We start from the raw sequence: 144179 nt of genomic DNA on the forward strand, positions 1-144179 counted from the left end.
AAAAAAGGATGCACATAACGGTCCAACACCGGATAAACGCTCTGACTAAAGTCAGGGTGAAAAATGTAGCTGTTTGCTTTTCACACATGCAACTCATTCCAAAATGTCTAATGTGTGAACAAGGCTTCAGAATAAAGATAAGTGGTCTATTCTGTTAGTGACAGTATTGGTCTGTTACTCAAAGTAAAAGCAGGTTGGAGAGCGATTTAATCATTCTTACAGAATCGTGTAGACCTGAAGGGGATCCTGCATGAACGAGCGTTTTGGTTTAATGTATGAAACAGAGAAATCCGTTTCCAGGATCCATAAATATACATTAACATGTTCTCCTCCGGTAAAAACCTGCATATAGTTAAACTGATGCTGCATAAAGAAGAACAACAGAGGTTTCTTTAAGCCCTTTCAGAATAAAACACACACACACACACGCACACACACACACTCTCTCTCTCTCACACACACACACACACACACAGCAGAAGTTGTATGACAGTGATCAGTATTGAAAAGGGTACATTGTAAACCCATGTCTAATTTCACAGATGCTGAACAAATTGTCCTCTAACCTAAAGAAGAACGTGTTTGTGAGGGTGGTTTAATTTGTGGAACTGTGTGTGTGTGTGTGTGTGTGTGTGTGTGTGTGTGTGTGTGTGTGTGTGTGTGTGTGTGTGTGTGTGTGTGTGTGTTCATCTCGGATTCAGACAATGAGAGAAAGTCAGGGAGGCGTGACGAGAGCTGGAGATGCAGGGGGAATATCTATGTGATTGTGTTCGTCGTACATCTTGACACTTGGTGTGTGTGTGTTCGTCTTTGTGAGTGTGTGTGCGCGCTTAAGGGTGGGGGATGCAACCAATACAAGAGTGCATCTGCATCGGGCTGCAGTGCAGGTCAGCCGACAAAGCTACACACACACACACACACACACACACACACACACACACACACACACACTGGTATCTGCTCAGGATGCAGAGGCCATCTCATGTCTTCCTGATGCGAGGTGACAGTTTGACTTCTAAAGCGATTTACAGTGAAATGACGCTCACACGGCCTCACTGATGACTGCAGAAGCAATGAATATCCAAACACACTTTAACATGGACACCAGATAAAGTTGACTGTGTGTGTTTGTGTAGAGGATCAGTATCTGAAGACACTGAAGCATTTATCGGATGTCACTCTCTGAAAGCCCATTTCCTCTCCTCAGAATCATCCTGACACGTCGAGCTCCCCGAGTCAGAGACGTCCATACATTTCCATTATAATATTCATGGATATTCAAATCACTCTGCTCTCCGGGACGAGAGTCTCACAGCCCGACAGACCAATCAGGTGTGAGATTATTGCTTTTGTCAAACTGTTTCTCAACAATCTTTTTATCCACAATAAGAAAGCTACAGTTTACCTCTGAGTCCACATGGAGGGCAGAGTTTAACCTTATTACACTCAACCGCTCCCTGATGGATGTGACATGATACTCTGTTTGTACTTCCTCTTTATAGTGTGTATCTCTGGAATCACACAGACACACATCAATCCGACCCCCATAAATGGACTGTCAAGAAAGTAGTTTGTGTTCAAAGAGAGGCTGATAGGAAGCAGGAAGGAAGCAGAGAGAGAGAGAGAGAGGGGAAGAGAAGCTGTGAGTTTACAGAGAAGAGGAGAGGCTCTGATGTGGACACAGATTGTTTCCTGCTGGGTTTGAAGCCTCGTTTAAAGATTCAGTGGCCTTTTTTCCACTGACTTTTCAAGGCGGGAATGTCGCTCCATTATTCCACCTGGAAGTTCTGTTTCAGATCGTACAAAGACGTGAAAACATAGAATGGCGAGCAGTGTATGTGGATGCAGGAAAGGACAAGATGCGATATTTCAAGGCCACGTCTACAAGAGAACAATCTTCTAAAAATGCGGTCATTTTCCTTTTTGTTTTATAGCAAGCGCACATGCACACGGATCCTCAACAACGACTCAAAAAAAATGCTTTGTTATACATGCCAGAGTAGTAGATGGTGTGACTTTGTATTGAAACAACACGCGCATGTGCAATCACTCTTCCTTCCAAAGAGCGCTGAGGTGAAAGCATAGAAACCAGATAACACCCGATGATTTCTGTGGACATACGATGAGGTGGGGTTGTTACTCCAAGTGACCCTACAATACAAATTGAGTAAATTAAATCAACTGGGCGTGAGCAGCACAAACAGAACTCAGGAGTCCACCGTTGTTGTAGTCGTCAATCTACTCGCGCATGGCTATTGACTGAAAGCATTATGCGCATGTGTGTAGGATAGGGCTGCATCTATCGATTATTTTAGTAATCGAGTATTCTATCGATTTTTCTATCGATTAATCGAGTATTCGGATAGCAAATACTTTTGATTTTTTAAAGAGCAATAGTCAATTTACAAAAGAGACAATTTTTTTAAAGAAAAAACAGCATTTTTATTGCTTAAATTGCATAGTATTATCTTACCAATTTAGTGCATATAAGTGCAATATTGGGCTACATTCTGGGTGATTTTTAAAACAAGACATTTTCTGAAATGTAAAAACAAATAAAAAAAACTCTTCTGCTTTATATCCCAAAAAAAGGAGCGCGAGAGAGAGAGAATGAACTCCGGCTAATATCTATATGATTACAGGAGGACTGCTCCGGAGATTCTCCCGACCTAGTCGTTCACATGTGCTCCTCACAGCGGGGGACTTTCCCTGTCAGAGGGCATTTCCTGAAGTAAGACGTGACGTAAAAAAAACAACACGGAAGTAGCGGCCGAAGCAACAGAGTCCGTTACACGACGCTATAATGAGAATATTTGCCTTTATATCAATGCTATTTGTAGTTCAATGGAATGACAACATCCACAAAAGAGAGGAGAACAACATACTGACAAACAGAAAACATAATGCAGCCGTTTAATTACATGCACAGAGACACTTATGGCACCGTACGGTAACGCTAAGCCGGGCCAGAAGTGACGTCCGATGCATCAAGTCAAAGAATTTTCCTTGATGATTTTTTGTCCTTGAATTATTCGAGTTAGTCGAGGAATCGTTTCAGCCTTAGTGTAGGACCAACGTTTCAAGAAGGAACGGTATCAGTCAACACAGCGACTGACAAGGTACAGTTTTCAAAAGTTTGCACTCTGGGATAATTTTTCAGAACCTACCGTTTTCAAGCACCCAAAAACACCTTCGTAGTGTAGAAGAACAGCCAAAGCACAACAAAAGATTGCTGTTTTTGGATGAGATCGTTGTCATTTTTACAGGGTATAAGATGTAACGTGATGACCTCCCAACAGTTACAGGTGAAGAAGAAACTGAAGACAATGAAAAAGAAGGCAAAAAAGATGACCAAGAAGTATTCAAGGGGAGAAGGGAAGAAGAAGAATAAAACGAGAAGGCAACGGCGATGGAAAGAAGGTCGAGATGGCAAAAAGAGCAGAGAAGAAGAAGAAAGCCAAGAAAAAAGAAGAGACGGTCAAAAGAAGTAAGACCTAGAAGAAGTGACTAAAGTGGACAGAAAGGAAAAGGAGAAATAGTAGATAAAGAGGAAGAAAATAACAAGGGGACTGATTGACAGAAAGAAGAAGAAGGAGGTGAGGGGAAAGGGCAGAGGTAGAGATTCACCAGAAGATGACGTTAAAGCAAGAGCTGACAAAAATGAAGTTGAAAGTAAGAAAGATACAGTGGGCTGTGGGTCACCAGCTAACATGGTCGCTCATTAAACCGTAACACCGGCTGGAGTTGCTCCACGCTCTGTTGCAGCATTGTCTTGCTCCTCTGCATGCTGTAATTCCTCCTACCTGTATTCACGCTCGTAAAAGTAGTCCTGAATGTCGGACTCCAACATAACAGAATTTAAATAGTTTTCCACCATACCCTACTGTAGCCCAAGACGTAAACTTCAAATGTATTTCACTGTTTATATGCACGCAAAAACATTTGCGAAATATTTTTGCGCTTGACCTTCAGGGCCACCGTAATATCCTCAGTAACAGCTTTCTGCCTTGTTTGTGTTCTTACAGGCTGATCTCGGATGTGATGTTTTGATTCTGGCTCCGCCCCTCTCTAAAGGCGACTCTCCGTGGTGCCGGCACAGTAAAAATGCAGGGGTATAAGTTGTAGTTCTAAAAGGCATCTGAAAAACTCCACCCAGCAGTGTTTTGCTGGCACATGAGCGGGGAGCTTTCGTGCAGTCATCACTGAGGGGCGTGATTAATCATTTACATGATATCTTTATATAGTGATACACAGCTGATTATAAAATTCCCCCTTGAAGGATGTCTGTATAAAAAGTAAAAATGTCCTCTGTTTGTACTCATGAAATGATTGTGATGTTTTTCTAATCACATTTTAAGAGCTTCAAATCATTTTAGACGTATCAAACAATCAACAGATCAGACTGATGTGTCAGCTCAATGTTCATGTCAAGCCAAGATGACAACACACACTGACAGGATGATCTTTACCAGCCTGTTCCCATCCCACAGACACACACACACACACACACACACACACACGCACAGACACACACACACGCACAGACACACACACACACACACACACACACACACACACACACACGCACAGACACACACACACACACACACGCACACACATACACACACACACACACACACACACACACGCACACACATACACACACACACACACACACACACACACACACACACACACACACTAAGCATTACAGTCAGATGACATTTATAGCCTAACATGACACTTTATTCACTGTACGTCTGTGTGTGTGTGTGTGTGTGTGTGTGTGTGTTGCTGTCAGGTTAAACGTGACATTTCGTCGGTCAGGGCTTGTGAGGCCAACGCCTCATTAAAGGTTATCTGTTAATTACAGCAACAACGTGGGGTCGTATAGAGTTTACGGTGCCCCTGTCTGTCCCTGTTCTCACACACACAGAGACACACACACACACACTAAGTGGTTGCTGATCAGAAATCAGTTCTTATGTACCACTTCCCCAACTAATGATGTTGTAAAATAATAATCTGTAAAATCTGCCCCCCTGCTGTGGCTTTTAAAACATTTCTGGAGGAGCTGCATGTCGTCCCGCTGTGCACATTTTAATCTTTAATAACAAACCACATAGATCTGCTCTGTTCTCCCTAAAACTTTGCTCTGAGCTCTGTAACAGTAGTTAACATTACGGCTACATCTTATGGTATTAAGAGCTAAAGAATAGCTGTCATATTGTCACACCAAGCACAGATGCAGTCTTTTAAAATGTACTGCACTTTAAACAGAGAGATTCTCAATCGTCCACCTATTAAATTGATTTTGAATCATTAATAAGTTAAACTTAGAGTTAAAGTCAAAGTCTATTCATATGTAACCCTCTTGGGGTCAACAGGAGCTACTGCACTTTAACGGCCAAAGGGATCAGACAGAAGAAACACACTTTCAGTTTAGAGATGATGCAAATAATTAGATCAAATAAAAAGAGGGAACACTTTTTAGGGCTTAGTCTCGGTTCTCCTGCATGTTTGCTGTTAATGTATTGATGTTTTTTCTGCAGCACATTTCTATCGTATCATATCATATTTCAGCACACACGTGCTCTAAAATGACTGTAGCTTCATTAAATCACTGCTCTCACTGATGCTTCTCTATAATATTTTCCTCAGTTAGATTCCTAGAAAGTTCTCTTCGAGTTCACTATGAGTGTGGATATATTTTGCAGTTATATTTAGATTTAAACAGCTTCTTTTGATACTTAGAAGTATGAGATAAAGTTCAACTCAGTTTTGATCAACAACAGAAGCACCTCACAGGTGTGATGCACCTGAAAACGTTACTGAAACAGATGTGAGAGTGTCCACTTTGACCATGATGTCAGCCGGTGAGAGAGCCACCTGTGCTGATTTTCTTACCTTTCGTATCATGCCTGCAGTTTGCTTCAGCTGCATCACGACCTCCTCGGCACCTGAAGAGCCTGCACAGACAAAAGCAGAGGAGCAGAGAGCAGTTAGTCATGAACAGGTACCCAGAGTAAAATGTAAGAAAACACAGAGGTGCAGCCGTGGAACATGTCCGTTTGTGTTAGTCTTTGTTGTTAAATGCAGTAAAGCAGCCGTTCAGAGAGCAGCCTGTTTGATATGAGCTTTCTGGGAGCAACTGGCTCCATTCCTCCATGTTAATGTAATCATATTACCACACAGGGTGGCTATTGTCATATGCTTCTGTCAGCAGAGTAATGGAACTGCCAGCAGGCTCTATATAAGAGGGAGAACGGGCCTTGCATAAGAGCAGAGTGCGGTAAAAAAGCCCATATGCAGGACCTAATTTCACGCAATCAACAAAGCCACTTTGTGTCAAACCTTTGCTCTTTTAAAATCCTCCTTCAAGGAGCTGCAGACTTGGAGAGGCCTCACAGAAGCTCACAATTTCATTTCACACTGAATGGAATTAGCCAGTGGACCAACCTTACAAAGTGGCTTTCAAAGATTTTAGTTCCGCACGGAGACACTCGGCATGCTGCTGCTGAGAAATGTGAATATGACAATGTGAATGTGACAATGTGTGTGTCAGTGTGTGACTGTGTGTGTGCATCAGAGAGAAATGTCTAAAGAAATAGATTCATAAAGGTCAACACTAAAATGTCCTTTTACTTTAGAAAATTACACAGTTACTCTCCGCTGCAGGAGCAGCCTTTAATATCAATCTGTCCATTTCATCTGAAGCTGAGCGTCTGCAGAGAGAGAGAGGGAGAGAGAGAGAGAGAGAGAGAACAAGGAAACAAATGACTGCGTCGTCTACCTCCTCCTTCCTGTTTGTTTCTGTTTTTGTCTTTACCTTTCAGCAAGTCTATCTGTTCCCGCTCAGATGTTATATCTGTAGGGTTTGGCTGTTTGATGACATGTCATTCATCGTCGATGGATGGCAGCTGAGATGAGACATAACCCTATCAATCTTCTTTCATCACATCACTTCATTCTCGACCGACTATTTAGTAAACGACTCAGAAGGATTTTATATTCTAGCAAAAGCTATATTTAACATTTGAGATGTGGTAGGAGATCTTGTGTTTCTTAATTAAGTCTTGGAGGAGGGCGACTACAGATCTGGATGATTGAGAGGTGGTGTCTACATGAAACATAGTTTTCAAAATCAACAGTTTCTTTAGTTCTTGGCTAATGTAGTTAATTTTGACCCTTAGGTCGAGTGGGTATTGTTCTTAGTGATGATATGACGCCAGATTTAGGCCACATTTACACAAAACGATGCACCTCTGTGCACATGGTGCCACCAAAATGACTAAAAAAGCTGTAGTAGACATGCTGGGCCAGTAGTTGGCAGTGTGACTTTGTAATGCAAAAAACACACACAAACGCACATACCGCACATACTCTTCCTTCTACAGAGCTTTGAGGTGTAAGTGTAAACATACACATTTTTCCGGCATCAAAACCCTTTTGTTGTGTTAAAAAAACATCAAAAAACACAACAAAAGGTTTCCGTTTTCTGTTAATGAAATGAAATTAATGTTGTGTAAGCGCGGCCTAAATTTGGGATGACGCATGAACACCAGTCATAGATATACTTGGTGCCGGTTTGACTTCTGGATGACTGTAGCTGAATCAGACTGCTGATGTTGGTGCAAAGATCTTGTGGTGGCTGCCATAACTGCGGTGGAATCTAAGCGTCTGCGGTCAAGTGTGACAACAGCATGGATAAATGGATTCAAAATATAAGACAGCTAATGAATGAAGGTAGCTTAATCCGAAGATCTTAACATGTATAGATGTTACATATTAGACATGGTTTAATGAACAGCCTGATTTGGAGAAATAGAGAAAAAAAATGATATTCAGCTCTTGTAGGCTGATACTGGAGCTTGTTTTGAAACTGAAAAAATAAACTGTCACCAAAAGATACATATTGAAAGACCAAATTTGATTCAGCGGACAAAGTCTCTGAGTGGGGTTTAGCCCTGGTATTAAATGAACATATAGGTGTGTGTGTGTGTGTGTGTGTGTGTGTGTGTGTGTGTGTGTGTGTGTGTGTGTGTGTGTGTCAATGTTTGTGTGTGTGGCTGGGCCCTGAGTGTGTGTTGCAGCAGTGATTGACGAGGAGCTGTGAGCGTGCAGCAGCAGCCGAGCTCAAACCCATCTGACTGATCTGTAAATATTCTCTCCTTCTGCCGACTCAGCAAGTCTCTGCCGGAGCAAAACTCATGGATCACATTGGCAGGGTGCAAGGAGGGAGGGAGGGAGGGGAGGGTGGGGTGGGGATGAGGAGAGAGCTAACAAATCGAGGGGAGGCGGGGAAAGACTGTGGGGAAAGGCAAAACTGTGAGAGTGTGAAAAAAAGAGGGGAAGCAGAGAGAGAACAGAGGAGCTGCAGAGTTTTCTTCATCAAAGCTGCAACATGTAGTCCTCAGGCCCAACTGGATTGGAGCCAGAGCCACACAGCAACACACACACACACACACACACACACACACACACACAATGTGACTGTAGGCCTCTCTGTCATCCATCCCTGTGTTGTCCTCTCTTAATCTATCAGCTTTGTTCTGAGTAACAGGCCTGAAGAGAGGGATGAAACAGAGGCGAGCAGATTGATGCAATCAGAGAAATAAGAGTTTGTTAGTTAAAAAAATAAAATCAGAGTGAAACATGAAACATTTAGAGCAGGTAAGTTAGCAGGAAGTTGACAAGCTGTCATTACTACAGTGGCATCTCGTTATAATAACATCATTATCAACGCATAAAGGACATCATGGAAGCTGGATCAATCATCTCTGATGCATTTATGGAAGATGGATGACAAAAAAACATACATTGGAACAGTAACCATCTCTTTTAGATATTGGCAATTATGTTTGTAAATGTTTTTCTTTTTCTTTTTTGGCGTGTTCATGCTAAATTTCTGCACTTCATATGTCATGTAGGATAGTTAGTTTGGGTGGTTTTGTATTGTCTTATATGTCTTCTGGTTGTGGTTTTAATATGAGCCCTTTGTAGGCTTCTACTGAACCCACACCGCGCTTTTATGTTTTCTTTATGTGCCTTGTATTTGTATTCCTGTGTGCGGAATAAACAAATAAATAAATAAATAGCTCAGTCGTATAAATCAGGCTTAAGAATCTGACCAATCAGCTGCTGGCTGTCAGCACTTGACAGTTTGATTTTGAATTCTGATTCAGTCTGCACTGAGCATGTTGTGAGCTTCACTGTGAACCAGAGACGCAGCAGACTGCAGGCTGAAGTTTGTGTCCGACAGCAGCAGAAAAACATCAGCCTCCTCTCTGTCTGCAGCCACAGGGCTGATGAAGACATCCAGCTGACTCTCTTTATCATCACTCAAACACAAACTCACAGCAGGGAGCTGATCACGACCACACACCAGCTCCGAATGAAGACACATGTACTGAAACTGTCAGCCTGTCAATTCTGCTGTCATCAGAACCAAATGATTCAACCTCGGCTCTTCTCTACAATATTTGATCCTCCATCAGCTGCTGTAAACACACTGAAACACCTCAGCCTCTCCTGTTTCTCTTCATTCACTCTGGAACATTTGGAAACCGTACCCATGAATCAGAGGCCGGTGGGAGTTTAAGCAAAGCTACACAAACAGAGATAAATACACATACACACAGATAAACACACACACACACACACACACACACACACACACACACACACACACACACACACACACACACACACACACACACACACACACACAGATAAACAAACGAGCACAGACACACAAACAGTAACCCAACACAGCTCTCTATGCAAACACATTATGCAGCCAAAGAGAGGTGTTGCTCCTATTAACTCTGTCAGCTCAACAAGGTCAACATGCAAAATAGTCTGTCTGTGTGTGTGTGTGTGTGTGTGTGTGTGTGTGTGTGTGTGTGTGTGTGTGTGTGTGTGTGTGTGTGTGTGTGTAGACCTTGACGTCCACCCAGCTGGGGCAGACCTCCTGCTGGTCCCTCTGACTCAGCCCTCCCTTCAGCCTTCACATCACAGCACTGTCCTCTCTCTCCCTGTCTAACCTGCAGGTAAGGTCACCAGGTGCTGTGATGTCATCAGCCTAGGTGAAATCATAGTTTGCATAACTAAGGACAAACAGTCATGACAAACAGGTCCTTACCTAAGACTCCTTCGTTGTTGCTTTAATGCTCGCTTTTAGTCCTGAAAAAGCATTTAGATGAGAAATGTTGATGAGAAACAAACTGTATTTATTTATTTTTTTACATAAGAAGAATATCACAAGTGGGGCTCGTAGATTTTCTTCATGGCCCTCCTGGAGTTACCTGGAGCTACCTGAATGCTGCTGTGACTCTGAATAACCTCCACCTCCTCACAGGTCTGTGAACCTGTTGCACATTTGATCAAGCCTTACTTCATATTTTTATTCTTTGCTTTATCTTTAAATATCCTATATTATCCTCATTATCACCTTTCATGTTGTCAGACTTTGAAACCCAGAGCACGTCTGATTTATGTTGGAGGCGGCAGTAGCTCAGTCTGTAGGGACTTGGATTGGGAATCGGAGGGTGGCCTGGTAGTCCGGAAATTGGCCTGTTAGATGGAGAGGTGCCAGTCCACTTCCTCAGCACTGCCGAGGTGCCCTTGAGCAAGGCACCTAACCCCCCCCCCCCCCCCCCCCCCCCACTCAGGAGCGCCCACTGTGGGCAGCCCCCTCACTCTGAGCCCTCTCCATTAGTGCATGTCCATAGGATCCTGTTTGTGCATGTGTGTGTATTTCAGCCTATGTTTCTGTAGCATGTTAACTAGACAGAGTGTAAAAACGAATTTCCCCTCGCGGGATCAATAAAGTATAAATTATTAAAATGGTGTCTGTAAAAACCTGCATGTCAGCATCAGCCTGAAGGGTTCATGTCAGCTGCTGTCTCTGTCTCTTTAAGGCCCTCCCTCCCCATGGGCCCACTTTCATCTAATTGGCCAGCTCTCTGAAAGCCTTCCGGGGGCAAAACACTGCAGGGCTGCCAGGGGTGGCCCTCTGCAGACTTATCCTGGGATTACTCCAACATATGTCTTCCCCATGATCTGAAACTTTACCCATGTTTAGTATGGACATCCAGCATTGTATCACTGTATGTATGTAGCATTTCTACTCATTTCCTAATGGAAAACTGTATATGTTGACCGAAATAAATTACAACTACAAGTATGTGAGTTTTAAAATGGGGGTCAGCATAATAGGTCAACTTTAAATCTAATAAGGTCATAAGGCTTTTACAGGTGTATCCAAACAGAATTTGTCACTCTAGTAAACAGGGAGAATGGCTCATCTCTCATGTGCACAGAGTGCCTTAGTCGCCTGTTTTCAGCACTAAGTAACTTTGGCAGTGAGCCGAGTTCATCTCATGAGAAGTACATACGGCTTTACAGCACTAGTTCACACAGCTGCCTTCAACTAAAAAGCAGCCAGTGAGCCCGTCTATGTTCTGTTCTGTTTGCTACAATGGCTGAGGCTAAGACAAAGAGGACGGTGACAGATGAAGCTAAGAAGAGAAAAAGAGATCGACAGAGCAAGAAGCAAAGTGTTCATCCCTGCAGATATTATTCAGAACAGCTTGAGATGTAACTTTAGGCTGTATTGTTATCTGTGTCATAATTGTCTCATGTTTAGCAGCTTTAACGGGTGCAGTAAGTCATCTAACCCACATTAATCTCAGGTTTGATATCAAATAAATAAACAAAGAAATCCATATTAAGCCAAAAAGTTTTCTCAATCTTCAAGTTAGCTTCATAAGTTTGGAACCTTACAAACCTATCTCAGCATGTAATGAAAGACCCACTCAAATGGAGCCATTTAGCCACAGCCTAAAGACATCATGGTAACAGATGAATACACATAAATGTACTCCACATGCTAACAGTAAGCAAACAAGGGGCTGAAGATGCTAGCAAAGTTGTATTTGGGAAAAATCCAGTAATAACACTTAAACTTGTTGATTCATGATTATTTGGCCTCTCACAACGTTTTTGCCGGCTTATCCACCCTCTGATTGTCAACAAATGCACGTTGTCTATGAGGGGGAGGAGTTAACAGCACTGTGTGTGTTTTACAACAGTGTAGTTGCACTAAGAGACCTTCCTTGGAGACCGAAGTTCACCAAACTGAATTCCTTTATATTGTTGATTTAACGTTATGACAGTAAGCGCTAATTTTCCATAAAGCCTTGGAGCGGAATGGAAACACAGCTGAAATGTGCGATATCGACACTGAAGAAAACGCTGAGCCTATACCAGCTCAAAGCAGGGAGAAAAAATGATCGACAAGAAAGGTGACTCAACTTCAGTAGTTTGGAGATATTTTGGTGGTTTAGTAATAAAATGTTAAACTTGTATTTTTCTTTACTGATGATTCAAACATGGACCTTTCTGATGCACCGATAGGGGCTGCGAGACTTAACATACAGCCTTCAAAATAAAAGAACCTTTGACTAAAAGAGCTGAGTCAACAAATTCAAATTACCTCACCAAAACCAATCAACATGTTTGATATTCTAGACACAAAATGATGAATAAAACAAATGTGTCCTACTTTAGCACAGATCTAAACTCTTTCTGAACCTGAGCATCATCTCACAACTCCACAGAGCTGGTTTTTAAAAAGGGCCACGAGCTGCAGATTCCTCCACACCCTTCACAAAGATTCAATATTAACACATCAGTGAGTGTGTGTAGTTACAGACATCTCTGCACTAAAATGTGCCTCAAACGACAATGAACCTGTGTGACTCTATCTTTAAAAGCACACTTTAACTGTGATCGTATTTCTTCTTTGGAGGAATTGATTTTATGCACGCAGACATGCATTAAATTGGCTGCCTGTACATTGAAATGTAATATAAAAGGTGATTAAAACGGCTGCTTAACAACTCCACTCTTGTACTTTTAGTATTGGTACAGACATTTCCTTTGTTTCTGATGGTTTGGGCTGGCATGTAAGGCAAAAAAATAAAGAGTTAACTTAATTTATCTTGAAGAAATAAACCTCGTCTGCTCCCTGCACATCCTCCTGTGTTTGTGTCGCTGTCTGGTGGGCTCAGTTTTCTCTTTGTGTTTGCGTCTCTTAGTCCGTCTGACTGGGATTCTTTTCCAGAGTAGTGGAGAGGAAAGCCTGGAGTAAAAAGTTGAGAACCAACTCTGAGCCAGACATTAATAATTGAGGAGGGCAGGAGGGGAGAGAATGGCTCCTGCAATATTCATATGTCATATTGACTTGACTGCCAGCCACTCGCCGATGCAGCCGCTGCTTATGAAGTCTCACAGATGACTGAGGGTATGATGTTGTGTCCTCCCTCCTCCTCCTCCTCCCACATCTCCCCTTCCTTCCCTCTGTACATTTTATTTCCCTCCATCCATAAGTCACCTCCTCTTCCTCCTCCTCCTCCTCTTCCTCCTCCTCTCTCTCCGTCTTTCTGCCAGCCCTCATCCTCTTCCCTTCTCTTTTCTTCTGCAACTTCTTTTCATCCCCTTCTCATCTGCTGCCATTCCTCAGAAGAGTATTGCATGCCCATGGGCCAAATTCAATTATAGAGCAAATTAAAAAGATGCTTCTCATCTCCCTCAACAGACAAAAGGAACACACGCACAGAAACACACACACACGCACACAGATCTGCAGGCTCTGCAGCGTGCAAAAGAAATCAACACCAATCACCGATGAGAAAACGGACAAACTGCAATGTCCAGGAGTGTGTCCTGGAGTCTGGCCCCGGTGTTACATCACAGACAGAGCTTTCCCTCTGCTGCCCAGTAAAAACCTGCCCTCTGCCTCTCCATCTCGCCGGGCCCCAGATGCTGTCTTTAATTAGCCGCCGTAATCGTAACAGAGCTGTGAGCAAGAAGCCAGCCGCCCGCCCGCCCGCTCCAAATCTGTGAGGACAATCTGATGAATTAGACAGTAAAGGGAGGAGAACCATCATTAGCACCAGCCGTCTGCATTTTAGCATCGGCCATAAAAAAAAGCAAATCTTCAGAAAGAGTTGCAGTGTTTCTGAGGTCAACCAATTATGGAGCGCTGCTGGCTACACGGCTGCTTTTCAACGTGATTAGATCTGAACCCACCAGAGGACATGGAGTCTACTTGTTCTCCTGTTCACAGAGCGCAGATTAAAAAGCTTAGAGTGGAATCAAAAATATATTTTTGTATGCTGCAGATTGAACGTCTGCTGCTCTCAGCACGACAGAAAGAGGGACGGCTGGACAAATGGGGGGGAAAGGGATTTGATGTGAGGAGAGTCCCCCGCATCTTTCAAAACAGCCTCAGGCTGAGAGTGAGAACCCAGAGAGCAGGGATGTAAGAGAGGAGCGCCGCTGTTGTTAACACCACAGTGCCACTTTTGGTGATTTGCATGTTTTTAATGAAGGTCTTTACTCAGCAGAACAATTGTCCTGACCTCTGGGCCAATTAAATCCGCTCAAAAGCCGTAATAACTTTTGTTAAAATGCAGCAATTGAAAAATGAGACCGCTTTGTGACACTCCTAAAAAACAGATTTTTTAAATAATGAAAGACTATTTTTATAAAGTGAAAAAAAAAAACAGTAAAAAATGTGCAGTTACTCATGACTCATGTTGCTCCTCCACCATCACTATCATCATCATCATCATCATCATCATCATCATCATCATCATCATCATCATATGCAACAAACAGACAACAAGTGAAAAGATCAGATGCTTTAACTCCTGAGCGCCCGCTCATGACCTTAGTGTCAATACAGGTGAAGGAGGAGATGCCTCATAGGTGCCTATAAGTAGACGACGTGCGTGTGTTTGAACATGGCAGGGGATGTTGTCCCTGAGGATAAAGTCATAATAAATAATTCTTCAGCAGGGTGATTAAATTCAGACGATACAGGAACAACAAACTGTTCACACACACTGTACACTAAAGATGAGCTCTCACACTAAAAAGCTGTAAACCTCCAGCCACCCAATCTGTCCTCCCTGAACCAGCAGGCCTGTAACATCACTCGGTTAATCACACACACATCAAATCCCTCTCCCACACACACACACACACAGAGCAGCAATAAATATGTAAATAACCCCTCAGTTTGTCTGCATGTTGTGTGACAGAAGAAATAACCAACACCAACAAAGAGTGCAGAACGAAGCATTTGTGTTTCGTTGTGAGTCCAGATGACACAACATAAACCTAAATTTAAAAAAAAAAAAAACATGCATAAAAACAAAGCTACTATATGGTTGTGGTAGAAATGTGTGAATGGCTTTTGTCAGTATATTTTTCCTAACAAATAAAAAGAAGACCTGTACAAAAAGTAATGCTGCTAAATCATGACTTCTGGGCCTCTATACATGTGTGGTGGTGACTGAGTCTGCAGAGACCCTGTCCTCTGCCTGGAGGTTGATGTTTTGGTTGAGTAGGGAGCTGGGGTGTTTCCCCCAGCCAATGACAGCGCACAGGTGAGTGTAGGGGTGGATACAATTCAACAATTTGACTTGACTTTGACTTGGTTCAAACCGGCAAAGATCATGAACGCGGACCTAACCAAAAATATATTAATAGTGAGGTGAAACGCCACGGGGATAAAGCTCGTTCCAAAATGATGATGAACCTTTGACTGGCTTTCACCCACAGACCCTTTCTGTAAGACAGTCAGGAGCCAAACACCGGCGGTAAGCTTCTTCTTTGACTTTTGCATGTAAATAAATGTAACATTTTCAGATAGCTTTCATTGTAGGTACAAACAGTTAACAAACAAGCTAACCCTGCCGTGGGTGTGAGCTGCTGGTGGCCATGAGCCCAGGAGGAGGGGCCAAGTTTGAATGTTGTGTTTTAGTTAATAAGGCATAGTATTTGAGTATTTGTAGAGTTTACAGTCACTGCTGTTTCATTTAGTTAATTTTCTTCAATTTCAAACCGAATAGATTTTTTCTTTAGGATTATTTTTGCCCGCTTTGCCTTTATTTGGTATTTGGTGGTTTCCTGCTGTGCTTGAATGTTGTCTTGTTTGTCATAATGTTTTTTTCTGTCTTGTTCTTGTGAAGCCAAAGACAATTTTCCACTTTGTGGACAAATAAAGTTTTATTCTAAATGTGTCGAGAAAAGTAACAGGTGGAGAAGAGAGGGGGGGGCTAGAGGGTTGTCATTAACACTTCGGACAGCAGCAGGAGGACTGACCTGCCCAAACAACGACAAACAACGGATGAACATGCCACCAATTCTGAGAGGAACGCTTTAAAAAGAAGAAAGGAGAGGAGAAATCCAACAGTGTCTCAGACTGACAGGCAACAGGTCGACACTTACAGCAATACAGCAGATCAATAATATAGATTATTATCCTGTCAAGTTGGATAATTTAGATTTGTCAATTATTGAAAACAATAAAGATGCTCTAATATTGAATTTCACTGATAAATGAACAGATTAGAAAAATGTTGATATAGAAAAAAATAATCAAATACTACAGCAACAAACAAGTTAGAGAACCCAGACTCACACACACACACACACACACACACACACAGTGTTTGTGTGTGTGTGTGTGTGTGTGTGTGTGTGAGAGAGTGTTTGTGTGTCTGTGTGTATGTGTGTGTGTGTGTGGAGAGAAAGAGTGAAAGAGCAGGCCTGCTGTTGTTGATAAGAGCTGAGGGCTTAGTCCTCCATAACAGCGACACACTCACAGCATTAATGAGCCCACAACCCATCCAGACTCCCCCACAAACACACACACACACTGCAAAAAAGGTCTTTATCAATGACGACGAGACTATGTTTATTGGTATTTGTAGTAAAAGTATTCATGATCAAAAACCCTGTCCTAAAACACACACACACACACACACACACACACACACACACACGGTTTGGTGTGTATAGGCTGAAGGTGAGGCCTCAGGTTGAGATGCAGCACGCAGCAGATCTGTCTGAGAGGGAACATTCATCACACCGACAGCTCCTGTGAGTGAGTGTGTGTGTGTATGTGTATGTGTGAGTGTATGTGAGGAAGTGTGTGTGATTTCAGAAGTTAGTTAGCTGTGTTACACGATGTTTCGTTAAACAGAAGTCGAGCAGCAGTGAGATTGAACGGCAGAGCATCAGGTTGGCTGTCAGAACGAGTCGGAGGATAAACGTCAGGAGCAGAATGGAGAAACGCAGACGTCTACCCGTCCTCCCCCCTCCTGTCAGTCTGCATGTGTGTTGTGTGCGTGTGTGTGCGTGTGTGTGTAGCACACTGTTGCACGCAGCACAGCGAGGAGGACCGCAGAGAGAACAAGAACGAGTGACATGCTTTCAATGTGTATACAGACACTTACCTTTGTATGACTGCACACAAAAACATAAACGTCAACTCCAACTTTGTGATGAATGGCTTCTCTTCCTCTGTGCCTCTGATTGTCGTGTTTCAGTAACCAGGAGGCAACGCCGTCTTCTGCAAGAGGCACAAAACAGGAGACTGTGGCATCAGGAATGGCATTTATTATTATTATTATACTTTTGAATTATTAAATAGAGTCTACAAAACAATCAGACAAGCAGCCATTTAGACAGAAATCATAGCGATGAAAGAGCATGCGTGGAGCGTAGGTTGGAGGTATTTCAGGTTTAGGTCTGTGCATTAACAATTGACGAGATCTAAGTGATGCTGGTTTGGAGTTCACAGCAGAGGAGAGGTTCACTCAGCTGTACTCTGATACTGTTGCTCTGCAGGGAGGGAGGGCGACTGAGTGATGTTTACCATCTGACAGTGGGGGGGGGGTTTCTCAGGTATCCACACACAGGTGTAGGTAGCATAGAGGGAGATGGGACAAAAAACCTCTTTAAGTACCTAAATGCCACCTGTAACACCAGCGGGACAAATGAAACGTTTTAATTTGGAGGGAAATTAACCCTCTGAGGTCGACGCTGTCATTTAGGACATAACGGTGGTTGTGTTAACAATATCAGCTTGAAAAATTGAACGGTATGACGTAGAAACTTATTGTGAAATCCACTCGCTTCGTCAGTTTGACCGCTTTCCGGTGATTAAGGCCGTGTTCACACTTGACTTCTTTTTTTCAGAAAAAAGCGCTGCCTTCAGCGCCTTTTGAGCGCTTATGTGCGAGTGTTCTGTAACCTTAACAACAGGATCTAGTCTGCGGTGCAGAAAAGAACAAGCGGGACGGGAAGTCAGACACCGATACAGCATTAAAACATCCGGTTTATTTTCAGAATAAAACTCTCCGTATTGACGGTTCAGAAAAACGACCGTTTGTGTGTTTGTTTATGTGTTTATAAGGTTTTTATTGAGTTTTATACCACGAACATCGTATTATCTCGTGCTGTCGCGAGTGAATCTGTTAAATTACCGCGGAAATTCCTGTGTCTCCGTACTCAACCTGTCCGGCTGTGTTCTCCGTGCTGCGGACTGAGAACGCAGCTGGTGGGTGTTGACGGATGAGGATGTACGGACCCGTAACAGACCGGAGCGGACACGCAATGCACACATATCTGGTGGAAGTTTGCCGTTTTTGGGTGCATGACATCTTTTTGGGCACAGGTAACTAGGGACGTAGGTTACTACTCGTCCTGATTGGTCAGCTGTTAGAAAGGCGCTTGCCGTCACCCAGCGCTTTTCTGAAAAGTTGAAATAATTCAACTGAAAAAGGCGTCTGCTTTTTGAAAAAGCGCTGCGCTTTTTAAAAAGGCGTCATCCTTTTTCATTTTCCCATAGGCTTGTATGTAAAAAAGGCGCTTGCGGTTGAAAAAAGAAGTCTAGTGTGAACACGGCCTAACTCTGTGTTTTGGCGACATCCGGAGGCTTTTCTATCCCACTGAGAAAGATCTGTGTATATTCAGTGACTATCCGGATCCAATTCTCCCAAAATGAATGTAATCCGTGACGGCTTCCCATTTTAGTGAAGTAGTGTAATTAGCTAACTCGGCTAATGCCGACGCTGCCATCTTGTTTTGGTCTGTTCTTCTTTAAGGTTTTATCGCGGTCGGCAAACAACGAATTTCCGCCACCTACTGATAAGAAGTGTGGATCAGAATCAGAATATCTAATGTGTAATACTTTTCTGTAAATTAAAATAATAATAAAAAAAACCTATATCTTCTCAATTAACTAAGTTTGTCCAAGGTACTGAAATAAAATCCTATTGCCCTCATTCCTTGAGTTCTTCTGAAGAATGTCTATCAAATCCAATCTTTAATTTCATGTTTTCCTATTTTGAGTAATGTGTTATTTAATTCCGTATGTCCAAATCTTAGTCTTGATATTACTGTTTCATTTCTCCTATTTGTTCTTGCACTCGTCATTTCACCAACCATCCTTTGAATTCTGTCAACCATCGTCCTTTCTTTTTTTCCTCTCACTGCTTTTATACCTTTCGCCGATTCGACATGTTGAATCTGTGGTTGGTGAGAGGAATCTCTCTGATTGGCTGTTCAGAGGTTTCAATTTACTCCAGCTTTCGACCACAGGTTCAGGATTCAGGAAAGCCCCTTGAGCCTGCCGCTGTAGTATCCATGCTTTCACCCATTAGTACGGTTTCTCCTTATTTGTCGCCTCCGCCTCTTCTTTTCTTTTTCCACTAAAAGACCAAGGGCTTACCAGGTCTTCTTGTATCATAACAACGGACTACCGCTGCCTTCTGGCATGGAGAGTTATTTCCTCTCACGCATGCGCAGAACGTACGTGGTGGATGGTCGCCGGCTGTAGTCTTTGCGGTGTGTTCTAGTGCAACTTGAGGTGACGCCACAGGCGGCCTTCGTCGCCACTAGTTCTTTGCTGTCTGCTTGGTGTGTCAGGGCCTTTAGATACATCAATTCTGTATAGTGTTTGTTTTATTTCTATTCAAATGTCTGGTCTGCTGTCTGAATGACTGTAGTGTAAAGTGATTCATGATTAACTTGAATCCAAAGAAATTGCTGATCTCAATGGTCTCGTATCCTCTTTTTGGTCAGTTGACCAATCAGAGGCTGTATTTGCGATCAGCTGCCATGTAAGAACCAATGAGAAACCAATGCAACCTGAAACAGAATAACAAAGATAGAACTGTTTCAAATTGATTCATCATATTCAGCATATTATAGTATTAGCAGATCTGTGCTCTTTTTACCAAACAGCTTTAAATATTGTGTGGATTGTCTTTGAATAAAGTCTACTTTTGTCACAATCCCTGACCGTCCAGAGAGGAACATTTCACGTTGAATGGATCACTACAGGCAGTCATTTCCTACAGTAATTGCAAAACTAACATTTTGAAGAAAATGCATCTTGGGATTTTATCAAATAAATGGCGAGGGTTCTTGGTAACCGGTTTTTAACAAGTTGTTGGGAAGAGCCTCAACCCTTGGCTTTAGCAGCTGGTCTACCAATATTAACAGTGTTATATTACCTATAAAGTCTTAATAAGACATCACAGATAGACTGGGGAAACTTAACATAGAAAAAATAAATGTGGAAAATGTGGCAGCTTTGAATGGGACAAGAGGAAGCATCTCTACCTGTGTGTTTCAATTCTTGTGAGTGTAATTGTTGTTTTCATGCACTAACATTGTCCACAGAATTAATTTAAGCACATATATACTTGGTGCTCTGCCTGTCATCATCTTCTTCTTCTTCTTCTTTTTCTTCCCCCCCCCCCCCCCCCCCCCCCCCCCCCCCATTCACTTCCAGTTGACTTTTCATATAAAATAAAACTTCACTACAATACAAAATGTCATTAATAATAAAAAAAATGTCGATCATTGTTCCCCAAAGTCCGAGATGACTGCCTCAAACGCCTGTTTTCCTTGTTGCTGTTTTTTAAAAACACCCAAACAAAGAAGAAAGAAAACAGAAAATTTTATTTTATGCGTTACTTGATGTGTTTTTATGTTTGTCCTGTCTTGTGTTATGCTTGTTTATTGTAAGTCAAACAGAGCCATGTGTTTCCGCTGCACTTTTGCCCATGGCTATTTTGCCCCTGGGACATTAAAGTATATCTAATCTAATCTTATACAAATTTTATCCTAATTGCCACAAAAAAAGTAAAGCAGTCACATAGATCGTCTTCTACAAGTAGACATGAATTCTATCACATTAAATGCTTGCACTCAGACAGACTGCAGGACAGTGATCATAAAAGTAGTTTCCGTATTAAAGTCATCCTTACCAAACAAAGCTCTTTATCACAACTTGTAATACGACCAGATGACAATGCTACAGTATACATACAAAAATACAATGTAAATGATTTAAATAAATAAAAAACATTTATGGATTATAAGAAGCTGTTTTGGAGGACACCTGCTCCTCAGGAGGCTCCTCTCTGCCTGATTTAAAGGATGATATCATACCCTGCACACAGATAACACACGATGCTCTATAACATGTCTGGCTCCTGGAACAGAAAGTGTCTGCTTCCCGAGCCCTGGAGTAATAGTAGTCATTACTGCGCACGAGCAGCACGAGCAGCACGAGCAGCACACACACATTGTCCGGCAGGTTATTACAGCAGCAGTGTAGCTTATTACCCAGCCTCAGCACCGCTCAATTATTCAGCCCGAGTCCACGGGGACGAGAGGAGCCGCTCAGTGTGCTACTTACAACACGTCTAAGTAGGCCAAAGAGACTGAAACTAAAGTATGACACACAAACGCACCATAACAACAGCGAGCAGGCCGGGCAGAGCGGGAACTCCGAGCACCCATAACACATTTCAGGAGCTGCTTTAGCAATTCACAGTGTTAGTGTAATGGTTATGGTGAATGGATAGTCACAGGTGGACTTACATATCACCGGCTGGAGGGGAAAAACAAACCAGAAATCTCTTTATGGCTGTTATATGGTCTTATTCTTACACAACGATATATTTGATTCTGTTTTTGAGGACTCAGGAATGCATTTCTAGTCAAAAGAACTGTATTTATGCAGATTGTTATGTTCGATACAATGTTAAACCTCAACTAACGTTTAAAGGAAGCCTTTTGTGTTGCTGATTTACGCCGAGCCTGAAGGAGAAGGCAGGGATTTTTTTTATGAAGATGGAACTTTAAAAAAACATCTGAGTTTGTAATGTAAGGAAATGTTTGGAAAAGTTTGATTAATGCAACAGCTTTTGTGCCGGACACACAAAAAAAAGCAGTCCTCTGTAACCAATTTCTGTTGATCCTATTACAAAAAACTAGTACATCTTTGGACATATGTTCATTTCTTAGACCTCCAACGAACCACAGAGGACGATACAACCTTGCCTGATCCCTCTGTAGTTTAATAAATACTCTGACAGTCTTTATGGAGGAATACAGAGAGAGGAGTCGCAGAGTGGAGGGAGCAGATCTATTTTAGAGAGAGATTAAGCAGAGCCATGTTGGAATAGAAGCCCTGACCGACCGAGCCATGATCTGGGGACTTATTAAAGACTCTTATTAAAAGTTAAGGAAGCCCCTAAGAACCTTACAATAAAAGAAAGAGAAGGAAGGGAGGGTGATGTGTGTGGTGGTAAAAGGATTTAGCTTTATTCCTCTATATATTTCTGTTTCACCAGCACACACACACTCCACAACCATCTCCCCCCCTGCTGTCTCCTCCTCTCTCTCCAACCAGGTCAGCTAAAAAAAGTCACAGCTTTTAGCCTGATTTCTGACAGACTCACGCTCAAACCGGCTGCACTCTCATCACACGCTGCTAAAAGATTTCGGAGCAAATCCTTTTTTCCTGTTTTACAACCAAAGTCAGCCTCCAGGCCTGAGAAAAGCCAACATGGAAATGTCAAAAACTGCAGTTTCTCTACTGTCCACTAGAGGCTATCTCCTGCAGTGAGCCAATCCCCATAGAGCCCTCATGTTAATATGTCCAACTTTACAGCAGAAACACAAATGTTTACAGCCTGTTACAAAAACAGTTTTGGTTCCTATAGCTCATTTATCTCTTCATGACAACTGTACTGGCTGAATTTTTATACAACTCTATTGTTTACATCATATTAAGGCTTAAAGTGATGTAGAATTAGGGGCGTGGCCTCTTTGAGTGACAGGTGGGAGCTGCGAGCTATCTGCTAGGTGTCACTTCAGCTTATTAGTCACTGAACTTATCCTCTTTGGCGTGTTTAAGCTGTTGGAGCTTTTTGGAGTTTTTTTAATCAAAATATCAGACAAATAATCTGTTTTACTGTGTTTACAGACCGTCCAACTAGTCTGAGCTCCACTTTTTACAACCAGTCACATTATAACATTATTTTATTTACATTTTAACAACAATGAGCAGCTGTCTGAGTCTGTGAGAGAATCATACATGGGTTGTTGGCTTGCTCACTGTTTGTCACACATCGATTTATTTGTGGCGGCCCATGTGTGGGACAGTGTTTCCCACTGTTTGAGAGGTGTGCAACAATCAGTTAAAAAAATCACAAGACCTGGACCACTGGAAAGCATCATAGCACCCTGCATTTACAACATTTCTGGTGTCACCACTATTTTACAAATTCTGCAGAAGGAAGAGCTCTACAAGCCAATATAACCAACTGCTGCAAAATATATATATCAACTCTTACTCCAACAGAATCGGTTTCAGTCACCATGATTTCCTGCACATAAACAAGCAGAGAATGTGGCGGAACTGGAAACCAGAAACACTGCCAACTAGCGTTTGTAGGCATGGAATTGCAGAGCAATGGAGACACAACCAACACACACGTAGTTCTCACAATGGCATGTAATTGATGCAGAGGCATAAATCTGGGTTCAAGCTTGAAAAAAGCAGTCTTGAAGCCAACAGGTGATACCCCGTTGGTTACATCCAATATTAAACAGTCTGTGTTTCTTATTCAGTGTACAACATGGTCACTGAGTGTAATAACAGGCCTTGTGCAGGCTGATGTGGTTGTGTGTAACTGCAGCTTGTCCCACAGAGAGCCGGAGTCGCTGAACCACCTGCTTATCGACCTGCTGGAGCTAAACGTCCGAGTCCAGGGGGAGTGTCGGCGTGGAGCTTCCTTTATACCTCCCTGACCCCTGGGGATGCAGATCGAAGATGTGTGTGTGTGTGTGTGTGTGTGTGTGTGTGTGTGTGTGTGTGTGTGTGTGTGTGTGTGTGTGTGTGTGTGTGTGTGTGTGTGTGCGCGTCTGTAAATGTGTGTGAGATGACATCAAACAACCAAATAAGAGAAAGGAAAATATTACACACATATAATTCCTCTCAATGTTTTCCCTCTCCCTCTCTCTCTCTCTCTCTCTCTCTCTCTCTCTCTGTCTCTGTCTCGCTCTCTCTCTAAATATTACCCATCATAAATGCTTTGTCCTTCAAACCACAGCAGTCAGGAAGCATAATGGAAACCATGGCAACGAGACAGCAAGCAGACAGTGCTTCTGAAGCCAAGTGAGGATGGATGGATGGATGGATGTTGGGGTAGATGGGGGTTTTCTGAGAGGACAAGTGAAGGGGAGGAGAACTGAGAAGATATGTGGAAGAAGAGAAATAAGATTCACTACACTCATTTAAAACACCCTCCCCCCTCTCTGTACACGCATGACTGAATGAGACACACACACACACACACACACACAGTGGGGCACAGGGAAGTTAATTTTCTTGGCAGATCTGCAGGACTTTGAGGCATAATGTGAGACGGTGCTTTGGTTTCGTAAGGGCTCTGTGGGTTTTCTTTACAATTTCCAAGTCTCAGCTATCAGAGTTCCTCATTAAACGTACAGTTCCCAGAATTCAGCTGGTTTCACACCAACATGAAGTATGCGCTTATTCCCAGTCAATGAGGTTTTGGCACTGAGTCTGTTGGCTAACAGCATGCAGCGTGTGGCATTAAAGTTTCCTCAGATGTTCAGCTGCTCTCCTCCGGCTCTAAGCCGGAATTAAAACGTCAGATTTCAAACAAACGTCTAAGAACAAACGTACAAGGATTCATGTGAATTATTCTAATCTATTCCTGGTTTAATCCATCATAATATCCCTGGTAAGTAGCTGTAAGCAGTCAGACACACACTCACATGTTCACACACATACCTTGATAACTGCACCAGGAGTATTCACCCCTTCTTCTTCAGACATGTTGAAGCTTAAAAAAAAACACCGAAGCTTGTTTGAGCAAAACTAATTTTCACTTGGACGTTTCATTTCCATAAATAATTATTTAGATTTTTATTTCCATTTCATATTATGTAGAGCATTTTTAGGAAACAGTGTTTCTTGAAGCATGTTAATAAGTATGTTGCACATTTTAGCCCAATAAACAGAATCACCCAGTATTTTTTAAATCCTAACAAATGAAAGCATTATTGAACCGTATCAATTAAAATAAGTAGAATTACTCAGTTCAGGAAAATAAATCTATGTTTTTGACTAATGAACAACATCTTCAAGCATGTTTTTAAAAAAACTAAATTCTATAGCCACAGTCAGTCTGTTCTGTTTTTTTTTTTTTAAATAATTATATCTAATATGTGTAAGGCTTTTAAAGTTTATTTTAGTATGGTTCAACCTAATGAAAAGAAAACCTTCACTATTTTAACATATTTAACACCTAACCTCTTTGGTTTGATTCAAAAGAACGAGTCCGTTTGCCAAGTTAGTGCGTTTTGTTTTGTGTTGGTGTGAAAGCTGTCAATCAAACCCTGGTGTGGACAAAACAACAATACAGAGACCACTTAAAAAGGGGGGTCCTCTTTTTTAGACTTTTTTTTCTTTTCGTAAGAACATGAACCGACCTCGATCTGACCCAACTGCAGGAAAGCAACCACTGTGGGCCCTATCTCTCTTCATAATGGCAGAACATGTGTTAAAGGCCTCAGACATACCTGACCGTTCTTCAGAAACATATCGTTGTGCTCTGGTCCAGATAAAAACCCAACCACCACGTCAAAGAAGAAGAAGAAGCAAGTTATTGTCTACAATAAGATTTGATTATTCTTGAGTAAGGTCTAGATCTGCTCTTTTTGTAAGGAGTGTTGAGATAAAGTTTTTTTTTTAAAGATACTTTGGGGGGCATTTTTGCCTTTATTGGATTGGACCACTTAAGAGAGACAGAAATGTTGGGAGGAGAGAGCGGGGATACACATGCAGCAAAGGGCCGGACATGAATCAACGGTGCAAAGAGGACAACAGCCTCCGTACACGGGGCACACAACACAACCGCTAGAACATCCGAAGGTTGGGAGGAGGACAACTCCTTACATATCATCATACATTTTTAAAAGCTCAGATTGTATCTGTCCTGTTATGGTACACATTTATGCATCAGGTCAAACTGCAAAGGCACAATACTGTCTCACAGCTCAATATTTCAGGAGGAAAATGCAATAGGAATGATTACTCTTTTACAAACATATGTCATTTGTTTGTGTATTTATATCGAATAATTCTTGTATAACAGAGGCAAACTTGCTGTAAGCTATCATGTCCTTATCAGAGAGTAATCAGAGCGAACATGAACATATTTTCATCACTGATTCTCACTGGATGTCCTCGTGTCCCTGACTAACTGAGATTTGTCTGCTGGTGTTCATTTAAAAAAAGGACTTGTTCACTATCTCCACACACTCTCACCCCGCGTTGTGACTTGAAGTATGAGCTCAGACGCTGAAAGCTGCAGAGGAAGACTGATTTAAACCATTTCATCTCATCTCATTTCCACATCCTCTGGTCCCCCTCCACCTCTGAAATCTTCCTCTGCTCGTTCCCTTCATTAGATTGCACCCTCTCCGTGTTGAAAGAAAGCTGGTTATTCAAATTTAAATCAACAGTGACAGAGAAGCAGATGTAAGAGAAGAGAGACGGGGAGAGAGAGCTACAAAGCTTGTACCTGACGTTGTTAGTATTAATGTGATTCCTCTGCGAGGGCTGCGATCGATGCAGGCAGATGAGGGACTGTGTTAACATCCTAATCTCTAATAGCATCAGAGCAGGCAGACTATAAGAACCTCTACCAGTTCAACCATGAACACACACACACACACTCAGGGGCACAGATAGAGATGATAAGACAGACTGAGGACAACCATTAGAGGAAGAGCTGCTTTGTGTGTTGAAAGAGAATCCAAAGGATAACCTCGATGACCCGACTATCCCCTCCTTCGACAGAAAACCCACAGACCAAACCTCATGTAAAAAACACCAGAATTTAAAAAAAATGAACTCTTATTTTCTTTTATGCATGTGTTCATTTGAGGTTTCATGACAGAAGCAGAGCTCTCTGAGCAAGCACTGTGTTTTCTGTATGACTAATGCAAACATTAGCTCCTTTTTAGCTCCACATTGAAGCTGCAGGGGACAAGAAGAGAAATAAAGCACTTATCAGCCTGCTCAGATCCAGCTCCAGAGAACAACTACAGCCTCCCTGAGCTCCACAGTTTCACCCTGTTTGCTAAAAATAACATTTTGATATCAGGTATGTTCACTGGGGGGGAAATCTTCTCAGTGCACAGAAGGTAACAAATGGAAATGTTGGAGCAAAATCTGAAAAGTCGCTGCTAGACAGCAGAGAGTAACTGTTCTGATGTTCCTTACAGTGACAGATAAATCTTCATCATTCTGGTCCCAGGAGTGAACTGAAGTTTCAACAGGTATTGCAGTTAAATGCACATCTTTGTATTTTTTTGTTTTATTACCTATCTGGGGTCTAAATGGTTAATAAAAGGTTTTGGAGATGCTTTTCTCAAACCCTTTGTAATGTGATAACGTACTTTAACTAAGGCTGGCTACACACTCGAGGACATTCAAATCTTAACCGATTTTAAAAACGGGGGAGACCACAGACATGAGGACAGTTTGAACTGATTTTTAACATAACAATCCTCTGAAACCTACACACTACATGATTCGGCCTGCTGTTTGTAGTAATTTCACATTGGAGATTCCACAGGAACGAGATCTCACAGAAACTCACTCAAAGGTGGCTTCAGAAAATATGGAGGCGGTGGAAGTGGTCAGCTGGCTGTGTAGTATGTCTTCATGAGACATTATAAAAGGCACTTGTGTTGTTGCCTCTATTCCACAAGCAAAGTACCGCAACATCGAGTTGGTGATGCTTTCCAGCCATGCCATTAGCAACCTGCCGTGACACAGCCCAAAAAGTGGATTTAAAAATAGGTCCTGTATCTGACGAGCCATATAGCCAATCATAGTTCAGGATTTACGGACGCAGCTGGGGTGGCCAATCAGATCAGGGTCAACAGGTAAACGCTTCCCCTGGGTTTGAAAAGCTTCTTGCTGATCAGTGTTGGAGAAAAGCAACAATTTCATATTTTCAAAGGCATTGCTTTAAAACATTCAAAATCTATTAGTGACTCATTAGTAATCCTCTGGAGTCTGTCCTTCTAATACTGCAGACAGTGTGTGTGTGTGTGTGTGTGTGTGTGTGTGTGTGTGTGTGTGTGTGTGTGTGTGTGTGTGTGTGTGTGTGTGTGTGTGTGTGTGTGTGTGTGTGTGTGTGTGTGTGTGTGTGAGAGAGAGAGAGAGAGGGAGCATCTGTAATTACCCAGGTAACAGCCAGATGCTCCATCACTCTGGCGATGGCAGTGATTAAAAGCAGTAAAATATTCATTTCAATCAGATGCCCACATGCCACATGTATAATTAATGCACAGCGGAAGGACACCACAACTTTTACCCCACACACACACACACACACACATTTCCATCACCATATCCCCTCAGCTAACTGGATGTGTCTGTGTTAGTGTGTATGAGATGAGGATGAGCCACTTGGAGCAGATCTCCACAGGGAGGTCAGAGATCAGGCAGACTGCATTCTGGGACGTCATGAAGCCACCTACACAACAGATGTGTGCTTTGCTCTCTCGCTGCCCTGACTCTCTGAGAGAGATCTTGTTGGAGAAACAGAAACTTAAGTCTGCGTTCATCTCTTTCTCTGGGTTGTGGGTGTTCTGTCTTCGGTGCTTCTTCGTCTGCTCCTCAGCGCAGCTCGTCGATACCTTGGAATACCTGCGAGCAGTTTGTCGGAGGTCTCAGAAGCAGCCTGACGTCTCTGGTGGGCGGAAGAAGAAAATACAAGTAGAAAATAATATGAGAGTAGAGGTGAATTTACAGACGTCTGATTTCTGACTCAGTGTGTGGAAGAGACTCTGTCTGCCTGAGGCTGCACATGTAAACACTCAGAATACAGCAGGACGCTCCTGTGCATATATAGAGCTGTATTCAAATGTAAATAAGAGAAAGTGTCTCTTTTTCACACCTGAATAACATCTTATTTTCTCTGCTGTCAATCCCCACAGCTCCACTTTGTCTGCTTTCTATTTCTGTCCTCTCTCCTTCTGACTGCTGTCTCTTTGTTTCCCTGATTGAGCTCTCTGTCGCAGTATTGTTTAGACTCCAGCAGCAGGCTACAATTACTCAGAGTGTGTTTGTGTGTGTGTGTGTGTGTGTGTGTGTGTGTGTGTGTGTGTGTGTGTGTGTGTGTGTGTGTGTCTGTACACTGTATCACACTCATTACATACCTTTTGGTTGTGAGTGTGTCATCTGCTGCCTGCTCATGTCCCATGTTGTGTGTGTGTGTGTGTGTGTGTGTGTGTGTGTGTGTGTGTGTGTGTGTGTGTGTGTGTGTGTGTGTGTGTGTGTGTGTGTGTGTGTGTGTGTGTGTGTGCTAAGAAAGCTGCAGATGCTTCAGTGTGAACATGACTATGAACAGGAAACATGAAGTCTGTGTTTGACTGGGCGAGAGCAAACAATCGTGATCGTAATAAGATCAATGATGACCTTTGATCTGCAGAGGTCAGGAACACCCCACAGGAGCTGGAGAGTTGGGGATGCTCTGTCCCATCATCCAGACATCGCAATTTTGCCCTTGTTGAATGTATGTATTGTTTTATTCTCTGTCTCTGCAAACAAAAGCACTTAGGCAATGTTTACAAGAAAACGATCCACCGAATATGAAATTGTTTTAAACTTTCGTTTTACAAAAATTTCCACCTTCAGATGACAACGTTTTGATAACAACCGCTGTGCACAGTTGGTGGTGTGACTTTAATGAAAGAACACACTCTTGTGCAGTGAGGTTTAAACAACAAAACTTACTAACACAAACATTTGTGTGGACGGACGATGAGGTAAGTGACCCTAAACTACAAAGAGAGTACATTTCAAGAAAATGTCGATGAGGAGTCATGATAGTCAACATTTTCACCAACAGAACTCGGGAGTCCGCCATTGTTGTTGTAGTCGAACCAACTCAGTTTGACATTGACTGGAAGTGCAATGCTCATGTTAAAATGTATTTTTCAGGGGAATTGTTCATTTCCAGTTTACACGATGATGGAGACGCTGCTGTTTTCAAAGGTTTGCACTCTTTTCAAAACTCTGTTGGGTAAACGAACAGCAAAAACGCAATAAAAGATGACTGTGTTCTGCTGAAATCACTGTCGTGTTTAGAGAGGGCCTAAATGTGTCCCCATGCTTGAACTGCTGTTCATATCTAAAGACGACATATTCAATCTTAAATAAGTAAATTGGAAGGATTTGAATGGTGCTGGTTTGGCTCAGTTGGAAGAGCAGGTGTGTAGAGGCTAGTCCTCATCACACTGATCGAAGGTTCGACTCTCGTCTGTTTGGGTCCTGTCATTGTCCAGACTGTCTCTATCTCTCTTCAGCTTTCCCCGTCGAATGGAGGCAAAAAAGCAAAAGACAATATTGTGAAGTGTAAAACGTTTGTATTCTAGTGTAAAAAAAACACATTCTAAGTAAATCTGATCCAATGTTGCTTTGAAAACATGAAGCTAAAGTCAGATTTCATCCCGCAGAGGAAAACTAATATATATCAAAGCCTCTTCTTTCTGATACGTTGACCTTTTTGTATAACTGATCAGTGCAGCAGAGAGCTGGAGGTCCAGACTCAAAGAGGAGCTTCAACATTTCTCTGATGCTCTTAGAGATACTAAACGTTTGATCTAAAGAAGCATGAAGTTGTGACAGTTGGCAGCGAAACAGAAGAAAGCGTTGAAGCAGACTGATGGGGATACCTTTAGCTTTCATTTTATCACGACGGGCTCGCTGTAATCTTTACTGTGAGATTACCAAACTACACATCTGTGAGGTCAACTGAGAGAGGTGACATCGACACGGCTGCCACTGTTTCTACCACCCACTGGTCCCAAACTGAAACAAACCAGAGGAAAATGACAACATCTCTTTTTAAGATTTCATTTGTGTCTTGTTTGTTTGGGTGACTAAAGGGAAGTCACAGACTAATCATTTTCCTAACAGGACGACTTCTTGGATCTACTTGAATTTTACAATCAGACAAGAAGTTTAAATATTCTTCTTCCAAACTTTCTGCTTTCCTGCTGAGTTATGGCTAACTTCCAGGAAACACATCAAGCTAATGTGGATCAGTCTCAACCTCAGGCCAGACTGGGTGGAAGATAATAATATAATAATGATAACCTTTATTTATAGAGCACTTTTCAAAATCAAGTTACAAAGTGCTTTAAGGACAGCAATAACAGAACAAACATAAAACAGACCGGTCATAAAATCGTTAGCAAAGGGAAAAACTAAACAATAGCATTATTTAAGACATAAAATTAATTTTAAAGAATTGTAAAATGTAGAATTCAGGTAAAAATGATCAAGTCAAATAAGGAAAGGATGGCCAATAAAAAGATTTCTAATTTGCAGATAAAAAAAAGACAATGACAACAAACCCAGTGTGTCCCCCTCCATTGTGTGTCTTCTCCTGCGGGCTGTTTTCTGTAAATAAAAATGTTTTCTCCGTCAGCTCGGCTTGTTAACGAAGATTTTACAAAATCCAAGGAAAGATTTCTCTGAGCTTGACGCTGGATATTTGGCATTCCTGAGCAGAAGTCTAGGTTTAAAAACCTGCAAACAACCGGGCATAAATTTACACCTTTAAGTCCCTGAGGCTGCAGGAGGCAAAAAGTGCTCTCTCTGTGTGTGTGTGTGTGTGTGTGTGTGTGTGTGTGTGTGTGTGTGTGTGTGGCATGAGAATGCAGCAGTCATAATGAGTGTAGACGTCCTCTGCCTCCAACATGCACACACAAAGTGCTTACTCTGCTCTGTTTTCTGAGTGTCCATGAATAATGCACATATTAATCTCAGCATGTATGGAAACTGTAAGGTTCATTCGGCTTCTCCTCGTTACACAATGTCTAATTAATGTTAGGGTTGTCAAGACAGCAGAATTTAAACTTTGATATGATTCTAGTAAAAAGTCCCAGGCACCCAATATTGAGTGACTTCTTGTTTCATTGCCAACGTATTTGTGTAATTTAGACAGAGGTCTCCCCCTCTCTCTGTTTAGGTTAAAAACATGACTGAAGTTCTGAAGGTTTTTTATAAGCTTTGGTCCATTTTGGTTCCATAGATCATTAAAGCAACATACATTGCACCATTTTAAAACATGTATTATCAAAAAGTATCAGTGTTCTAAAAGTTTTGACATCCTTAATTCATGTTCCGCTCTGTCATCAGTGAGTACGGGGATGCTCTCACAGGAGGAAGCTGTGGAGGGAAAGATGTGTAGGGTCTTTGATTCTTAGTAGATTTAATTTAGCTGACTTTTCATACAACTTTCACCACAAGTACGATGACCCCTGACAACCCGGTCTAAACCAGGCTCAAATACTACTAAGTAGGGGCCAAAAATACTAACTCTGTGTAGAGAAGAACAATTAGATTGAAAAAAATGTAGCTGTAAACTTATTTGATTATCAACTTGTCCATTTATTGCCAAGAAGAATTGAGCATCAATATTTAAAATAATCTGAAGTTTGCGCCCAAACCCAAAGCAGCAAAGAGGTGGGAAATTTAAAAGACCATAAAAATAAACTTATAGCTTCTATAAATAGTTCATTGAACTTGATAGCTAACCAGTTTGTGACTCTGTGCTGTCAACTGGTGCTCTGCCTCCCCTGCATGGATCCTCCCCCCTCAGCAGGAGCAGGAACATCTACCTCTGATACTTTACTTTCTTGGCTGTCTTCAGTTGAAGCAGGAGGTAGAGGTGCTGGAGATGCAGGAGGTACAGTTGGTGCGAGGAGAGCTACAGACAGTCCAGAGGGGAGCGATGAGGCCGTGATGCGGGGCAGGGGGCGTTTCTGGGCCCCCTCTGGCCCTCCACTCGGCTGGTTCTTGGCATTTTCTAGCAACACTTTGACGCTCTGGGAGAAGACGGCTCGAGGGTCAGTGGCAGGAAGAGCTGGACAGACGCAGCTCTCCCTCAGCTCCAGAGCCTGGAGAGAGAGAGGGATTCAGGTGGACATACATGGACTGAAGATAACTCCTTGCAGGTTGATTGAACAAAAAAATCAGGTCTAAATTTTGACTTTTTAGAGGAGAATAATCATTCTATTGAAAGCTGCTGCGAACTGAAATGAATGCAACAATAAGATGCAGAGAGAGTGGAAATATCGAAGAGAAGCAGACATATAGACGAACAGATGCACAGATTTAAAGAAACATACATTAAACAATACTTCACAGTCTTAAGTCGTGCTCATGGGCAACTCAGTGAGTTTGTACAAAGTTCAGACTTTGAGCTAAACGATAACGAATCCTACCCCGCTCTCTGTAGGTGATGAAGCTACTCTAAAAATGAGTTTCAAATTTGTATAAAAGCTCCCCCAGTTCAGAAAATTCTAGCTCCAGACTCAATGAGTTGGTGTCATTTTGGCAGAAACATGCAGGACAAAGTAAATGTTGGGTAACTTAATACAAAGAAACTTTTTTAACAACTTATTTCATATTACATGTAGGTATTTTGGCTTGAATGTAGCTCTTCACAGGTTACCATAAGTTTCTCCAAATATTTACTGGCATGAATCCTGATAACTAATTAGTTGAAGAAATATTTGAGTTACTTTTTGGGACTCTCTGAAGCAGATACTTCTGGTACACATTTGCATACCCTAGATAGAGATACCGACAGGTTGTTTAAAGCTCTGAGCATCAATCCCAAAATATGTGCTAGTAGTGTGGATAGTGTTCCCACTACAGGTAAGTACTGGACTGATTGTGACCTGATGATGGCGCTAGAGGAAAGGCCGGAGGATCGCCAAAGTTTGAAGGCTTTATCCTCAGGGGGTTATATTCGATATCTATGTGCAAAGTTTCATGTCAATCTGCGCAGCAGACAGAAATCTGAGTCAGTAGCACAGCTCTAAATATTTCAATCATTCCTGTCACACACACTGACACACTCACACACACACACCTCATTAATCTCTCACTTAGAATCGCATACAGGACTCTAAGCACACACACGCACTTGGCTTCCCACTCAGCAGGCTCCCCCTCCCATGCTAGCAGTGGACTTAATGTGCTTTGCTTCAGGATGATGAGCACTCTCTTGAAGGTGGCGTGCCCTCACAAGAGGTGGGTTAAGTAGCTCGATGCTGTCACCCCGCGCAAGGTTAAAAACATCACATTATGCATCATCTCAGCCCACTGAGCTGCGCCCGAGCTGCCTCATATGTGCAGCTGCAGCCAACAGTTTGCTGTGAGAGTCTTCACTTTACCCTCACACACAAACACGCACACACACTCGTACAGACACGCACACAAAGTGGGCAGGTGACTCCCACAAAAATTCAGTCCTCATCACTTCACTGCCTGCAACTCGGCCCGACCAAGACGGCTGCTAGAGGACGATATACCACACACGGATGAGATGTTACGCACACACACACACACACACACACACACACACACACACACACACACACACACACACACACACACACACACACACACACACACACACACACACACACACACACACACACACACACACACACACACACACACACACACACACACACACACACACACACACACACACACACACACACACACACACACACACACACACACACACACACACACACACACACACACACACACACACACACACACACACACACACACACACACACACACACACACACACACTATGACACCTGATGGACAATTAGTGGTTTACCCATCTGTTCGTTTTCCTGCTCGGAGCGTCTGACTGTGTACCAACCGTCTAACTCAAGGTTAAACTGACTGCTGTCTCATACACTGTGCATGTCTCTCTATCTTCCTCCCGCTCTGCCTCTGCAACATACACACACGTACACACACACACACACACACACACACACACGACATAATGACTGTGGATGCAGAGTTACAGTAATCGGAAACCTCAGGCCTATTTCTTCCTATTTTGCTGATGAATACAAAAAGTTTCTGAATGTCTTCAGGAGATTTCCTCCTCATGCAGTGTCTGACAACATTACAGAAAGACCATTATGTTACAGAGGAAGATGATTGTTATCCACAAAAAGCTGTTACATCACTCTCTACATACACACCAGACTATGATTATAAAAACAGGAATTTAAGATGACTCTGACAGTGTCACACTTTACACTGAAACAAACTCGCTGATCAAGGCAGTGTACACCTGCAACTCCAGAGACCTGTGAGGTGAAATAACTGTTTGTTTAATGGAGTCTGGTGTGATGTAACAGCTGTTACAACAAAATGTTCTAACTATCTAGACTGTACTTGCATCGTGTTCTTTTGGACATAATCTAATTGAGCACATTTGCCTGAAAATTATGTTGCAGCACAAGGCCTTTCTGCTGATGACAGCTTGAACAATATACTGGAACAAAAACAATTTGTACCTGTGGGTCATTTGAAGCCCAAAATATGTAAATTTAGATGCCAGGTTTAACATACTAAAATTCCTCTTTGACACCCCGTTGATGGTGTCAGCCTGTAAGATTGAGCTGCTGCTGCTTTTCTTTCAGGACATTTAGTTTCAGTTTAGTTTAGTGAACAGACGCCTGAGCCCCTGAGTGGTAAAAAATGTTTTTCCTGTGTTTCTGAAACCTTGCATCTTTCCTTCTCTTCTTCCTCCCTGCCCTCCTCTTCACATGTCTGCAGGTTGTTATCATCTCTCCAGACGCTTCATTAGTTCCATAAAGACTCCTGCAGCTACACTCAGTAACGTTCTGCGGAACAACAGGCAGGTGTAGGGCTGTTTCCTTAACACGCACCGATCAGAGAGGCTTTTACTTCACACAAGCACAAGATTCTGAGCAACAGGAAGACATTTACTTATAGACCAGAAACACAATCATAACTGTGAGTGTGTGTGTGTGAGAGTGTGTGTGTGTGTGTGTGTGTGTGTGTACCTGTGGAATAAGGCGGTCCATCTGAGTGTACCTGTTCCTGTGTGAGGGGTGTGTGGACAGCCACTCAGGGAGTTCAGGTTCTCCTGTCAGCTGGTCTCTGATTTCCATTTGCTGCCAGAACACAGGGCCTGCTCTCACATCTGCACACGCCTGCACACAAACACACACATGCACCATGTAGTCAGAACCACACATGCACACACCCACAGCCCTGTGGCATCCCTCTGTCCTGTGCTAAAACAAAATCCTTCCTAACTCATCTACTGTGTTAACTTTAGCTTGACAACGGTGCCCCCTGGTGGCCTGCAGACAGATAACATTATATTAAAGCATCTGCATTAGTAGAGTTAAGTTCAGTTGTTTTTTTTTATTCTTAATGTTAAAACACTGACCATCCAATAAAGTGGAAAAGGTTTAGGAACAAAAACCTTAATTATGAAAGATTATCGAAATAAAAAAACAAAAGAGATATTTCATAGTATTTTTTTATATGAAATGATAATTGCAGAACTCTCGTAGAGAAGTGGGACTCACAAAGAGAGAGGGACTGCAGCTACAACGTGAGCAGCAGCAGACTGAGATGTCCTTACCCACAGTTTTTAAAATGCTGGAGTCTCTTGTACGCCTGTCAGTCAGTCACATCTCTGCACTGCTTTATCTCAGTGTATGAGAAAGCTCTAACTGATCCCATCATAATCAAGGAAATATACATCTCTGGGCTGTTTGTATTTCTTTAAACCAATCACAATATTGCTGTTCGACTACGCTCATAAATTCGGAGACAGCTCCCTTGCAAGATAGTTCGGGAGAGGAAACTTGTTAACTTGTAAAATTTGCACTCTCAGAGACGAGCTCTGTCATAAAAAAAATCCAAGGCTTTCCTTTTTACACTATCAGCATCTTTTTTTTACAAAGCACGTGTAGTACGAAACTGTACTGACATCAACATGACATAAGGAAAAAGATAAAAAAGTACAAAACAACTACACTCATATAAAGAAGACGATTGAAGACAAGCCAAAAAAATCTACAAAATAAAATACTTAGAGTCCAGCCAAAAAAGACGGTGAAGGATGAGGACCATCCACAGGCTCACACACATCGTCTCCATCCTGTGAGATTAACATTTATCAAAATGCATCAAAACAGAATCTTTCTCTGTAATGTAGATTTATTTTCAGACCAAAGCTGAGATCAACTTTATATGTGCACTAGGCAATGCTTGGTAAGACGTCCAGCATTTCACAGCAGAAGTTTTTGCTGTTTTTGGTCCACCAGGCTGTTTCTTCACCTGGTTGCAGGAGTACACAACTAAAAATCTTAACAACCTCCTCCCATTTTACTCCCTGAATTGAAAATAATTTGCAGAGAATTCTAAATCTAAAATACATCTTGAACCCTTGGAAAATATTAAGGCCCTGCCAGAAGCCTAAATAACAAAAAAAAAAAGCTATTGTCTTACTGTGGATAGATCTAATCTTCTCCCTGTGTGCATGCTGTATGAGCTCTCTGTTGTATTTTATTGAAACTGTGTGTCTTGGCCAGATCTCCTTTGGCAAACCTTTCTAAAATCTAGATGTCAATAAAACAAAAATAACAACATTTGAGGTTTAAGCTCTTTGTGATGATGTCATTGAACTTCAAATGTTAAATCTGTGGAGCTTTCCTTAAAGTTATAACATATCTATGACGATACCTTTGCAGCTAATTGCAGTCCCACTTCATCCGCCTCAGCTTCAAGTTTCCTGCTGTACGGACGATCGAACATCAACTGAAGGAGAGACACACGGGGAACATTAGAAATTAGTCCAAACATGCAGAGATTCATTAAAAATTATTGAATCAAAGTCACCACACTCAAATGTCAAGACTGCAGACAGAGCTACATGACATCTTTAGCTGATTGTAACATTGGAGTTCCGCAGGGATCGATCCTCAAACCAATTCTATTTTGTTTGCATATTACCGACCTGCCCCTGATCTGCCCAGGTCCATATTCAGTTGTACTCATATCACACAGTTATCTACTCCCACGCGAAAACAAGGTAAGCAAGCGGTTTCCAAACGCTCTGCAGTACTGACTTAAGTATCAGATCGGTTTATTTACTGTTGTCTAAGAGCAAAACTGTGAGCATGTATTTTTAGATCAAGAGAAATAATACGAATCAACCTGACAAGCTTAAAATTAGCTTCAGTGTTTTTTAAGCTAAACTTAAATCATGGCTCCAGTGAAACCAATCATATGATCACTAGTTTACACCTTTGGGTGAATCCGTGTTGAAGAGTCTGTAAACTAGTTTGTGAAATATGTTGTTGTAACTGATTTAATGATTGTGAAGTTGTGTTGTTTTTATTGTAGTAAAGATAATGTTTGTTTTGCAGATCTCCTTGCCACAGATGTAAATAAGCTTGATTTTCTAGCTAACTCTAGCTCAATGGACGCCTGGCCCCTGTACAATAAACTAATACACTAAACTAAGTGAGATAATGTGAATGTTCTTGTAGTTGAGTTGTGTTTTTGGTGGTGACAGTCTGGTCTGGTTCTCACCTCAGTGACCTTTTTCTGGACCCACTGTCCCAGCAGGGCCAGGCTGTCCTGAGGACACACAGCCCAGATGGCCATCAGCAGAATCAGAGACAGGAGGTCGACCACGTGGGACAGACTGGCCTGTTCTGCCTGAGGAGGAGGGATGACAAGAGGAGAAAAGGTTAGAGTGAAGAAAGTAGTACAAAAAAGAAGAGAAAATGGGATGGGGAGAGAAGGTAAAAAGTTTGTGGGAGGTGAGCCAGTCAGCTGGAACGTATCGATCGTTCTCATCTATGCCAGAAAAACTTCACCGCTGAAACAGATTTAAAGGTTTTTAAAGAGAACACCTACAAAACCCATCCACGCTCACTCCCAACAACTCATTAAAATCTCCTTCAAGCATTTCCTCCGAGGACGTTTAAAGGCTGGAAATACTACCTGCTTCATCACACACAGAAGAAGAAAAAGGAGGAGGAGGAGGAGATGTTTCAGAGTGACATCAGACATTTGGAAGAAGAATAGATACATTGATCATAGACTGTAAATATTAATGGACAAAGCCTGAGTGACATCAGCCATCTGTTACAGCAGGGGGCTCCAGAGGCTCATCTGAAGCCGCCGCCATGCTGGAAATGCTGTCTCAGCCTAACTTTCAGTCAACCTAACGACGGGCTTAGAGCCAAAGCTGAGGCGTGTTTTAAGCCTTTTGACGAACCGTTACATCACGCCCACCTGTCAATCATGTCAGCTATGCGCCTAACTATGGATAACATGTATCATTTTCAAAATCAAAACGGAGCCCCCTTGACACTGATATAATATCTGTTATTTCAATGATCGACTTCTACTTTTGTTGCTGTGGTATCAAACATGTATTGATATCATTTGATTTAAAATAGAATCGTATCGAAGTCTCCAATTCATGTATCATGACTGGTCACAGCACACACAGGATCAGAAACCACCTGATGTAACAACACTGCTACGGACTGATGCCCCCTCATACATTAAAACAGAGTGAGCCTGAGACAGCTATGACGACCATGATGATCATGATGGTGATTATGAAGACACACACACACACACACAAAGGAGGAACATGTATTTCACATACTGCTGTAGAATAGACTTCCAGCTGTGCAGCGCTACTAAATGACTAAACTTTGCTCTTGAACAATATTTGCACTTTAGCTGTTTTCTGTTTGACTCCTCATGCTGCACAGTTACATCAGCAGATATCTGCAAACAGCAGCAGAGAGCACAAAATGCATCTGAAGCTAGCTATCAGCTACCCTCCGATTAGTTTGTACCCATGAAGTTGAAGAAAAAAGAAGGTTAAAATAAATAATAAAAAAACATCATAATAGTGAACACAGACAACTTAAAGCTCATTGAAGGAGCTGCTGAAGTCAAGGGCAGCTGTTTATCACATTATGTTAGCTTTTCACTTCTGGGGATGATGCTTCAATTATATTTCAAGTGTAAAGATTATATGACTGTAAGTATCGGCTCAGTGCCAGAAAGTTTTTTCACGTAATGTTTTTTCTACAGGATTTCAAAATAAGATCAAAAAGTTCTAAAATTTAAAAAAAAAAGGTCATGAAGGAGCCAGGGGGATTTTTATCGAGGGGGATGTTTCACTAAAAATAATGAATCACTGCTGTACTCCATACAGTGAAAATCCTCAATAGAAACATTTCTACAATCTGCAGGAGAAGTACTCACACTATGTCCCAGTAAAGCATGAGCCATCTCGTGTCCCAGGACGACGGAGAGCTGGTGAACATCCGCGACAGCCTCCAACATCCCTGTGAACATGAACACCTTCCCATTCTACAGCGGAAACAAAAAAAGGAGCCATGTGATGTTTTAGAGATGTAAGTACAGAATAATGTTTCAAAAGTATGTCGTTTAGATAATGACTCTGTTCAACAATACTCTGACTCTGTTTAGCTGTAATACTCCTTAAATATCACCGTCAGGACGCTGATGATGATGAAAGGAAAAAAATGACTGTCTCTGTTACTGACGGGGAGGACGAAGGCGTTGACGTCGGGACTCTGCACCACGTGGACGGTCCAGGGGACATCACACACCTCTGGGATGTCCTCGTTCCTCTTTACCATGTGCTGCACCACCATCTCCACCGCCTGGTGACGGGGGTCAGAAGCTGGGACCATCAGCTCTTTAAACTCCTCCACATACTAAAAACAATAGAATGGAACATCTTTAGTGTCGTTGTACAGGGTGCAACAAAATGTAGAGTGTAGAGTGCAACTCGTCATCAATGCATCAATTTAAAAGGTCACTAAATCAGTAAAGAACACACACACACACACATACACACACACACACACACACGCACACGCACAGATTTTAGAAAGAACACTGTTTGCTAGTTTCTGTCTACCCTCCTCATATGAAAATCCTTTACTTTTGTAAAAAGGGTACAAATAAGATGATCACACATTTTCTATGCCTCTCTCTCTCTCTCTCTTTCTCTCTCACCGCCTCTGACATCAGAGCAGCCAGCTCCATGTACTTCTCTCTGCCAACCACCAGGAGGCGTGTCCGTCCCGTCACTGGAGACTCATCCAGGTGGGTCAGGAGAAGAAGGACTACAATGACCATGGTAACGCCTGCCCCAGCTGCCAGATACCACCGCCGCTGCCATGCCCACACCCGCATCAGCTGCCGACGGTTTGCTGGGAGAGCCACCCACCATTTCCTGATACTCCTGCAATGTGTTCACAACAATAGACCATGTACAACATGCTGAAGTAAAGCTGCAGGTCTGCTCAGAGGAATCACTAAAATACAGGCTTGTGAAGGGCAAAGGTCAAAAAAGCCTATTACACATAAGTGCACATACGGTTTGTGTTTAAGTAAAAGAAAACCTGCATCAACCAGCTGTTCAGTAAATGTCAGTAAAATGTTGTCTACGGGAGTAAGTTGACTTTTCTCAGCTTCATCTCCCTGTGTCTGCAGGTATCAGTTGGTTGTTAGAGGAGACAAGATGCAAACTTAGATAAACAAACTCTGTAAGAGAGCTCTGTGTTCACTCCAAATACTGAACAAATAGCCCCTAAACGCCGAACCTACTTTGGTGTTGCGTCATACTCACAGAGCGCACACTGCAGCCAGTGGACACACACACACACATCCTCTAAATGAACAGCGTGTGTGTGTGTGTGTGTTACATGTCCAACATTGTCAAAGCTTGGAGAGACAAAGAAAATGTTTCTGTGAATCACGGCAAAGAAAGATTTGTTTTTCTTTTTTTTATAAAGTTGATGTCCCTGATGGAGGAGAACAACAACTCAACAACTGTTCATAAAATGATGTAGCTTTTTATTTTACAGTAAAAAGAGAGTTCAGGTGTATGTGGTATTATTTTGTGTACATGTTAGTAGTGTAAAGGTACATTCACATGTAAGATGCATGCTAGAGGTGTGTGTGTGTGTGTGTGTGTGTGTGTGTGTGTGTGTGTGTGTGTGTGTGTGTGTGTGTGTGTGTGTGTGTGTGTGTGTGTGTGTGTGTGTGTGTGTGTGTGTGAGTCTTACCTGCCCAAGATTATAGCTGTGAGCTTCTGCAGAGGTTTGAGCAGCAGCCACAGGAGGGGCAGTGGAAGGGCCCTCACATGGGCCGACGTGTGAAAGTGGAGTCTGCACCGGGTCAGCACGGGTGCCGGGTGCAGCAGTGAGGTGGTCCGTAAACACACCGTCCTCCCATTGGTGTAGAATGAGACAGGTGGAGCAGCTCTGAGGTATACAGACTGTGTGGCTCTCTTACAGATGATGGGAGGTTTCTGAAGGAGGCTCCGTGTCAGATTTACGGGACGGGAACAGAACCGAGCGCTCCTTATCAGACTGAAACTTAGTAAAACCATTTTCGGTGCCGGTACGTGAACGCACCTCGTCCTTACAGCGAGAACAGAGTCAACAGAGAGATCATGTTAATGTTAAACTGACTGTCGTGACTTTACTATTCATCTCTATAGATTGGCAGTCAGTGGAAGTTCCGGATTTTAGCTAAAAAAACACATAAGCATGCATAGTTTAAACATTTTAGCTCATTTACGACACGAAATGAAATAACTTTGAATACCGAAACTGTTTTGGTAGTTTGACGTTCCTGCTTCAATTATGATCCCCGTAGAAACAACTCCGCCAAGAAAGTTCCGGTGTTTCAGTTTGACGAGTGACCGTGTTGACTGGTGACTTTCAGTTGTTTGTGTCTGTGGCGTAGACTTAATATATAATATAAATAAATAAATATTATTTATATTATATCGTCCGTGGCGTAGACTTAATATATGATATAAATAAATAAATATTATTTATATTATATCGTCCGTGGCATAGACTGTAATATATAATATAAATAAATAAGTATTATTTATATTATATCGTCCGTGGCATAGACTGTAATATATAATATAAATAAATAAGTATTATTTATATTATATCGTCCGTGGCGTAGACTTAATATATAATATAAATAAATAAATATTATTTATATTATATCGTCCGTGGTTGTTGTAGTTACAGGGGTGTTTCTAGATTTTCTTGACTGGAGTGGCCCAACTGTGTCACCAAAACCAATACAACAAAGTAAATATAACTGACAATAAATTAACCATTACAAACATTTCAAGCATCTTAGCTTAATTAATAAAGACACACAAAACGATATATATGTGCCAAAGTCACAATTTTGAGTACTTAATATCAGGTTCAGGTTCAGGTTACTTTATTTGTACACTAGGTAGATTTGGTTGCAGGGCATGGCAAAAATATATTAGTTAGCAATAATTTGGTCAAAAAGTTGCCAGTTAGTTCATGCAGTGTGTATCCTTCCTATGCAGCACTTGTCTTATGAAATAGACAAGTATTTATTTACAATGTATAGTCAAACAAAAGAAAATATGCTACATTGATATGTAGCCTAACGAAAACTAAAAAGCCTGAATAGTAATTTCTTACCCAAGTCCCACCTCTGACAAGGCAGATAGCCAATCACAATTTGGTATTTTTGGGGTGGCACCTGGGGTGACCAATCAAATTCTGAGGGAGGCCCATCCCATCCCTGGCCACCCTTTTGGACATGCACCTGCATTGTTACAACAGATGTTGAACACATGAAAAGCCCTGAAGAATCCCTCTCAGTTTTTCAATGTCAAAATATATCCATATATGTATTCAATTTAAAACTAAACAAAGAGACATTTTGTTTTATATGAGAAGCACAGATGCACTCTGCCTAAGGTTAGCAGTTAACACGGTCACTGAAACACTGGGCGACAAAGCTGATGATAACAAATTATCAGATTGATAATTGTGATTGAAAAACTCGACAAAGAAAATTACTAAAACTGTAAAATTAAATCAGATATATTTAGTATAGAATCAATTATCAAGCAACAAAAAATAGGATTGTTTTGAAGAAAACATTTACTGTGATTACTTTCACACTTTCACAGAAAAAGCAGTTTTTCTAAACTTTTACACATTTTATTTTGTTCTTTTGGATCCATTTGTATTTTATAATTTTTTTTTCATGAAGCTCCCCAATTTCAATATTTGTAACTCTGGGAAATACAAAGATTAATATCTTTTAAATATACCTGAATGAAACTTTTACACTGAAGAAGCAGGCTAGAAAGGCTAGAAGAGGTCAAAAAGCTCCAGCAACACTTTTAGAATGAAGATCAACTTTATTAACAGAATAGACCGACACGTTTTGGCTTTTGGCCTTCATCAGGGTCACAAAGCCCTATTGGGGGGGGGGGTCTTCCTAATTTTTTTAATGAAGTTGATCTCCATACTTCAAGTGTTGCTGGAGCTTTTTTACCTCATGAGACTTTTACACAAAATTGACATTAAGCCAAACCAAAAATATGAAAATAGGTTTTTAATATTTGGTTTCAAAGAAATTAACATTGTTTCAGTCAATACATACACTCCAAATATTCACTCAACTGTCTTTATGGACCATCACAGAGATGATCAGACACTAAGTTCTTGAAACAAATCCTTAATACTGACTTGAAAAACAGCATTCTCAAAGTTTCTAACACATTTTCTGTCCTTATTTTGCAAACTATCTCAAACTTACAGATTTTTAGTCTGCACATTTTCCCTCAGTGTCTGCTAAGACAGACCACGCCCCACCCTTTCTTTTAAGGAAGAAGAATATAAAACGCTCTGGTAAAAAAAAACTCTTCATATTAAGATGAAATAATTGTTGAAATATCTACAGTCAGATGAAGTGAATGGGTCAACATTAGAGTAAATAATCATGTTCAGTGGACAGCACAGAGCCCAGATGTAACACCATGCTGCTCTGCGTCTCTGAGCTGCCGTCTGAAGCGCTGCCTACATCATCATCAGAGTCTGCTACTCCCAGCAGGGGGCGCTCCTCGCTCATAACCAGCTCAGTTGAGCCCACTGGTCTGTGTGAGGTATCCAAAGATTCTTCATCCTCCCTGTCCTGCTCAGACGCCTGCTGCTGTTTGGCGATAAAGTCAGACTGGAAAAGGGCCTGGATCTGTGTGAGGAAGGGGTCTCCCTCCTCATCTGGCAGGGGCTCCAGGTACCTGGCCAGAGACGACAGCATCTGAGGAGAGGATGTAAATATAGAGGTCAATAAGAGGAACGCAACACAACAGTTCAGGCTGAGAACAGGTAGAAAGTTTAAAGAGCTGGACAGACCTTCTCCAGAAAGGTGAGATGGGAGTCTTTCCGGAAATATCTGTCCATCTGCACACTCCTACAGAGAGCAGAGAACAGTTAGGATGCCCAAACGTTAACGCAGAATGAGAATGTGGAAGGAGAGTCGTGATTATTGATTCTCACCCGGGAGCCAGACAATATTTGTTGATGATCCACTGAGCTCTCCTCATCGTCTGCTCCCAGTCCGGACGCTCTGCTGACGACAGGAAGTCAAATCTGTACGGCAGCTCTGAGGAGGAAAGGCAAGGCAGCTTTATTTATTCAACACATACAAACTGACAAAATTCAAAGTGCTGAGGAGAGCTAATGGCAAAGTTCAGCAAAAGATATTTTTCAAAACACAATGAATTCCGTTTCATTTCAAGAATCTTTTTTTTTGTTGCAGTTTTGAAGTGTTGAATCAGGACTTTGTGTGTGTGTGTGTGTGTGTGTGTGTGTGTGTGTGTGTGTGTGTGTGTGTGTGTGTGTGTGTGTGTGTGTGTGTCTTGTAAATGAGACTCACTCTGTGGGCTTGAGGGCTCCTGGCTCTCTCTCACTAACAGGCAGGTGGTTTGGGAGTGTGGGGAGCGGTTCGCAGGGTCATACGGGCTCACAATCATCCCGATGAAGGGGGCTCCACCACGAGAGAAATAACTCTGAACGAATCAGAACACAGGGAATCAGGTCACAAGTTCATGTCGATTAAGCCTCCAATCAGGGCTGACAGCTTCTTTCACCTTCCATTTTAAAAAAAGTGTTTTCATTTTAGCCATGATAGGTAATGGGAGTTTCTTTAGAGAGCTATTTTCATGTTCACTCACAATACTTTTCTTCTTCTTCTCGCTCCTCTTCCTTTGAGCAATACATCTATTTCCACCCAGCCACTTCAAGTGAAACGCACCAGCACAGATCAAGTAAACCACAAGTTGCAAGGGAATACAAAAGCACTGTGAGGTAACGTTACAAAAATATTCCCCCCATGGCTCCTCAGTAGCTCTGTATTTTTTTAACGCAAGGAAACTTTTTCTGCCCTCAGCCTTACTATTGTTTTTTGCAATGACAACTTTTGATCCAGTTTAACAAAAGGGTAAAAATACAATTTGGTCATTAATCAGCTCTCATTATGAGTGTTAAAATAACTTGTGCAGAAACACAAGGGGCTCCAGACATCTAAAACAATAGGTATCAAAACTGGGAAGCATTTACAGAACCTGCCTTGTCGTCATTGAAAGCTTCATTCCTGAGTGCTGGTGTGTCTGTGTCACTTTTCAATAAAGCAAACGAAGCACTGGTTGGAGGTGGTGTTTCTACGCCACCTCTTTCTGTTCTTCATGACATATTCACAAGCGACACCACTGAGACTGACAATTAGAACCCAACCTTTAGCTCCATGTGGAAGCTACAGTAACAGCAGCTAGTTCCAAAGGCTGAGTATGATACATGTTTTTTCTGCAGTGTGAAGTGTCTCCCCCTTCTGGACTCACCTGGAATTGGTCCTGTGTGTTGATGTCTCGCACAGAGGGGTTCGGGTGGAATGAGGGGTGTGAGTGGTACCAGCCCACCACGCTGAAGCCCAGAGAGGAGAGCACTTCACAGGCCTGAGTCTGAGACACCGGGTCCATCTCACACTGCAGACCTGTGCTCACACTGTTGCACGGCTCTGCTGCACAGATCTGCACACACACACACACACACATATATAAAATGGTTTGCTGTGACCAGAAGTTCAAAACAGCATGATGACCTTTAACCCTCGTCATCCACGTTCTCTCACCTTTAACACCTTCTCTTCTTCGTTGAAAGTTCCCCCCAGCAGACCGATGACTTCCCCCCGCGACACATGTGCGTGCTGACAGGCACAACAAACATATTTGATCAGTTTCATGATGATAAATGAAAGACAGACTAAAATGAAACATGTATTTTAGACAGCAGGTGATCATTTAGAGCCTTGTCTTAGGGCTCATCACCTTCAACCACCCGCTCCTGTCACACTTCTACTTCTGTCAAGTATCAATCTCCTGAGCAGGGGTCTCTCTCTTCCTCGTCGTCAGAGATGTTTCACTTTCCTACATGCTCAGTCATATTTTTTTATTCTTCTTCCTCTGTGGAGAATGTTTGTATCTGCTCTCTCTAAGATATCTCAGAACCTTCTTGATATCTTCACTCAGCCCATAAGGAGCTGTTTTTATGGATATTGTTTGAAGAATAAAACATGTTAAAATTACATCTTGACCTCGGACAAATGTTTCCGTCCCCTTTATAACCCTTACATGGAAAAGCTATCAAAATAATGCAACTAAATTGTGTTTCTGACATGTAAAAGTGATAACTAACTTAATCGGTTGAAAAAATGTTGAGATTAGAGATGTACATTTCAAGGAAAACTACTATTGGAAAGTCTCTGGCAATTATTCAAGAAAATACGATTTTCTCCCAGATTGACCGGGACGTACGTCATTAGCTGCTTGTAACAACTCTTTCAAACTTTTCAAGGTAACACCTGTGTATCCTACCTCTCTGGTGAGCCTTCTCTCACCTCATGATGCATATATTGAATGTGGATCTGTTATTTGTAATGTACTTTGTACTTTGATGTGTATGGCTGGTTGATTAATGTGCACCGTGCTGATTAAATAAAACCAATAGATAGAGAAATAAAATGCACTTTATAAACTGAGATATCCTTTAAGACGTCGTATGACAACATTTCCAGGGTCAAAGGAAGGAGGGAGGAGACGAGCAGGAACAAAATAGAGAGAAAAGAGAGACAACGTGTGTGTGTGTGTGTTGCGTACCATGTCCATGATAAGGAGAGTCTCTGCACACACAATGACCTGGAATGGTTCCTGGGGGATCAGCAAACAGAAGCTTTTAACAACAATTTGATTGCTTCATTTTTTTTATTTGTTAGCTGGTTCTGGGTGATACGGGAGGGAATGTAATACGAGGCTGTGTGAATGCTAACAGAGGGATGTCATATAAAACAGCAGTGTTTTTAATCCTGTGCTAATCAACCATGTCTGTAATTTGTAAAGTTAAAATTCCACTCCGTCATGGGTGGCTGTACCACCTGATTCCTTCTTTTTTTTAACTCCATAGGTTACATTTTTAGTTTCTTTTATTGTTGTTGATCTAAGTAATAAATGTCAGTGCTTCCTGACTCCCTCAGTTGTGTTTTGCGTCCCTTATCTCCAGCCTCAAGTACAAATATAGCGGCATTACTGACACTGAATGATGAGGTAAACATACTCTCACCTGAACTTCTTCTCCAAAAGTCCGGCAGGGAATCAACTGGAATGGATCCAAAGACCTGAAAGAAGGAGTGTGACTGTTAATATTTACACAAACATAAAACAAAGCTTCATGTATCCATCACACTCACTCTCTTAGTTTGGAACTCTTGCTGGTTTTCTGACGCTTCTTCATCTCTTCTCTCCTGAGAGCGAGCTCCTCTGCACTGAGATGCTAAAAGACACACGGCATCATTAAATGAACTGATGTGAAGTTACACACTGATCAATAATAAACTGCAGTGTGTGTGTGTGTGTGTGTGTGTGTGTGTGTGTGTGTCAGTGTGTGTGTGTGTCAGTGTGTGTCAGTGTGTGTGTGTGTGTGTGTGTGTGTGTGTGTCAGTGTGTGTCAGCGTGTGTGTGTGTGTGTCCTTACCTCATATGTCTGTCCCTCCAGGTCTTTAGAGTCACACCAGTTCCCCCACGTGTCCCGCACACGCCGCTTCCTGGTCCGCTACAACGAGCAGCCAATCAGGAGTTAGCTCACAGTCAGGTTTACTTGTAAAAAGATGTTCGGATCTGATGATTACCCACCATGCTTTGCAGCCTCTGAGCCAGCTGGTACGCCTCCCTCACATCCCTGCCCTCCTTCTGCTTGGATCGGTCCACCACCCTCGGACGATTGTAGACGGCTTGTTCTGTGAGAGAGAGCGGAGACAGAACATGAAGAGATGAAGGAACGATCTGTTGTGATTAACTTTCAGTAAAATAGATTGTTTGTTTAAATAACCGAGATGCTCTGATAGTGACAATGTTTAATGATGTGTTAGCATCAAGCTAAAAAATGAAGACATACATCAGTGTTTCCCCTACCATTATATTGGGGGGGCGGCCCTTGAAACTTTGTTTCAAGGTTTGTTTCAAGGTTGAAGGTAAAAAATAAAAATAAAAATAATAAAAAAACCTTTCCGATAGAAAAGGACAGCTGTCATTAAAAGTAACGCATGAACACCAAGATTCCTTCAAGTCGGCATGTCGGCTTGTCCCTACCCCCCCAATGCTGTAAACCTAGGGGAAACACTGTACATCCTGGTCTATCTCTGAGAAAAGTAATCACTGGCAATAAATCCAATAAATACAGATACAATTCAAATGAATGCCATTGACTTTGGAACTATCACATTTTGTTGAAATGGACATCCCTAGTTTACACTAAAACCAAGAAAAGGAGGACACTGATACCACGGCAACAAAGACAGAAGTCCTAGGCAACTCATATTGTTTATGATAACTAAAGATTGGAGACAAACTCCTGCATTCTGTCTTAATTGAACAAACACAGCTGCTCTCTGTTTGTTTTTAAGAGACATAAACAGAACCTTTGCATCTTTATAAGACTTTAGAAACATCAGTATTTTCCAGATGAACCATCGCTGCTCTCTCTTCCTCTGCGGCAACTTTTGGTTAAAATATGACAGAGATTGCATCGCTTTAAAACATGTGGTATTGAAAAGTTTCGAGTATTGACATTTTGAGATGGAGCTGTTTTTAAAGAAATGTTAATTTAAGGGGTTCTCTGTGGCACAAATTGTATTTTAGAGGGTTGAAGAGGCACAGAAACATGTTGTCCCAGGTTCAGTGAACTCACCACAGTTGAAGTTAATGGCTCCGATCAGCTCCAGGTACGTGTGAATTCTCCCGATGCAGTTCACGTCTCCACAGTTCTTCAGACCGGGCCGGACTGAGGTCTTGTTCAGGTATCTGGGTCTACTCTTCATCCTGGTGAACAAAGCAAACAATGAGCTCTTCTTCTTCCTCTTCTTCAGAGAGATGAAGAAACAAGCGACCAATCGTGTGTGAGCTTTCACCATTGATCCACGATGTAGTTTCGGATCTTCAGGTATCTTTCAGGAGTCTTCGATGGTCGTCCCTCAAAGAATTCGGGGATAGCTTGTTTCTCATCCTCACTGATGCTCTCCATGTCCATGTGTACCTCCTGCTCCGGAGCCTTCAGCTCCTCTTCCTCCTCCTCCTCCTCCTCCTCCTCCTCCTCGTCCTCTTCTTGTTCTTCTTCTTCTGCTCCATCAGGCGGACTGCGCCCTGAAAAAAATAAATGAATCACAATGAACACGTGGGAAGTACCTGCAGCTGGAGGATAGAAGAATACCAAATCAATTTCACCCAGAAACAGACACAAGTAGGCAACGTGTCGGTTTCAAACTAGACAAAAAATTATATTTCAGTGTTTTTATTATATACTAAAATACTCAGAATATTCCTGTATGTTGATTAGTGTGTACTGTGACACTTTCTTTTCTTTGTTTAATCTTAAAACACTAGATTCTGTTTTGTAAGCACGGTCAGAGCTGTACTTATATTTACACTCCTCAGTAGAAGTAGAAGTTGATAAATACCACGCGTGGGAATGTTCTTACGCAGACCCATGAGGTCTTACCTAAGCTGTCCCTGCAGCCCTCATCCAGCTGACCCATCTGAACTGGACTCTCACACTGGGAACTCTGGTCCTCGTGCTCCGAGTCCGTCATAGCTTCTGCCCCTCTCTGCTCCAGCTCCGTCCCTCCAGCGTTTGGCTCGGGACTTTGCGTAGACTCGGTGCAGTGTGGGTCCTCAGTCTCAGTCTGACCCGGATCCGTGCGCTCCTGCGTGGGGGGGTCTGTGAGGATCCCCGTCCCTGTTAGCTGCTCGTGTTTACAGGATTGTCCTTCATCACTCAGATCATCAGTGATGTCCACCTCCTCATCCTCCTCATCGGACAGCTTCTCTATCCGCACTGTGTTTGTGAGAGCTGGGGTCTGACTGGAGGTGGACTGAAGAGGCTGCAGGGGCGGGGCAGGACCTTCAGGGGGAGCTGCCGGTCTGGGTTCAGATTTAGCCTGAATTTAAAAAAAAAAAAAAACAGATGAAGAAAGAGGTTCTACATAATTGTTGCTAAAACCCCTCCTGGGGAACATGTCAGGGATACTTAATTGGTAAAAGGTGAAGGAGAGACTCACCTTGTGTTTGAAGTACTGCCTGGCGTAACTCTTCACCTGAAGGACCGAGCGACTGCCCAGCAACCTGGAGATTTTAGTCCACCTTCGACCAAACTGAGCCTGAAGAGAAACGCACCTCAGACACCAACACACTCATGCTTCTTGTCTGAAATAATAATCCACTCACACATAAAAGTATACGACACTGCTGATTAGAAAAGTATTTTTCTTTGGAACATCTACACTTTTACTCGTTTGAGGAACAGGCTGTGAGCTTTACAAAAGGAGTCACAACATAAAAGTTGAGTATTTTCCTACTTTAGCTGAAACATTCTCAGAGCTGTTACTGACCCAGTGATGGAACCCAGACTGAGTAAAGCATCTTCACATTAAAAAAAAAATCTGTTTTAACCAAGGCTATTCAGACAACAGAGGCCATCGAGGGGAGCTGCAAATCAAGCTGCTGATATCTAGCTTGTTTTGAGGTGCTAATCTTGTTTTGAGGTTAGAATTCTCTGATGCACCTTGTTTACCTGAAGAGCTGAATAATCAGTTCCTTTTGTTTATCTAAAAGCCTTCTTCAAGTTAAACAATATTGTCTCATCCTATCCCCGCTTCCCTCCACTGGCTCCCTTTCACTTTAAGCATTGATTTTAAGATTTTACTGAAATGCTGACCCTGTATGAGATCATCGAGTGGCGCCCTTTTGGTTGTTTCAAAGTTGAGGCTCAAATGTAATTGGTCTCTAAAGAACAGTTATGAAGCTGAACGGTGGCGGTCGCTATGTTGGAAACTGCTGTTACACCTGAGCAGCAGGTAGACTCCAGCTTACCAGTCCTTCCTCAAACAGCTCCCTCTCCTGTCTGGACCAGCGTAACGACGATCCTGAGGTGGAGCTCTTTGCTGGAGACCTGAACGTCCAGCAGAGAAACAGTGAGACGTGAACACAAACAACAATGAAGAAAGACTGGTGATAATACGGGGAATAACTGACTTACTTCTTCACTTTTAGTTTGTTGTTTGTGTCACTCTCCCAGATATGATTCTGAACCTGCTCACCTGTCAGGTAGTATCTAAAGGTACAGCTAAGGACCAACAGATTCAATGATGAGTGGCATCCTAACAGTCGATCTGATCAAACACACTTCACACTGACGTTTAAAAACTGAATTCTATAGTTTTAAAAGCTCGCAAAATGTCAGTAATGGTATTTTGTCAACATTTGAAGGCTGTATTTACTGTTTTTAAAATGTAAAACCACAAATAGAAGATACATTAGATAAATGTTTGTTCAAAGTAAAACTTCAGAAACGGAAATTTTGTTTTTTTTAAATGGAGCTGTAAACACCTTAATAACCAAATGATAACCATATATGTCCACTGCATGTAGACTATTATTAAAGCGTAGTTAACTGTACAATATTTGAACAAAGTTTCAGTCAATGTAAAGGAAATTTAGACAGTGCTCTCCCTCTATTTCTCCTGTCAGCTTTTGGTTAAAGTTAATGCTGATCGCCATTTGAAACTCACATATAGTTTTACAAAGCTGGAAGTCCACGCTAAGTGTGGGCAAAGTTTCAGATCAAGAGGAAGATGTATGTTGGAGTAATCCTAGGATAAGTCAGAGGGCCCTAAACAGCTTGTTCTGCAAATCACGACATTGTTCCCCCGACATCAAACCAAGATTTTTACCAGACAGCTTCAAGCCTCTGTGTAAGCTGTTAATACCTCTTACATAGGCTTTCTTCCCCCTAGCACTGGAGAGCAGCCCTCTGCCGGCAGCCCTGCAGCGTTTTGCCCCCAGAAAGCTTCCAGAGAGCTGACCAATCAGAAGAAAGTGGGCATGTGGGGAGGGGGGCGAGACAGCAGCTTTCAGACAAACGGTTTCAGTCGGAGGCCTAACTTTGAGAAGCCAGTATGAACTATAAAGGAGTTGTTTTAGCTGGAAATAATGCAAAGTTACTCTACAGGTTTCACTTACTGACAACATGAAAGATGAAAATAAGGATATTATGGGATCTGTGGTAAGATCTGTAGTTTGACTTTATACAATTGTTCATTTTAAAAACAGAGATTTTATCATTTTAAAACATGTGCTATCAAAAACCTTGGACAAAAGAGCATTTTCTATTCTACTCTCTCTGCGTGGTGCGTTTAAGGACAGTGGAAGGATACTGTTCCTCCAGCAGCATCTTCTCTATCACCTCCCTGTTCTCCGGACTGATGGAGCTGTCGAGCTCCCACGGCTACAGACAGACAGACAGACAGTGAGGAAGAAACAGAGACAACACAAACAAACCCAGTCCATCAGCTAAACAGTAAACAAATAGCTGCAGGTGTTATCTTCTTATCATACCAGAACTCCCGCGCTGCTCCTCCACGCAGACTGTAAGAACGGCTCCTGGGCTAAACCTGCCCCCTGCAGCTCACTGACACACACATTACATAACCATTAAAGATACACATTTGGATTTATGTTTATCATCATAAAAACATCAGGAGAATGTCCAGCTGCCACACAGAGAGCGAGTCCCTCCTCCTCCGGGCAAGAAAACAGACCCAGGTCCCGGTGAACCGGTCTGCACACCGACAGAGAGAACCAGCAGACAGAAAATGTGTTAATAAATCCAAAATAGAATACATAATAACCTCATACTGCTGTCAAACTCTTCTCCCTCGATATCAACATCCAGCTCGTCCTCCATGATGTTTTTGGATTAAGGTAAACAGCGCCCCGCTCTGCCCACAGCGACGCCGCCTGGCCGGAGGTGGTGTTGCTCATGAAAATGAAAATGCTACTTTATCAACGCTATAAATATAGTCTAATTACTGTCATTTATCCTATAATGTTGAACATTTTCTTTAATTTCATGAGCCAACATGCAGTTTGCACTGTTTTTCACTGTCAGTCTTATAAAGTCATTATTAGATAATGCCAGAGTTTTCAGATCTTCGGCAGTAAGGCATAAAGTTTTGTGTAACTTGTTGCTTTTTACCCCTCTGCATAATTAAATTTTACATTTACAATGCGTTAACATTCAGTGGTCACTGATGGGTACAAGTACTTTATATTGAATGATTTGATTTAATAAATTAGCCAACATCCTATACATCCATGTGTTGAGGCAGCGATGTTGGCTAAAGTTAGTCTGACCCCCCTGATGGAATAAAATAGAATAGAATAGACTTGAATAGATCTTTAATTGTCCACCAGAGGTCCAGACACACAAAGCAACATAAAACGTTTAGGTAATCATTATCACAGACAAACACAGCAGCTAAATGTACAAATTAAAAACAGTAATTGCTCATCTTGGTTTTTGTGACAGTATTTAACTGTTTTTGTTTCCATTAACTTGCTTTGTCTATTTATAACTTTAGAAAGTGTCTTTGAGTGAAAAAGTGCTATATAAATACAATGTATTATTATTATTATAGTGAAAACAGTTCATGTCATGGTTCAGATTTCATCTGGCATATTATAAGGTTAATGGTGTTTGTTGCACTTAGGATCAATTACTTCTTAAATATATTGTTATTTGTTAGAGGGCTCTATAGCTCCTCCCTGTGCTCAGAGGCTCAAACTGGCAGAAGAGAGAATGGGAATTAGTTTGCTCAGTACTTTACCTACTGTTGACAGAGAGTGTATTCTTAAATCTACAGTTCAAGTGGCCGTGCAGGCAGCAGGGTGGAAAGTTAAGACGCACTCAACAATAGATTTGTACCCTAGTTCTAAGACTTGCTGACTCACACCAAGGCCACTTTGTTTTTGAAGAAGATAAAGTGGCTGTGAGCATATCTTGGAATTGGAAATATCCTCTGTATTTTCAGAGAAGCTAAACTGGCAGTCTTGTGCCGAGCTATTTAAAAACTTCAAAAGTTTAGATAAGTTGGCTGTCAAGTGTAACTGGCTGTGTTTTCAGATCTTATTTAGTGCAGATCATTCACTATTTTTTCCTGTCTACATTCATTTCTAGCCGGCTAGTGCGACACCATGTCTGCAGGGCCTTTGTGTGTGACAAATCCGCAGCTTTTACTGTATTTTACTGTAACAGCCCAACAAGGGCCATATCATCCACATACTTAAATATGATGAAATCTTTGTCATTGATCTTAAATTAATTCGTAAATAGAGGGTTTTTCTGACACAAACCCTCTGTGGACGACAGGAAAGATAATCTCTAATCCAGAGGACTAGTCCTGTGTTGATATTGAGACCATCGAGACTTTCAGGAGAATACGTGTCTTCTTGGATTTAAAGGCTAAACTAAAATCTTTAAGGTTCATGAGATGTTTTGTGACTGTATTAATAAACAAAGTCAGCTCTCATTTGAACAAATGCGGCCCCCGAATTTATGACCTTATGAGTTTGACACCTCTGCTCTGAACTAGTTACTAGTCATTAAAATATAAAGTTGTTCCCTTCCTATTTAAAGAAAGGTTGAATAAAAATGTCTTTTACAGATGATTTATTGAATCTGTTCTAAGCTTTTATATTGCTGCATGGTTTCAAAGCCTGAACCTGGCCAATAAGAGGAGACTTGGGAGTCTTGTAAAAACAAGCAGCAGAATCTCAGGAAGGTGTAAGGCTGGGCTTCTGACCCAGTAGTAGTCAGTATTATCGATCGTTAACAAAAACAGAAATAAAGAAATGAAAACTAAAATGTAAAACATTTTCATTAACTGAAAATGAAATAAATAAAAACGAAGCCTCACAGTTTTCATCTTTAACACAAACACACTGAGTGACACACAGACTAATCATACAGTTTGTCTCAGATACGTCAGGTTGTTTTGATGAGCTCGCTGACTGTTGAAGTTAAGATTTTTTCTCTTACTTACATTTTAGTTAAAAGAAAAAAGAAGTTACTTGATATCTGTATTTGAACCATTATGATAAAAGTAACACTAAAGGTAATACAAACCAAATTACACTAACAGACCAGCATTAAATAACTGATTAAAACTAAACTTCAACTGAAAACAGAAAGTCAAAATGAAAAACGCAACAAAAAAAAAAACTGATAAAAAAATTAATTATGACCTTGATGTGGAATCATCTTTGAAAAATGCCAAATTAGACGCACTGATATCTCTTTACAGATTTAAAAATACCATGAAAAAACATGGAGACAGAGCCGTGTGGTCTTTCTTTCTACTACGGGGCGAATGTTCTTTTGAATACCTGTTTGAACTTGTTGTGATTCATGTTGTGTTGTTTTGTTTGTGTTTGTGATTTCGTATGGCTGCTACCTTAGGCAGGTCTCTCTTGTAAAAGAGAGATATTTAGGATTTGTTCCTAAATATCTTACCATAAATTGCTCATAATAAATGCTTTCATATCAAATAGTTGATTTTCTGTTTGATGCCTTGCTTTTATATTTTCTTTCAAGGAAATTCCTCGTATTTGAAAACATTTTGACAATTATTTTTTACATTTCCTACAACACATGAAGGCATCATGAGGAGAGGTGCCTCACACATCCATCCAAACTGCTGCAGAGTGTTCGTTCTGTGTGTGAAGTGACGCAAAGATGACCCGAGTGTCTGCAGAAACAATACTAGGGTGCTTGCAGGAGAAACTCAGAGTGAAAAATGTGGCTGTTTGCGTTCACACATACAGCTCCTCCTGCAAATATGTGCAAGTGTGAAAACCAGCACTGTTACTCTGAGATAGGAAGATAAATGTGACAAGTTCTCAAGAAAACAACACACACTTTCTCGCTGTTGAGAAAACTGAGTGGATGCATGTCCTCTTCAGGGTCCATATGCATGTGCATTAATGTAATACTTTTGCTTGTCACTGCATGTATACAATCATCATCCTATCAGTCTCCTCAAAGACAAAAAAAACTCAGATTTTCTGTTTCTTCACTCTATCATGATTATTATTCATTTAGTGTTTGTAAAGCCTTTAACTGGTGTATTCAAAAGTGTTTTTTCCTATAGATAAAGACGTTATGACTTTTACAGCTGAACATGAAGAGACCTCCAAATTAAATAAAACAACACCAATGTGAAAGACAACAAAAAAAGGTTTTATTTAGAAATTCACAGTTTCTAATGGCACTACAGTTTTGTAGTAACTCACTCCTGCTCAAAGAGTCCTGTGCAGCTCTTCAGAGTAATCACACACAGAGAGAGAGAGAGGGAGAGAGAGAGAGAGAGAGGGAGAGAAAAGAAAGCACTTGAAATAAAAGGTAGAAAAACAAAAAGGCATGAGGAGTCATACAAAGTGCACTCTGAGAATTTCTCCTCCTAGTCGCTGTGTTACAGGATAAGTAGATTCAAAGTAGTCTTACACACACATACATGAGGTCAACAATAACACTCCTCACATGCATACATGTGTACACACACACACACACACACACACACACACACACACACACACACACACACACACACACACACACACACACACACACACACACACACACACACGATCATACACATTTAATAGGGTAAAAAAAAAACGACGATTCTCTCGGCGTGTGGAACAAACAGAATCATCCATCTTTGCTGCGTTCCCTTTATCCATCGACAGTTCATATCCTTCTCTTCAAAATCATGGGGGAGAGGGGGGGGGGGTACACATGAAGAGTAATAAGGTGTGGATTAAAGAGTGAGCGTGGGGGTGCACAGAGAGCTCAGGCTCTGGATGAAAACATGTAAGAGTGGTTAATAAAAGCAGGCATGTTTAAAGTTCACAGTCACAGAGAGGAGAGTGATGGAGGAGAGAGAGATGTGAGAGGAGGAGGAGGAGGAGGAGGAGCTCAGAGAGGAAATGATGAAGATTTTCTGTCTCTGTCAAAATGAACACAAGACCGACCACACAGCCGCTCAGAAACTGCTCACACAAAGAAAAATGTTTAAAAACAGAATCACGCCTGTGACTTCCTGCGAAGTTCACACAACCCTCTGAATTTAAACGGAGATGAGGCTTAATATAATTGACAGGGCGAGCTACAATCAGACGACAAACAAGAAGATAGAAAACGGGACGAGACTCGGTGAGGCCCTTTCCACTAGCAGCTCTGAACAGACACAAACGCAGCGCTGAGACGATCCTTTAAAAGTCCTCTGCTGCAGGACGAGCAACTCAACGCACACCTGAAGGATGTATGTGGCCCAAGCAAACTCTACTCAGAGCTATTTAAAATCAGAGAAGAAGAAAAGAGTCATTCAAATATACGTATGCTCTGAAATAATTCTGTGCAACACTTTTAGGATCTACTGTGACTCTGCAGGCTGACAGGCTGAGCCTCGCGTACAAAATCTGTCCTCTGTTAAATAAATAAATAGATAAATAAAACTACTCAGTCAGACACGGCTGCAGAGTCCCAGTAGTAGTCTGTGTGTGTGCGCAAAAGTGTGTGTGTAACGAAGTGTAAACATTAAGCTCTCCACCTAACGTGCTCCTACAGTATAGTTAACCCTGATCCCGAAACCTTAACTCCACACAGGCTGCAAAAATAAGAAGAGAAATAATAAAATACATCAGAAGAAAAAAGCCAGTAGTTTGCCTGTAGCCTGTTTCAGCAGCTCCTCTTCATGTACGTGTGTGCGTGTGTGTGTGTGTGTGTGTGTGCGCGCTCTCAGGGCCCAGCCCAAACAAACCTGAACTCTGAGGATCTTCAAACTGCTGCGTCTGAGTTTGTAATTTAAGAATAAACATAGAAACTAAAGTGAAAGGACTCAGTGAAAGGTTCACACACATGCAGAAGATTTCGTCATTCAGCTATGGTGGCCGGTTTTGGAACACACTGACAGAGACACACACACAATCTGAAGCACAAAGTTGAACACTCTGGTCCCACACACACACACCTGCAGTCTTGTCAGGATGCGACATGAAGATAGAGAAGTGGAAATGAAGACAGGAAATGAGGAAAAGAGAAGTCACGCTCCCATTTTTCATCCACAGAGCAGCAGAATACTTCATGACCTTCCTGCAGTAGAAGAAGAGCTGAGGGCGGGGCCTCCGCTCTCTGTGCTCACAGGGGGGAGGAGTTAATGTTCACCTGTCGGGGGTAATGTGCTTCTCCATTAGAAAAACATGGATGTAATGGATGTCTGTGTCCATCATCAGGTCTTTAGCTTTAACAGATAAAAAAGGCACATAACCGTAAACAGGTCTCTGACGGAGGGCGGGGTCAGAGGAGGCTGAGCTCCTTTCTGCTACAGCTCCTCTGTGTATCTGGGTGCTCATGGGAAATGTGGTTCTTTGGGATGCAGTACGATCTCATCTCCTTCCTACGTGAGTCTGCTACCATAAAGTGTGTATGTGTATAAAGTTTCTGTGTGTTTTTTTTTTTTAAACGTGTCCAGTGACGGCGGTCACCCCGATGGTCCCCACATTGATCTCCTTGTTTCCCTTCATCAGCTGCTGCAGGCTGGGCAGGGACTCCACACGCCCCCCTGTCACAGAAGGGAACTGCAGCTCCGTCTGCCGTGATTTCCTCCTCTTAATCGAGCGCTTCTCCTGGCGGGACTTGTTAAGGGGGGTCTGCTGCTGGAGGGGGAGGGGGTGGCCGTTGCAGAGACAGGCGGAGGGGAAGCTTGGGGAGGGAGGGGGGAGGCGGCTCGTGTAGGACTCCTCAGAGTGTGTGGACGAGCTGCAGCTGCTGGTCTCTGAAGGAGGCAGGGGTGGTACCTGCTCTGCAAAGGAAGGGGGAGGTAAGGGGATAGCAGGAGGCGGAGGAAGAGGAGGAGGAGTGGGAGGAGGAGGAGGGGGAGGTGGTGGTGGTGGAGGTTCAGGGAGGCACGGCTGGAAGCCGTTACACTTTGGTCCCCCGTTTGTGAGCGGGAGAGACGACTCACACTTCAGAACCTCGACTTTGTCCAAAGATTTTGTCTTATAGCGTTTTTTCTGCAGAAAGAGAGAGAGGGCAGGAGGGGGGGAGATCAAAACATGGAGAGAAACATGAAACACGTCTGAAAATGTAAAAACATATCGAACACTTTTGTAAGAGACACTGAGGTCACAGACAGGTCAGAGGAGGGAAAGTTTAGGGGGAATGATGAAGGAAACAAATAATCTCAAGAACATTTGACTAAATAAAGCAGAGCTGCACAATCTGCTCATGATCAATTTCATTGAAGATTAAGATTCTTACTATAAAATGGACATCATTGTGGAAACAACATGTCCTGGGATAACAGAAGCAACCCAGTTTTATATCAAATTTAGTATCCTAAAGTAATGCGAGTGCAAAAGACAGGTATGGACTTTACAGCTGCAGACTGTAACTTTCTGCAGTTCTGAGCAAAACACTTGGATTCTTTCTAAAAAGCTAAAAAAGGGTTCCTCTAAATGGGGTTCTCTGAACTAAAATAGTTTATAGTTCCTGTGTTGAGTAATGAATAAAAGGGGGGAAGGGTTCCAAAAGTTTCTAGAACTATAAAAAGGTTCCTGCCATCTGAAAACACCTAGACTGAGATTTATTTTAGCGCAAAGATTTGCACATAAGCAGAATGTAGTGCAGTGAAAAAGAATAAAAACTTTATTTAAAAAAACCACAACCCTTTATAACACAACACAGACTTTATAACTGATCCCAGAGCTGTGATGCAAGTCACCATGCCACCATGTACTCATGCATGTACCCACAGAGTCAGAGAGGGTATGAGGAGGAAACGTGAGCTCTCTTCAGCTGCTCCACACATCAGAATGTCTAACACAGTAATAAGACAGACAGAGCGGCCTCAGGTGGAACAGTCACTGTACCTTTTTCTCTGGAGAAAACCTTAGAGGTTCTACAATGTACAAGTCATCGGGACCTACTGGGGAGGGGAGAGAGGGGGGGTTAATGATGGAATGAGCAACAGGAAAACATACATGTCACAAGCATGAAGTGACCTTGCAAGTAGTTTTATTAAAGATGCACAAAATATATAAATAAATTCTAATTATGTGTGTGAAAGAGATAACAAAAAAATACACAACCTAAAATCAGACAGAAAACAGGCAATTTGATTTAAGATCACTACTTGCAAACGTCTACGAGCCAGCGAAGCACCACCATGCTCTATTATTACACTCCTTCAGCCTGCATGTGCACACAAGCTGGCAATGACAGCCTCACACACGCACCCACACACACACACACACGCAGCTGAGGGATAATGATCAGCAGGGGGAGTTTAAGGTTTCATGAGTCAAAGATTTTCATTCTTCAGTGTTTGCAGCAGTCCCTCCCTGAAGGCTCGAGCTGCTTGAAGCAACACACATTAGCCTCTGCGCAAGGCCACGTGAGTCTGTGTGTGTGTGTGTGTGTGTGTGTGTGTGTGTGTGTGACAGGATACAGCAGAGATACAGACAGAGAGAGTGAGAGTAAAGAAAGAGCTGCAAGAATCTACAGCGAGGTCAACAGCAGAGATAACATGATCCTGACATGAAGGCTAAATGTTTCAATGATCAGGGAAACACAGAGGAGAGGAAAACAAAGAATGCAGGTCTGAAGAGTGATGTGTGTGTGTGTGTGTGTGTGTGTGTGTGTGTGTGTGTGTGTGTGTGTGTGTATTTAGGAGGCGGGGCTCTTACCATCCGTAGAGGACAAGTGGAAAGACTTTGAGCGAACAAGCGGAGAAGCCACCCTTCGCTTCAGGCTCATATCATCGTATGAGGAGAAACATCTGAGGAGAAAAATAAACGCTAATGTTTACAAAGTGATGTGATCACGCTTATTTATTAGCATTAGATAACAAGTGATGTCTATAAATCCTTCAGTATCTCCTATTTAAACCCATTATCAGTAGGAGACGTATAGATCTTATGGACAGTACAGTTGTAACAAAATGTGTGTGTGTGTGTGTGTGTGTGTGTGTGTGTGTGTGTGTGTGTGTGTGTGTGTGTGTGTGTGTGTGTCTGACCTCTTAGGGCTGGGGTAGTGGTTGCTCTTGGGCAGGGCAGCAGTGATGGTGATGGGTTTTGGAGAGGAGTTGCGGCAGCACTGCAGACACAGCAGGACACCCAGAAACAGACACAGGACCAGAGAGACCACCAGGTAACTCTGACGGTCCGACACCTGCAGAGGAAAACAGCCAAACTCTGAAAATTCCAACACTCAATTATCAAAGTCCAGATTGGCCCAGATTCACAAAAACAAGGATTATTTGTCTTGTTCCTGTCCACTTTGACACTAAAGCTTATGTTGACTTTTAAGATTATGTCTTTATTAGACATGTAGTCCCAGTGGCGATAAGGTAGATTCCATATACATTCATATATCTTTGTATTTATAATGTAATTAAAGGCTGATATGTTCTATATGTCCCCTCGTCAGCAGCTGAATCTCTAACTCTGTTCTCAGTGAAGGTCAGGAGGTGAAAGTTTGACGTCAGACGCTGAACATAAAGAGAGGACAGATTTCAAAAACACAATTCTGAGAAAAAGTCCCAGACATATTTTGGACTATTGTACTGTTTGTTCTTCATGTTCTCTTCATGTTTCTGTATGTTTGTCCTCTCTCGTGGTTAAAGTTTCACCAACTGATCGACTATTTCTGAACAAAGCTTTCTTTCTTGTTTCTTGTTCAGTTTGCACGAGCAGCTTCAATTATTAGAGTATGAGTCACATTATTTCCATCAGCCTGTGTTCTTTCTTCTTTCTGCAGTGTTTCTTTTAAACGTCTCACATGTGCTGCACAGCCTCGATTCCCTCCGATTAAAACCTCCAACACCTTGTTACTGAGATCATTTTGAATTCCAAGAAGTCAAATTTACACATTTCTCGTTCTAGTTCGTGTTAGACATGAAAAAGAAAAGGAATCTGATGGAAGGTTTTGTTCCCCTAACCACCACTCTGCTGTAAATAAACCAACACTTTCAGCAGAGTCAACCTGTGTGCACATTTTTACTCTTTACAGTCTCTGAACACGATGCAGTCTTAGTCAGCTGTCAGTACTCTATGTGTGTGTGTTTGTGTGTGTCCCAGGTGTTCCAGGTGTGCTACCTCTCTCTGCAGCTGGCCGACTGTAGCCGTGAGGTTGAGCATCAGTTTGGTGACGTTCTCCAGCTGGCTCTGCAAAATGTGGATGGAGTCGGTCTGTTTCTGATCCTGATGAAACACGACAGTTAAACATCTGTCAGTCAGAACACGCCGAACACATGTTTCCTGTTTACACTTTGACTCGTCCTGCTCTGATTGGTTTAAACTGACCTGCTCCTCTGCGATGCGGGAGGTGTTCTGCAGCTTGATGATGGTCTTATTGAAGGCTCTCTGCATCTCCTCCATCTGTTTACGGTATCTGTAAAAAAAAAAAAAAAAACACAACATTAACTGGGAAGAGAGAGTTTAGGATGACATGCAGCAGATGGCCAAAGTCAGATTCGAACCCATGGCCGCTGTGACGACGAGCCTCTGAACATGGCCACTAGGCTCTCTTTTGCCCCTCATTAATTTAGTTTAAGGATAGTCATCTGTAAGACACTAGCTTAAAAAATTACATAAATAAGATCAAGAAACAATCAAAACAACCTTATCTTCCCTCCCATGTAATATTAACACAGAACTGTCTGTGTGCTGAGACTCAGCTGTTGCCAAGAAGTGCAGGGCTTTAATCACGCAACTAATACATGTTGAAATGTGCAGAAATGTTGTCTTTCCTTCTACATAAGCCTTTTATCTTCTGATTGGAGGTGAAGGTGTCACCGGCTGTTCTAAATGAGGCAACGCCTCCAAAAACAACCAATCAAAGTGAGAAGAGCTTCTGTCTCCTGTTCACTGCATGCATGTGTGTTATCTATTTGTCCATTCTGACCACCACATTTTTATGTGTTTGCAGCTTCTTCAACTCTAGAAATACAACAGTTGCAGGTTTTTCTGCATCACTTTTCTCGTCTTGTAAATATTTGGCCATGGGAGGTAGTAACAGAGGCGTTTAAGGGGTGAGAGGGTCACTTTAGATGGTGGAGCCTACGCTGTGTGTGTCTGTGAGTGAGTGTGTATGTTGAGCCCCGCTATATGTTTACATGTTGCACTTCTGCAGCGCTGTAACACAATGTGAAATATCACACTGCGACACAAATGCTACCTTGTTACAGAATCACTGTGAAAAGACAGAGACCTAATGTGGGCGGAGTTTCATTTTGGTGCTGTTGAGGAATGTGACTGTGAAGAAAGCCGGTGTTTTACCTCTGGCTAAGCTCCTCCAGGTATCTGCTCGACAGACTCATGTTCATCTCCAGAGCTTTGATGCGGTTGTTGAGTCTCATGAAGACGCTCTCCTTCTGACTGGAGCCGTGCACTGTCCCCCCGTTCAACATCATCCCGTTCCCAATTAGTCCACCCCCGTTATAATCTCCCCCGTTCTGCAGCTCTGCGTAGAAGTCTGTCGCCGTGCGGTGGGCGTTCCCATTAGAGCTCAGAAGCTCGTCCTCCACTGAGTCCTCCACCCGGTGGGGGTCACCTGTCTGGGAGAGGGAGTCCCCCTGCTCACCATGAGTCTGATGGGTCAGGTGTCTCTGAGGGTCACCAATATCTGCCTTTATTGAGTCTGAGGGGGGTTCAGTGTGAGGGGGAGATGGGGGCAGCTCAGTGGGAGGGGGCATGAGGTCCTCAGGCCTTGTCACAGTGGGGAGAGGCTGTACAGGATGCTCCTTCAGCGTGGGGAGCACCTCCAGGGTAGGAGAGGGTGTCTCCGTGGCTACAGGCTGAGGGGGGGCGCTGACAGAAAGGGAGGGGCTGGCATTGTTGGCCGGCTCAGTCTCTGGGATAGAGGCGGACTGGAGGGGAGGAGTGGGGACGGGGTCGAGGGCTGCGTCTTTGATCGGGGGGAGCAGCTTCTCCTCCTGGGTGGGTGTGGGCCAGGTGAGGGAGCTGTGGGAGTCAGAGAAGCTGTGGGCCGGGAGGGAGGAGGTCCTGCTGGGCTCGAGGAGGATGACGAGATCTGGAGTGTGTGTGTCGGGATTGTGTGTGTTTGGCTCCTCGCTCCGACCCTGGACAGGAACCTCAGCCTCTGGAGTCGATTCTGAGAGGGGAGGGGCTTCTTTCAGAGGGGTGGGGACAGGGGTGGGGAGGAGTGGAGGTGTGTGTGTGAGGGCAGGGGTGTGTGTCTGTGTGTGGACGCTCAGCTGCCGCCTCTTCAGGCTGCGGAGACGCTCCCTAGCGAGGCGGGCGGAGCACCAGCGGTGGAGCAGCTCGGGCAGCGTGGCCATGCAGGAGAGAGAGAGGGAGGAGAGGGAGGAGAAGGGACAGTATGTCTGACTCTCCCACATATTCCTGTCTGCCTCCCTCCTCGTCTCCTCCTCCCTCTTCTCCTCCTCCTCTTCCTCCACCTCCTCCTCCATCAGAGTGACAGTAGACTGTCTGGGCTCCTCCTCCTCCTCCTCCTCCTCCTCCACCAGGGTGACAATCTGTCTGTCCTCCTGAGAGTCCAATGATGAGGGATGAGGAGAGGGAGGCTCACTGGGGACGGAGGAGTCCTCCTGGGATTCAGGATGTTTCTCCTCTGCAGGATCCGGTCTGCAGGAAACACACAGATACTTATTTATAAGCTTTAAATCTCTAAATATATTATATTTAAATACAGAATCTGTACACAGAGGTCTGGATTTTCAGCATGGGAAGTGTCCTGGTATCTGTTTGTAGTACATTTGTAGTCCATGCTGTATTGACCAATCACGTATAAGCAGGCTTTGGTGTGTGCAGGAAAAACAGCAAAAACCAGGCAAAACTTCACCCAAGCTAATGACCTGATGATGAATTACTTAACTCGATAAACAGATAACATTCAAGTGCAGCTAACAATCTTTTATAGATCAAACCTTTTTACTTTGAGCCACAAATCTGCTTGGCAATGTGTCTCAAATCTGAATTTCTCAAATCAGATTTCCTGGCTAGCTGGAACGAATCAGGAATCAAATATCCAACCTCCATTGATGAGGCTTCAAACTAAAGGTGATAGGGCTCCTCTGAGGAGATAACGACCACAGAATCTGCCCCTTCTTTTAAATCACTTCTTAAAAAACTCACTTTTGTAGACCTTCTTTTATGTGATGTCATCTTCGACTGTTATTGCCCTTATTATTATTTCTTCACCTGTTTCTGTTGCTCTCACCTCTTTTTTATTGTTGTTATCTGTTCGTTTTTGCTTTGAGCTCTTTTTATTGTTTCCATCTCTTTCAGTTGATCACATTATCTGAAATCTTCGGTCCTCTTGGTCTCAGCTCGTGTTGCCTTGTGATGAGTCTTGTGATGTTTGAACTAAGTATATTTTGTTGTTGTGGTTATTTTGTAATTATTTATGTTCTACTGTGTTATTTTGCTTTGTTCATTTCTAACACTGTCCATTTAGTCTTTTTGGATCTTAACATCCTGTTTTAAATCTATAACACATACTAGTTCTGTGGTTTGTCTTACACTGCAGAGTCTGGAGGTGTTTCAGCTGGTTTAGAGGTTTCTTCTGGGCTCTCCTGTTTTTCAGCCATCTCTGTTGTTGTGTTTCCTGCAACCAAACAAACAACAACAATTAAAACAGAAAACAGGATTTACAGTATAACACCGTATAATTATCACAATTATTCAGATTGCACAGAAACAAACAAGTTGCCAGTCGCAGCAGATTTATGAGTCTGTGGGAGTGCAGAGCAGGACAGAGAGGCTTTGGCTGCTCAGAGTGGCTGCAGGCCCATGTTAGGGAAAGTCTGAAAAAATGGAGAACCAGTCTGTTCTGGTTAGAACTGGTCTCTCCCTCTCTCCTCTGCTTACTTTGTCGGTGTTAATCTAGACCAGGACTCCTGTGACAAAAAAAGATGGCAGACTTTTTGATCCCCTTAGTGTTCAAGTTTTCTTCATATTTTAAAACTTTCCCAAAACATCTTGTTTTAGTTAAAGGAGAGCAATCTGTGCATATGTTTTTTTTCCCCCCTTAAATTCGACTGCTTTGAACCGCCTCTCTGTGGGGTAAATGTTGAGTAACAGGCTTTGCGTCACAGACCCCCTCTCAACTGTAATGCATCACTTCTCCTGCCAAGAAGGAAAACATAGAAAGCAAAGATCTGCTGCTGCAGACCTCCAGCCACAAACTAAATGAAGCTGTGGCTCCCTCAGCACATATATACATGAACATACACACAGCCATACATCAGCCACTGACCCAGTTTTAGAAGAAGTTAATCTGAACAACATGTAGGAAAACTGACGGCCAACGAGGAAAGAAAGAGCGAAAGAAGAGGAGGAAAAATGCAGCAGAACATTTTGAGTTTGAGCTGAGAGGAGGGGAGGGGAGGGGAGACGGCTGGTGTCAAAATGTGGTGAGAAATGCAGATCAATTTTATATATTATTTTTAAAATGAAGGAAATGTGCTTTTTTGTGATTCCAGCGAATTCCAGTTTGCAATATGTGTCTTTACAGCGAGGCTACGAGTGGAGCTGCTGCTGTCAAAAGCTCAGTTTGAAAGAGATGATCCCTTCAATGTTGAATGTGAAATGGAGATGAATTATCTGCAGAAGTCTCCTCCTCTCCAAATGAAACAGTTACAAGTTATTTAAACCAATAGAAACACCAAATTAAGTAGTTTGATTTCAAAATATTTTCAGGGATGCAAACTCATCAGGGATGAAAAAGGTGATGGATCCAAACCTCCTAGGGTGGTCCGGGGGCATGCCCCCCCCCCCGGAAGACTTTTTTAAAATATCAGCTTTAAAATGTGAATTTACAGAAGATTTTAGCATTCAGACTAAAGAAGCGGTGCAAACAATAAGAAAAACACAATTGCTTGTCTATATCTATGTTCTGTTCTAACTTTTTGATAAAGCTTCAGTGAAACATGAGAAACCCCATGATGCTCCCAACCTTCAGTCCCTTTTTATAAATGGGATGAATTTGCAGAACAGGGCTTACCATGTTCTACTAAGGGCTGATGTGAAGGCCCGTCACTATGTAAGTAGCTCTCAGAGCAGAGTCTGAGAGAACATCACACAGTCATCAAGTATGACAATATTTTCTCTCTTATCATAAAATATGTAACATTATCAATATATGAACCTGATGTTTTATCTCCTGCTGATTCTCATTAAGTTTATATTCCCTCTGGCCTTATTACATGTGTTGACACTGTCACATGTGCTGTCACTTTAATGTTGCCCGAGATAATAATGAAGCAGAAAGCTGTATGAAGTTACCTTCACCTAGCACACATTTCTCTCAACATCTTTGGCTACCAAATGGTAAATATGATCAGACAGCATGTTTAACTTTGAGTCTTTCCACAGTGTTTTCACGGGAAAATAACGTTATGTAAATTAGCCATGTGCTGCACATTGCGACTCATTGAATCAGGTTTCATTTGGTGCGGCGATATTGTGCAATCGCGGCCGGCGAGAGGAGGGTCTGCGGAGGGTCTGAGGACCCCGGCCGCGCATCTCCAAGACTTTGTAACAACGCGGACGGGTTCGCGCCGACAGCATTGCAATGATTGGCTACAGGGCCCGGAAGTTCTTTATTCGTTCGTTTGCACCCCTGTATTTTATTTGTTTTGACACAAGCTCCTGAAAATTTCCTGATGAGGGTGAATTCCGTGTAGCAAGAAATATCTAGGAAAATTCACTGCGAGCAAGTAGGCGGGCTCGGAGATTAATTTAAATCACGTGAACGTAAAGAAACTACTTTATTCTCTTTTCTTCTCAGCAGTATTAATGAATGTCCTTTACACTCTCTCTTGCTACTGTGAATACGTCCAATCACATAGCAGTGATATGAGGGAGAAACTGTCGTTATAGTGTCGGACTCTGTCACATCGTCCACCATCTTGGATTTATGCAGCGTCTTTTTTTTACGTCATGACCTTGCATGTCCTTTGCTTTAGGTGTTAAAAAACACCATACTACAAAGAAAGCTACCTATTGAGAAAGAGTGACAGAGAGTAAACCCACAGTACGATGAAGGATGGTGACTCATGCTCTTTGCGAAAACAGTTTTCTTTTTTATGAGAGCAGGAAATGATGAAGTGTTTTCTGAGGTGAAACCAGTTTGACTGCATGTGACGAGGTGTGGCAGCTTCAAAGAGAATCAAAGGATGGGGCGCTGGTGGCGCAGTGGTTGGGGCAGGCGCCCCATGTGTGGAGGCTGTGGTCCTCCAGGCGGGCGGCCCAGGTACGAATCAGGCCTGTGGCTCCTTTCCCACATGTCATTCCCTACTCTCTCTCTCTCCCTGACTTCTGACTCTATCCACTGTCCTGTCTCTGATATAAAAGGCACAAAATGCCCAAAAATAAATCTTTAAAAATAAATAATAAAAAAAATTTGTAAAAAATAAAAAGAGAATCAAAGCAAATACATGTCAAGACCTTGACTTGTAAAGCAAACTGCACTTTTACAGGATAGGAAGGATCGAATGTAAAGGAAGAACTTTGTATACCGCTGAAAACAAAGTGAAGCTAAAAGGTCAACAGAGTTTTAAAAGCAGCATCCCACAGATTCAGAGACAGATCTCAGCGGTTAGATGTCACAAGGATAAAAAAGGGTTTAGGTTAGACATTAACAGGAGGTGTATGTGTGGACGTTAATAGAGAAGCAGGATGTAAAGAAGCAGCAGTGAGAGTTAGAGGGGTGAGTACCTCCTGTCTCTGCTCCTCCCTCCAGCTCCGGTTTGCCTCCCAGCACGTTAGCAGCGATGTTGTTTACCATGTTGAGGATTGCATCTAAAGGACGAAACACACATACAAACAGTGAAGTTATTTTTAAAAGGGCTTGAGGTTCCTGGAAATAAGCTGGTAGGCTGCAGCCTGGGGCAAAGAAATGCACCAATGAAACCACAGACTAGCATTTCATTTCTTGTTTTTTTACTCTCCTCTCTCACACTGCTTTAACTTCAGTTCTTCTACCTGACTCTTTAGTCTCAGACTTCTCTGTCTGTTTCAGGATTTCCTTCAGCCCCCTGCCTTCTATTGTTCAGTACCCCTCTGAGTCTGGCCTTTTTAGATCAAACACATGTGCTTCTGTACTTTTTTCATGGTTTTTTGGTTCAAGCAAAGGAGAACTGTGCAAACAGCTCTTGTTAGTGTGTGCGGCTGCAGCCGTCTCAGAGGACACCCGAGTGTTGTTGCATGAATGTTTGCATCCAAAACCCTTTGTGTGTGTTTTATACCAAGCAGGTTCAAACCTACGGACATCTTCAAATTACAATGTGAAAGTCTTAAAATCTACTGGGATCTTTTTGTTGAATTCTTATAGCTTTAAGGGCCCTCAACTATAAATTACTGCCATAAACGGCAAGGAGATTATAAAGTGTTCCAGGGTTGGCCCTTTCAAAGTAAAAGTGTGGAAACCATTCCTACTTCTCCCCCCTTAACACTCCTCCGTCATGTGTTGTTATTAATTCACCCACGCTTGTTCATGAATCCTTTTGTGTCGTATGTTTTTAAATCTAGAATTTTGCCAGTCCTAGAAAAATGTGTGTGTTTGTGTGTGTTTGTGTGTGTGCATGCGTGCGTGTGTGTGAGTGGGGGTGTGTGTACATACTGGTCGCTGAGCCGAGCAGGTTTTTAGAGGCCTTGTCTTCTGATGGTTGATATCCTGGAGGATAATCTGAAGGGAAGGACACATTAAAGGTTACATTCAGCAATAACATCATAACATACAGCGGATTAAACAAAGTTTTGTTGTTTAAAACTTGATACTTGTAAATTTACAACTTTAATCTTGTTAAATTACATCTTGAATCTCAAAATCTCAGATTTTAACTTCCCCTTGTGTCCCTCATGCTCCGCTGAAAAGACTTGATTTAAAATAAATGCCAAAAGGAACTGATTATCGGTAAAGTGGAGTAAAATGTCAGCGTGGAACAGTGGTCTCACCGTAGTCTTCATCCAGGTACTCCAGTCTCTCTGAGGGGTACTGTGAATCTGAAATCTCCTCGTACTCCTCCACCATGCTCGTACCAAACACCCTGCACACACACACACACACTTTGTTACACAGACATTACAGGAAACAATACTAATAAACCGAACTACACAGAGGAGGGGCAGACATGTTTGTGAGGTAAAGAAAAACATGTTCAAAAATGCTGCTCAGATCAGATGGGATCATTTCAGGGTTAATTTGATGAATAGATTCACTTTGAGCTTCTTTTGGACAAACACATGCAGCAGAGTTGAACAGCCTCTTTAAACACAGCAGCGGCAAACGTCCCTGATGACCCCACTTCTCTGACTCACACATGTTGGTACATGTTGGCCTGCGTCTGAAAGCTTTTACTGAGAATTACTCATCAGGTAAAGTGTGTTTTTCTACAAACACGAGGGCTTTAAATGAAGGACGAGGTGTAGCAACTGATCATTGTCTAAATTGCACATATATGTTTGCAATGTATTTGTGCAATTTAGACAGAGTGACTTTCACTGCAATTTTTGGTTGATTGAAAACAATTAATGACACACAATTGGGTGCCTAGGACTTCTACTTTTGTTGCCATGGTAACAAACAGAAACTATATTGTTTGATTTTTACTAGAATTGTATCAAAGTTAAAATCACATGTTTTTATCACAAGAAGTAAATGCAAGGATTTGTAAAGGATTCATTTTCAACAAAGAATGTCCGATCACTGTCGGGTGGGAGAGGGATCTCCTGAGGCAAGACATGACTTAAAAAGAACAATGCCTTTATATCAACTCTGCGTGTAGTTCAACAGAATCACAATATCAACAAAAGAGAGGAGAAGAACATCCTGGAGAACGGAAAACATAATGCAGCCATTTAATTATTGCACAGAGATCGCAACTGTCTCGTGCATACAGTTTAAGGCCGTGCACCGAACACAGGGAATAAACGTCACCACCCCCTCCTACTCTAGATGTAAATTCTTCTGATTATATCCTACTGCGTTCTAACATCAGCTCACTCAAACTTCATGAGGAAACAACACTAAGGGGTTTGCGTTCACACATGCTGCTCACCATGAAAACTTTGTTTTGTTCAAGTGTGAACAAGACAAAATCCATCACTGGAAACAGTGGCATTGTTAAAACTCATATGATATTAAAAGTGTTTGTAGTGTTGAAGACCTTTTTAAATATTTAATGATAGTTAAGCTTCAGGTTATCACACAAAGGACTCTAGAACCAGGAGAAGTTTCTCTCTTACCTGATGAGACTGAGCGGACAGAAATGTTCTGATCCAAAGTGGGACAGAAGTTCAACCTGCAGGGAAAAGAAGAAGAACTGTCAAACTAAACTTCACAATAACTGCAGTTAAGAGTTAATTAATGTATGTGTGCCCACTCCATGAACCCACACCCCACCAAACACCTGAAGAGAAATCTTTAAAATGCAAGGCTCTTATAATGCGCTTAGTGTGCATGTTATATTTATGAAACATATTAGACATGCATTATGGATTACACTGTGGCAAAGCTCACCCATTACAGACCATTATAAGAGTGCAAGTTAATCTCTGACAGAGAGAGAAGAGTGCTAACCTTTATGTACTTGATGAACATCTGATGCGAGAGGAAGACAGCAGAACGACAGGAAGAGAGAGAGAGAAATAAAACAGAGAAATCAGTGAAGACTGATTCAAGCTATGAGCAGCTCAGGCATCAGAAACACTGTGACAAACACACTGCTGATGAACACACTGCTATGTTACAGTCAGGCAGGAGACTACAGAGAGCTTTCTAAAAGACAGACAGACACACGGACAGACGGGTAAAAACACACAGCGGGACACACAGAAAACATCAGAAAATCAAACAGTAGCTGCTGCTCAGATCAGTGATCTGACTCTGCAGGAATAAAAATCAGTTTATGTAATAACAACACGATTATTTCATAAGAGAGCACATGAATCACAGCGAGCGCCCACATGTTAACGCCCACACTGACATCATCACAAATACAATCATTGGAGTATTAAATAACTTTGTAAGGAGTCTAAACTGTGAATATGTAGTAAGCAGAAGAATGAAGACAGACGAGTTCAGAGAAGCACATTTACAAATTAATTATTACATCAAAACGTGTTCATTGTAAAGTCACCTGGATCAGCACAATAGAAACACTCCACATCATTCACTTTCATTAAACACAAGTAGCACTCAGAATGGGGAACACTCGGTAATACTTAATAAAACTTTAGTTATCAAGTCGTCGCCACAGCGGTCTGAAAGATGTCCTGTTGAGTGTTTAGTTGTAGAAGAGACGGCCTGAGCTGTGGGCTTGTCAACATGTTTTTAAACTAAAATCAGCATCCATGAAATTAAAGTTCACTGAAGCATAAGCTCATAGTGTGTGCTAAGCCCTCGCCTTTTTTGTTGTTGCAGTTTTTGTAGTAATGCCTTTTTTAGACCGCAGAATGTGACAGTCAAACAGGCTGAGCTAATGGCTACGCTCACTTTTTTCTGTAGTTGTATTTAATCTGCACCCTAAGAGGAAGTGAGTGTGAAGAGAGAGGAGAGAGTGTGTATGTGACGTCACTGCAGTTACAGCCAGTAAGTGTGGGAAAGCGACGTGCTGGTGTCAGGAATCAGCAGGACGTCAGAGGTAAACGGCTTGAAGAAATGTTTGGATTCATGACAAAAATTAAAGAAAGCAGAAGGAGAAGCTGTGGAGCTACAGCACATACTGTGACGCAAATGTGAACTGAATGCTGCCGCTAACAGGTTATTAAATGTGTTTTATAACTCGTAAAAGCGGCCGTTGTGTCTATGGATTTTCAGTATCTGCTCTCAGTGTACTTTCTTATCTCTTAAGGACACTTTGAGATGAAAACAGTTGCTCAGATTGACAGTCACAACAGTAAGTTGTCATAGTTGGGCTTCCCACCCTGAGTGTGATTCTTTTATATTTTATAGTCTAACATTTCAGTTTCAGAAGGCAAACTATTGTGATCCTCCAACGCTGGTGATATAATTTCCTGAAATAAAAACAGCAATCTACCCTTAATTAACAAGTGAAACTCTGTCTCACTCACACACACACACACACACTCTCTCTCTCTGTCACAAACACACACAAACAGACATACACATACACAGGGAGTAGTTCGAGGCAGCGCTGGAGGCAAGTTAACTAACGGAGGAGTCATGAGAGGGTCCAGAGCGTAAATACAGCAGAGTATATGAATGTGTGTCTGTGTGTGTACAGTTCATTTTTCAACTAGGGTCAGAAAATAGAGCTGAGCATGAATAAAGGAACGGTTATCACTGCTCTGTTTGAAACATAAGGGAACCTTCACAGAAGGAAAAAGTACCTTCACATATTTAGCATACAGCTGCTCGTCCAGGGGGAAGCTCTGAACTATTCGCTCATCTCGCGCGTGGAAGGTCCCCAGCTTCACCCACTTGTTGGTCGGATATCTGCAGACACAACCAGAGAGCATTAAGAGACAAGAGTGTGTGAGTGTGTGAGTGTGTGTGTGTGTGTGTGTGTGTGTGTGTGTGTGTGTGTGTGTGTGTGTGTGTGTGTGTGTGTGTGTGTGTGTGTGTGGCTGGGCGTAAATGCCTCTGAGTGGCTGTGACTCTGTCCTTGCATGCCAGAGGGGGCGTTTATGTGTTGTGGTGCGAGACGAGGCTGGAAATAGATCAGGGAGGTGAAATCCAAAACAAAGACTACAACAGTTCTAAGCTGAGTCGAAGTTAATGCCGTGACTTTCAATCTACCAGAAATTCCTTATCACCTTTCAAAATAAAACCACTGTTTTAATCCAAATTGTAAGTAAAGTCCCTGAAATGCAAAACAATAGAATTTTAAACATGCATTTAAAACTGTGATTAATCGCATTTAACTACTGAAATTCAGCAATTAATCATGATTTTAAAAATCTAGCATTTCACAGCCCTAGTTTGAACACAGGCAGCTTTTCAAGGAGTGAGCGTACCTGTCACTGATAGAAACTAAAAAATCTCTGGGCGTTGATGAGAAGAGCTCAAAGTTAGCGATGTCCAGCTGTTTGACCTGAATCGGCTCACAGAGCTCAATAACAAACCTGGAGAGATAAACAGAGGAGGTGTTAATAAAAACTCATAAAGAACATTTTATGCTCAATGTTTTTGTCAGTGAACTCACCAGATCTTGTTGCTGCAGGGATTCAGCATGTAAAGGTCCATGTTCTCCATGAGAATAGCTGAAGTGCTCTGAAGAGGAGACAAAAGAGTGACTGTGAGTGAGTTATCTCGAACCATCAGTTTATTCTGTGATGTATTTATTTCTTTAACAGCTGGTAGACGCTGTTTCATGTGAGAACAAACATGTCAGGGTAGGGGTGTGGGAAAAAAAATCAATTCACATCAGATTTGTATGAATATCTAAGATTCTGAATCTTCTTCACTTAGAAATCATATCACAGCGTGATTAACACAACTGGAATTTAAGTTCCCGTTTAGTAATTAACATGAATTCTTTTCACACATGGTCATGTAATGTGATTACAATTTTAATATTAAGTCACAAAGAACCTCTAAATGCTCGGACTAAATGCAGGCGTCATCCATGTGCTGTGACCTCTGTGTTCTTTGCTGTGTGTGTGTGTGTGTGTGTGTGTGTGTGTGTGTGTGTGTGTGTGTGTGTGTGTGTGTTGTAAACAGAGGTGGTGTGTGTCTGACCTTGGCCTCGTTGTTGGCAGACAGTATTTTAGCTCCACACTCCACTGAGGCGTAGTTATTCTTGAAGTTTTTCTGGACCTTCTTTACTGGGTGGGGGACGCCGGTGGGGGAGGTGTGGAGAGACTGACCTGCACAGGGGGGGAGAGAGAGTGAGAGAGAGAGAGAGAGAGAGAGAGAGAGAGTGTTACAAACGCTGGGAAATAAAAGAGTGATGCCTGAGAGGAACAAGTTAGAGATGTTACATAACGTGACCACACAGACACACGCTCTGCTGACCACGGCACACGATGGCATGCACAGAGAGGGAGAGAGAGAGAGAGCGAGAGGGAGAGAGAGGGGGAGATGCTGACAAAGATACACAGGAAAAGAGTATGAGGAAGGAAGCTGAAGAGAAAAGACAGAGGTATATCACGCAAAGAAACACTCACAGTGAGAAGGACAAAGCAGAAACATGATGAGATGTAGATTAAATCTAGCATGAAGGCCTCTTTTGTCTGCAGGAGCAGAGCAGTGCCTGGGCTCATGTCACACAGTCAGATTCATGTCATCAGGATGTCCTTTGAGTTTCCAGCTATAGAAACAACATCATGGAACATTGCTCTTTGCTCTGTATGCGACACCTCTCTTTCCATACGTGCACATGCATCTATATGTGTGTTTGAATTATTCAGCTCTTACTTTTCTCCTTCTCCACCTCCATGACTTGTTTCTTCCACTCGTCAAAGGTCGGGATGTCCTCTTTACTTGGCACTGAGGGATCAGTCTCGGGGCCAACACTGGCATCCCCCACCTGAGCACAGGTGAAGCACACACACAAGGATGAATGAATAAGGAAGGACGGGCACAAAGACACAAATGAAATCCCTACATGCAGTCATGCGATGCTTTAATGATATATTTGAATGTTTATTTGAATGTTTTTGTTTTCATATGCCGTCCTGTATGGTTGTCAATGTCTTTTTTCACGTATGTTTTTTATGCTCTTGGTGCAAGGCTAATTCCTCCAGGGGCAATAATAGTTTTTATTCAAAAAAGTTAAAGACGGGAGTGTTGTTTGAGGTTAGTCGTATTAGAACTTTGTTGGCTGAAAGGACAAAAGTATTTGTTGCAGACGTTTCAGTTCATTTTGAGTCCTTCCCTGCTGCACCTTCTGTCTGTCCCTGACCGCACCAGAGAAGATACATGAAGGACAGCTCAACATCTGTGACCTCTGACTTTGATTTGCAGCAGAGCACAGTGAAGTTCTAATAAACGGTGTCATCAGTGATTCTTTTCATGACTTGCGTTATGAGCACTCTAAACAAAGACTCTCGTCCACAGAGGAGGCTCGTCATACTGAATTAGAGCCTTCAGCCTCTAAAGCTTTGAGATGCGCTGAGCTGTGAATAATATTTTGACGGATTATATAAACGTGGCCTCTTGGACCTCACACGACAGTCTGATCCTGAAAAATCCACAAACTTCCACGGCTTCTTATGCAAACAGACCAACAGCTCTGACAGGAGTCATTAGCAGACAGATTAGGAAGCAGACTTGGACCAAAAACAATAAAATCATGCACAAAAACACAACACAGACGCAAATCCCCAGATAATAAGTAAATTCCTCCGGAAACACTCGTCTTTAATTTTTCCTCCAACAATGAAAACAGAAACTGAAAGTATGCGGACTCAGCATTCACACCTAAAGCTGCCAAATGCTACGACAGCTGTGCAGCATCTTGCATCTTTATAGCTGATGGGGAAATTAAGTCCTACAAAACTAGAGTTTTACATGATTGAAAAGGTGTAAATGTAAACTGTTTAGAAATTTAGAATAGGTCTCACTCTCAATCTGACTTTCATCTGATTTAAAAAAGGGATGTAATTAACTTATGACAATCAATCTATTTTTAGCTCGCCATCATCTCTTCTTTGCCATGGGAAAAAAGGTTGACAAACATTTATCATCTTTATTATCTGTTAATAAAATGTTCATTGGAGGGGATAACCTACTAATTCTACATGATATGAGCAAAATATGCAATGAGCAATGACATTTTCCAATAGTGAGAAAAACAATCTGAAGCGGGTTAGATAAAAAGATTTATAGCTGATATACACTCTAATATCTCAGTTTTTATGTGTATCTGCTCTTCTTCATGTTTTATACAACACCTGTGTTTCTAAATGTCCCTCCTGAATCCACATAAATCCAAAAAGCTGTTTTTGTTTCAACACTTAATTGGCACCTATTCATTTGAGAGGAGTTGATATCTAGCTTAGCTTTATCTGACGAAATGATTGGGAGAGCATCGTTTGTTTCCAGAAAATAATTCTTTGCAGTTTGTTTATTGTGACTGCTAACATCGCAGAAACAATGACACCAATAATTTGTGCCACCCTATTATCCACCTACCTGCCATCCAGCTGTTACAAATCCACTTACATTTGTTTTTCTACTGATATCTTATATTTGATTTACTCGGGAGCTTTGGATTTCATTACTTGAAAAACTGCATGGTGTAAAATGTGAGAAAGCCCCGAGGCTGCTGACCTTCGGTTCTTGGAGGAGCTGGGAGGCATTTCTCTCCTGGTCAGGATCAGACAGACCATCCTCCGCCTCCTGTTGCTCCTGCTGTTGCTCCTGTTGATGTTGTTGTTGTTGTTTTTCCTGGTCTACCTGACCTGGAGTGGACTGGACCTCTGCTTCAGAACCAGAACGGTGGATCTGGTCTGACTGCTGGTCCTTGGAGCCGGGTTCCTCCACGCTACAGGAGGAGAGGGAGGAGGGATCAGAGATGGATAACAGAGAGTGGAGAGCAGAAATAAGTTCTCAGAAATGTGATGAAAACATGAAAATATTCTTTCTTAAATTTATTCAGAGTACTGTGAGTCCTGGTTGTGAGCAGGCAAAACGATGGAAAAGGAAAAAAATAAAGCAGAGAGAAGCGGAGAGCAAGGCCAGCAGTCGACGGCTGCGCACAGCAGAGAGGTGGAGCTTGTTACTTGATTACCTGTCGCTGTGCTTTGATTGGCTGCCTTGGGGGGGTCAGAGACTCACCTGAAGAGAGGGCGGCCAAAGGGGGAGTTTTCACAGGTTGCCAGTTCGGGGGGAATGACCCCGCACTGTGAGTCAGAGTGCTCAGCAGAGACAAAGCTGTCTACTGGGAGTTCATCTCCTGCACTGGCAACCCACACTGCACTGAGGGGAAAGAAAGGACACGGCGTTTACCACACCTCCTTACACTGAGGGGAGAGGAGGAGATAAATGAAATAGAGTGTAGAGAAAGAGAGGAGGAAGGACAGAGAGAGTGAGTGAGAGAGAGAGAGATAGAGAGAGAGAGATAGAGAGAGAAAACAGATGAAAAAAAAAAGGAGGAGAGGTCGCTCGCCGGGGGAGACGGATGAGTACGTTTTAAAAATTCCTGACGTCTCTGAGGAAAGATTCAAAGATGGAGGTGTTCTTCTTTGAGGTCTGATCCAGCAGTTATGCAGAGTGATCACGCTCAGATCTTCTGGTGATTTTTCGCAATGTCCACAAGCTTTCATTAAAAGTCCGTCTGACAAAGTGTCTCTGCTCAAGCAGGTCCAGGAAACTCCACGATGATGAGTGCCAAAGTGACTTTAAAAGATCCGAGATGTGAAAGCAAAAATTCTGATCTTCTCGCTCAGCGTGTGATCACTGACCAAGTGAGTAAATGAAAAACTAAAAATAATAAATCATAAACAACTGAAGGGAAAAGATGTTAACAAAAATATAAGAAAATGTGCTCCTGTTGAATGATGTATAATATTTATAGTTGGGTTTGGTTGAAGCTGGTTTTAACGTCATCAGAGGAGAATGTTTTTGTTTCTCTCTCTCTCTGAGTTAAAGCATGGTACCCAAAGACTCTCTAAGTTAAATGTAAGACTTTAACTCCCCACAGGTCCCCTGAGTTAAATCCAGCTTCTGAACCAGACACCCTCCAGACTGAGGGACTGAACATGATCTTACCCTGTGTGGGCGGGGTCGGCGCTCTTTGAGGTAGGTATGTTTTCAGCTTCATCGGAGGAAGGGGGTGTGTCCAGGCTTGGGGCTGCAGCAGGAGTCTCAGTGACGGTCTCTGCAGCTGGGGCGTCTGTAGACTCCTGGATCTGTGCTGGAACTGGTTCTGGAGTGGAGGACACAGGTACATCCTGGTCCTGGTTCAGATTCTGGTTCTGGGTGTGAGGCTGCAGAACCACATCAGCCTGGGGGTCTGGGTGAGGGATTGGGTGGGGGTCTAGCTCAGAAGCAGCAGGTTCAGGATCAGACTCAGGGTCAGACTTGGTGTCCTTCAGCTCAGCTTCTCCAGGATTCACAGTCTGCAGAGCGAAGACATGAAACACATTTTAGTAACATCTTAGAAAACACTGGATTTGAAAGCTTTTAAAATATCTTTAAACGCCACCAGTGGAACAAACTGGAGACTATCCTTTGTCATTATTCACTTTATCTCCTTTTCACGTTTTATTTGTTCTTATCTAAAGTACTTTTTGTATCGTTATACATGCACAGCATTCAATGAAGTAAACTGAAGCCGTTTTCACACATGCACTCCTAGCCCTGAAATCCTCCCGATCAGCTTGTTCACACACGCGTCTCAAAGCACATGACTATCCCTTTCGGACTTCGACCTCCGTGCACTATATTAAACGGCTGCATTACATTTTCTGTTTGCCTGTATGTTCTTTTCCACTTTTTTCTTGATATGGTCATTCCATTGAACGACATGTAGCATTGATATAAAGGCAATTATTCTCATGATAGCGTCGTATAGAAGACTCTGTTGCTTCGTCTGCCACTTCCGAGGCGTTTATCTTCTACGTTACATCTTGCCACGGGAATAATTGTGTATGTGGTATGATGTCACCTGTTCTTGGTGAATGTTGTGCGCTGCCAGCTTTAGTGCTGCTCTCTCTGCCTCCAGTCCCATATCGTATGATGTGTGTGTCGTCCATTCTTCCAACACCTACAGGACAAAAAACACACATCGTCACATACTCCACGTTCTCAAACATCACATACATTTTTAAGGTATAAATTGGGGCCTTTATGCCTTTTGTTATAGGCAGTGAATATCGTCATAAAGAGGGGAGAAAGAGAGTGGGGAATGACATGCGGTAAAGGGAGCACAGGTCAATTTGAACCTGGGTTGCCCGCTTGGTGGACTTTAGGCTCGGTACATGGGATGTGCGCACTACCCACTAGGCTATAGGCGTCTCCAAACATCACACTCAAGTGGATATAAGCCACTTAAACATATCAAACAGGTCACATTCGGTTGAATCTTAAACTAAAGAAAATGTTAACGTTTTGCAGGGCATGGTGGAAGGATGGTGTTAAGAATTGAAAAGTGCATTTCTGTGTGAGAATATCAGATGTTGGCGGTGAAACGATGTCTGTTTGTGAAGGCGGTCTTTTGTTTCTGAACACAGAGTGTGTTGTAAGTGGAGTGACAGACTGCCAGGCCTGTTGAGCTGCCTCAGTGTGTCTGTTCACTGCTGGACCGCACACAATGAGTCTCCTTCTTCTGTGCTCAAACATGTACACAAAAATACAAGATTTACCAAGCTATCACTCATTCTTACACACACTCACACACTTTGAGGGCTCATTTCAGCAGAACAGCATCGTGCAGATTTTAGTTAACCAGCTTATAACCTCATCAGACAGACTACATTTCCTCTGCAGTGAGAGACATCTATTTCCACTTTCCAATTTCTAAAGACAGTAACACAAGCGTTCAAGCCGATTAAACTTCAACTCGTAGAAGTGAAGCTGATCGATCAGAGTATGAGATCGGTGTATGAGTCGGCACCTTTTCCAAATAATGATTCTGCATTGACTTTTAGTTTGAAATTTCTTTGCATTTCTTTTCTCTAATATTTGAATCAGAGTTGTCAAGATACAACAATTTTAAACAATTTTGGTGATTTCTTGTTTAAAAGAATCAAACAGTGCAGACAAACTCATGCATACTGTCTGAATTGCATAAAGTGGTCAAACTAGTCATGTGGTCATACTTTATTGAGTTATGCTTTTTAAAAATAGAGAGAGGTTAGAACGCAGAAAGGTTTCAAGACCAATGCAAGGCTGGCTAAACACTGAAGCGTCTGTGTCCGTAACATGGCAAGCACATTGACTCTAGGGAGGAGGGGGCGGGGGGAGACAGCTCTCTGCAGTGTTTTGAATTTAAACTGCAGCTTGCTTCTTTAACACATTGTTAAGTTGATAAGTTGTAGCCCTGTAGAAAACTGGTGCTTTAAAATTACAAAAAAAATAAAAAAAAACAGTTTGATTTTTGTAGACAATGTCAGTTTGGATGCAAATCATTAAAGTACCAGAGAATTCATCACATACATTTTTTAAGGAGATATGACTGGTTGCACCAATTAAGAAGGTATTTTTTCATGTCTTAGTTTCAATAAAAATGCAGTGTGTTGTGTAGCAGTTTGTAAAACCTGCAGTGTGTTGTGTAGCAGTTTGTAAACCCTGCTCTGTCTGTGTGGGGCCTTAAGATGGATTAGTCTCCAGCATTATTCAGCCACTTATAAGAGTCAGGAGAGCTTTTGTTTACTGTGGACTATAACCCCACAGGATGGTCCTGACCTAAATTTCAGCAGCTCTGTGACTCGTCGTAAAGAGAAGACCATGTTCCTGACAACATGGCACTGTGCTACTTTCTCAGTAACTTTTCAGACGCTAATCTTCATGTCCTTATCATGGTCCTCTTTCTGTGACACAGTTTCAAAAGAAACCGGACCAGGGTTGGCAAAATTCCCAATATATCACTACTTTTTGATACAGTCTCAGTTATTATAATGATCAATAGCATCAGAAAGTAACAAAGCTTTAACAAAACTTCTGATCTTCAGTCATATTTTAGCCCAAAGCTGCCACAAGCAGCGGTGGTCCATCACAAACAACACGTCCGTTCATCTGGATTACGGGTGATAACTTTCCTAAAGTCCCTAAAATGATTTGTTTGATAATAACGATGATGATATTTAGGATGGTTTTGATACTGATTAGAACTCTGTAGAACAGCTTTGCCTCTGTGCATTGCCTTTCAGCACCTGTGTGTCTGATCGGACTTTAAGCTGTTAATTTGTTCTTACTGGTGTTGTTTCCTCTTTTCTAGATCCTTGATTGTGTTGTTCTTACTCTCTGATGTACCTCACTTTGGATCAAGCATCTGCTCAATAAATTGTAGAATTGTAACTGAGATAGGATATTTTTAAAAACACTATTTTGGGGGAAGACAAAGCGGGACACCGTCTTCTACATTGCTTAGACATGGGCAAATTGTTTGTTTTTGTGCAATTTACACAGTGTGCAGGAGTGAAGGGACAAGAAGCGAAACAAACTGAGGTGCCAAGGACTTCTAGTTTTGTTTCAGGCATCAATATTTTGCTAGTATCGTATTAGAGTTTTAATTTAGGTGTGGCTTACGCTGATTGAGTTCAAATAAGTTGCTATGACAACTTATGTAGTTAAAGAGCCTGATTTTATTTAAGATAATTACTAAGTTGTTTTTCTTTAATATGCAATCTTAAAATGTCCTTTATACTCTGGATTCAATCATTAGTGTAGTCAAAGTTGTTATTATTTGTCTGCTACATTCGTCCTTTCAATAAAGTTTTCATTGAATGTTACATGACTCCATGACCAGAAAGCTAAGCTAGGGTAGACTGTAAATTTTAATGGAAGAAGCCTGAGTGACGTCAACGACAAAGTATTATGCAATGCCGTCCTCAGCCCATAACTCAGGACCTCCAGATCTTCACCACAAAGTATTTACAGCTACACCGCCTCTCTCCACACCTCCCACTGGACATGGGGGTCAGTGGGTCACCGAAGAGCACAACCCGACTCCCACTACACCGTCAGGGTTCTGCTAACGCACACATTTCACCATGAGAACCATGAGTCTAATAATACAGCTCATCATCCCACAGTCAAGCCACAGCATGAGCCAGCAATGTTAACCAGGCTGAATATACATCCTCCTCTCCATCCATCCATCCAGGAATGCATTGTTCCATAAAGATATCAATGCATCCATCAGCTCTACCAAACAAAGAACCCTACAGGAGAAACTCATGTCTGCCACTTTTATCTGCAACGGCTGCAACAAATAATAATTTTAAGAAAAATTTGAGAAAAATGTTGAACATTGTTTCCCAAAGCCAAAGAAAAAGTCCTATAATGTCACATTTTGTCCCCAGCAGAATGGTTTTTAGTTTAACTTGATAAGAGGAGAAAAAAGCCTGATAATATTTAAATCTAAGAAGCAACAGAAACATTTATTATCACAAACAACAGCCAATGATTCAATAGATGATGACTAAATGATTGCAGCTCTAGTAAGCTGTTTTTAAGTAACAGGGTTGTCATGAGACCAGAATTTTAAAGTCAGATATAATACTAGGAAAAAAAAGACCAAACAATACCAATAGCTGTTTGATACCAAGGCAACAATAATAGAATTCCTAGAATTCCATTATTTGGTCATCTCTTGTTTTTAATTAACAAAATCTGCAGACAAACTCCTGCACAATGTTTAAATCATACAGATACGTTGGCAACACATCTTTGCTGTTACTACAGTTCTCTCTCTCTGCCTCTTGCTGCAGCTTTTAGTTAAAAATATGAGCCAGCTTAACGTGGAGAAAGACTTGTTTTTAATCATGTGTACAGGTATGCATGATGGCATGACGTACACAGGGTTAGGGTTACCAAATAAACTATCTATTGATGCATCAATAGATGATGACAAAGTAATGAACCATTGCAGCTCTAGTAGGCTGTCTTTGTCACGATACCAGAATTTGAAACATAGATATGATACTGTTAAAAAGTCAAACAATATCAATACTTGTTTGGATACACCCTACTCAGGCAGTTTATACAGAGTTAATTGGAACCCTAAATGTTATGCAGCTTTTGTTAATAAATACGACTGAAGATGCTTTTAAAACTGTATTGCTTTTTGATACAATCAATCATTCCAATAATCTGGAACTAAAGTCAGCAGACGTCTGGCGGTCCGGTCATTCAAAGCCCCTGAATCTCAGCTGGGTTATCCCAACAGAACAATTCAATGGCATTTCCAGGTTTGGAATCAATAAATAATATAACAATAATACAAACTGCCGAATAAATAATTGTTTTGGTTATAGTGTAGTGGTGTTGCAGCTTTTATTAAATCAGACCCACCTTGTGCTGCGTGGAGTCCTCCTCCTGCTCATGCTGCGGGACGTCAGGGGTTTTGTCCCCGGCAGGCTGAGCTGAGTCAGGCGAGCCCGGCTCTGAACAATACACATATTGACTGGGGTACCTGAAACACACACAGAGGAGACACACAGTCAACACAATGCAAAGTGACTTTATGCAGCAGGATATGAGAAATGTATCAGTGGGGTATCAATATGAAGTGCAATGAATGAAGAAATATTTATTATTACTTTGTGTTTTCCAAATGTTTCTCAAATCTAAAATAAATCCAAGCTTTTATTTGGAATTTTGTACTTCCTTACGCTGAGAGTACTTTACATGCTGTTTGAATTCAACCCTACTTTTATTTTGAAATTAAGTAAGGACCATCTGGTAGATCGAAGGTTATGACATTTACTTATCCACGGAGAAAGGAACTTGTTACAATTCAAAAACTAGATGAAAACAGCTCAAAGGAATGGTAAAAAAAAGTTTGATGTCATAAGGTTTATATTACTTTTGAGAGTTTTTAAAAGTGAAATAAGATATTCAAACCAAAGTCTCCTGCAGTGTTTCCCTGTAGTCCATCACTGTAACTACATGGAGACCCTGTGGAGGCTTATTCAAGGGACGCCTAAAAGAACCACATAGCATGCGACTAATCCTGATTAAAACAATTAACACATTAATTTCAGACTTTAATTATTTGTCATCAACTAGTTAATGTTGACAGCCCTAGTTTATTGCAATTAGTCATATTGTAAAAATGGTGTCACTGTGAGTTATTGTGCATCCCTCGAGGAACTAATAAAAAATGTCATCATTTAAACCCTGCATCACATTATTTAGAGCAAAGATTAGGGGCCAAACGGAGGAATTTGCTGCAGGCAGTATGTGCCTTTGAATTAGAGAAACTGTTCCACACAACATCTTGCCTTTAGGTAGAAGAGCAGCTGATAACAATAACTTTGGACAAAGACAGTCAGCTACAACACTGAGTGGAGGAGGCTGAAAGTGAACCAGATTACACAAAGAAGGAACCATAAACTGCACTTCTGTTTTTGTGAGTTCTTGCGAGCTGCTCAAGACAAAGTGCATTCTTTGAACCAAGCTGACTTACTGCTGAAACTCATTCATGCTCTCCAAGTCTACTCAACACAGCTCACCTGTACCTGCATGTGTTTCCATATCTTTGCATACCTAGCACCTGTTGTCCTGTCATGTCAATCGGTTATGTTTAAGTGATCTCTAGCTGAGGCTTGCAGGAGAACAAACTAACCTCCATTATTCTTTACCTGACAATGGCGCTACTGTAACACGTGTCACTTAAAAAAAAAGAAAAAAGAGAAAACTGATACTGAAGTATGGTCCTGATGACGCTGAGAGAACAATAAAAATGGAGGATAAGTTACACTCAGAAGACAGAGTTAATAAAAATGAAAGAGAACAGAGGACATTCTGGATGCAGCAGAGCCACACGTGGTCTTCAATCAGTGATCAGCTGAAACGAGGTAAAAAAATGAGATGAGTGATGCTGAACTGTTGAGATCTGTCCAAACATGTTCTCTGATGCTAACAGCGGTTTTTCCATGACTCCCAAACAAACTAATTCAACACGAAATGGCTCCCAATCTTTACAAGTAGGTCAGCTAAAGAGCTAACAGGCTAACTTATCACACAGACCGAGTTAAACTAAAAGGCTAAAGCATCAAACATAGACGTACACACACAGACAGACAAAGACACAGACACACACAGACAGACAAAGACACAGACACACACAGACAGACAAAGACACACACACACACAGACAGACAAAGACACACACACTGGTCCTAAGACAGGAGAAACTCAGACGTCATTCACATTAAATCACCAAATCAGTCTCTATGATAATGTTTTGATATTTGAATTCTTAAAGTGTCTACACACAAAACTTGACTGCATATTAACTTGAGTAAATATGCAGTACTTTACTAGTTTGGTATACGGTCGTTTGAACTGACTCTCAAGTTCATTTCTTAAAACGTAAAGGTTTCATTCACTCAAACTTTCAGATGTTCAGAAAGAGGGATGCACTCAGAAGGACTCGATTTCAGCGTTTCTCTTAGTTTAAACAGACATAAATGAAAGTTTAATAATGAAGAAATTCTGAATGGTAATATATAGCGGAAAATCTGGGGTGAGAGAGACTTGCAGGCTGTGTGCGGGTCTGTACTTCATAACTATCAACGTTATGTAGAGTAGAGTACATGTAGCTAGCAGGATTACAAACTCCACGATGAAAACAGATGGCACTAAAAGAGCTACAGCTGTAAACAAACTGACCGTTTCGGACTAATTTTTCCCTTTAAATTATCATTTTGGAAACCTTTAAGTGAAATTAGGATTCATTTTAAATATTTTGAATTCCACAAGACTTCATTAAATAATTACATGTAATCTACCTGTAGGAATGATTGCTGTAATTCAAGTTTGTTTGTTTTCTTTATTGCCCCCACGACCCCCAGGGAATTGCTACAGTAAAAATGTAAATAAACAGGCATTGAATATTTCATCTGAGGAAGTGACGATATCTGGCCAAGAGGCCCAAAGACACAGAGCTCAGGTTCAGGCCATCATGTGATACTGTGGCTGCAGCGGTCAAATATCAATGGACACATGGACAGTCATGTTAGCACCCTGTCAGCCCGGCTGTCAGCGCAAACACACACACACAAAAACACACCCATCTGAGCGGCTCCATCTGTACTCTGTTCTTTAATGCTTGACGTGATGATCGAATTTTTGGAGTAGATACAATCACTTCCTGCCAGCCTCAACATCATCTATTGTCGCTGTTGTGTTTGAGAGCCTGCTGGCGACGGAATTTACATACTGAGGATTAAAAGGACTGAAGATAAGGTGTGAATCCAGACATTACAGCCACTTCTGCTGAAGTTTCCATTTTCAGAACTAATCAGCATGTTCAAACAAGAGTTTTAGTCACTTAAAGGTATCATAATTATGCAACATTTTACAGTCTGCGACTTTAGGAGCAGAATTTCAGATCAAAACAAATGGTTTCAAACAATCTCCAGCCCCCCGACCTCCCCTCCTCACGTCCTCACAAGACTTGGTAACGTGGACAGCAGTACAACTGTCTTATGTTGTAGTTAATAATTCTCATCCTCAGTCTGACATCAGGGAAAATGGCGGCAGTGTGAATATAGTTACAAACATCAGTGTTATTGATGTATCTTAGTCTGGAATCTGAACATGGCTGCAAAACATCAAGTCTATGCTGGAAGAATCTCTCGCCCTACATGCTGAGGCCCAGCTGACTACGTACATGACATTCATCCATGTTGTTTTGGATCCCTGCTGCTGATATGTTCACATGATCCTATACGTACGTATTAACACCTCAACGTAAACACTTTCCCCTAAAGGTTGGAGAGAGAACACAGACGTAGTTAGAGAAACCTAAGAGCCGGGCGGTGAGGTAAAGATTCTGAAGAGTAAATGTGAACCACAGGCCAACATAGGCTCCAGGCTAAACTTAGCTTTCCATAGCTTCTAACTATGTTGTGTTACGTTTCAAATGTCCCCTGAGTTACCCCCATCCTCGCTACAAGAAATGCACCTCTAGCTTCCATGCAGTCCCTCTGACATAACATCATGTATGCTCTAAAACCTTTTTATAAAAGACAAACTCAACATTATTCTTAACTCATCATCACTCCCGCTCACTGTGAATTTTTCCTAAATCTTTCCTGCTGCGTTCACATATCAGCTCAACTCAACTTCATGCGGGGCTGGCAGCAGAAAGTCAGAGTTACAAATTCAGCTGCTTGCTTTGACTCATGCAGCTCATACTCAACATTTCAGGGAAGTTTTCAGAAATTCTGTGCACGTGAGAAAGACGCACCATCATTCCAGGCATGACATGTGACATTTTCCTTTCAATTCACTTGATCCTAAAATAGTTAAAATCTCCTCCTTTACTAGCAGTTGTTATTATCGTCTTATTTTGAAGGTCTTGAACGGCCCAGATAAGAGAACTGTTGTGTAAATCAACACACACGTTTGCCAAACAGTTGATAAACAGAGCAGTCTTTTAGTGAACACGTCACAGAGTCAACAGTCCTGTTCAAACTTCCTGAGCATTGATGCAAATCTGACATCCGCCATCTGACTCACTTTACCAATGTTTAAGCAGAGCCTGCCAACTCGCAGAGAGCTGTTCAAACAATCAATATTCAAATACACAGATCAAAACATGAGGAGCAATCATTGCTGGAACTATTGAAATTCTACATGAAAAAAAGAGATGTAAGATATGTAATGAGCTCAATCAAATAAATAAGAAATATTGTTTTTTTTACCCAATAATAACAACACAGCTTAGCTTATTTTAAGCCTGCACTGGGCTTGTGTTGAGATCCTGTTCTCTGCTGGAGTCTGAGATGAACAAAACCAACAGAAACAGGTTCAACAGTGCTGTCAAATCCTCCCAAATCCCTGGAATCAGCACGATGGTCACAATGTGTTCTACTTGTGACGTTAAGAAAATGACAAACACATGGTAGTCCAAAAAAAACACACCAAATACTTTCAGTATATAGGTCAGGGTTTTCCCGAACTTTGCCATCCTAAGGACCCCCATATAAAAACAATTTTTTTAAGCAGCCCGTTCATTGACATGTAAGACTACTCTTGCATATTTAGTGTGTACTAGCCGATTAGAGGCAGAGTAGGGAGGGTCATCCCTTCACCATCCTAGAAAAAACAATGACAGCTTTCTACTGAATATTGTTATTCTAGAAGTGAGTATACCCCATGGAGACTGAAAAATAAGTGGGTATACTCCATATACCTGAATGTCTACCTAAAATGTACATACCATGGTTAATATAAAAAAGTAAGCAACTTCTTGATATGTTTTCTCATTTTATTAACAGAGGAGGTAGGTAGCTAGTTTTCAGTGGCATATTTCTGGTTAATCAGTGTCACTCATGGAAGCTGCCAAATAAAGATATGCTCGAGTAGTGTGTGTGTGGTTTTTTTTGTAGTTGAAAAACTGGCACAGAAAAAGAACACAGATTGCAATATGCAGTGATCAATAAAGCCTTAAAATACACATTATGAAATGTTATTGTCATGAATAACATTACAAGTTGATTGTTTCATTGTTGCATTCCCTCCCCACCCCCCCCCCTTTCCCTCAAAGTTCCCACGACCCCCTTAGTGTCCCCTGGCTACCCCCTGAGGGGTCATAAAAATATGATTTTTTTACGAGTTAAATGAAAGTGGAGGTTTATGCTTACTTAAAGGGCGATTCAATAGAAATGTTTGTAGAAGTTTGTAAACACGACATTCCTTTTGGGCCCTTCGTCCTAGACTCATCACCACCAGAAGCTCACGCCCATTGTATGGTTAGCTTGTAAGTTTACTGCTTGTACTTATACTACAGACCAGCGAGAATATTACATGTTGTTGTAATGGAAAAGCTGATAATTTAGCAAGCTAGCAGCATTACTTTTGCATAATTCCATATTTTAATTTTTTAGGAAAAAGCTACTGACACCATCTTTAAAACCAAACTGCTGCTGGAGAGAATCAAGAGCAGAACATCAGTGAAACTTAAGGGCCACAGCAGACTCCTTACATCTCATTGACCAGCCATGGAGTCACTTTTTAAGACCAATGAGCCATGGTAAGTGTTGCTGCTTCCAAACAACACCACACACAAAAAAACAAAAACAAAAAAAACTTTGACACAAGGGGACTGATGACGCCCCCCAGCTCCCTCCTCAACTCAGCTATTCTCCATCAGTGAATCAAAACCTGAGTGCTAATTCCTCCTGAAGACTGGGGGGGAAAAAAACCTGAATGAAGGGACTGATCTTTGAGGTTCTGAGGGGGGAGTGCTCTGACCTACTTTTTTATTCAGATGATTACGCAACAGTGGGAGGGGATAACCCACAAACGGAGAGGAATCCAGAAAAACCAGGGACAGAATATAGCTGAAGTATGTCATGTGTGCTTCATAGCAGGAGTGGGTCAGTGCTAAGCTAATGAAGGAAGAGCCTGAGGCCAGACTAATGAGTCAGCAGCCTGCAAACACACTTCCTCATTCTCTCTCCATGTCCTGTCCCACTTCAGAGACACCAGGGAGTTCAAACAAGACGTGTGTCTTTAATGTTCCTCTCTGGCTGCCAAAAGATCAATCATTCTGTACAATTCAAATAAGTTTCAAAGAGGATATTATCAGCAAGTTTATCACCCCTTAGAGAGACATGAAGTAGCACATATCGGCTCTGATGGAGGCTGGGGTTTGGTCCAGGACACAGAAACATGATTACAGCCTTTCACTGCCCAATAATACAGTTTAAAGCAGCAGAGCTGTGCATAAATGCACACAGACACACTGTCCTGATGTAAACTGTACTCTACAGGCTCCAGAGCCAAATCCCCAGTCCCACATATTTCCTGTTGGCTTTAGGTCCATTCAGAACCAGGAGACGGGGTAAATCAGCTGGACAGGACTGAAGCGACTGACTGAGCTGGCACAGAGACGATGAAACTGCAGAGACAACAGCCTGAGGATGGACTTCTCTGCCTGCAGAGAGTCAGTTATTATCGGCAGCTGCACGGCGTGCTAACAGATCTGTGATCTCTCTGCAGGCAGTATGTTTGCACGATGGTTCGATAAAGTCCAGCCTTTTCTTTCCATCATCTTTCACTGCTTTCACATCTGCCTCCCTGACTGTGTGATCAGTCTGGCTGAACAGAACCTCTCACACACACACACACACACCTTCATCAAGTCTCATAGCATGACACAGCAATACACAAGAGGATTTAACCCGGCCTATGTCCAGCACAGATTACCTGCTGCCCGTCTCTCTCTCTGTTGGCCTAAATCTGAGGACAGCTTGTAATGTCAGCTAATGATATTATCTCACACAGTCAGCCTTAAACTTATTGACAGCACGAGATGAACACTGAGTTCTTTCTCAGCTTAAATGGAAAACCTCAACTTTGTCACTTTGTCAACATAAAGAGAAGACAGTTGAAAGATTTTTTCAAAAAAGGTCACAGCAGTGTAATGCTGCCCCCTAAAAATACTTTTAAGTCATCATTCGACTCTTTTTGTCGGTGTAGAGTCTTGTTTTTTAGCTGGGTCATTACACAGAGTTCCAGGCCGATTCTACAGGATTCGTGTGTGGCACGCACTCTGGAGCTGGTGGTGCCCTCTCTAGTCCATGCTCTTGTTTCCACGGCCTGCGCAACGGTCTGTCTGCGGCACAAACCGGTGTTGTGCAACTCAGAGCAAATCGACCAGGGCAGGAAGTCAGACACAAGAACACAGAGCTTCCTGTCAATTTCAAAATAAAACACCAACCCCACAAAGACTGCCGATTGAAGAAATTACCAGACTTCTTTACTAGTTTCCAGACATTTTGGAAAATCTACTCACACATAAGGAGGGGTTTAAAAAATGTAATGAGAAATCAATTTAGACCTGGGCGGCGCAAATGGAAGAGACTAATCTCTGTAATGTCCTGGCTGTTAAAACATAGCATTACTGAAGCCATTGGTTGTTGATGTTACAAAACTCTTCTTGATTATGCATTTAATGGGGGTGTGTGTAACAGAGCAGTGTGTACGTCCTGAGGCAGAGAGCACAGTCTTATGATGTTTGATAAAGTTCACATTATTCCTGATAGGCAGGGAGCTGTGCAGAAAGAGAAGCTGTCGATGACGATGCAAGAGTTCATCCAAGTTCTACTTTATGTTGATCTACCAGCTCACAGGCAGACTGATCACATGCTGCGAGAGAGCAATCTCACACACACACAATCACATGTACACAAGCAAAGGCAATCAAAGACTTATGACACAAAACTGACAGAATCATATTGTCAGAGAGGAGGATAGCAAGAATCAGAGGAGAGAGGAGGACGAGGAGAATCAGAGGAGGACGAGAAGATTCGGAGGAGAAAGAGGAGAATCAGAGGAGTGGAGGAGAATCAGAGGAGAGATGAGGATGGGGAGAAAAGAAACAACAGTGAGAGACAGAGAGTCAGGAAACACGTGGGCAGAGCTGGATTGTAGGGTAGGGTAATATGCCAGGGATCGCCAGTAAAAAGTAGGCCAGACGGACAAAAACATGGCGTAAGTGTTTGGAAGAAAAAGGGGGGCGGGGCCTGCAGCCACAGAGGCCAGAGTGTGTTTGCGTGTGCGTTCCAGATTCCCTTCACATCAGGAAAAATGTGGAGCAGCAGTATCTCCTAAAGCCTGCTGATCCTCCATAATCCTCTGCAGTGGTGCATCCTGGTGCGGACAGAACACAGTGGCTGGACTGGGAACAGCTCACACATGTTTCTAAACTGAGCACTACCTGTATCTTTGCACACACTGAGTTCCGCACTGGTGCCCATCAGTACCACTAGAGATGGGATACAAGAAGTATTGGCTGCATCTTCTATTCTTAAAGTAATTCTTATCTACATTTCATGAATTTTAAATTCAAATCAGTCAGAAAAGTTCAGAAGCTCTGCTCTCCTGGATAGAGTCGTAAATCAGGGAGAGAGAGTAGGGAATGACATGCGGGAAAGGAGATTACATTTATTTGAATTTGAATTGCTCATCAGACTGAGCCCAAAGCAATGTCTTCAGTTATTTTTCCTGTCCAAAAAAAACTGTCCTCAACCCAAGTCTCTGCTTTTTCTATCAAAAAGGACAAAGAGCAGTAACTCATCCTCACTTTTGAGGAGCTGGAACAACAAAATGTTGACATTTTTGCTTCTTTAATGTTTAAAATCAAACACAGAATTGTCTGCCAAAAAGATTCTTTATGCTTTTTTATTATCCATTGATTGACTATGGCTGCATCATACACATCAACCATTAATCTAAGTTAATATGCATTATAGTTATTGTGCATGCAGTATTCAGTGTGAGTGGTGATCAGTGTTTGAGTGGCAGGCTCATTCCCACTAAGTGCTTTAATGGTTTGTGCTGACTTGCTGTATTGGAGGAACGGAGTGGTACCCTGTTTCCTCTATCCTTCCTAAGGGTTATGACCCGGGCCTGTTTCTGGCAAACAGGATCTGGGTCTGGGATTATGTCAGATGAGGAAATTTGACCTAACTAACCTGAAACTCTCAGAATGAGGCTCTTTTTGGTCCAATTTTGGCTTAAGAGTAAAAGCATCTTATGTTCCCAATCTCCTCGAGAATGTGGGAGAGCTGCAGAGCCGTCCTGAAATTCAACCATGTGGAAAGTTAGAGTACTACACAAAAAAATAAACGAGATAACCACGTTAAAACTCCTCATCCATCAATGTCCAGCACACAACTGCTTTACCTGCAAAACTCTGCAGAAAAATAAAGAGACTGTCAATCTGATGATCAAAACAGGCTGGCAGCTGCAGGTAAGGTCATTGTTAGAAAGATGTTACTTGGATTTTTATTGTGTAATCCATTTCCAGATACCTCCAAATATCAGCAACTGTTTTCTGAGATGAACCAGAGAATCCAGATGAACTGCGATCATTCAGGGTTTATGAGAAGTGAAGATTCCCTCAGATCATCCTCTTGTGATTTGTCTTCAGTCTGAAATGACTGCAGGTATCAGTGTACATGCTAAAAATAATCCAACACCTGCATTTAGATTAAAGTAGTTAGAGGTGGCAGAAACTGAAGCTCTGCTCAAACAGTGGAACAGCAAAGTGCCTCCAAACTGTACAAAGAGAACTTGATCAGTGGCGTTCTTATTTATTATTCTGTCAAAATGTCAAACTAACAGAGTCACCCAAACCTAGCAGTTCCTGCAGAATGACATTCTCCATGTTCCCAGGAACTCATAATTATCCAACTCAAATAAAAGGTCACGTATAGTGTTTTAATCCACAGCAGTTTCAGCTGTTTGTCAAGTCTGTTTGTCTTTTGGTTTCACAAAGATCCTTTTTGATGACTGATTCTCAGTGACACACAGAAATATTTGAAAATGTACACATGAGATTTTCTCTAAGATGTTGTCAAATTTGGACTGACACACCTTTAAGAAAAGCAAGCAAGACGCTAGCACGCCATCAGTCAAGTCACTTCCTAAAGGGTTACTGTAAGTATCTTACAAGCCCGAAGTCCACTGAAAACTACCAACATTTCTCAGAGCTGTGCATGTGTCGGCTAGATCAGTGATGCAACAATTCAAGTAGAGGTCTTGCAATTAAATTTTTTGTCTTCGAGAAACCAGCAAGTGTGCCAGTCTTTGTATGCATCATTTTAACATCTTAATTTAATAGCCCAGTGTTTACCACACATAGCCGATGTGTGGTAAACACTGGGCGGGCCATCCAGGTATATATCCAACCTGTTTTTATTTGATCATAGAATTGCTGCACACATGGAGAGAGCAATACAGAGAGCTACAGAGAGAGTGACAGAGAGAGAGAGTGACAGAAGAGACCCTGTCCATGCCTCCCTCTTGTAAATGCACAGATTGAGGCTCATGTCCAAAGTAACAGATGCTTCTAATGTAGAAATTGTTCAGGAGTAGGCCAGCAAGAGAGACTATATGGTTTAAAAAATAAACAGGATTTTGAAGTATTGAATATTTTGACAACCTTAGTGCATTTAACAAATCTTTGTAGTCTGCGACGGGTGTTTCAAGAGACTCATTATGACGATATCAGTGAATATATCTGTGCAGCATTGAGTCCCATCAGAAGGGATCATAACGGCTTGGGAACGCAACATCAGGAAGACCGGTCAGGACAAAGGGACTGGAGGACGCAGTCATGTGATATAATGTAATTTGATAGGAAAAGCCACTTAGCCGGTGTGGGTTAGCATTGCTGGGAGAGGATACAACAATACATGTGTATTCTCAAAGTATGTATGCATGAGAGGACACAGCAGGAGAACAAAAACTCATCAAACATTCACCACAGGATGAACCCGTGCTGCAGCGTGGTCAACCATTAACACCTAATGTATACACTGCTACACAAACAGGCGAGGAAACAGTCTCTATTTAACACTGCAAACTAACATGAAACAACACTGTGATATGTGGAACAATCAAACTCCTACTGTGGAATCTGCACAATCAGCAAATCTGTAACAATGAGCTCCCTGTTTTGATTTGGATGTTTTTTTTACAAATCTATATGAATCATATATGAAATAAAGAGATTTTGCTTCAGCAGACGGTCTAGGGAAAACAGATTTGATGTCATTTTTTGTCTTTATATGAAAAAACATGCCCTAATTAACGTCAGTACACAGTGTTCCTTTGCAGTCCTGTGTGTGCACGTATGTGTGTGTGTGTGTGTGTGTGTGTGAGCTGTGCGCACGATGTCTCTCTGTACATTGCCCTCACCATGTAGTTAAAGGGAACGTATGCACAAACAGCACACATTTCTGCACACATGACTGGACCATCAACAAAGAGAAATGGAGGAAAACACCTACCACACACCCGAAGCATGACTGCTGCAAAAAGTGAGGAGCGAGGCAGAGAGGGGGAGGGGAGGAGAAGAAACCAGAGAATTTTCAGCAGGATAAAGAATAGTGCCTTTCTCTCTCTGAGAGCACGAAACCCTAAAGCAACCCCTGATTTAAGACGAGGAACTGTGCCCACAGAAATGTTAAGAGATGTGTTATAAACTGAGTTTAGAGCCATCAATTGTGCTTGACTCTTTACAATTTAAGTCCTGTGACCCAGTTTCACTGTTAAATACACAATAATCATGAAAAGGTAAAACCACGAAACAAATTTCAGCCTCAATGCTCAGTTATCATATTCAAATAGATCAGCTCCGTCTCTGCCATTCCCTCTTGTCACACACTAAACCTTTAACTATCTCCACCCTCAGAGTCCTTTTCACTCACACTGTAAACATAACTATTTCCACTCAAACCACCAACTCAGCCTCAGGCTACTGGCCTGCCATCAACTCTCACAGCAGGTCTACCTTTTCCAAGAAACTTATTTTATGAGCAACAGGATCCTACAAACAAGTTCCTGCTGCAGCACAGACAAGAGTGTGAGTGAGTCATTTAAATACAACTGCAAGCTTTTCATTTATACCTGTCATTATCTTTAGATTTAAAGCTCAGTAATAAAATAGAACTACATGGATATAATGAAAGTTAAGTTACATAACATCCCTGCAAAGTAACACAGATTTCATAATGTGGCCAGTTAAAACAAATCTCACTGGATTGTTAATGTGATGAACTTTTTTTACTTGATTTGCAAAATAAACTCATACATATAAACAAGCAGTTTTAACTGGCCTTATACTAAATGATTATATTCATCGGATGTCTGGAAGTTAACCAATACAATGCTGAAGCTACATTCAGCAGGAGCTCAGCTCCCCGACTGGGAAATCCCCTCGAGGAGCTACGAAGCAATGCTGATTTTTAACGTGAAGCTGCTTTAAATGTCCTTTTTCAAGCTTTAATCACTGGGTCAGTATGTCTGAAAGTTTAGAGTGGAGGAGGAGAAGAGTTATGCTGATACTTCAGCCCCCAGTAGACACTAAAGGAATCCCTAAACAAAAATTTGATATAACGCTGCTAGCTTCAGCTCAGCTCCCAGCAACTCCTGACATCCTGTCCATCAGAGTCTCAAGCAGCTTACTGTTTTCAGTTCCGCAACAACTCCAAAACAAAGTTTCACTACATTAAGCCTTTGTGCTTCCGCATTAAAACATAACAGTGTAATAGATGTGAAACCACACACTTGGTGTCTCAGTGTGTGGATTTCACATTGGGTTGCAAAAGTGTGAGAGGGACGGTGTGTGAGCACACTGCACGAGCCAGACCACATCACCAATCCGTCCCCCGCTACACCTCTGTGGCTCCCTCTGATTCGGGATCAGGCGTAGGTTCACTTCAGCACTGTTCAGCCTCCGTGTGTTACACATTGCACACAAGGCGAAACATGTGAGTATCCTTCAAATGTCAGTAATCTGTAATCTGCATTAGAGAAACATGGAGTTTTCATATGTACACCTTTTATTTAATGGGGTGTATCTATTTAATGTGGAGGACACACGAGTAACTCAGCTCTCCGTTTAAATCCTGCAAATAACCAACTTTTCAGAAATCTTTAGCTGAAAGTTAAGGTCATAAATGTAAGCACAGCTCGTGGTCCTTCTGACGTCCTGTTTTTTGCCTGTTCTTATTTTAATCATGGATGATGGTTTGGAAGTCTTTTAAACTGATACTTCTTTCTGAAGATATCAGCTACATTCAAACACAGATAAGGTAGATAATTTTTTTTTTTTACCTCAAAATCAAAACAGCCCGACTATGAACACTGTGTAAACTGCAGTTTGATTGGATTATGATATCACACATTTCTTATCTGTTTGCTGCAGTATCCTGTGAGATTGTTTTGATAAGAGTGAACCGCTGGCCTGAGAATCCTCCGTGTGTGTGGACTCATTTCATCTCACACCGGCTAACACTCAGGTGTGGGCTCACGGCAACTACATTACGTCAAGTCAGACTTGCGTTACAGAGAGGTGGCAGAGTGAAGCGCCAACATGCAGGGAGAAGCTCAGAGTCAAGAGGGAGTGAACGGCCTCAGTGTACAGCTCGGTGTGTGGCTCGGTGTGAAGCTCGGTGTGCGGCTCGGTGTACAGCTCGGTGTGAAGCTCGGTGTACGGCTCGTGTGAAGCTCGGTGTACGGCTCGGTGTGAAGCTCGGTGTACGGCTCGTGTGCGGCTCGTGTGAAGCTTGGTGTGTGGCTCGGTGTACAGCTCGGTGTGCACCCCAGCCATCTCTTTGGTCAGTGAGCAGGAACAATAACATGCTCTACAGTTCAGCTCGGTGTCCTCACATTAAACCAGGTTGAAGGCTAAACTCTGCCTGCTATAACAAGAGAAAGACAGACCCTCAGTTAGTCCCTGATTTCTAAGCTAGAAGTCGAGATCAGGTCAGGTTATTTTATTTTGAAGCAGCCAGACTCTCAGACAGATAAAGGGAATTTGTCTTATCTACAGGACTTTACGGTAGCACTTGAGACAATCATTGCAGGTCATTAAATGTATACAAGCAATATCAAATCTGATTGAGATATGTAGTTAAAGCTTTAACAGTTTTGTTATCTTTCTTATTTAGATTAAAATGTTAATTATCTTAAAAATGTGGTTCTTTCAACCAAAAGTAATGTCTATAAATGACTTTTTCTGTCTACAGAAATATAAAGAAACTGAAACAACAAGCCTGGAAGCAGAACATATTTGCCTGTTTCTGGATAACCTACCAAAATGATCAATTTTCTGTTGATGCAGTAATTGATTGACTTATAGTTTCAGCACTAATCTGTTTTTTATCTGAATTCTGAAGATTCTTACTGAGCCATGATTAAATTGAACAGAAAAACACCAATCTGTCATGTCTCAGAGTTAAGGTAAGACAGAGGCCTGCGTCTGGTCTGGATCATCCTGCAACATGTAGGTCAAACGTCGTGTTTGTTCTGAAAGATAACCACGTGGCTTATTTTTTTCTCTGTAAGTTTAATGTTTGAAAAGAACCTTATACACCTTCCGTTCAGAGTTCAGATAAGCTGCATCTTTTCTCAGAAAAGAGAGAAAAGATAAGGAAGCAGGATAAAGTCTTAATAACAAAGTGGAAACTCTTTAGTGTATGAGTATGATGAAGATGAAGCAAACACTTTCTTGAACACCCATTTTAAAGATCATTCATGTCTTAGATATTGTTGAATAACTTCTCTTTATGTGTTTACAAAGATCTTGTGTTTTCAGGGTGTTTGCAAAGTTAGTGCGGTTCATTTGCGCTGATGTGAAAGCTGTCAATCAAACTCTAGTGTGGGCCAAACAACCACTCAAGGTGGGTCTTGGTCTGCTTTTTCAGACTTTTATCAGACATGAACCGACCTCAATCCGACCTAACTGCAGGAAGGGTTGTGTTCCTTTCTGGATAGGTCCAGCTACCTCCATCAAGCCAGCAAGTTAGCGAATGACAGCAGCCCCACAGTCTGACAGCAAACGAATAGCTCGGAGGTGCTGAGCTCCAGGTAATGTCCACAGAGAGTAACGTGGCTCCGTCCTGAGGCTTTCAGTTGTTACCTTTCAGCTCACCTTCGTCATGGAGAAGCCAGAAACATACAGAGACCTCTCTGTGTCTCTGTTCCCAGATCAGGTATACTGGGAGAGTGTATACTGGTATGAAACACAAACACCATTATCAATGTGACACCACTTTTCTGGACTCTTGTGCACGTTGGAGACGAAACAAGGATCCTCTTACGCAACAACAGCCCCAAAAAGGGGAACTTTAACAAGGTGGGAGAACACATAGTTCTTTTAATGAGAGGATCCTCCAGCTCCTCAGTCACCTCTGAGCGAGTTAGAGGACACAGTCAGACAGAGGAGTCACAGTACTGAAACATATTCAAACCTTTACTTGTTCTCAACTATTTCACAACACTTCTGACTGCGTGTTTGAGGCATTAACCTGATCCTAAAGTTTACCAAGTCATGCCAACTCACATGTAAAGTGGATGGCTGAAATGTTTGTGCAGTGACACACAGAGGATTGCTCAACAACTGAAGCAGTGAGCTGGGAAACCCTGACCCGGCGCACACACAGCCCCTATAGACCATCACACCCTATAGATCCTCTAGAAAAGGAAACAGGTTGGACAAGCAGAGCCCTGTGGCGTTCTTACACCGGACTGATGTCGAAACACAAAGTTCAAACACAAGACGAGTCCTAAAGCAACGGAAACTAAGAATCATTTCATGGAATAAAAACACTAATGACACAAAGACGTACATTTAAATGATGAGGTAAGGCAGCACATAGACAACTTGCCCATTCCTTCAAATCCCTTTTCTAATGAACTGTACAATGCATGATGAGAGACCACCACTGTTTTATTATCAATGTTAGTAACTGAACCAAAGAAATGTTCCACCACCATTGCTTACATTAATCCATGTTATTGCTTACTGTGATGTCACTTCTCCCTTCAATGCTTCTTATTCTTGTAATAAAACCATCTACACTGGGGATGCAGTTGCACCGATGCTTCAGTTTAATATCGGTTTTATTAGAGTGGAGCAAAAACCTGCTGAGACGCGGTGGTAACTGCTCTGCAGTGCTTTTAAGAAATCATGTACCCAAACTTTCCAGTGATCAGGTCAGGAAAACTATTACACCTTTGTACGACTTTAAAAATAAACTATCAGTATATTAAGTCTGTAAATATGAATCTGGCATTACTATTATTAACATAAGGGGTTAAAGCAGTCTGGGGTTGTTTCTATGTGACATTTCATCCACATCTATGGAAACGGTCTGTAGCTGTTACGCATGAGGACATAAGTTGGGAGATTTTCGAGTTCCTCATAATTGCAGCAAAATGTATAATGCTTCAAACAGCTTATGATAATTTTTGAGTTTATTAAGATTACCAGCCAGGGTGCACTGACAACACTTATTACATTGATCTAAAGATAAGCTAACGTGCATTTTCTTCCAACAACCAATCAATTGGTTGATTTTTATTAGACCAAGTATGTCGTTGGTTGACTAAATCCCAACAGTATTACACTTGAAGAAGTGATGTATTTAAAATCTTACTGGACCTTACTGCAACATTCGACAATGTCGACCACACAATTTTAATTAATCGCTTGCAGCATTGGATTGGTGTTGGGGGCACAGCCCTGACTTGGTTTACATCATACCTGAACAACAGAACCTTCTCTGTAAACTTAACCAACGCCACATCCCCCCAATCTGGTCTGAGCTGCGGGATACCACAGGGATCCATCCTAGGCCCTCTACTATTTTCACTATACATGCTCCCATTGGGTCAAATTATCCAGAAGCACAACCTCTCATATCACTTCTCCGCAGATGACACTCAGCTTTATCTACCCGTCAAACCAAACAATCTTGCAGAACTCACCTGTCTTATGTCTCTGAAGACATAAAACACTGGATGGCCGATAACTTCCTACAATTAAATGAGTCAAAAACCGAAGTTGTTCTTTTTCAAAAAGTTTGAAATCAAGTTTACTTTATAACCACAATAAAGCGATCGAAATCATGTTGAAATGTAGAGACATGAATAGAATACCAACCCTACATTTGAACTGTGTACATTTTTCTAGTTTTTGAGATGTTCTCATTTTAATGATGGGTGTGTTCTGATGGTTTTACATACAGTAGATATACAGAGCCTCAATGTAAACCATGTAATACAAACATAGGTCTCCTGCAGCCACTTTCACCATATGCATTTTCATCCAATATAATTCTTCATGCACTGTAACATAATGGCATCATTAATAACATATAAAATCCAGCTGATAGGGTTTTAATTTCAGAAATATTTAAACACAGTTATCCACAAAAAATCTCCAACAACTGCACAAGAAAACTTCTGATTTCAACTCCTCAAACGCGGATATTTTCTGGTTTCTTTCATCCTCTACAGAAGTCTAAAAAATATCTTTAGGTTGTGGACAAAACAAAAACATTTTGGGACGTCATCTTGGGCTTTGGGAAACATTAATTAAAATTTGCTGATGTTTGATAGTCCAATCAACTAATTGATTAATTGATTACTCATTAACTCTAATCTGAAATATGATAGAAGATTGAGCTGGTCAGTGGCTGCAGAGCATTATCATGTTACATAATAATAATCTTTCGATTGCTGTGAGCATCCTGTAATGTGCCTGTGATACTGGGACAGAGTCAGATGATGTGCAGATATTTCTCTCCTGTTCAAATATAAAGAGCGCTGCACATTTCAATGATTTGTTCTGCCTCTCAGGAAGTTGACTCAATATTAAGTTAGTAAAGGATGGCATATTTTTGATATTTGAGAAAAAGTTCAGTGAACTCTGCAACGAGAGCCGTAAAAAACACTCTCAGTCGATGTCTAGACACTAAAATGAATGCAAATGTGGAGAAAGTGTATGTGTGAGGTGAACTGTCATTACAGTGAAATGTGCATGCTCACTCGCACGTGCACACTTTCTCCTGAGATGCTGAGGTAAACAACAAGCCGTGAGCTGAGCTGGCATGCCAAACAGTAAGATCCCTGTTGCACAACAAACACACACACACAGAATACACTCTGCTGTGTGTGAGCTCCAGCAGTCTCACAGTAAAATACAGAGGACACAAACTTAATACATAAAAACATTAAGTCTGGACCGGAAATCTAAACATCAGGCCTGCAGGCAGCACATGGTTATTAAAACCCCACAAAGTGGTCGGTTACCAGCGGCTTCCTCATACAGAGCCCCTTTCTGCTGCCTAGGATACCTTTAGATTACTGCAAGGACTGCATTCCCCGTTTCTCCACTCTCATTGGGACGTGTGAGAGTTGGCATGGAGGAGTGAGAGGCCGATAGGAGCGCGCTAAAAATCATTTGCATTAGTAATGAAGTCTGTGCGTGTTGTTGCACGGCCATTAGTTAGGTTGTGGGAAAGTGAAAATGTGCGCCAGGTATTTTAATAAAGTAACAACACCTGATCATGACAAGTTGTAACCAGGGAAGGTTTTTTTTACTATTCATGCATTTAAATATCATTTGATACTCCCCTAGTCCTTCTCTGAATGTAAATCAGTAACCAGGAACATGTCAACACCTCTGTCAGTAACCCCGGCCTGCAGGAGGGAGAGAGCAGCACCCTGTTCTTTTTCTTTGCCTGCTATAAAGGACAGAAAGGAACACTGAATCTTATCTGTGGAATACCTGGGCTCCTAAGAAATAATCTAATCTATGAGAATGTCATCATTCCTCAGAAAAACTATGGTGCAAGGGTCAAAGACATACACATCATCCATCCATGTCTGACTCTGTTATTGTACAACTAGTGCTCCCTTTTTTAAAACCTTTTTAAACCAGTTTTCATCTCTTTAGTTTATCTGAACATGAATACTATGAGAGAACTACACCAGACTGTGCTCTGTATTATTTATAGATGAGGGCGTTTCATGAGCCTCATACTTAAAACATGAGCATTTAAATCTGTTCTGATGTTATGAGGAAATAAGGAGCAGGAAAATTTTAGACTTAAATAAACACAGGCTTCAAGAATGAATTACATTCATATGATTATTATTTTAGCATTGTGGCACTAGTAACACAGGTATAATTTCCTGCAGATATTTTATCATACGCGTAGCTAATACTCAGTTGAGTATTATTACTCTGCCTAGAAACTACTGTTATTTCTTTTTGAATAATCCTCAAAAAGACATCTAGTTGGATGTATTTTTTCCAACCGTTATAAAGGGTAAAATTATTATTTCGTCTCCTAAAGAATAACATTGGACAACCAGGTTCGAAGAAGTGATAGGGAATAATCATCACACAGAGGGAGGATACATAAACAACGGGCTGGATGTGCCTGAGTATCCAGTCTGGATAATGGTGGCATGTTAGCTGGCCAGTTAATCCCATTTCACAAACCCTGCATATTGTTACGTGCTCCGTGCCTCACAGATTAAAACATTTACTTTGAGTTAATCAGTCAGATGTCCCCTCTGCATGCCAGCACTGTGGACAGTACCTGTGTGCTCTGTGCTTCAGTTTAAACAGAACTTGTTTACATTTCTGGATGTAATAACAGAGCTGTAGAGGTAGACTGATCTCTTCTTCAATTTTTACAGTCACATTTTTTTATCCAGTCTTAGGATATTACTAAGGATGAAAGAGTTTTTTAACCAACTATATCCCAATGATGCTGATATCAAAACTCACATACAATTGAGTGTTACAATGCTGGATGTCCATGTTAAACCTGAGCAAAGTTTCAGATCATGAGGTCGAGATCATGTATGTTGGTGCAATCCGAGGACAAGTCTGTAGAGGGCGCTAAAGAGCTTGTTCAGCAAATTACACAATATATGATATGAAACCAAGAATTTCAAGCCTCTACGTAAGACGTTGGAATCTCTTTCATAGGCTCTCTTCTCCCTCCCCTGGCAGCCCTGCAGTGTTCTGCCCACCAAGTGTTCTAGAGAGCTGGCTAATCACAAGAAAGTGGGCATGTGGGCAGGGGGGCTTTAAAGAGACAGCAGCTCAAGTATAGGCTGAAATTAGGGTTTTTACTGAAGCCAGTATATAATTAAAAAAATGTAAATAGGTTTCACAGACTGACAACATGAAAGGTGGAAAGGAGTATAATATGGGATCTTTAAAAAGGCTTATTCTGCAGGACAAATATTCACATGCTCCCAATCGTACGAGTATAAAATACAGTTAAATATCGTTGTGGTTGACCACCATCAACTTTGTCTATTATTTACCATATATTCATCCATTTATTCACATTTGGATTACTTGCTCATTTTAGTATATGATTTCCAACACAATAACACAACATACACTATTTTCTCATAATACTGAAACACTGTCCACGAACAAACAGGAAGAGGAAGAAGCCCACTTAAAATACCTTAATAATAAGTTACTGTTTATAAAAAACAGATGGCCAAGCCATTTATGTTTTCCTTTTTCTTTACACAAATCATATCAAATTAGCAATACATACTGAAACAATCAATTAAAGTCATCTAAATGTTAGATGTACTCAATAAGCTAATTTCTTATTACTTTTTCTTAATACATTATTTTATAAACAACAACATTTTAGAAGCGTTGTATATTATCATCCAGAGGATTTCACAGTTTCACTGCAGATACTGAAATACAAATTAATTTGAATGTAGTATGAGCATATGGACTTCAATATGATTCCAGTAAAAATAAAAAAACATATCGATACATTTCCAATACCAAAACAAAAAGAACAGAAACCCAAGGCACCGATAACTTATCCAAGTTTGGACAACATTCATGTACAAGGCTAACAATGTCAGCATTTTGTCCACAAATTCAAAGAAATGCTTACTTTTCTATATTTCAAACTAACCTTACAGAATAAATTGGCTTCAAATCGGTTGCCCAGACTCACAACACAATTTAAAGACATTCATTTGGACTTTTTGACTTAATTGACACATAATTGAGAGCATTTTTTACATGTCATTTGATTAATTGAAAGACATATCTCGTAGTGAAATGATGGTCAGTAGACTAGATAATTTAATATCCATCAGAAGTCTTTTTCAGGGTGTCTTTGTTAATGTTAGCAGTCCACTGAACAATAACGTTTTGTGTCAACTTCACTGGTGAAGGTTAGCTAGCCATGCTGCTAATCAACAGCTGGCGAGCTAACCTACTAACCCACTAAAACCATTTGGGTAACCAGTTATGTCAAAATGGATTAAAAGGTGCTGATGCTCCTCTTTAAACCTGACAGTTTAACGGAACATCTTATCTAGCGGCGTGGTGTGTGATAATGAGTTGGTAATGTTAGCAGTGTAGCAGGGAGGATTCATCCCCACACACTAATGACGGATACTCTGCGGCAAAGACACCGAGAAAAGCGGCCTGACTGACAGATAGACAGGACTGTGACCGGTACACGTAGTGTCTAGTGTTCTCGTGCCTGACATGTGGTTCATGGTGCGGATGGAGGTGTCGGGCTGGGCTTACCAGGACAGGAGAGCTGCGATGAGGCACACCAACAAAACGCGCAGCCTCTTCATTATCTTCCAGCGGGGACCAACATCCTCGCTCTGTGGGGTTGTTTCTAACCTCTCACGGCTTCACAAAACACCGAAGACCGGCTCTGTGTCGGCTGAGGGCCTGCTGTGACAAAAAAAATGAATAAACGAGTGTCCTCTGTGGATTAAAAACTACACATGAGGTGTGCTAGTTTTCATTGTGCGGACCGGTTGTCCGCCTCTTTTTCAGCTTTCTTATCCACTGCTGTTGACGGGCAGCTGCCGCTCGGTATGTTCAACCCCTGCTTTGCTCCCGACCAATGAAATCCAACCTGTGAATTATTCAACCAATCCCAGGACACGTAGTAACAGCGTAAGCCAGAAAGTCTCCTCCCTCTTCGATTGAAGATGAGCTGGTAGCCGTGGAGCAAGACGCGTCACCTTTTTCTCAATATACTGATCACAAAATCATGCAATACTTAACATGATTTCACAATAATATGACATCATAAACGGTTTTCATTTTATTATATTTGATTTTCGTTGAACCTTTGTAGTTGTAAGAGAATCCTCATTAAACGAAGTGTGTGGTGACTGACTGGCTGAAGGAACATTGTGTACTTTTTTACTTCATCGTAAAACACACGGTATAAAGACTTTTACGAAAGTAATGATTTTCTTTTTTTAACTACGCGATTATAAACCTTGAGTGTTAATGTAGAAACATTATGTTACGTCATATGTTTCCTAAACTGTATTGTTTAATGGAGATTAATTTAATGGGACAGAAGAGACCGAAAAGGGAACTTGTTTTTTGTTTGTTTTTTGCATTAGACTTTATTTGAAAGTAGAAATGTACACATAGTTAAAACATATCGTGTAATGAAAGCCTTTAAGTTGAAAATACAAGTACAAAAAGGTAGCTTAATAATAATAATAATAAAACAGACATAGATACAACAAATAGGATTATTAAAGCCGCAAGGGACAACATAACAAAACAGGTACATTTAGTGTAGTTTTTATTTAGATCATAGTTTAAATAATAATAAAAAAATGAATATGGAGACCAAAATAATGACTTTACTGCTGCTAACTGTTCACTACTTCCTTGTGCAATAACCTTATAATTCGCTGCTTTATAACTGTTTCTTTTTTTACTCTGTCAGAGCACTTTAACTGTCTATTTATTCAGTCACTGCTCTATATCTGTTTTATTTATTATATCTGTTGTATTTATCCATTCATTCTTTGCACAATAATAACTGTACATAATCATTCACTGCACTATAACTGTTAAATTATGTCTCTTCCCCTCTATACATATATATATATATATATATATATATATATATATATATATAGCCTATATGTCTATACAGAGGCACTGCACAAAATAATTGTATATTCATTCAGCCATCACAACTGTTTTTTTCTCTACTTACTCATTCACTGAACATGTACATAACTACAAATATATTTGTATATATGTGCAGAGGCGCTGCTTGTCAACAGGCAAGGCAGGCAACTACTTGGGACCCCAGACCAGTAAGGGGCCCCTGACGACTTACAAACTTAAACCAAAGCAACGGCCCAAAATGTGAACATTTTGCAACAACAGTAGGAAACCTACAGCACTCACTCTTGTTGCCCTGTGAAAACCAAAGTTCGGTAATGAAAGTCAACAAAGAAAAATGAAGAGGAAGTATCCGTCTATATAGGAAAGAAAGAAGAAGTAGGAAATAAGAGGAAGAGGAGTAAGCATCTGGACACTGGCAGACATGATGGTTAAGAATGCAGGTTGGAGGGGCCCCCAATCTATTTTTGCCTATAGGGCCCCATCAGACTGTAGAATCACCACTGTATATGTGAACTGTTTTTGTAAAGGCTGCTGTACAGAATTGCTGCCAACAAAGTTCCGTTGTGTTCTTTTATACAATGACAATAAAGAGTCTATCTGTCTAAATTCCCTGTTTTTATTTCTTTTTTAGTTAAATGTTTAGTTTTTTAAGGTGTAATATAATATTTACAGTCTATGGGTGTAACCCAGTTTATTTCTGTAAAGCAACAAATTGGGGTTCTACTTTGGGAAGTTGACATTCATGAATGTAAAACTTTGAATTTAAGGAGGGGGATTCATTTTTAAAGCTTTCTTTATTCCTTGACCATAGTTCGACAACACAACAATATCATATAAAGAAATGACAAAGAATGGGTGTTGATTTACAAAAAAATACAAGTAGTAAGAGTATCAATTTAAAAATAAAGATAGTTATGATGTCCTGGCTTTAGTCCTAATGGCTTTCTTATTAGCCAGTGGTTCCATCGTTAAAAAATACATTTTCATTTATTTTTTAAACTGGTGTATATTGGGTTTCCTTTCAGACTATTTGCATGTATGGATCATGGATATGCTGATGATCATGATACTGTTACTACAGTTTTGGGACACACGGTAAAAAAAGGAACGTCATATCCCAGAGTGCATTTCGACACTGGTGTCGAAAGTTTGCCTGCTTTTTAATGTGAATGCATACTAACTTGCAAATGCAGTAGATAATTCGCTTATTTAGATTAGCATACATTGGGTAAGTGTATCCATCAGTGTTTGAAGTTGCAAATATATGTAAACATTTCTGAACAGGCGGGGTCCTGAACTTATGACACTCGTCAGAATATTTATACAGAAGTGAAGTTTGGGCGAACACAGCCGCGCACATACAGACACAGCGGTAAGCAGCTGTAGCTTCATTTAGGCTTATTCAAACTTTCAGGCACTATGGAGGTGTCCGGGGTGGCTCTGCGTGTCCTGTCCGTGTTTGTCGCTCTGTTCTCGGACAGGTTCGTGGCGCTGGCTGGCTTCTCTCAGTCGTTGGACAGCGACTTCACGTTCACTCTCCCCCCCGGTCGGAAGGAGTGTTTCTACCAGACTATGAGGAAAGATGCCTCCCTGGAGATTGAATATCAGGTCAGATATAGCTGCATGAAATTATAACTTTAGAAAAACAAAATGTAAACGTGTTGTCTGAATGTCAAATTAATGATATCACCTCTGGAGGGCTGTCAAAATGTTAAATACTTTCTATTCAACAAGAAATATGCCAATAATTGGTTCCCACATGACTTATCTGTGGTATCAAAACAGGTAATGACAATGTTGTTATATTGAAGTTTAATGTTCTGATATTGTCAACACCCTGACACCTGACACACGTGTTCATTTAGTCTTCTGTTATTTTCTTCTATTCTTCATCTTGAATGAAAAGGAGCAGAACAATGAAGAATCTTGTAATCCATCCCTCCTGACAAAGCACAGAGGCTAGTTATATACAATAAAATAGAGACCATAAAATGATTTACTTGTCACAACAAAAACTAAAAGAACATATTTCCTCCACACCCTGGCTTTAATTATTTGATGAAATATAATGTTTGATTTAGATTCATTAATTTCTCTGTTAAGATTGTTCCATAAACGGATTCCTGTGACAGTAAAGTTTATTTTTCAGATTGTTTGCAAAGTATTTTTGGAGCTTTTAACGTACTTTGCAGAATACTGTTAACTACTAAGTAATGACATGTCAACATACTTCAACACAGTAGGTCAGATATGGATAAGGATCAATCAATCATTGAGTCATATGAAATTGTTTTAGATATTTTCACTTTAAAGTAATTTACATGTGATTTCCAGTTCAGATTTTCATCAACCATGACACCTCAAAACACAGTTCCATCAATTTCTACCTTCTAAAAAAATCTAAGAGTCAGTCCTTTTTCCTCCTTTACTATATATATATATATATATGTTGTTTTTTTGGTTAGTGTCAACATAGTGGTTCTCATTCCCTTAGTTGTTAACCACTCTGATACACTGCCATGTTAAACAAATCATGTGTTGTGTAAGAGAGGCAGCAGGTTGGGTCACTTAAACCTCCATATTCATATTGTTCGGAACCAGTTATTCAGGATATTATTCCACTCGCAGCTCTAAATGAACCCCTGAGATGGATTTTCTAGTGTGTCAAGATGTTATTCGACTACAGGGAGGTGGCCGTGGGTTGTGAGAGACATTCTAAGCATGTTACACATCTGTAGTGTCTCCCATGGAGGACAGGCCAGTGGAGACCATGAGAGGAAAAACTAGCATTCCTCAAATTTTTGTGTTTAAAAATAAATCAAGTGCTGCTTCAATCTATGGAGAAAATATCCATCCAAACTAACTCACAGAAATGTGATCACGTCTGTTATTTTACTCCTTGTTTTGTCCTCACCTGTCTGCAGGTATTAGATGGTGCAGGTCTTGACGTAGACTTCACTATCTCCTCTCCCTCTGGCCACGTGCTGTACAGCGACTACCGCAAGTCAGACGGCGTGCACACGTAAGTTACACGCATGATTCAGGAGATGGACTTAAATGACAGACCAAGGTTTTTAAAACTTTCAATACCTTTTATATCCCCTTCCATGTCACGTTGTAAAATGTACACTGCACGACTGACGATGCACAATTGGCCTGAGATTAAGCCTGATTTAGAAATCTGTGGTTTGACTCTAAAGTCGGGTCTAAATCTGCCTGATATCCTACAGTGTACGCCTGGATTAAATTTCACAAATATGCAAATGTATTTGAGCAATTAAGACAGTGTTCAAGTGTTTTCTTGAATGATTTGATAAAGAAAAAACAAGGAATTTCCCAGGACGTGTATTTTTGTTGCTATGGTATTGAAACAGGTGTTGATATAACTCGATTTGGGTTAGAGTATTGTAGTTTAGAATCCAGTCTTTATAACAACCCTATTACCAAGTTGATCTCTCACTTCCTGTTCTTCCCTCCAGGGTTGAAACGGAGGACGGAGACTACATGTTCTGCTTCGACAACTCGTTCAGCTCCGTCTCTGAGAAGCTCATCTTCTTCGAGCTGATCCTGGACAACATGGACACAGACGAAGACCCCGACGACTGGAAGGAGTACGTCCACGGGACAGATATACTGGACATGAAGCTGGAGGACATCATGGTGAGTGCAACATGCTGTACACTCCACATTTGATTTACATTATGATTGTTTGTGTCAGTCATCAGTCAGAAGCACAAACTGAATCAAAGTGTTTTAGTTTGATCCTCCGTGGTAGTTTCAGACTTTGTCCCACTCTCGTCGTCTGCCGCTGTGACTGTTGTCACTGTGCCACCACTGCTCATAGAGAGTCATGAGGGGCAGAGTGACCCAACAAGCTGCCAACAGAATAACACACAATCCACCACATAAAGCCTACCTCCACAGTGGGGGAAGAAGAGAAGAAGAGCTGGCACTGTGTAGATATATTTGTTGTTCTGCTGAGAACAACAAGGTTAAGTTTTTGGGATGATCACAAATCGTTGGCAGAGATGTTACCCACATCTGTTTTACCTCACTGTGGATGTTTCGGTTTAGAAAAATCCCTGCTAAATATAAAAAAAACAGTAGATCAGAATCGTCCTTAACTGGTTGATTTGACCTGTTTGTTGTTTACGATTAGCAATCGTAATCGCAAGTTCCAATAACTAATCGACAAACACTTTTCATTTCCTGAGAGTTTTTTCAAAAACAAGAGCATCCCTCAGATTTCCCTTTGGAAAAGCTTAAGGGTCTGTGTCTACTAACCTCACTTTAGGGCGCTTCTCACCGGGGCTCTTTGTTGCTGGTTTACGAATTAACCTCCACTTCCCTCGGAGTGACCGTTAGGGATGTTTGAATAGCTCTGTGTGCCTCATATTTTCCTTTAATTCAATGAAGTATCACAAAAAAAGAGGAAAACAATGTAAATGAATGATGTCCTGGCATTAGTATCAGATCTATGTTTGAGTCCGATTAGTTTCTCCTCCATGTTGTTGTTGACAAAGCTGATATCAAAAGTCCCGCCCCTTCTTGATTTTGATTGGTTGTTAAGGGAGAAGTGTTGTTGAAGAGTGTGGTGCTAAAGAACTTTTTATCAACTGAAAGCGTTGTGAGTGCAGCGACAAAAAAAAACCCAACAGAAATAATTTGATTTACTTTTGAACAACTGCACCTTCAAAGCTACGACGGTTGTCACACCATTCCAGACATTAAAACTATGATATTATTCCAGTAAAAATCAAATAATGGGAGCGCTCATAGCCTAGCGGTTACGTTGCCCGCCCCGTGTACAGAGGCTATAGTCCTCGTTGCAGTGGTCATGTCGATTCCGACCTCTGCCCTTTGCTGCATGTCGTCCCTCGCCCTCTCCTCCCAACATTTTCTGTCTCTCTTCAGCTGTCCTATCTAATTAAGACAAAAGGCCCAAAAAATAGCTTAAAAAAACAAAACATCAAATCAAACAATACCTGTTTGTATACCACGTCAACAAAAATGAAATTCCTAGGCACCCATTATTGAGTAATTTATCGTTTTTTATTTCCCAAAATTTCGGAAAAACTCCTTCACACATTGGCAACATATATGTGCAACTTAAACATCTCTCTCTCTCAAGATAGCTTTTGGTTAAAAATATGAAAGACATTTTATAAAAGCATTGATTCTTTTTAGCACTGTTTTCACTCATTAACACAACAACGATAGTATCATTTTAAAACATGTGGTATGGGAAGATTGACAACCTTAAAGCTTTCCTCGGTCATTTTCGAAAACTAGCATGATTTTGAAAGTTGCATTCCCTCAGTGCTCCGTGGTCTACACCTACCCCCTCCGCTCTGTGCCCCCTCAAAAGCCACGCCACCTCAGCTCATCACTTGCATTGTGTAGAAACTACGTCACTGATGATGGATTTTCTTTGTTCCTTTTTCAGAGCACATGAGTTAATCATTTCTATCAGGACCTGAAGATAATTTCAACCAAAATCTTAAAAAGTGTATCTCGAGAAGATTACCAACCCTGCCTTTAATAGCCACAATATCTGATTCATGGTAGTATGAATGCATGGCAGTAGTAATGACAGCAAACAAACAAATCTCCCATAGTCTTTAACACAGCTGTGATCGTCTGAAAATGATCAGTAATGGTCAAATGAAGCTGATATTTTAAGGAACACAAAGCGAGACAGCCATGAAACTGAGACTCTGAAACTCAGGGAGAGGTTGTGAAAGCACTGTGAGCTGTTTTTAATCTCCAGCTCAGTCTCACATGAGGCTGGACGGTTTCAGACGTTGGCCCGAGGTCGGTAACGCTCTGCTGGAGAACCAAACTTCTCCCCGGCTGTGAGTTACTACAACACGGGCAAATGGAAAAACTCTGATGTATTCAAAGTCACAAGGAGGCTGTCACAGGAATAGAGCATGTCGTGAACTGTCACCTATTATCCGAGGGCAGCCAATTGTTTCAGCTGATCCACAGCAGCCTGCACCACTCCTCACCAAGTGACCTGATCTGTGTCAGAAGTCACACAGGCTTCATTTCAAAGACAGGAAATTAAAGTTCCAGCTGTGAAGGAAGTAGTATTGTCATAAAGGAAGGAACACATCTGGTGGAGTGACAAGAGGCAAAAGACCTCTAAACAGACTGCACACACTGTTACTTAAAGAAAGAATATGTTATATATATATATATTCTTCTTTTCTTTAGTCCCTCAATTAAACAACTTTTATACACGAGGGGAGGAGTCAGCCGGCCGTCCCGTCCATGTAAACACAATGTAGATACGGCTCGGAAAACATCACAGACAGTGGGACTCAGGTGTCACACTCATTGTAGACAGTCATGACTCACAGAGTGATTTTCAGAGGATATTCTTGATTTCTGCTACATTTAAGTGTGAAAAATCACATATTCTTCCTTTATCATAATCCCCAATTCCTCTGCATGGGTTACAATGTCACCTGCATCATTCTGGTCATCCAGCTCTTCAGAACTTTTCTTTCATGAGACAAACTCTGGAGGAGGCTGAAACATGTACACTAAAAACTCTAGAGTCATGGACTCTGCTGCAGCTTCAGACAAATCAGGGAAATCTGTTTAGACCGGCAGATTTTTAATTAAGATATGGATATTTGGAACCAACGATTGAATATTTCTATCACACGATTCAGGGTGACTATATATCACAGTAATGGTATTTTGTCTCATCCCATGTTATCATGATATCAAGGTATCAGAATCAGAAATACTTTATTAATCCCAGGGGGAAATTCATTTGCTGCAGTTGCTCTTAAACACAAAATATCAGTATTTAAAATGGAATCAATATCTAAGGGCGCTGCTCGTGTAGCGAGCAGCAGGTGATTGTTTCTTCATAAGTTTTAAGACATTTCTCTTCTGGTGACCCTGATGACGATTTTTATTTTTGGTTTTAATGATGTTTTATATCATCTTGATGCCAGGTTGTCACCTGATGTCTGCCTGTATTTATATCATTAATGTTTGATGTTCATTTTCAAGTCTGGGTCTATGTGCTTGTGTTTTCTGTATGTTGTCTGTTTTTACCTGGCTGCAAAATACATTTTCCCTCGAGGAGGGTTAAGTTGAAGCCTAGCAATTTGTTGTACAGAGGCAATAGTCCTTAACGCAGACAGGTTTGACCCCCTCTTTGAATTCTGCTGCATGTCATTCCCCATTCTCTCCCCCAAGTTCTCCACTGTCTCCATTATCCTGTACTATAGATGAAGGAAAAAAACCACAAAATAATCTTAAAACAATGTAATACATTATCTTTTTTAAACTGTTAATTATGTGAAAAAGGAAACCTTATCAAACTATGTTTAAATCTGATCAAATTGAAGTTTTCTGGAATTAAATATTAGCTTTTACCAATTGTTCTAACTTTGCTGATATCACCAAAAACATCTCAGCTCCATCCAGAGGACTGAAACCCTGCATCACAATAACAGCCTCATCAACGGTTTTGAATGTAGTTGTGAGGTCTTCTTACTGCTGTCTGTTTCCTCAGTCTGACTTGGTGTCTCCTCTCTGCAGGACGCCATTAACAATGTGAAGGCGCGTTTAGGGAAGAGCGTGCAGATCCAGACGGTGCTGCGGGCTTTCGAGGCTCGCGACAGAAACCTGCAGGAGAGTAACTTCGACAGGGTGAACTTCTGGTCGGTGGTAAATATGGTCGCCATGATGTTGGTGTCGGCGGTTCAGATCTACCTGGTCCGCTCGCTCTTTGAAGACAAGAGGAAAGTCCGCACATAACACCACCCGACACGGAGGGACAGAGAGAGAGACTAACTCACCTGCACACAGGAACCTTTGGGGAAGTTTTTCTGCATTTCTCATTTCTCCTGACTTTTAATTCAGGAAGTCATCTACACACACACACACACACACACACACACACACACACACACACACACACACACACACACACACACACACACACACACACACACACACACACACTTAAACTGACATCTGGAGTCCACACTGTTGTTGCTCTGATCTTCAGCACACTGGAGTCAAAGGGACACTGTGATCAGTCTGTGATCAGGAACAGAAACTTATAACTACTTTACAAACTCTGTCTCTTTGTCTCTCCTTCCTTCCTGTTTTTATAGCCTTACTTGAGCTGCTGTAATTCTTCCCAGAAAGTGACAAAACGAGCACGTTTATGATGCAACTATTTTTCTATTGGAGTCTAAAGTTAAGCATTCAGCTGCCAAAATGTCCTTTTTTCTAGGACATGTTTTATTTGAACTAGATGAAGAAACGATCCGCTGTCTGAAGAATGGATTTCTGCCAAACAGGAGTGGTGAACAAGTTTGTGTAGGTGTCTTTGTACTAAGCCTTTTTTTGTTTTTTGTCTGTCAGGGGCCTTTTGAATATTTCTCCTGTTGCCATCTTGTGATGTTTGTCAATAGTACAGTTTTTCAGGTACAGACACTAACATCAAAATGACTCGAGTAAATCTACGGGTCAAATACCATCATTTTCTGCTCTGACAAAATTCAAATGTTTCTTCCTCTACAAAGTGTCCAATTGTAGTCAATGCGAGTCAATAGAAGCGTTAAGTGTTTTCCTGCCATACACCTTTCATGTTAAGATGATTTAAAAAAGGTGAGATTGCAACATAAAGTGGCTTCATGTTAAGAATCAGGTTTTCTACATAACTCTTAAGAGGAAACAGAGCGTTATGAGAGGCCTCGAGACAAGCTGCTGCTAAGTTAGCTTAGCTTGATGAAGTTTCTCAGCTGAATAGTTTAAAGTGAACCGTACCAGGCCATGCAACAGGTAGAGACCGGTTTTCAAAGTCTCAATACTTTGATTCTGTTCTGTTCCGTACCACGTTTTTTTTTTTTACAAACCAATCTGTTGTTTTGATTATTAATAGAATCAAAAAGTACCAAAGTTTTAAAAAATCTTCAGATGTTTAGTCATGTTTTTAGCCATAAGCTGCCGTGAGGGAAAAAGAGGGAGAGCAGCATCCAAATTGCACAATTAAGATGGCATGTTAGCATGCAATTAAGACAGTGTGCAGGAGTTTGCCAGCAGTCTTTGGTAATTCAACCAAGAAATTAAGCACATTTGGTTGTCTAGGACTTCTATTTTTGTTGCCGAGGTAGTGATGTTAGATTTTTACTAGAATCATATTGAGGTTTAATCATTTGGAGTTTTGACAGCCCTGTAGTAATCATGTCCCGTCTGTACAGAGTTAGTAAAGTAGTTGTTAGATAATAACATATTTCTTTACAAAGCTAGAATTGCAGAGGTGCTTGAGATCTGCAAATATTTAAGTCTAGGTATCAGAATCTGTACCAGGAAGGATAAAAATCGTCCCACAACATCTCTGGAAGAGTCAGACTTTTTTCAGGTAATTAGGTTCAGCTGAGATGGCTAAAGATGCTGCTAACAATGCTAACACTGCTCCTTGGCACTTAAAGTAGTAGAAGAAGAAACTGCTGCCCTCCTCTCCTGGTGGCCCAAATGCCACCTAGCCATGCCTCACGCCTGCTGGGTGAGGGTCAGAGGGTTGGATGGTGGAGGGGGGGGGGTGTCCTCTTACAGCCACCTACTGTGTGAAGATGTTCAGCTGCACGTCTCTCTGGTGACAGGAGTCTATTTCTATCCTCCTGACACCTGCAAGGTCATTACCAATACTGCACTGCACTCTTTCTTTTTGTTAATTCTGCTTTATTTGTTAATTGTTTTTTTTATTTTCAAACTAACATGATCATTGCACTGCCTCTGACGCCACAGAACAACATGTTTTCATTTTCTCGGAGCATCATTTAAAGTATTTTTACGAGGGTTTTCTACATTCTGTCCCGTTGTGTGCGTGAAGTCATTTTGTTGTATTCAGACTCTACAGCGGCCTGGCTTCATGTTTCTTTATTAATCCTGAGCACAGATGAACCGGATGGAGGCTCCATGTTTACATCTTCAGAGTTTTCCCTGCACTGTAAAACAAAGATACAGCAAGTCTAATCAATATGAAGATTATGGAGGCCCTAAAGGGACAAGGTCTACAAAATAAAAAAAAAACAAGTTAAAAAAATAAACGCATCCTGTGTACAAGAGGACATTTCTTGTGCTCTTGAGAAAGTTTTACATGCTCTCAAAATCATTTTCTAATACTCACAAGTTGTTTTTCTTGAACACTGAAGTGTTCTTGACCAAGTGCCATGAGAGTTTCAACATGTGCAAGTACACGTTTTATGTGTTCACAGTGTTTTTTCATGCACTTCATCAGAACATTTCTTGTGCTCTTGGTAAAGTTGTTTTGCCCTTGACAAAGTTTTAAATGCTCATGAGGTTTTTACAAGTTTTTCATTTGCACAAGAACGTTTTACGTGTGCACCAGAAAGTCTTTACTGCGCATGAGAACGTTTTTCGTGTCTGAGACGGTTTTACATGTGTAACAGAGAAGTTTTTCGAGCACATGAGAAAGTATTGCATGAGCACCTTAAAGTCTCTGAGATACCTCTGGCTCACAGAGATGGGATAAGACCATTCAACTCACCTCATGATATAGAATGGCAGAAACTTTCTGATGCACAGGCAAAACTTTCTCATGGTTACTAGAAAACTTTCATTTTTTCCAGCCCATGTCCCTGCAGGGTCTCCGTAGGATACAACAGCTTAATGTTGGACGTGCTATAAAACCAAACTTTACGCAGTCTGTCTAAAAAATGTCATTTTTGTGTGTTTTTTGTTCCCTGCAGTTACAATCAGGATATATTTTTTAAAGTATTTCTAAGTTACTGAGAAGGAATTAGTTTCTGATTTAACAGCCGCAGTTTTACAAATCCTTTCTCCTCTCGTGAAGCAGCATTGAGGACACAGGGAGTGTGACCTGTATAAGATATTTATATGTCTAATGTCCTGTAGTTATGAATGTGTATAAATTAAACATTTCCTTACCTCTGTGTTGTGTTGTGTTCTTAATGAGCTCATAGAAATCTGATTTATATCTGTTGTACATGGACACAGCTCGTGAATAGTTACCTGGATGAAAACAGCGCCTCCTTCAGGTGTCTTCATGACTGAGCTGCTGCTTTCTTCTGGACCTGCTGCTGCACAGGACGGATGATGAGACACTCTTTCAGAGAAGCCAAGACTCCGGATGAATACACACACTGTGCAGCGAAGCTGAAAGGACAGAGAGGATGAAGTTCTCATCTTCACTCATCCTCACAGAGTGAAACTTTGATTTAGGATACTTACGGGAGGATCGGACTCTGTGACAAGGATCCACGAGGACGTGATGCTGCCTGCTGCTGGAGAAAAAGATGATTATGTTAGAGCAGAATGACAACAAATGTGTGAATTTTTGGAGTTTTATTTTATCCTCCTGACACCTGCAGAGTTAGAATCTTTTATCTGATTTTGTCCTGTGAACGTGCAGTTACACAAGTTTTAATATGCAAATAACAAGGAATCTGGTGTGTCGACATTTTTCTATTTTTTTTTTTTACATATTCTGTCTGCAGCATGCTTTGAGCTCCTTGTCTTACACAGATCCTATAGCAAGGACCATATAAAATAACATTCAATTAAATCATCCCTTTTCTCTTTTATTAGTTTGGTGTGCTTTTGTAGATCTTAAAGAGGAAACATTGTTACCCTCAGTCTGTTTCATTACTAGATAAACACTCTTCACAGAAATTTTAATTGCACACAAAAAATATATGAAAACAACAAGAGAGGTTACAAAAACAAAACAGGGAAGAGGTCAAGCAGAAGCTTATTGTGTGGTGGCCCTGAAGGCCAACTGCTAAAACAAACAAAAATATTTGACAAAGAAAACAAAAATGTAATGAAATGAAATGCAAAAACATTAATGACACAAAAGCATTTTGTGAAACAACATAAACAACATCTTGAAACATAAGTCATTTCCTGAAATGCTTAAGTCACATCATTCAACTAAAAAAAACATTTAACTTACTGCAAAAACCTTCTGACGTTTGACTGTTGCTAAGGACTTGGGTTTTGGCGAATAAGAAGCAAATAGTGTGGTCCTACCCTTTCCATTTTCTGAACTGTTTTTTGCAGCATGTGAAATGTTTTTGCATTTATCTTTTTCATCCTCTTATTAAAAACAAAAATATCTACTTTATCTCTGCTCTATCTTGTTAATCTGGAAAAATAGATTTTATTTTTTTATAAAATTGTTCTTGTTCAACATTTTAGGATGGAAATCATATTTTGTTTGGTGTTGCAGAGTTTACCATCGTGCTCTGTGAGTCCTTTGTCCCTGAGGTGCAGCTCACAGGTTTGCTCCTCACAAAACTCACAGCATACCGCTGTCTGTGCTTTGGGATGCTGCTGAGTGACAGAGAAAAGATTACACTGCCCGAAAGGACTCAAGATTTCAACATCATGATAACAGGTTCATTTAAGAAGACTTTGTTACCTGTTTGCTGGAATGTAAGGTTGTGCATTTGTAGGTATTAAGAAGGGGCCACAAATGTTCAACACAGACACCTGTTAAAGAAGGAGACATCAGGTCAAGTCACATATCAAACATTTTTGCAATATCCTTTTGATGCATGATTAACAGATATACCCTATACTTCAGACGTGTTCCAGTTGCTTGAGTAGGACTCCTCTTTTTGTATAAATGTATAAATAAGCTACTGATAAACCAAGGTTATGATCAGTATGAATTTGACAGACAGGTGCTGATGTCCACCAGAGGGGGCGCTGTGAGCTCTGTAACAAAGGGCTTTACTTCCGGGCTAAAACATGTTGAGATTGTAGTAGTATCGGAGCTGATCTCAATACAAGTTCAGGTAGGTTAATACATTTTCGAGGTAGTTTAACAGGCTTCAAACGTGTTGCCAATCATGGAGACACGTTTAACTCACATATGACTTTTTATCGCTGTGTCAAAGACACATGAATCATGAGTACTAGCTTCTCCGTTAAGCTGTCAAAACAGTCCTCCGGTTGATCTGGTTACGGCACACTGACACCGTCACAATGATAAAATACGGATCATTTTTTACTCTTGTCAGATCAGCCGATGGATATTTAATTCAATGATGAACATGCCTTGTCGGAAAGGGTTAGCAGATTAGCCTCCAAAGTACGATGTTTGGGTGAAATTACAGGTGTTCAGTGTTGCGGTTCAAAATGTGACCGTGTTATTTGGTGACTGTCAGCCGAGTGCATCTGCTGTCGGTGTTTACAGATGTTGAGAACGAAAAGTGTTGTAAACAAATATCTATTTGTTTCTTTTTTTTTGTCACCAAAAGGTCAAAAATACTCATCAGATATGTTTTTAATTTGAAACTAAACAGAGAGGTATTCGTTTCTGACACCAGACGTCACCACTCTTTGAACACACACACACACACACACACACACGCACACACGCACACACGCACGCACACACGCTGTATTAATGTGACCTGTTAGGGGGAAAAACTGTTCATATGATATTTTTCTGTAGAGAAATAAATCTCAGAAACAGGTCAACACAGCCTGGATCTTAATTCTTGTTGTTTTTGCCTGTAACTTTGAGCTGCTGATGAGTTAACATCTTGTGTGTTCAGGGTGATGGGGCCGGATGGGGCCCCTGGTCCAGCGGTGCCCTGGAGGAAGGTCCTCTGGGAGCGTCAGCAGTTCCCTGATAACTACGTAGACCGGCGTTTCCTGGAGGAGTTACGGAGGAACGAGGGGCTCAGACATTACAGATACTGGGCTGTGGTGAAGGAGGCGGGCTTTGTGGGACAGCAGCTGTCCTGTGTCGCCATTTTTATCTCCCTGTGGCTTTACATGGAGCAGGTACGCTTCAGAAGTGCTCCTCATAGGTCAAACACTTTTCCAGTTCTGGGCAAAAATGTGACCACAATGGTTGTTTTTCTGAATTGATTGATATAAATATTATCACAATGTATTGCTTAATAATACTGTAAGTTTTCAGAGTATCCTGAAAATGTTCACTTAAACATTATCAGAATAATTTTTTTGGTGAGGATATTTGAAACTGGTAAACACACTGAATGTTCAGGAGAGGCTGGAAGCTGAGCTGCTTGTTCTTTAATGAAGGATTTCTTAAGAATCAAAGTAAAAAATTAAATTCACAGCACCCTGTCGTAGTTGTTGGCTAAGCTGACAACATACTGTGAACATCATGTTTTGATTTCTTTACAGTATTTTCGTGATCCCTGGAGGATTACAGGAGTTCAATTTCACAGTTGAGATTCCCATCGGCACAATTTTTTTGAATAAGTCTTTCACTCCCGTGAACCTGCAGCTCACTCAGCTCACAGATCTGCTCATCGTTCTTCGTATTGGCCTTTCTCTGTGCCCCTGATAAACTCAAATCTCTGCTCTCCTCTCAGGGTCTGCTGTCTCCTGAGACTCTCCTGTGGAGCAGCCTACTATGCGCTCTGCTCGGTTATGGACTCTACCAGTCCCTGACGGTTCAGGTCGAGTCAGGCTGTGAGACTCGGACTCGTCTGGCTGACCTGCAGAGCGCCGCCATCTTTCTCTCCTTCACGTTTGGTTTCTCTCCAATTCTAAAGACGCTCACAGAGTCGGTGAGCACCGACACCGTGTACGCCATGTCCGCTGTGATGCTGCTCGCACACCTGGTGTCCTTCCCCTATGCTCACCCCTCCCCTCCTGGCAGCCTGTCCCTGAACGCAGCCCTGTTCGCCTCAGTGTGTTTGGCGTCCAGGTTACCTGGAGCTCTGCACACCTTTGCCATGCTGAGCTGTGCCCTCGAGGTGTTTGCCCTGTGGCCCTGCCTGCTGCAGAGGCTCCGGGAGAACAAACCCACACACTTCACAGCGCTCTGTGTGGGAGTGTGTGTTGGAGGAGTGGGGGGTCTGGGGTCTCAGTCACCAGGAGGCGCCGTTCTCTTAGCCCTGGCTTTAGGGAGTGTGACTCTGCTGTGCCCCCTCCTGTTAGTGCGTCTGCAGAGACACAAAGACAACATCCAGGGACCGTGGGACGAGGCGGAGATCCACGAGGACCTGAACTTGTTGCACTGACCCACACAGTCAGAGACACAAAGGGTTAAACTAAAGGACTAACTATGAACTCATTCACCGTCATCATGTTAATTCACAGTTTCATCATGTGAACACTCCTCATTATATTCAAGCAGAGATCATGAAGAAGTTTTTAATGTTCATCTCTGAAGTGTTGATGATTTTATTTCCCCACATGAAATACTGACTGAGGCAGACAAAATAACTTTGATACTTTTTGATATCACATGTTCTGAAACAATACAGTCTCTGTTAGTTAATGGTAGATCGTATCAAAAGGCACCAAAGCTTGATTAAAAAAAGCCCCAGGTCTTCAGTCAGATTTAAGAAAAAGCTCCCGCACACTGTCTGAATTGTACAAATGCGTCGTCTGTGTATTTGAGACAGTGTGCAGGATCTCAGCTGATTTTTATGCTAATTAAATACAATACATTTTTTAACATTGGGTGTCTAGGACTTCTATTTTTGTTGCTGTGGTATCAAAGAGGTATTGATATAATTTGATTGTTACTAGATTTGTATCACAGATTTAAAATCTGTTACTCTAAACACCGAACACTTTGTTATTCTGCGCCAGGTTCATATCAGCAATGTTTAACTGATCTACTGTCGTGTGTGTAAATGAATATATTTTTAAAGGGTTTTGAAATTATATAACATGTTCTCTTATAAGGGTTTTCAATACTCAGTTATGTTTAAATACCACAAGTTGATAAAGTCTCTGTCAGTTTTATTTTAATGATAAATATTATCAAAAAGTACAGAAACTTAAAAAACCATGTTTCATCAGACAGCTGTGTCAGAGAGGAATGAAAAATCGTCCTAAAAATCTCAAAGTCTCAACTTTTGATATTTAAAAACAACAAGATATTACCCAATATTGGGTGCTACAGAATTCATATTTTTATTTTTGTGGTATTGAACCCGGTATCGATATCATTTGATGTTTTTGCTTGTATTAAAAAATGTTGGTGGTCATGATAACCAACCGATATTTATTAAAGGTTTTGAATAAAAAGTTGAATAACTAGCAGAAGCTCATTTTAAACTGGGTCCCAGTTTGATACACTAATAAAGAAATCAAAGCTTCATGATGCTTTATTTTTATTTTAGACCGTCAGATCGAGTTCACTTGAACATTTTTACGTTGTGTTTTTTTTTATGGAGGGAAAGCATATTATTGATGTAATTGACTTTTTTAATATGAGTGTATGTTTGCTGCTAGTTTCTCATGATGACTCAGATAAACCAGTATAAACCATAGACTGTAAATATTGAGGTTTAAACCAGTATAAACCATAGACTGTAAATATTAAGGTATAAGGCTGATCAGGACAGACTGTAACCTCGGAGGCGTCACATTAAACCGACTGCCAGAGACGTGAAGGCTTTGAGTCTTTATTCTGAGAATCAGGAAACCTTTAACGATCAACAGGGTTGTCCATGTTTTTTTCTGACTTTTGCTATCCGGCCCCAAACTTTGGATCAATTAATTCTTTAACTCTGGTCCGTTATGTCTATCACTTTTTGAATCTCTAATAAATATATATTTGTAAGAGAAGTGTGAGTAAAAGTTATTTGAAATGTTATTATTTGAAATGTTTTGAAGCCACTTTTTAATTCCACATTGTTCACATAAAAAATAATACATAGTAAACGGTTAAGTACCTTTCCAGCCAAGAATGATACACATTATGAACATAAAATCAATGTAATAAATATAAATTACATGTACATATAATATAGAAGAGTAGTGGAATGTTTAGAAACTTTTCCAGCCATGAGATCTACATATTATATATATATAATATATATATATCATTATATATATATCAGATACATTCAAAGTACAGAAGAACCTCTCAAGAGCTAAATAAAGTTAAACAAAATTAAAATGTAAAAATATCTAAAATAAGGGAAAAAAACATTTTATATTATCCATTATAAGCTTAAAATAAATGATTTACAGTTCTTATTATAATTATTATCTTTTTTTATAAGCTTTATGAACAAGGACGCAGAATGGCCAGTGGTATGTTTGTTACGTTACACAAATATATTTAGTGCAGTAGCCTATATGTCCAGGCTTTTTATAGCTTTTTAGTTATCAGATTGATACATTTGTTTTATATATTGTTGAACATTTTTGAGAACGGAAACACAAACAATTATTACTGAAAATGAATAAGTGAATATAGGTTTAACCAATAAAACAAATTACAAAAAACGTTTTTCTTTGGTTTCTGCAGAAACATAAAACCACTTTGTTTTAACTTATAGACCACAGCCTGATCAGTGACGTCACACAGGTTGTGTCAGCTGGTTGGAAACACCTGGTGAGATGTCTTACAGGTTTCAAACTTCAGCCCGCAGGGGGCATCTTTAAAATGTGTGTAACCGTTGTAGCGTTCAAACTTTTGTTTTGATATAAAATCATTAACTCTCGGTACATCGGCTTTTCTCCTGTTTGCTTTCCTTTTAACATAATTTAAAAACAAAATATATAAAATAACAAAACACTTGAGTAACACTCCGCCCTGTGAACACTTTGTTCCGTGAATAAGAAATCAAATATGTGATGATTCACCGGCAGACTGTGTGTGTCTGCAGTGTGTGTGTTGGTCGCTAGGTGGCGTACCTTCACTTCTCCTCTCGGCTTCTTGCTCAGCGGGGTTAAAGCTGGTTTTGTCTGCTGCTTGGAGAGCTGGAGAGGCGCCATCTCTCAGAGAGTAGCCCGACTCTAACACGGTTCAGTCGGGCTGAGGCTGAACGGCTCCCCGCTGCTCGGAGGACCGGAGGATGTTAAGACACGGGGAGGTGTGACGTGAACCCGACGTCACGCTGTACGTCTGGGATCGTTTTAGTAGCCTAATTAGTATTACTATTATTATTATTTTTATTAAAAATTATCTTGTTTTTATTGTTATGCGGTTTTGATATAAATTAGAAGTTCATTGCTCATTTTCGAGTTTTAAATTTCATATTTTTATAATAAGAACATTAACAAGTCTCTTTATTCACAAAGGGAACCTTTTCGTATGTTCACAGTTTTAATCCACAACAAAGTGTAGACAAACTTTCAAAGTGGATTGATAAATATTTTCTGCTTATAAAATCGAATCTTTTTGAATGTGTTGTGTTGTTCTGAAACAGGTGAAGTGTTTTTATCACTATGGGTTGATGATTTCTGACGCTGACTCGCTAGTCTAAAATGTCGATGTTGATGATATGACACCATGGGCGTGTCCAGATGTGTGGCATGGGCCCCCCTTGAAATCTGATTGGCCACCCCACGTGCAAACCCCACAAATCCTACTCTGTGATTGTATTTTAAGTTAAAAAAAAGTAAAAAACAAAATATCTTGTGTGCACAAGATAATTATGTATGTAGCCTACATATTGATACGAATGTCAATAAGTAAGGTTTGCCTAAGCACTTCAGTCAAATACTTAAAAAAAAAAAACCATTTTCTACAAGTTATAGAATTGTACTGTAACTTACTTTATTAACATGTACACATACAAACATGAAAACAGAGTTTTTTCATTTTTCTAAGTACCCTCAATATGTAACCCTTGAGTAAAGGGTTAGGAATTCTGTGTTTATATTTTTCAAGTAATGTTTAAAAATAACTTAAAACGGTACGTTTTGTTAACCTGCAGTGAGTTAAAGCAGCAACTTCCTTTTTATGAAATTCTAAGGTATATGTTATAACATTTCAGTTATGTTGAGTTATCTCCATAAGGCTGAACTAAACAATTTGCCGAGGCAAATTAATTTCAAATTATTTATTGAGATAATCATAATTATCTTGTGCGCACAAGATATATATATTTTTTTACTTTTCGGGACTTCAGGGGTTACTATTTAGCCTGTCAGAGGCGGGACTGCACTCATTTGCTACTCGGGTGGTCCAAGTTTTGGAGTTGGGAAGTCGTTCTTCTAACTTCAGTGTGCTCCCGTGATTTGAGTTCGGAAAGTTGGAATGTTGTTAAAATGGCACAAATCAGCGTTGATGCTACAAAGAAGATTTGTGGAATGTAACCGTTAATGGTTAGGCCTATATATGAGCAAAAAGTTGATGTGCAATAAGTGAATTAATAAAAAGTATGTTCACATTGAAAAAAAACATATTTTGACGTGAAGTCGGTAAGTCGGGCAACTCATTCTTTTCCAAGTTTTCGAATTGTTGTTCCAACTTGAGCACGTGTTCATGTACACCACATGAAAGCAGCATAAGAACCAACATAGGTCATTTTTTAGTAAGGCTAGCCCACGGTTAATATCTAAGTTTTCATCATTGGTATGTACTTCTCTGTTAACGGATTGTTGTTTGCAGCACCTGAGTCTAAGACAAATTTCCCAAAATGGAAAATAAAGTGCTTTGTTTCATATTGTATCATATAGGCTAGGCCTATATCAGTGTCATCACACCTAAGCATGTAAGGCTTTTAAAAATGATTTTCTACTTAAAAGTGCAAAAACAAATCTTTGTGTTTGCCAACAAGAGTCTTCGGTTACACTTCTTCAATGACATAGATGTTTCAGTTTTTTAATGACCTGTTTTGCTGTGATCATCACGTGCTTCAGAACTCAGCCTATAATGACAACAAACACGTCTTCTAGGTTTTTTCTTATGGTGGCCCTGCAGGTCAACTGCAAAAATTAATATTCGCTGAACACAAAAAAAGTCACAAAATGCTAAAATATTTCATGAAATGCTAAAATATGTCTCTCGCATGTCTATGCATTTTTCTTCAAATACACAAAAAATATTGCATGGCACAAAAAATATTCCAAGAAACACAAAACAAATGTCACTTAAAAGAAAAAACATTTCATAAAACGCTAAACAAAATCCATTAAATGCCAAAAAAATAAAGCTAAAATATTTGAGGACACATACAAACAGCCTCTTATAACTGTTTTTGCGTTTTAGGAAATATTTTTATTTTGTCATGAAATGTTTCTGGTGTTGACCTTCAGGGCCACCGTATTTTCCTAATAAGACTTCTGGTTTTCTAGGTGGAAAAAACCCCTGGTGATGACTCATCTTGCCCTTGGTGGTGTTTCATGTTTTAGTGTCCAATGAAAAGCTTTCTTGGTCTTCAATGTCCCTCCTCCATGAACACATGACCTATGAGCAGATGTTTTTTTGTGTGTGATTTAGATACTGAGAATTGAAAATGCATATCTTCAGTTTCCTCCCCAACTTTCTGCTTTTTCAGAATCAAGCTGCATGGGAACTTTTAATATTTCTTCTTCTGACTGAACAGAAAATCCTTCATTTTGCTCTCAGGAGGGGATTCTGTGTCGTGACTCACTCTGAAGGATTAAAGCTGTTGTTTTTCCAGCCAAACTGTTGTATAAGTTTATTTCTTCACAGTCTGGATCTGATTTTTTTAAAAGAGTAACTGAGACTGATGTTGACCCTTTAGATACATGGAACAATTTCGTAACTCTTTAATGTACACACAACACTCAGCTGGTGTCAATGAACACATAGAGCTCTCTCACAAACTAAATGAAGTACTTTAAAAACATACTGAATATAAATACATGTAGTGTGAAGACTGGAGGCTGTCACCAAAACCTTAGATATGATTCTAGGAAATATCAAATATCAATACCGGTTTGATACCATGGCAACAAACATCAGTCCAAACTCCTGCAAACTACATTGGCAATGTTTCAGTACTGAAGTTTTACCTGCTTAAGAGAAAGTTTTTTGTGCCAACGACTTTTTTTGTGCTCATGAAAAAGTTTTGCGTAATTACAAGAAAATTTTTTGTGCTAATGAAAAAGGTTCATGAAAAGTTTTTATATAGACCGTGCAGGAGTTTGCCTGCACTTTGGGTAATTAAAAACAAGAAACCATCCAATATCAGATGTCTAAGGCTTTCTCAGATCTCCCTCACCTCGTGCGACATTTACCAAGGTTGTTAAAACTGTCAAAACGTTGATACTTTTCAATACCTCGTTTTAAATTGATACAATCTGTCATTTTAATAATAGAAAGTATCAAAGAGTACCAAAACGTACACAAAAAAAAAACTACAGTTCTTCTGTCGTTTTAAACCAAAGCTCCTGATCCTTGGACCTCGGACTTCTATGTTTGTTGCTGATGTATTGTCACAAGTATCGTTATCCTTCGATTTTTAATTTTTACAATAATCTTATCAAAGTTTAAATTTCCAACATGAAAACTCTAATGAGGAGGGCTACAGTACAGCTGGTGGCACATGACCTGAGGCAGAGGCATTAAAAAACCGGTCACGCAAAATATGACTGTACTTGTCCATTTGATTATATCGTTTTAAAACAGGAGGCGTTGAAAAATATCAAATCATTCAAAATTCTGATATCCTGATGCTGTTTTCAGTGTGCTGTTTTTTCAGAGGAAACAATGCGACTAATTTGCAAAAAGAGCTCTTAGTAGGAAGTAGGAACAAGTAGTTATCATCTATTTTATTCCTGCAAACCTGTAAATAATGAAAAATCAGGATAAATGTTGAAAAATAGAACACCTGTTTATTCAAAAACAGTAAAAAATAGTGCATGTGTATTTTCTAAAAGTGATATAAGTCAGTATTTTTATGTACAGAGTTCAGCCCTGTGAGGAGGCAGCAGACATTCACATCTGATGTAGAAAACAGAATCTGTGGATCCTACAGACTCTCAGAGGAGCATCGAGCTGCAGCTGGATTACACATTATTCCATTCAGTTACAGCCGGGGCACATGGGTAATGGAGTCCTGAATCCTGGGCAGGATGGTCGGTTATTTTGCATGTGGGATGGCTGGAGGACTCCTCCTGCAGAGATCATATCACAGTTTTTTTAACACCATAAACAGAACACAAACTTTAACCAGCAACATAAACATTTTAGTTTATTTATATGTTTCAAGAAGTTAACACGTTTGGATAAGTGGGCGGGGCTGGATAGGAGGGGGTGTACCCATGTTTGGAAAAGGGGAGGGGTTGGAAACCTTTGCACTTCTCCCACATCTTCAAATATGGACACTTCCCTCCTCTCCAGCACTGCCCTCTTCTCCAAATATGGTCATTGCTGGCTCCAGGAAACCAAAATGTCGGCCAAAATACCAAACCAGAAACTTTCGAAACTGCAAACAAACCAGCAAGGGGCTTCACGTCCATCTTTCCAAAAGGTGAGGGTCATACCTGTTTCAGCAAGTCCTCCACTCTCAGTCACTTCATAACTTTATTTTATTAACATGTTAACAGCAATTAGCAGCTATCTGTGTCTGTGAGAACCCTACTTGGCTTGTAAGCTAATGAATTAGTATTGTGTCTTAACTGTGTAACTTTGATAACTTGCTGTTTGCTAACCCAGCTCCACCCTCTTACCCTTATAATATCACTTGTGGCTCAACTACCAAGATGGTAGCAGCTAAAATAACAAAACTCAAGGTCTGTGCTCGTCATGGTTTTAGTGTTGGGTCTTTGTAAATAATATAACAAAGAGTGTGGTGGTCTAGGCCTGCTCTTCATGCAAAGTGTCTGCAGATAATGTTTTTCATTATGAATCGATGGTGTAAAAGTAAAAATTGATTGATTAAAAAAGTTGCTAAAAACGCATGTGTGACATCAAGGTGGCTACATCTTAGTTTTTTTCTCCACAGTCTGCAGTTTATCCTCTGATCCTCTGATTATAATGAATAAACTTGGCCTGTTTGCTGTGCTGTTTTTACTGGTGAGAACTGAAACTTTAAAAGGCATTCAGTTCATTACAGGATAAAAATATTCCTATTTATTCCAACGTCAACATCTGCAGATTTTTCAAACCTCGAAAGAAGAGGATTCAAGAAAAGGGTTAAACAATGCTGACATTAACAGCATTATTAGTAACAGTAGAAGAAGTAAATCCAGATGTTGGATCTTTATTCTGTATTTCCAACAATGTGACACTCTGACTGTAACACAGTGTGTCCAAAAACTTTACCACGGTGAGAAAACTAGACTTTCTGGATGTTCCTGTGCGGGGTAACGTCTATAGGTAACAGACAGAAACAGAAAAGGGTTCACAGGGTCGGATGGAAGGAGTCCGTATGAGGGAAAGAACCTAAAGAACCGTCAGAGAGCAGAGAGGAAATGAGGCAGAGAGAAAGAGGAGAGGCGCGCCAAAAGCAGAGGAGGAACCGTGAAGGAGGAGGAGAGGAGAAATGTTCAAGAAAAAGAAAAAGGGAAAATAACTGTGACTGCAAGAAGGAAAACTGGGGAGGCAATAAAACACATGCATGAAGGAGGAGGGGGAGAAGGAGAGGGGGAAATGGACAGAGAGGAAGAGGAGAGGGGGAAATGGACGGAGAGGAAGAGGAGAGGGGCATGAAGATAGAGAGGAGGAGGAGGAGGAGGAGGAGAGGAGAAAAAACTGGGGAGGCACTGAAAGACATCCATGCAGGAAGAAGAGGAGGAGAGGGGGATGAAGACAGAGGAGGAGAAGGAGAGGGGGATGAAGATGGAGAGGAAGAGGAGTGAGGTATGAAGATGGAGAGTAGGAGGAGAAGGGGAATAAGACATAGAGGAAAGGAGGAGGAGGAAAGGGGGATGATGGACAGAGTGGAGGAGCTCAACCTGTTTGCTCTGGCTGCTCACAGAGGAGTCCTGACTGCCGGGGCTGATGGGAAACAATATATGAGAAACACATTTTCCAGAAGACCCCCACCCAGCTCCCTCTGCTGCCTGTATGTGTGTGTGCGCCTGTGTGCGTGTTGAAGGGTTGTCTCCATTCCACATTTTTAAACTTTGATATGATTCTAGTAAAAATCTAATGAAATTAATACCTTTTTGTTACTATGGCAATAAAAATTAAAAGTCCCAGACACCTAGTGTTTGATGATTTCTTGGGTTTAATCACAAGTAATTGCAGGCATGCTCCTGCACACTGTCTAAATTGCTCAAAGACTTTTTGCAAGTTTCAGAGTCACCTCGGCACGCTGGGTGGAGGCCGGTGGGCTTGACTAGGGAGCTTCAGAAGGCCATCAGTGCTCGAAGAGGCATTGGATCCAGTGTGGGGGGGCAGGTGAGGTGCAGATGGTGCGATACCTCGACCCCAAGGTCTTCTGCTTGATGCCCTCTGAGGAACAACACTAAGGGGAGAGGAGGAGCAGAAATGACAGAAACACTGTGAATACCTCTGAGGTTTGTGTGTGTGTGTGTGTGTGTGTGTGTGTGTGTGTGTGTGTGTGTGTGTGTTTGTGTACCTTGAGGGCTGGATCCAAGAGGAGTCCACAGGTGGAGGCAGAGGGGTGGTGCAAGTGGAGGTTGAGATCTGTCCAATGACAGACAGAGCCTCCTTCAGGGCGGCATGTTTGAGGAGCACCTCCTGGCGGTGCTGTTGCTGCTCCGCTGACTCGTCCATCAGAGCTGCTCCTTCTCCCAGAGCGTAGAGCTGAGCCAGGAGCTCTGAGCTGATGAACTCCTTCATCTGCAGAGAGGCAGCACACATTACAAATGGAGTAAAGACTAGCTGTACTCAGCTCATACTAAGATTCTATTATTCATATTAGATCATTCACTGAGGAGACAAGTCAGAATGTTTCAGATTCTTCAAGAGTTTTAAAAATGGAGCGACGCCAAAAGGTTTTATGATAATGACTTCCTGTTTCCTTACATTGTTAATACAGCCAGTAGTGGTGTTGTAAAGCAGTGGTTTTAAACTCATTGGTTGGGAACCAAAAGTGGGTTGAGGAGCCGTTTTCAGTTGGTCGTGAATGTGTGCCTGGACATTTTTTTTTGGTCCAAAAGTCTGTGAAGCGCTTTTTAAACATGTTTGTATAGTTCCGTTATTCTGTTCTGTCAATTGTTTTGTACTATCAAATGTTTTGAACTGTCTGATGTCCGAACTGCTCAGTTTTTCACTCAGTAATCTGACTGGTTAAAAAATACTTTCAATTTTGGAACCTCCTACAACCACACTTATACTACGCAGACTCGACCACCCTTTTAAATACAGACATGTTAAATGACGTCAGACTCTGATGGCGCTCACACTGTTGACCATCAGGTGCATGATGGTCTTTGGCATTAAGTCCTTGATGGTCTTATAGATGATGCTCATGTAGGACTCGACCAGGCTGCGGATCGTCTCCACCTGACGCTCCAGCTGAGGGTCTGAGAGGTTCTCAGGAGCTCCGTTCTCCTGCTCGTCCACCTGAGAGAGGTGCACACACAAATACAATCCGTGTTTCATTCGTTCTTTCAACAATCATTCAAATTAAAATCAAATTACAATCAAATCTTTTGGTAACGGAAAACAAATCCTTTTTTTAATTTACTGATAGTTGATTCTCAATGTAATATTAAAAGAACAACTGATACACAGATTAAAACAATCACAAACACACGAAGGAGCTTTTAACAGTGGGGAGTAACATGCTGTGGTCACTTCATGCTGATAGAGACGTGTGAGCTGTGTGAGGCTGTAGAGTTGTGTCTTGTGTGTGTGTTTTTGTGAGTGTGTTCATATCTTGTCGTCCTTTCTGAACTCTGAGGAGAAAAAGAGGCTGTGAGAGGAGCAGGGAGAGCAGGGAGGGGGGAGAAAGTAAAGGGGAGGGGGTTGTGAGGGACGAGGAATTGCTGATTAGAAACAGACTGGAACACACACACACACACACACGCACATGTTGCAGTGACATCATGCGCAGAGAATGCTGCTCTGAGGAGCCAACGACAGAGCGGGATGAAGGGGTGGGGGACTCTATTTCTCTCTGGAAGAAGAGGAGAGGGGGGAGCACGGAGAGAAGGACAGGGGGAGTTTAAAGCCTGCACATGCTCTCTGAGTTCACACAGCACACAGGTAAAGTGAGGTGAGGTGCAGACAGGTGTACTGACAGTGACTCTCTCGGGGTAAACTCCGGCCTGCAGCAGAGACGCCTTCCAGCTGTCGAGCTGCTCCTGAGAGCTGCAGGCCAGATCCAGACTCTTGTAGTCCTTATACACGTTCCTGCAGAGACACAGGAACATGTCAGACTGGTAGGACAACACAACAACCACAGCAGCAATACCTTCCACTAAGGTGGTCAAAATGATCAATACTTTTTGATACCATGAGAGTTAAAATGATACAATCTTTTATTTTGAAAAAGTATCACAGCTTTGAAAAAACAAAAGCTACAGATCTTCTTTCTTGTTTTTTTCAACCAAAAGAAAGAAAGCACTGTCTAAATTGCACAACTACGTTGGCAATGTTTGGAAAAGTGAGAGGAGCTAGATAGGCCAACGTACATGTGAAATTAAGATAATGTGCAGGAGTTTTCCTGCAATTTTTGATCATTAAAAACATTAAATGTTCCCATATTGGGTGTCTAGGACTTCTCTTTTTGCTGTGATGGTATCGACATTGTTTGACTTTTGCTGACTGGCTGCAGTACAGGTCATAAGCTAACAAGTAACTTAATTAGAGTAAAATTAACGATAATTAATTAATTAATAAATGATATAACACCTGTACAAATATATGTCTTTGGTAAGTGAAGCCAAAACATTCAGAGCTCCCCCTGCTGACAGGCTGCACTATAGGTCATAAACTCCACCTCCCCCATGTTAACAGATGAGACATGGGTCAAACTATAAAATCAAAATACACGCCACATAAATGTTTCACAAACATGGTTTCTGTCTTATAAGTTAGTTCTTTTCATGCTGATTTATTTCCAAGAGTTAATTTTTCTGAGAAGTTTAGATGTAATTAGTTATTTGATAATATGAAAAGGATTATAACACCATGATTGACAGCTCTGTTGACGAATGAGGACCCTGCGTTGCTGGGTGCACTGGATTATAAGAATAGAGGAGGAACAGTGAGAGGAAATGTAACAGACACTAACAAAAGAGTCATTAAACTTTCCATAACCGTAATCTGTTCTGATGTGGACTGAACCCACCTGAGGGAACCTTTGACCTTTTAGCAGGAACCTTAATGTCTGTATTGTTCAGAGGAAGGGGCAGGGCGCCATTTCCACCAGATACAGCCAGCGGCCTTCTGCACATTTCTTGGCTCAAAATTAGATCACCAGCGCAATATGTCAGCTCCTGTGCAGGGGTATTTTGGCTTCATTTTTTAACAACGTAAGGGCACGGAGACACGTTGTCCATATTTGTGTACGGTCCATGGTAAAAACGTGTTATGGCTGCATCTCAATGCCTTGGAAGTTTTTGCCATTTTTAACTAAATTCTGTCAAACTTCCAGCAGAAATTAAACGGGTCTTGTTCGTGGTCTTGTGGGAAAAGAGGAAAGTAAAAGTGTTGCTTTCTAATCACTGACAGACTGAGCTTTATGCTGTGTCACATGTTTGATCATCACTTCTCTCCCAGAGCTGTCACATCTGATAAGACTCCAATCAAGCTGTTATCAGTTAGTGTCGAGGAGTTAAAAAAAACGGTACCACAAACAACATGGAGGATTAATGTTTGTTCTCTTCTCTCAGCTCGAGATTCCCTTTCTGCACGAGTTCTTGGAAAGCTGCTTTCTGTGAACTCAAACATTCCTGACCATTAAAGAGCAGCACAGTAATCTGAGGTCTTATATTATTTTACGAGGTATAAGCTCCTTTCAGTTTGAACTGTAGAAAAAAAAGCCTTTACCTTGTTTTTGAGAGTTTATGTTATGTGTTGGTTTTAATACTGAATGCTATTGGAGGCCTTTTTCACAACATATTTTGGGGCTGAATAACTAATAGTAGGGTGGGGTATAAAAAAATTATTTCTGAGACTGGTGGATTAGTTAAGCATGTGAATTAGATTTTCTCTTTTCTGTTCCAAACAACAACTTCAATCTTTCAGGATTGAACCTCGGTGAGAATCTTGCCATCCATAAAAGTTGTATTATCTGCCAGGACCTGTTGTACTGACATACATTACGTCATTTGTGACGAAGTATGTAAAAAGAAGTTGTGAAAAGAAGATCATGGCCGACTCGCAGCAGGTGATCAAAGAACGGTATAAGCTACACAAAAAAACAACAACGATACAACAAAGTGTAACACATCCAATATGATGAAGCATTTAAGGTTCAGTAGTCTACATATTTCATACGTATATTTTTCTCAGATAAGACTTCAGAGAGCACCTCTCCTCCCTGAAGAGCAGAAACTCACTCAAGTGATGAATGAATTAGGAGAAAGGAGGAGGGATGTCAGAAGATTTGTGGTGAAGGGGTTAAACTCCATTGTCCCTGTCAAGTCAGCATCGATTAGGTCTCCAAATTACTTTATACATATCTACTTATTCAAAGAAACATCCAAAGATTTTAACCTTGTTTGATATTTGTGTAATCATAGCACATCCGAAACTGCTAACAGAATAACTAACAACATCGATTATGAAACCAAAAATAACAAACATATTCTATTATATTTTTGAAATATTTTTCCATTAAATATGTAAATAGTTTTGGTTTTTAATTATTTTTGTTGATCTCTCCTAATAAGAAAGAGTAATATTGATTTTTAAATATGAAAGGGTAAAATAAAAATCACAGTTGACAGCGCACTCTGGAGAGGCTTAAAGTAAGGTCGCCTCATTTATGTTCTTGAAATATTCCTTATTCTTTTTACTCTCCAAAAAATATGAGAATCAAGAATCAATAAGAATCTGGATCTTTAAAACCAAAATGGTACCCAACTCTAATTAATATGTTCAAAAAGTTTCTTCATGTCTTCACTCCAGTAGATTTGTTCCTCCTATAGTCGTGAAACAGGCAGTAATGTCTGCAACATAATCCTTGGGGTCAAATGTGAAGGTCAAATAAACTCAACCGATCTCTTCAACGCCACCAGACTTCCTTAAAACAGAACTCTTTTACCACAGAGCAGCAGTACCGCATTACAACCATGTGCTGATAATGATAATAGAACATTTTTAAGATGAGATGGAAGTCGCATGAAATCTGTAATCTGTTTTTTATTAGGAATGACTATTCAAATATTCAAGAACCATGTCCCTCTCCTAGAAAATACATGAAAAACCACCAAGAATCATACTGTTGTAGAGGTGCAGATGGCCTAGCGGTTGGGTCATGCTCCATGTACAGAGGCTATAGTCCAAATGGGCGGCCTGGATTCAAGTCCAGCCTGTGGCTACTTTCCCGCATGCCGTTCCCCACTCTCTCTATCTACTGTCCTATCTAAATAAAGGCAAAAAGCAACGAAACAAAAATGACTGACTTAGAATAGTGCATCCTGGTGTAATGTATCTAAACCGTGCACTCAATGACCTGGGTCTCATTCCTGGATAGTGAGTGAACGGCTGATCGAGGGGAAAAAAGTCAGAGGGTTTAGTGTAAAAGTGCTTGACAACAGACTGAACACAGGTCCTTAATAGTGAAAGAGCTTTTACAGCTCTGCTCTTCCCAGAATTTGGTACCATTATTTACACACAAAAAGAAGAATAAATGCAAACGACAAACAGAAGTACAAGAGATTCACACACAAAAACATTTAGACACACAATAAAACCGTTTCTTTCTATCTCCATCATCTGTTTTCACACAACCCCCCCCCCCTCTCTCTGTCTCCTCTCTTTCTTTTTCTCCTCCTCTCCTCACCATCATTATCCTTCCATCCCTGCTCTCTTCTGTGGAGCAGCAGAATCAGAAACAAGCGGAGTATATGGAGCGGGCTGCGGCCCATCTGTTAAACATTTTTCTTTAATCACTCCGTTGTTTCTTTCCTCCTTTTGTAGTTCGCTTCTCACGTTCAGAACACAGAGCGATCAACCTCAAATATGTGAAACCTCTGCGTGAGTGTTTGTGTGAGAGAGAGAGAGATAGAATGAGAGAGGGAAACAGAGGAAAAGACTTTAGGAACAAAATTGAAGAACCAACTGTCAGATTGTGCTGGACTCAGTTGGGTGAGGCTAATAAGTCAGGGTGTGGTGGCTAACAGAGGAGTCGAGCCAAACATGACAAAACTACAGCGCTATAACAGCGAGAACAGGACGCTTACATTAACTCTTTGTTTCTCGTGGACAGTCTGTCTGACTCTTTTCTTTCTGCACCGACTTACAGTCTGGATGTGAAGAGTTTCCTGAGGTTTTTGATTTCTGTCAGACAAAACCACTGCAATGTCTGCCCCCCCCCCCCCCCCCCCCCCCACACACACACACACACACACACACACACAGAAAGAGAAACAGAGAGGTTGCAGGAAAAGGAGGGGGGCGCCATAGGACTGATTCTGACACATTCCTGGCTGATGGCTCTGATACTCTCTCTCTCTCTCTCGCTCTCTCTCTCTCCCCTTAACCCCATCGTCCAACTTGCCTCCCCCCCCCCCCCCCATACCCCCACTCCCCATTTCTTGTGGTGAGTCGAGCAATTCTTTCCAAACAAGAGCTGCCTCATCTCTGATCCAACTCTCTGGCTTTGATTAGCTGCTTAATGAGCCTGCCGTCGGTATGCTGTGGTCTGCACACACACACGCACACACACACACACATAGAAACACACACACGCGTGCACACACATACATGGACAAACACACACACATAGGTTTGGTTTGTGTGTCTGAATGTAGCTGAATTATAAACAAAGCCCACATGTTCTGCTACAGTCAGCCAGCCTTCCTAAACCCTCTCTCTTTCTCTGATGCTTTGTCTATGTGTGTTTCTCGATCTGTCACACACACACACACACACACACACACAGCACTGCCCTCAGCAGCCTGGCATGCTGTTTAGCTCCGCCCACTGCTTCACCCACTGGATATCCGCTCAGCTTAGGAGTCAAAGTTGAAAGGAGGAGGTCGCAGGGAGGACATCACTGACATCTCCTCCCTTTCCTCCTTCCACGTAAAATATCACTGAACCTTCAGCGAGCAGGTGACAAGAACACAACTCCCTTCTCTGACTCACAAACACACACACACACACACACACACACACACACACACACACACACACACACACACACACACACACACACGTACCAACCTGAGCTCTGTGTTGAAGAGAGCGAAGACGAACTCTCTCGACATGAAGCTTTTCTCTACGTCTCTGAGCTTTAAGTTGTCCAGAGGGAGCATGTACTTCTTCTCCTTTTCCTGAGAACACACAGAGATACCGTCTGACACAGGTATGCAGGGTGAAATATGACATCACACAGAGGTAACACAGGTGCGGAGAGCGAAAAAACAAATCAAACACCTAACACTCAGGGGGCTGCAGTTGAAATATACGGCTAATATTATAATAATGGAGCTGCCAAAAGGGTTCAGCTGCAGAAAAGAAATGTCAGCGGGAGAGCATCTGAGTTCATATCAGACGACGTGTCGGCCCGTCACACTGACTCACATTATCTACAGACTAACCAGCCAGGGGGGAGGAGGAGGAGGGGAGATGCCATAAGTCTCCAGCCTGTCACCACCACGGGGACTCATGAACGACAGCGAGAGCGTTTGGAGGAGACGCAGACAGTGAGGAGGCCGGGTACGGAGGAGGCGAGCAGGGAGAGAGGGAAGGGAGGGAGGCTCACATGTGAAAGTCATTACTCAGACTCAAACTCTAACACAACATTTCTCCTAAAGTGGAGCCCTCCCCCCCTCAAATCTTTGCTCTATGGCCTGCTCCCTCGCGCTGCACTCTGAGGAGGGGGCTTCAGGAGAGATTTGAAAAGATAAACGGAGGAAAGGTTGTCAAAATGTTAAATACTCTTTGATACTACATGTTTTAAAACGATAAGGTTTCTGTTATTTTAACAATCAAATCATCAAAAAGTACTGAAGCTTTAAGAAATCTACAGATCTCATATTTTAACCAAAAGAGAGATAGCACTGTCTAAATTGCAAAAATATGTTGACAGTGTGCAGGAGTTGCAATTTCTTGTAAATTAAGCAAACACTGCAAATGTTATTGTGCAATTAAGACAGGAAAATTACGAAATGTTTGGTGTCCAGGACCTCAATTTTTGTTGCTGTATCTAATCAGGTATTGATATTGTTAGATTTTTACTAGAATCATATTGGAGTTTGAAAATCTGGTACTATGACAGCCCCTTAAAGGAGGAGGTGCAGAGCGGGAAAATTTGAAACAGGAAGAAATGCCTGCAAAAGAGGATGTCCAAAACGCCCTGCATGTTGTCTGTGTGTGTGTGTGTGTGTGTGTGTGTGTGTGTGTGTGTGTGTGTTTGCGCGTGTGTGTCAGTCTTCCCTCTGTCTGTGCTCCCCTGAACCCTACGACTCTCTTCCTTCATTCCTCTTTCCTTTTTTCCAAAGGGGCCCACTTCCTGTAAGAGAGGCTCAAAAGAAATGACAGAACGGGATTGGCGCTCTTACGGCAACATCTGGGATCGCTTTGGACGAAAGGGGAGGAGTATGGGCGGGGGGGCAGGGTGCTGTGATGGGGTAATAGAAAGTAGAGATGAAGAAAAGAGAAAGAGGAGGGATATAGGTGGACAGAGGAGAGGAGCACGAGAGATCATGCAGGAGAAACTGGAGGAAACTGCACACCAGTCCAAAGTTGAGTCCCCATGGGTCCCATCAACCCATATATGGTGGCTCAGTCCCTCCCTGACTCTCTCTCCTTACTTCACTCCCCAAGTCTCCTCACGCCTTCCCTGAGTGAGCGCGCAGATCCTGAACCGAATGAGTGAAAGTGCCACGTCAAGACTGGATACTACGCCGGACACAGCGCTGGACGCTCGACTCTACAAACACCAACATCTCAGCAAGAGGGACACCCACAGGAGAAGACGTCTGTTGTGGGCAAGACCCCTCGACCAAGACCCAACACTGGCACGGGATAAAATAAAGAAGAAAATAAAAGCGGAAAAACTTTTCCCGACTCTCCTCCGCCTCATGCAGGACAAGAACCTGAGTGGGAGAAGACGAGGCCGGCTGGAGAATCAGAGTCCTGCTCCGTCATCCCAGTGTTCAGACTACCTGTTCAGGATCTTACTGGTGTACAGTAGTCTGCACATTGGTTAGATTGTGCAAGGAAGAACTTCAAGAAACCTGCATGTACTCTTCAATCTATAACTCTCATGAACGCAATAGGCACAGACGCGTAAAAATGAATGCATGCTCTTTCACCGCCTTCACCATCCAAAATGCATCACTAACTCTCATCTTTGTCCTGCGTAGTGACATCTGTTTGAATCATTTATCTTTGTTTGCATTCAGGACGAGAAGTGCTCATGCAGAAAATTTGATCCAGAGTTTGAAATTTATTTTAACATGTAGGACTGAAATACTTCAAACCTGCTTCTTTTACACACATTTATTTTCAGAAAACGTCTGGCTTAAGTTTTTCAGGGTGCATCAAACTTGGCAGTTAGGATTTCTGCATGTGCATCTGTGTGATTGTGCGTACAGTTGAGTTAATGTGGGTGTCTCAGGGTGGTGTTGAAGCATCGTAGATCAGATCTGCTGTTTTAATCTAATGGATGTGAATGTGGTTCAGGCCTCACACACACACAGACACACACAGACTGAGTGTGTAGGCATGAGCCATCTGTTTTTCTTCAGCTCTGGCAGTGGAGGGGTGCAGGAATGTATGTCTGCTCAGTGTGCTCTGGACGTTAAACTCTGAACTGTTATTCTGCTCTCTCAGCGTGAGGTCAGCGTGAGTGGAGAGGAGACGCAGTGCACGAGCTTAAAGATGGTAAAACGACAGGAGAAGACAAAGAGATGGAGAGAAGTAGTTTGATATGGGAGTAATAGTCAGAGAGACTGTGGAGGAGGAGAGAGGGGGAGGTCTGTAGCGTAGAAACAGCCATGTGGGATTTCTCTGGGCAGATCTTGGAAGCTGGTGTTTGGACAAAGCTTCAGATTTTCCAGCCAGGAATGTGCAGAGTCCCAGGGAGACTGCCAACCACAGAGAGAGAGAAGGGGAGAGAGGGGGAGAGAGGGGGGAGACATAGAGAGAGAGGGGGGAGAAAAAGGCAAGAGGAAAGGCAAAGGAGTTTAAAAAAAATAAAATAAAAAAGGGGAGGCGGTGATAAAAAAAAAAAGAGAAGGAGAGCGGGAAAAAGGGAGAAGAAGTGTGTGAGTGTTCACTTCATGAGAGATGATGAGATGATGATAAAGACGCATCACATCTGATCAACTGTAATCACACGGCTCACTGACTCTGCGCTCAGGCCTCTGATCAGCTGATAAACTTTTCAGTGACAAGGTTAAACCACGACAAGTCCAAAAACCTTAGACTTCAAGTGTTGTGAAACATTTGTGAGCCATAATGATCCCAAGTGTCGCTCTGATGTGGCCGCAACGTTATTTACACGTCTGTCTGTGTGGCGTTTATCACGTGTTAAATATATGTGTGTGTGTGTGTGTGAGCTGATTTGTTCAATTATAACAATGTGTGTGTATGCCTGAGGCTGTGTGGTTAAACCATCCAGTGTTTATGTGCAGTGTGTGTTTGTGTGTAACTGTATATTTGTCTCCACAATTTGTTTATATCTGACTCTGCATGAGTACTGTACACTGTATATACCAGTCTCTCAAACTGTTTGTGTGTGTGTGTGTGTGTGTGTGTGTGTGTGTGTGTGTGTGTGTGTGTGTGTGTGTGTGTGTGTGTGTTAGTTTGGCTTGGGGCGAATCCAGCTGTGTCAGAGTGAGTCGCTCCAAATGCCTCAACTCCCAGAAGAGGAAGAAAAGGGGGAGTAAAGGGGAAGAGTGAGTGCAGAGCGGGACCAATGGGAGGAATGGGGGGAGGGGGGGGGGTCCAGGTGTGAGGCGAGGAAGTCAAAGTTGCTATTGTTAAAAAAAACAGTCTCCCCTTTTAACACTTAAGCCTTGTAGGTTTTCAAAAATGTTCAATACTTTCGGATACCTTTTCGATACAGTCTGTTATTTTCACGGCCAATATTTTCAAAAACTACAGATCTTCAGTCACATTTTTTTGCTCCAAAAGAGAGCGAGCACTGCTTTAATTGCACAAACATGTCGGCAATGTTTGGAAAAGTGGGTCCTCTCCAGCTCCTCCAACTTTTCCAAACATTGCAGACATTTTTGTGCAAATTAGACAGTGTGCAGAATTCTGCAATTTTTGGTAATAACAAACAATAAATTACACAATTTTGAATACCCAGAGATTCGACTTTTGTTAACTCACAGGTCGGCAAACTCTGACGTATCTATAGTCCTTTTGGTGCCTTTTAAAGATTCAAAAGTTAGTTCATGTCTCTTACAGCGCTTATGTCAGGAGTGCTGGAGAGGAATTAGTCCATTAAAAATAGCAATTAAAGTCCCGCAAACTGTCTAAATTGAACAAATACGTTGGCAAAATATCGGTACAGAAACGTTGCCAACGTTGTTTTTTGCAATTTAAACAGTTTGAAGGAGTTTGTCTGCAATTTTTAGTAATTATAAACAAGAAATGACGCAATATTTGCTTCATAGGACTTATATTTTTGTTGCTGTGGTATCAAACCAATATCACATTTTTTTGATATTCACTAGAACCATATCGATGTTCAAATTTCAGGTACCGTGACAACCCTAAAAGCTTGACTATGCAATCGAGAGATTTCAGCGTGAAGAAGTCATCTGTGACAATATATGTTATTTTTATCAACCACTCCACATTTCTGTCAACAATATACAACTTAAAATCATCCACAAGAGGTTTAAAATCTAAAGACGAATGCAGTGATGTGTCATCCTCTTGTGACATCCCTTCCTGTCTATGTTTGCCTCTCAGCTGTGACGGGACGAGGAGACTGTTGTGGTGTGTCTGCCTGTCTACACTTGCTGTGCAGACCTTCTGCTCCTGTACAGCAGGCACAGACAGGCAGACAGATGGCAGCCCCACTGACACCAGAACACACACCAGCTCTTCAACCCCGGACAACAACATCAGCACTTAATG

At 41.4% G+C, this 144179-nt stretch overlaps 6 protein-coding genes across 13 annotated transcripts in view; 2 read left to right on the top strand and 4 right to left on the bottom strand.

Moving 5' to 3' along the window:
* Nucleotides 1–32650: 32650 nt before the first annotated feature.
* On the bottom strand, nt 32651–42900 carry oma1 (OMA1 zinc metallopeptidase). Its single transcript, XM_061031999.1, has 8 exons — nt 42232–42900; nt 41177–41405; nt 40699–40872; nt 40394–40501; nt 38690–38818; nt 37838–37912; nt 36142–36291; nt 32651–33183 (listed from the first exon to the last, which is right to left on the bottom strand). The coding sequence occupies exons 1-8, from the start codon at nt 42555–42557 to the stop codon at nt 32842–32844; spliced, it is 1533 nt and encodes a 510-aa protein (XP_060887982.1). The 5' UTR covers nt 42558–42900; the 3' UTR covers nt 32651–32841.
* A 1666-nt stretch (nt 42901–44566) lies between these two features.
* On the bottom strand, nt 44567–54339 carry mysm1 (Myb-like, SWIRM and MPN domains 1). Of its 3 annotated transcripts, XR_009666851.1 has the most exons (21): nt 54257–54339; nt 53964–54036; nt 53783–53853; nt 52606–52680; nt 52440–52518; nt 51629–51727; nt 51070–51508; nt 50483–50714; nt 50263–50393; nt 49209–49312; nt 49051–49128; nt 48767–48849; nt 48640–48694; nt 48180–48230; nt 47156–47230; nt 46866–47054; nt 45905–46037; nt 45526–45631; nt 45382–45439; nt 44828–45286; nt 44567–44780 (listed from the first exon to the last, which is right to left on the bottom strand). XR_009666851.1 is itself a non-coding variant. In XM_061032008.1 (20 exons), exons 1-20 carry the CDS (start codon nt 54310–54312, stop codon nt 44954–44956), a joined length of 2520 nt encoding a protein of 839 aa, XP_060887991.1. In that variant the 5' UTR covers nt 54313–54339; the 3' UTR covers nt 44567–44953. The 3 variants fall into 3 exon arrangements, 2 of the variants coding, with proteins under 2 accessions (XP_060887991.1, XP_060888000.1); XM_061032008.1 differs by having other exon boundaries at nt 44567–45286; XM_061032017.1 differs by lacking the exon at nt 53964–54036 and having other exon boundaries at nt 44567–45286; nt 54257–54329.
* A 3285-nt stretch (nt 54340–57624) lies between these two features.
* Nucleotides 57625–107224, bottom strand: suco (SUN domain containing ossification factor). Of its 4 annotated transcripts, none has more exons than XM_061032120.1 (24): nt 106943–107224; nt 85378–85498; nt 81029–81127; nt 80131–80480; nt 79198–79338; nt 78691–78904; nt 76834–76945; nt 76156–76283; nt 75620–75687; nt 75432–75539; nt 74805–74910; nt 73033–73053; nt 72699–72754; nt 71409–71500; nt 71074–71139; nt 70170–70253; nt 66972–67056; nt 64746–66074; nt 63771–63858; nt 63564–63668; nt 62483–62637; nt 62154–62245; nt 61338–61390; nt 57625–60479 (listed from the first exon to the last, which is right to left on the bottom strand). In XM_061032120.1, exons 1-24 carry the CDS (start codon nt 106993–106995, stop codon nt 59925–59927), a joined length of 4281 nt encoding a protein of 1426 aa, XP_060888103.1. In that variant the 5' UTR covers nt 106996–107224; the 3' UTR covers nt 57625–59924. The 4 variants fall into 4 exon arrangements, with proteins under 4 accessions (XP_060888103.1, XP_060888102.1, XP_060888106.1 ...); XM_061032119.1 differs by having other exon boundaries at nt 61338–61393; XM_061032123.1 differs by lacking the exon at nt 79198–79338 and having other exon boundaries at nt 61338–61393.
* A 2397-nt stretch (nt 107225–109621) lies between these two features.
* tmed5 (transmembrane p24 trafficking protein 5) lies at nt 109622–119268 on the top strand. Its single transcript, XM_061032027.1, has 4 exons — nt 109622–109921; nt 111238–111335; nt 111793–111973; nt 115880–119268. Exons 1-4 carry the CDS (start codon nt 109733–109735, stop codon nt 116096–116098), a joined length of 687 nt encoding a protein of 228 aa, XP_060888010.1. The 5' UTR covers nt 109622–109732; the 3' UTR covers nt 116099–119268.
* A 1784-nt stretch (nt 119269–121052) lies between these two features.
* On the top strand, nt 121053–124437 carry pigc (phosphatidylinositol glycan anchor biosynthesis, class C). The gene is made up of 3 exons (XM_061032038.1): nt 121053–121137; nt 121903–122134; nt 122695–124437. The coding sequence occupies exons 2-3, from the start codon at nt 121907–121909 to the stop codon at nt 123346–123348; spliced, it is 882 nt and encodes a 293-aa protein (XP_060888021.1). The 5' UTR covers nt 121053–121137; nt 121903–121906; the 3' UTR covers nt 123349–124437.
* A 5423-nt stretch (nt 124438–129860) lies between these two features.
* The window catches only part of dnm3a (dynamin 3a), a 29932-nt gene continuing 15613 nt past the window's right edge, over nt 129861–144179 (bottom strand). For all 3 annotated transcript variants that reach the window (XM_061032057.1, XM_061032049.1, XM_061032066.1), the window contains 6 exons: nt 139302–139411; nt 134204–134315; nt 133362–133523; nt 132574–132797; nt 132298–132459; nt 129861–130162 (listed from right to left, as the gene is read on the bottom strand). In XM_061032057.1, the coding sequence (XP_060888040.1) occupies nt 130129–130162; nt 132298–132459; nt 132574–132797; nt 133362–133523; nt 134204–134315; nt 139302–139411 (804 nt within the window). In that variant the 3' untranslated portion in view covers nt 129861–130128. The remainder of the gene's footprint in view (nt 130163–132297; nt 132460–132573; nt 132798–133361; nt 133524–134203; nt 134316–139301; nt 139412–144179) is intronic.

This window comes from Labrus mixtus, chromosome 3 (genome assembly GCF_963584025.1).
Source record: "Labrus mixtus chromosome 3, fLabMix1.1, whole genome shotgun sequence".
Taxonomy (NCBI): Eukaryota; Metazoa; Chordata; class Actinopteri; order Labriformes; family Labridae; genus Labrus; species Labrus mixtus.

Bases quoted from the DNA above. Each gene is read 5' to 3' on its own strand.
- oma1 (XM_061031999.1), bottom strand. From the start codon at position 42,557: ATGGTTTTACTAAGTTTCAGTCTGATAAGGAGCGCTCGGTTCTGTTCC. The intron at 37,913-38,689 runs GTGAGAACCAGA...TCTCTCCTTCAG, and splicing joins TCCAGAAAAAGGTCACTGAG to TTGATGTTCGATCGTCCGTA. The intron at 36,292-37,837 runs GTATCGTCATAG...GTTTGTGTGCAG, and splicing joins GACTGCAATTAGCTGCAAAG to GCGTGTGCAGATGTGAGAGC.
- mysm1 (XM_061032008.1), bottom strand. From the start codon at position 54,312: ATGGAGGACGAGCTGGATGTTGATATCGAGGGAGAAGAGTTTGACAGC. The intron at 46,038-46,865 runs GTGAGTCCAGAA...TGATTCGTTCAG, and splicing joins ACACACAGGACCAATTCCAG to AGTTATTTCTCTCGTGGTGG. The intron at 45,287-45,381 runs GTCTGTCCAGCT...TCCTCTCCTCAG, and splicing joins ATCTCACCTTTCTGGAGAAG to ATGCTGTCGTCTCTGGCCAG.
- suco (XM_061032119.1), bottom strand. From the start codon at position 106,995: ATGAAGAGGCTGCGCGTTTTGTTGGTGTGCCTCATCGCAGCTCTCCTG. The intron at 70,254-71,073 runs GTATGTACACAC...TTCGTCCTTTAG, and splicing joins CCTGCTCGGCTCAGCGACCA to ATGCAATCCTCAACATGGTA. The intron at 66,075-66,971 runs GTAAGACAAACC...TGTTTCCTGCAG, and splicing joins ACACCTCCAGACTCTGCAGT to ACCGGATCCTGCAGAGGAGA.
- tmed5 (XM_061032027.1), top strand. From the start codon at position 109,733: ATGGAGGTGTCCGGGGTGGCTCTGCGTGTCCTGTCCGTGTTTGTCGCT. The intron at 109,922-111,237 runs GTCAGATATAGC...ACCTGTCTGCAG, and splicing joins CCCTGGAGATTGAATATCAG to GTATTAGATGGTGCAGGTCT. The intron at 111,974-115,879 runs GTGAGTGCAACA...TCCTCTCTGCAG, and splicing joins TGAAGCTGGAGGACATCATG to GACGCCATTAACAATGTGAA.
- pigc (XM_061032038.1), top strand. From the start codon at position 121,907: ATGGGGCCGGATGGGGCCCCTGGTCCAGCGGTGCCCTGGAGGAAGGTC. The intron at 122,135-122,694 runs GTACGCTTCAGA...CTCTCCTCTCAG, and splicing joins TGTGGCTTTACATGGAGCAG to GGTCTGCTGTCTCCTGAGAC.